The sequence below is a fragment of the Pituophis catenifer genome, unplaced genomic scaffold (assembly GCF_029215685.1).
Source record: "Pituophis catenifer annectens isolate HBS135680 unplaced genomic scaffold, rPitCat1.0.hap2 SCAF_6, whole genome shotgun sequence".
NCBI classification, from domain to species: Eukaryota; Metazoa; Chordata; class Lepidosauria; order Squamata; family Colubridae; genus Pituophis; species Pituophis catenifer.
The window spans coordinates 4,341,806-4,456,021 of record NW_027256886.1 but is presented as its reverse complement, the minus strand read 5'-3'; the positions used below and the strand labels follow the sequence as shown (position 1 = coordinate 4,456,021).

General features: G+C 41.9%; 3 protein-coding genes and 1 pseudogene across 3 annotated transcripts; 3 read left to right on the top strand and 1 right to left on the bottom strand.

Annotated features, from left to right (window-relative positions):
* The first annotated feature begins 467 nt into the window (after positions 1 to 467).
* On the top strand, positions 468 to 30,842 carry LOC139318675 (cytochrome P450 2J2-like). Its single transcript, XM_070946249.1, has 9 exons — positions 468 to 638; positions 11,588 to 11,657; positions 13,617 to 13,751; positions 15,960 to 16,120; positions 20,515 to 20,691; positions 23,957 to 24,098; positions 28,152 to 28,339; positions 29,846 to 29,987; positions 30,652 to 30,842. The coding sequence occupies exons 1-9, from the start codon at positions 468 to 470 to the stop codon at positions 30,840 to 30,842; spliced, it is 1,377 nt and encodes a 458-aa protein (XP_070802350.1).
* Positions 30,843 to 38,374: 7,532 nt separating this feature from the next.
* LOC139318673 (cytochrome P450 2J5-like) lies at positions 38,375 to 52,259 on the bottom strand. Its single transcript, XM_070946248.1, has 9 exons — positions 52,089 to 52,259; positions 48,839 to 49,001; positions 47,927 to 48,076; positions 46,581 to 46,741; positions 46,081 to 46,257; positions 44,615 to 44,750; positions 43,678 to 43,865; positions 42,296 to 42,437; positions 38,375 to 38,559 (listed from the first exon to the last, which is right to left on the bottom strand). The coding sequence occupies exons 1-9, from the start codon at positions 52,257 to 52,259 to the stop codon at positions 38,375 to 38,377; spliced, it is 1,473 nt and encodes a 490-aa protein (XP_070802349.1).
* A 1,357-nt stretch (positions 52,260 to 53,616) lies between these two features.
* On the top strand, positions 53,617 to 70,784 carry LOC139318671 (cytochrome P450 2J5-like). Its single transcript, XM_070946246.1, has 10 exons — positions 53,617 to 53,787; positions 54,130 to 54,292; positions 56,927 to 57,076; positions 57,573 to 57,733; positions 60,400 to 60,576; positions 62,569 to 62,710; positions 65,360 to 65,547; positions 68,929 to 69,070; positions 69,429 to 69,569; positions 70,600 to 70,784. The coding sequence occupies exons 1-10, from the start codon at positions 53,617 to 53,619 to the stop codon at positions 70,782 to 70,784; spliced, it is 1,620 nt and encodes a 539-aa protein (XP_070802347.1).
* A 14,829-nt stretch (positions 70,785 to 85,613) lies between these two features.
* Positions 85,614 to 108,784, top strand: LOC139318107 (cytochrome P450 2J2-like; annotated as a pseudogene).
* The last annotated feature ends 5,432 nt before the right edge of the window (positions 108,785 to 114,216 follow it).

Here is a 114,216-nt window from a genome sequence, read left to right as displayed (position 1 = left end):
TGTATTTATGTGTTTTATCCTGTGGCTGTTCACTGCCCTGTGTCCTTCGGGAGTAGGGCGGTATAGAAATTTAAATAAATAAATAAATAAATAAATAAATAAATAAATAATAAATACCAAATTCGACCTGCGGATTTTACTTGCCTTCCATATTAGACCTGACCTTCCAGTTCCTTCAATTAGGTGAGCAATGCATGCTTGCATCAACCACATCTCTCTAGGTGCACGTGAGTGGTGTGGGTAAAAATTAAATTGTTTGAACCTTAATGGTTTTAATACCTGGCAGCTGACCTTGCAAGCTTGCTTATTAGTCTAATGATGCGAGTGATTTTGCACTTTCATTTAAAAGGGAGTCCGTGGGCTGACTGAAAGAACTGGAAAAGTTGTGAGGCCGGAGAGAGAGAAGGTTCAGCGCGTCTCCATGTAAAGTTGACAAGTCCGGACAAAGAAAAAGAGGAAAAAGGAGAATGTCTATAACAGAGCTCTTGTCAGTCGCCATTCTCCTGAGCCTTTTGATGCTCTACCTCCTAAGGCAATTCTGGTTTCGCAGTCATTATCCTTCGGGATGGCTTCCATTGCCTGCCACCGGAAGCTTATGGCAAGCTGGCGTCAGGCTTTATCAAGAGACGCTGTCTAAGGTAACCCATCTGAATTCATTGCTAAATTAAATCTGTTGCGTTCGCTGAGGATTTGGGGGCGAGAACCGTGAATCGTTTTCCATCGAAAGGTAATGTTGGTTAAAAGTGATCTGGGTCGTCCTCGGGCATCTTGATGTAAACCCCGGGAAGGAATTCCATAAAGACGTCTTGAAGCTCAATCTTCAGAGAAGGAAGAGAGACGGACAGAGATGCCATCAAACCTGATCTCAGAATTGTTCTTTCAGTTGTACTGGAAAAGCCAGATGTAGACGTAGGTGTCTATTTCATTGAGGGCCGCATCAGGGTTGTGTCTGACCTTGGGGGGGGAGTGGGTGTGGCCAGGGTGGGCGTGGCCAGCTCAACGTCACTTGTGTCGTGGCCAGAGCAAAAATGGGCTCCCGAGTTCCATTTTTGCTTGAAGAGGCACCGCGGGCCTCTGCTGTTTCTAGAGCAGCCCTGCAGGCCAGATCTAAGCACCCCACAGGCCGGATCTAGGCCTTGAGTTTGACACCCCTGGTTTAGAACCTCTTAGAAGAATGTCTCAAAATTCAGATTCCCCCTATTTCTTACAGGTTTATTCTAATTTCATATACGGAAAACTTCAGAAATGAAGGCCTCCTGTATCAAATCATTTGACCCTCCTTAATTACAATATCCATTTACACCTCCTGTTTAAGAAGGGGTTTTCTCCATCCAGTCACAGAGTTCTTAAGCATTTTGATGGCCTTCTTGTCAAGATCCGTTCTCACCCAGGTTTATTCTCTGTTAGCATCTGGCAAAAAAAGGAGAAAAAGCCTCTACAGCTTCTTAGAGCTTAGGAACTCACCATGTCTAAATTTGGCATTGTCAGTGGGAATCTTTGAGCAGATATTTTCTGATCCTGCTTCTCTACTATTAAGGAGCAGAGGTGGGTTTCAGCAGGTTCTGACCAGTTCGGAGAAATACCACCTCTGACTGGCCTTGCCCCCATCTATTCTCTGCCTCCTGAGTCCCAGCTGATTGGGAGGAAATGGGGATTTTGCAGTAACCTTCCCCTGGATTGGGGAGGGAATGGGAGATTTTACAGTATCCTTCCCCTGCCATGCCCACCAAGCCATGCCATGCCCACCAAGCCACACCCACAGAACCGGTAGTAAATTTTTTTGAAATCCGCCATTGTTAAGGAGGCAGGGAGAATGGTGCTGGGGCAGGGATAACGAGGAGAAGATATGGATCTGACATACAGTACATTAACTTCTTCCTACTGAGAATTTCCATCCTTAAACGATGGAGTTGGAAAGCTTGATGCCATTTGGCCGCATTGCTTAGTGACAACAATCCTGACAGTCCCCATTGCTATTGTTAAGCAAAGATCATTGGATCATTAAGTGAGGACCTCACATTGCTTTTGTTAAGCCAAGATTATGGCTCATTAAGTGAGGATGTCACATGACCATAATTTATGACTTCCTGACGGCTTCCCACAAGCAAAGTCAATGAGGAAGCCAGCAGGAAGTTGTAAGTCCTAGGTCCGTGATGGCGAACCTATGGCACGCGTGCCACAGGTGGGATGTGGAGCCATATTAGTGGGCATGCCAGCTCAGCTCTGGGGCACATGTGCGTGCCGGCCAGCTGATTTTCGGGCCTTCTGGGCCCACCAAAAGTAGGGAAACAGGCTGTTTCCTGCCTCTGGAGGGCCTGGGGGCGGGGTGGGGAGACTCCTAGAGAGGCTCCTAGAGACTTCTAGAGAGGCTCCTAGAGACTCCTAGAGAAGTTCTGGAGGTTGGGGACAGCAAAAAATGTCACTTCCTGTCCCACCGAGAGTTGGGAAATGGGCTCTTTCAGCCTCTGTAGGGCCTCCAAGGGAGTGGGAAAAGCTGTTTTCACCCTTCCCAGATACACAGAGAGGATCTGGAACCAGGTAAGAAAGAAAAACGGGCCTACCAGGCCATCATGTGCCAGGAGTGGGGGGGGAGGGGGAGGGGGTTGAACATGCATGTGCATGGGCATGTGCGTGCACGACCCTCCCCCCCCCTCTCCTGGCACGCGATGGCAAAAAGGTTAGCCATCACTGTCCTAGGTGATTCCCAAGCAGGCCAAGAGGACGCACAAGTGCTATGGAGTAAGAATGGAAGAGGAGGAGATACTGCAGCAAATGCACCTGGGCAGGGGAAGAGGTGATATGTAAGGTATAATTATCTTTACAGGAAGATCCCTGGGAACACATACTCCATAGCAAGGCTCCTTAGGAGAAAAACTGGTGGGAGCGACGGGAAAATCAGGAGATTCAGGCAGCTCAAATGAGTATAAAGATGGATTGCAAGCTTAAGCTCTCTACAAGAATCTGACCAACTGGCCATTAAGGGAAATGAGTGGGAGATAATAGCAATAGCAATATCATTTAGACTTATAAGTAGTTTACAGAGTCAGCTTCTTGCACCCAGCAATCTGGGTCTTCATTTTACCGACCTCAGAAGGATTGGAAGGCTGAGTCAATCTTGAGCCTGGTGAGATTCAAACTGCCAAATTGCTGGCAGTCGGCAATCAGCAGAAGTTGCCAAATCCAAGTTGCAAAAACAAGGACAACATGTATTGCACATTTATAATTACATTTATGCAGCCGTTACGTTTTTAATTGCTATTGTTATCTTGGACAAACACAGCCTTATTTTCACACTGACGTTGTAACAGAGGCTTAGTTGCAAAAGATGGGCACAGCCAGGGTTAGCCTTTGAGTTTCAAGGAAGAACCGAAATTTGAGTCTGGGGTCTCCTCCGCTCCTAATCTAGTCTGAGATTCTAGTGCTAGCTCATTTCCAGGTGGGATACTCCAGATTCCCACTAGATGGCAGCCAAGAGATACATAAAACTCTCTTGGGCCTCCAGATGTTTGTGGCTCAGATGTTATTAGGTGTTAAACGGAAACATTTTATGTCATCTGGGATAGAGAAGGTTTTTTGATTGAAAGACATTTGGAACTGGATAGAGTCTGGGAAGCAGGGGACTTTGGGACAAATATTTTATCAGGTATACTTCAAGTAGGGTCCAACTCAATTATTTCTTCATAGAACATAAGTTTGGGAACAATCATGGCTTATATTCTACTATCTGTAGAGACTGTAGACCCGTGATGGCGAACCTATGACACGCGTGCCACAGGTGCCATGTGCAGCCATATCTCTGGGCACGTGAGCATTGCCCTAGCTCAGCTCCAGTGCACATACGCACACCGACCAGCTGATTTTCGGGCCTTCTGGGCCCACCAGACATTGGAAAAGAAGCCATTTCTGGCCTCCAGAGGGTCTCCATGGGGGGGAGGCTGTTTTCACCCTCCCCAGGCTCCTAGAAAGCATCTGGAGCCTGGGGAGGGTGAAAAACGGGCCTACTGGGCCCACCAGTAATGTTTTTGTCATCCCGTGCCAAAAGTGGGGGGAGCATGGGGGGGTTGTGTGTGCATGCATGGGGGGGTATTGAATTATGGATGTGGGCATGTATGCATGCGACCCCCATGCTCCCCTGGCTTTTGGCACGCGACGGCAAAAAGGTTAGCCATCACTGCTGTAGACTAACACATAACAAGAGGTGGTATTCAGCCGGTTCGGATTGGTTCACCCAAACCGGTAGCGGAAATTGCAGGTGGGCTCATCCTGGCTCTACGCCATTTTATTTAGGCACGTTTTTGAGGCTGGGTGCATGCGTGAAAGGTGTGCATGCCAGCAAAGTGCATGCACGGAAGGCCGGGCGCATGTGTGGCGGGGCGCGTGCACTCACATTTGCGAACCAATAGGGAAAGTAAGTGAATACCACTCTTGCACATATAACTGACCAGGTAAAAGAGAAAACATACTCAGCCTAAAACAATTTGAAATCAGTGGTGGGTTGCCCCCGGTTCGAACCGGTTCGCAAGAACCGGTACTAAAACCGGCGGGAGGCTCCGCCCACCACCTGGATGTCATCATCAGTGATCTGTGTATGCGATCCTGTTGCGAACTGGTAGTAAAGGTAAGTAGAACCCACCCCTGTTTGAAATGTATTCTAAGAAGGAAGGTGCTGAGCTGTGAACCATCAAGAGTCAATTAAAATTTCTGAATAAATAAATACATTTTTTTTAATTTGATTTATATGTCGCCCTTCTCCAGAGACTCAGGGCGGCTTACAATGCGTTAAGCAATAGCCTTCATACTTTTGTATATTTATACAAAGTCAGCTTATTGCCCCCACAAACTGGGTCCTCATTTTACCTACCTTAGAAAGGATGGAAGGCTGAGTCAACCTTGAGCCTGGTGAGATTCGAACCTACAGTAATTGCAGACAGCTGGTGTTAATCACAATGCTTTTAGTCTGCTGAGCTACCAGGCCCTTCAGTAAGATACCAATGGAAGTAACCGAATGAAGAAATACAATTAAAGTGAAGCAGTAGGAAAAATGGTCATTTAGCTGTCTATGGAGATTCTCAGTCATGCAGGTCACGGTTGTCCCAAAGCAGGGGTGAAATCCTCCCGGTTCGGACCGGATCGCCTGATCCGGTAGCAATGGAGGCGGGTGGTTTGGAGAACCAATAACAAAAATCCTTGACTTCCCCCCATGCCCAGCTGAGCCATGCGATCATCGGAGGATTTTTTTTCTTTTAAATGCCTCTGACGATCCAAGCTGAGTTGCCTGATCAGCAGAGGCTTTTTTTCTTTTAAATGCCTCTGATGATCCAAGCTGGGATCGTCAGAGTCTTTTGAAAGCATTTTTTTTACAACCTCTTCGCCGAAGAGGTTGTAGAAAAAAATGGTTTTAAAAGTAAAAAAAAAAAAAAAAATTGGCCACGCCCACCCAGTCACATTAACCCCCCCACCAAGCCACGCCCACAGGACCGGTAGTAACAAATTTTAGATTTCACCACTGTCCCAAAGATGCTTTTTTTCAAGAGGCAACGGGACTGTTTGGTTTTTCTTTGAAGATGTTTCACTTCGCATCCAAGAAGCTTTTTGTCATATAGCTTAAGATAAGAGCCCAGAAGCCGTTGCATCACAAGACAACTTACTGGTTGTCATTTCAGGGAAATGATTTCACATTCTTAGCCCACCCCCCTAAAAAGGTTTTCATCTTCTCCCTCTAATATCCAGTCACACGCCTCCTTCTGGTAAGTTTATTAACACCTATGTTAAATTGTCATTCTATGTTAACACCTATGTCTGTGATGGCTGACCTACACAGAGCCATATCAGTGAGGCACGCGAGCGTTGCCGTAGCTCAGCTCCAGCATGCATGTGTGAGCCAGCCAGCTGATTTTTGGGCTTTTTGGTCCCACCGGAAGTTGGGAAATGGGCTGTTTTCGGCCTCCAGAGGGCTTCGGGGGGGTGGGGGGCAGTGGTGGGTTCCTCCCGGTCTGGTTTGGTCGAGCCGGTAGCGGTGACAATATGACGTCACCAAACCAGTTCTCCCCCCCCGCCCTCTCATCCCCCCACCCACCCACGTTATTCTTACTTTTTATTTGGTCCCACCCCCAATCTATTGCTGCCTCCTGAGTCCCAGCTGATGACTAGAGGGAAAAAAAATGTTTAAACTCTTGCCGCGGGGCTTCAAAGGGCCGCCCTACAGCTGATCAGTGTTAAAAGCAAACAAATGAGTCGGGTCGTAAGTGCGAGGATTGGTCGTAAGTGCGAGGACCTTCCAGAAATGACTCTGACCAGCTAGCCACGCCCACCTAGTCACATGACCTCCAAGCCACATCCACAAAATAAGCCACGCCCACAGAACCGGTAGTAAAAAAATTTAGAACCCACTCCTGGTGGGGGGAGGCTGTTTTCGTCCTCCCCAGGCTCCTAGAAAACATCTGGAGCCTGGGGAGGGTGAAAAATAGGCCTACTGGGCCCACCGGGCCATCACATGCTAAAAAGGTTAGCCGTCATTGACCTATGTTATCTCTGCCCTAGCATTTTTCAAGCTGTTGCTAAATCCTCATTCAGAGGAAGAGAATGTTCTGTTTATTGGAGTAGTTTTTCCAAAACTGACTTCTGTCATTGAAGCATCAACCTTAGTAGATAGAACAAATAATACAACAGCTAGCCCAGATTTTTTTTTATCTTTTTGGGAGTTTGCAACATCTCGTTGTGCAATATGCCTTAGAGAATAACGATGCATCATAATATTAAATCTGCCCATGTCTTCCCCAAGGTGATTTTTTCAAGAAGCAACTTGACTTTTTTTTGGTTTTTCTTTGAAGATGTTTTGCTTCTCATTCAAGAAGCTTCTTCAGCTTCTTCAGTGCTAAGATTGATGGTGTTACCTAATTTTGGTAATGAAAGATCTGGAAAAAAAAAAAACAAGCTCAGAGAGCACCAAGGACTCCTCATTTCAACCCTGAGCTACAAATATTCTCCTTTGCTGGTATTGGGAATACTTTAATTTGGTTCCTTCCAAAGTCAGGGGATGCTAAATCATACTGTTGGCTAAATATTATGCTGCTGTGAATAGGAACTCAAGACCGAGCTGAGTTTAGTTGTTCGAAGCACGAAGTTTGTCAAGTGGAGGTAGGGTTGCCAGGTCTGCTTCCAAAAAATAGCGGACAAGCGGGGGGGGGGGGTTTAAGTAGTAAAAATTTTTTAAAAAAAATTACAATTAAATTATATATTTTCTTACAAACAATTTACAGTAGGCTGTCGTATTTGTTCTGTCGGTTTCGTTGTTGGTAATCCATGCAAAAGTAGCTTCCCAGTCTTTGGTGTATTTGCACACTCCTCTCTTTCGTTTTAAAGAATTCAAAATCTCGCCGCTGTCACTCTCATCACTCGACGCCATTTTAGGTCAGTCGGCACAAGCTACAATACATTTTAAAAATGTGAACTGTACATAATTTTATAATATATTTTAATTTTAATCTCATCATTAATTTTTTCGGATAATCGAGTTCAATGGATATTCGATCTTTGTCTCATTCTAACTTATGAAAAAAAAGACAATACGCGATTCTCCTATCCTTATTCTCTTAGACCGTACAGCTTTAGATTACGTACCATTTCATCATAAAGCTTTTGAATAAAAAAATGTCCACTATTTTGTGAAAAAAAATAGTGAACATAATGTGAAAAAAGCGGACTGTCCGCTCAAATAGTGGACACCTGGCAACTCTAATTGTGGAGAATAAAAGCAGCTTGTTGAAAGGTAGTGTGGGAAGAAATATCCATCGGGTTCAGTTCCAAGCCGAGAGAAAGGCACTGGAGAGAAAATGGAGGCTGGAGGCTGATTGGAAAGAAGGTCCATTTATTGATGAACAGAACCATATGTTTGTGGTTCTGGTGCAGATGAGAAAATGGGATTGAGAGTGGTGTGGTATTTATTCCTTCTCTTGGCCTTTGCACTTGAGCTTCCTGTTCCTGTGCAAGAACATGTATTCTATTGGCTGTTGTCAGACTCCCATGGGGCCATATAGGGGTTATGTAGGGGTCATAGCTGGCTCTATAGGCAAAGTACAAAATCCTAGGTGTTTGTCTGCACTAAGTTTGGTTGAAGTTTCTGAGGGTGATGCAATGAAGGGGGCTTGTGTTCTGAAAGGGTATTGGGCAATTCCTATTGTGGCTTAATGACTTTTTCCTGTGTCGGACCTTGAGTGAGGGCTAATCCTATCATTCTGCTTTTGTTCAGACTTTGCTGCAGGGAGTTTCAAAATATCCTGTCTTGAATGGATTTCTGCCTACAGTATTTGCTTCGCCTCTGAATAGAGCCATCTAGTTTTCAATAAGCTGTTTATCCCTTAAGTGCTGACATCTGCTGTGGGCTATTAAGGAAAGTGGAGGTTGCTTTCTGCCTCCAAGAGCACGTTTCTCCATTTCTCCTTTAGGGAAATATAATATTCTGCTTTTTTAAATATTCCTCAAAAGATTTCATTCTTTTAGGAGGGGGTGGTGTGGCTTCCCATATAGGAAAACAATGCCATATTTTGCTATGGGATTCAAGCCAGTCAATGCTTCTGTTGCACTAGATGATAGCTTTCTATGATCAATACTGTTGGGCCTATTTAGCTTAAACAAGGGAATATTAAAAGGAGATCGGAGTGCAATTTTTACATACTCGAAGGGCTATCATAGGGTTGAAGGTGTGGATTTATAACCCATAGCTCCTAGGGTTGGAGAAGAGGAAGCCACATGACTCTTTCATGTTCCAGCTTGGTCCTTCTTCTCCTCACCATCTGAAGGTTACATAAACCTGAATGTTGGAACTGGAGATGTTCTGTTTGTGCACCTGAGCATTTGTGAGAGTCATCCGAGCAACAATTGATGAACTTGTCCCAGTCACTCATGCCCTAGTCCCTTCCCGTCTTGAATATTAGTTAAGGGAGTTCCTCGTTACTCCCGTGCAACACCTCTCCTGCGCAAGCTGCACAGTTGCTCTCCGGGTCCGTTTCAAGGTGCTGGTGCTTACCTATAAAGCCCTACATGGCTTAGGCCCTGGGTACTTGCAGGACCATCTTCTGCCTTCCTCCCACCGTCCCGTGCGCTCCCCAAGACCAGGTCTCCTCAGGGTGCCGTCGGCCAAACTGTCGACTGGTGGCCCCTAGGGGGAGAGCATTCTCTGTCGGAGCGCCGACCCTCTGGAATTATTTGCCCACCGAGCTCAGGATAGCCCCGGACCTCCTCTCCTTTCGCCGTGAACTGAAGACGTGGCTCTTCCGTCAAATAACTTGATCTGCTAGGGGTTGCACAAACTGTAATAATTTTAAATATGGTTTTTAAGGGATTTTTAACTTATTTTGTTATTTTGTGATTTGTATTATTGATTGTTGTTGTAAGCCACCCTGAGTCCTTCAGGAGAATGGCGGCATATAAATCGCAAAAATAAAAAATAAAAAAATATCGCAATGCGCTCTACATGGGGCTGCCTTTGAAGAACATCTGGACGCTCCAGTGGGTGCAAAATGCAGCGGCCCGCATGGATTTGTGCAGACCTTGGTGTGCACATGTACTACCTCTCCTGCAGGAGCTGCATTGGCTGCCAATTTGCTTCTGGGTGCAATTCAAGGTGCTGGTTGTCACCCTTAAAGCCCTTCATGGCATGGGACCAGGTGATCAGAGGGACCTTCTCTTGCCGGTCACATCTACCCGACCCATGAGAGCGCAGAGGCAGGGAATGCTGTGGGTCCCCCATCCCCGAGGGAGATACACCTGGTGGGACCCAAAAGAAGGGCCTTCTCCATGATGGCTCCCTCTCTCTGGAACATCATTCCCCCATAGATTAGAATGGCCCCCACTCTAATTCTCTTCCGGAAGGCGCTGAAGACCTGGTTCTGCCAGCGGGCCTGGGGAATCCAGACCGCGATGGAGCCCATTAAATGGCTCATGTGATCTGCTGTCACTGGGGCGGGTGGTGGTGGTGGGGGGGTGAGGGGTGATTTTTATTATATTATACTATATTAATTTATTTTATTCGTTTTATTAGTTTTATTGTTTTAAATGTGGTTTTATATTCTGTAAGCCGCCTTGAGTCGCCACGGGCGAATAGGCGGCAATATAAATTCAATAAATAAATAAACAAACAAACTTCTGAAGGTTTATGCAGATCTGTGGACTTCAACTCCCTGAATTCCCTAGCCAACGATGGCTGGCTGAAGAATTCTGGGAGTTGAAGCCCACACATCTTAAATCTGCTGAGGTTGTGAAATACTGGTATAGAGATAGGCACCTAGCTACCCACATCTTCCCTGCAGCAGAGTGAAAGTGTGGATGGATTCCAGGGATGAAAGGCATAAAATTAATGTTGTTTATCTCTTTGTCTAAGAGAGAATGCAAAATAAAACCTTCCATGTGATCTACAATTCTGTTGCCTCCTTGTGAGTAATAGGTCGTAAGATGCCTTTGAGTTTGCACTCCTATTAGTGAAACAGGGCTAAGAACAAAATATTCGGTAGGAGAAGGAAGATTAATCATGTGCGTTCTTGAAACTGCCTTCAAGAACCTGTCGCAGCAATTAAAATATTTGGTGCTCATATGATATCTCTCGGTAGGTTGAAAAAGAGTCAACTAACTAAATTAACTTGCTGAATTTGCTATATGGAAGGAACATGGGAAAACCTTTCTTGCCTTGTTGAGATTCTGGAAAGAGTGCAGAGAAGAGCAACAAAGATGATTAGGGGACTGGAGGCTAAAACATATGAAGAACGGTTGCAGGAACTGGGTATGTCTAGTTTAATGAAAAGAAGGACTAGTGGTGACATGATAGCAGTCTTCCAATATCTAAGGAGTCAATGTTGTATATGCAAGTAGGAACGAGTCTTACATCAGCCTTCATTCATTGGTTCATTTTCCCGCCGGTGGGAAAATGAAAAAGCATCAGTGGCTGACAGGCTGGACAGCTCCTGATAAAAGGAGCGGCAGCCTTGGGCAGTTCAGTTCGTAGTTAGTTTGTTATTGTTCCCTGTTGCCTGCAATAAATGGTTGTTTTACATCACTATGATTGTCCTGCCTCTCTTTACGTGTCCGGACTTAACAGTCAACCTCTTCTCCAAACTCCTGAAGGCAGGACAAGAAGCAATGGATGGAAACTAATCAAGGAGAGAAGCAACCTTGAACTAAGGAGAAATTTTCTGACAGTTAGAAAAATTAATCAGTGGAATGACTTCCTTCAGAAGTTGTGGGTGCTCGAACACTGCACAATTTTAAAGAAGAGGCTGGACAGCTATTTGTCTGAAATGGCACAGGGTTTCCTGCTTGAGCTGCGGGCTGGACTAGAAGATCTCCAAGGTCCCTTCCAACTCTGTTATTCTGTTACATCCTGCAATCGTGTTTATTTGTTTTCTAAAAGTAAAACTAGGAAAGAATATTCTCATTCCTTTATAACTTTTTTTTTTTTTGCCATGGACATAGAGGTAGGGGTGAGCAGGACTGAATGTTTCCCAGCAGGAGAAGCTGAAAATTCAATTTTTACTTGGAAAATACCCCCCCCCCCACACCCAAGAATAAAACTTTCTTTTTATCTTGATCCAAACAGCAGTTGAAAGAACAAAATGGCACCTCTAACACCTCCATGACTCCTTACGGTAGCATATTCAACGACAATGGTAAGTGTTTATGAAATATAGAAGTATTTATGCTGGACTTCTCTTTGGAAACTTTAGATCACTGTTTCCCAACCTTGGCATCTGGATGTGAGGACTTCAACTCCCAGAATTCCACAGCCAGTATTTTTATTTATTTATTTTATTAAAATTTATATGCCGACCTTCTCCCGAAGGACTCGGGGCGGCTCACAACAGTAAAATCACAATAAAACAGCAATAATAAATAAGACTAAAAGATTCAATTAAAATCCCACAATTAATTAAAACTCCCAAAACAGAATCAGACAATTAATTTGCTTAAAAAGCCATGTCTTCAGGTCTTTGCAGAAGGAACAGAGATCAGGGGCCATCCGGAGCCCGGTGGGTAACTCCTTCCAGAGGGTCGGTGCAGCCACAGAGAACATCCTCATCCTGGGCGCCATCAGCTGACATTGTCTGGCCGACAGCACCCAGAGGAGGGCAGTATGATGCTGCCTCGGACATTCTAGGAGTTGAAGTCCACCCATCTCTGAGTGGCCAAGGCTGAGAAACGCTGCTGGTTGGGGAATTCTGGGAGTTGAAGTCTACCCATCTGCAAGTTACCATGGTTGAGAAATGCTGCTGATTGAGGAATTCTGGGAGTTGAAGTCCACCCATCTCGCAGTGGCCAAGGCTGAGAAATGTTGCTGGTTGAGGAATTCTGGGAGTTGAAGTCTACCAGTGGTGGGTTGCTACTGGTTCGCCCCGGATCGGGAGAACCGGTAGTGGTGGTGGTGGCGAGAGGCTCCGCCCACCCACCCGGATGTCTCTGCGCATGAAACCCACTACTGAAGTCCACCCATCTTCAAGTTGCTAAGGCTAAGAAATACACTAAACTAGAGCCAACAGAATGAGCTAACTGAATATAGGATTCACTTCTATGGGATACAAATAAACCTATGAATTAGACCTCCCCACAGACATCAGTTCTTTCTATTTGTAACATTCAGGTGCTTCAAATCAATAAGGAAAAGGGAGACATATTGGACGTAATTTGTGTGTTGTCAGCCAGTCTGTACTAGGGATTCTACCACTGAATCTTATTTTTCAGACACTCTATATTTCCATCTCTTTTCCTTGGAGTACTGACTGGTCTGAACAGCTCCACTGCATACTGGAGATGGGTCTTACACTGCTAATTTCTTTTCTAATGCAAAACACACACACAAAAAAATGAATTTAAGATGGAACATTTGTGAGAAAATTTAATTTCCACACTATTTTTTCCTGGATATGAACTATCTTTTGTTGACAAAATATATTGCATTATTTTATTGATCAATTGATTTTCGCTATCAGTCATGTCTCTTTTCTTTTATCCCCCCTCCCCTTTCTCCTTATACCCATCATCTGGGTATCTATTTTTCTAATTGTTTTCTCCCATCTGTTCTCTATCTATTTTATCTCTATACCCTTATTCATATTTCCTTTCTAACCAATCATAAAATTTATCCCATATCTTGAAATACATCGACTCCTCTTTATCTCTTATTCTCAATGTTAATCTATTCATTTCTGCACATTCTAAAATTTTCTTTATAATTTCTCCTTCCAACGGGATTTTATCTGCTTTCCAATTTTGTGCAAATACAATTCTAGCTGTAGTTATTATATGAATAATCAAATATGTATCTTATTTACTGTAATTCTCTGGTAAAATTCCCAGTAAGAATATCTCTGACTTTAACTCTATATGTTGTTGCAACATTCCCTCTAACCATGTTTGCATTTTCACCCAATAATGTTTTGCTTCTTTACATAACCACCACATATGATAGTATGATCCCGGCAACTGGTGACATTTCCAACACTTAGCTGATTTATCTTTAAACATCTTAGCTAATCTTTCTGGTGGCATATGCCATCTATAAAACATCTTATACAAATTTTCTTTATAAGCTATCAGTCATGTCTTTATTTCTTTCAATCTGGTATTTTTAGGTGGAGAACTATTAAAGCAGCAAAAAGAAATTGGGCAACTTATTTTGTCAAAGCACGAGAGAGAAAAGAAAGGAGTGGAGAGCCTGGTGGAACAGGAGGCCCCTCGGCTGGTGGAGACTTTTGCGCGTGTAAATGGTAGGCAGCAGTAGGAGATTACATTGGCTCTTACATTTGTTCTACTCAAGTGTTCATGGATTCTCTGCATGCTTTGAAATACAATTTGGCACTTTTCAGTTATATTCTAATATCTATCTATCTATATACCTCTACCTCTACCTCTACTTCTACCTCTCTCTCTATCTCTCTCTCTCCCCCTCTCCCTCTGTTTCTATCTCTATCTGTGTGTGTCTCTCTCTCTATCATATCTATACCTACCTACCTACCTACCTCTATCTATTTCTATCTATCTATCTATCTATCTATCTATCTATCTATCTATCTATCTATCATCTATTCATCAATCCATCATCCATCCATATCTATCTATCTATCTATCTATCTATCTATCTATCTATCTATCTATTCATCAATCCATCATCCATCTATCTATCTATCTATCTATCTATCTATCTATCTATCTATCTATCTATCTATCTATCTATCATCTATTCATCAATCCATCATCCATATCTATCTATCTATCTATCTATCTATCTATCTATCTATCTATCTATCTATCTATCTATCTATCTATCTATCTATTTATCATCTATTCATCAATCCATCATCCATATCCATCTATCTATCTATCTATCTATCTATCTATCTATCTATCTATCTATCTATCTATCTATCTATCTATCTATTCATCAATCCATCATCCATATCTATCTATCTATCTATCTATCTATCTATCTATCTATCTATCTATCTATCTATCTATCTATCTATCTATCTATCTATCTATCATCTATTCATCAATCCATCGTCCATCCATATCTATCTATCTATCTATCTATCTATCTATCTATCTATCTATCTATCTATCTATCATCTATCTATCTATCCCACCATAAATTCCAAACAGATACAAGTAGTCCTCAACCTAAGACCACAATCAAGCCCCAAATTTCCATTGCTAAACACGACAGTTGTTAAGTGAGTTTTGTCCCATTTGATGACCTTTCTTGCCACAGTTGTTAAGTGAGTCATTAGAGTTGTTAAGTTACTAATATGGTGGTTAAGTAAATCTGGTTTCCCCATTGACTTTGCTTATCAGGAGGTCGCAAAAGGTGATCACACGACCTCAGGACATTGCGACTGTCATAAATATGAATCAGTTGCAAAGCGTCCCAGTTTTGATCAACTTTCCATGGGGATGCTGCAACGGTCTTAAGTGGGAAAAACAGTCAGAAATAACTTTTTTCAGTGCTGTTGTAACTTTGAATGGTCACCAAACAAATAGCTGTAATTTAAGGATTACCTATACATGTAGTCCTCGATTTACAACAGTTCACTTAGTGACCATTCAAAGTTACAACTGTACTGAAAAGAGTGACATGACTATTTTTCACAGTTACGACCTTTCCAGCATCCCCATGATCACATGATCAAAATTTGGATGCTTGGTAATTGGTTGTTATGGCCCGTCAGCGGCCTGTGCAGGGCCTTCAGAACCTCCAGAAGCTCCCTTAAGTGAAGAGGACGAAGAGGAGGAGCCTTTTCTCGATGCACAAGCGCACAGAGCTGCCAAAAGGCAGGAGTGGCTCCTCAGGAGGAGGTCTCCTCGACAGTAAGGCTTGTGGCTAATTGGCCACTCCCTTAGCCCATTTAAGGAGGAACGCCGACTGAAGCAATTTGCAGGGAACAACTTCGTTCACATACCTTCGTGTCTTGTCTTGCTTATCTTATCAGCTTCCTGCAAATTGCTTCTGGGCATTCTGCCAACCACAGTAAGCTTTCAATTATTATTCTTTGAATTCTTGGTGGCTGTTAATGCAGTTAATTAACAGCCGTTGTTGTAAATAACTGGTTTATTTAGTAAACTAAGGTTTGAACGGACTTGGTGTGTGCTGCGTTTTTTGGGGTCCATAGCTGGGGCAGAACACTGGTCCATACTTATGACCATTGCTGTGTCCTGAGGTCACGTGATCCCCTTTTGCGACTTTCTGACAAGCAGAATCAACGGGGAAGCCAGAGTCACTTCACGATCGGGTTACTAACTTATCAAATGCAATGATTCACTTAACAACAGAGGCAAGAAAGGTTGTAAAATGGGGCAAAACTCCCTTCACGGATGTCTCAGTTAACAACAGAAACTTTGGGCTCAATTGCGGTCGTAACTGGCGTACTACCTGTATTAAGAAGAAAGTGGAAAATATTTATCAATCGTTTCATTTGCAGGGCAGCCATTTGACCCTTTGAATGCCATCATTGCTTCCCTTTCCAAAATGGTCTGGACTGTGAGCTTCGGCGACCGCTCCCCTCTTGAAGACAAGGACAGCCAACAGTTGACGGACGCCATTGAATCTGCCGTAAAATCTGGAGGGAGCTTTGTTTACGTTGTAAGCCATTCTTTACTTTATTACTGTAACAGACATTTCTCCCCAAAGCTTTCGGAGAGCCATCACGATGATCTTAGGCAAACGTGAAAAGAATTGTGATCCCAAATAGAGTTTGTGATTGGAGTGGACCGACACAAGATTAATCATTCAGCTTCGCTGATGGAGAAACTTTTATCCTACAGTTCTACTTCCTTACAACTCCTACATTAAAATATACAATTGCCTGTGTTTCTCCCTCCCTTCTCCTTTCGCTCACTCCTATTGCATTACAGGTAGTCCTTGACTTATGACCAGAATTGAGCCCAATATTTCTGTGGCTAAGCGAGACATTGGTTCAGTGAGTTTTGGCCCATCTTATGACCTTTCTTTCCACAAGTGTGAAGTGAATCTCTGCGGGTGTTAAATCAGTAACACGGCTGTTAAGTAAATCTGGCTTCCCTGCTGACTTTGTAGAAGGGAAGGTATAAAAATGGACAACTTTGTTTCTTAGAAGGTCACAAAGGATGATCACATGATCACGGGACATTGCAACCGTCATAAATATGAGTTGTAAGAATAGAATAGAATAGAATAGATACAGTAGAGTAGAGTAGAGTAGAGTAGAGTAGAGTAGAATAGAACAGAATAGAATAGAATAGAGACAGTAGAGTAGAGTGGAATAGAATAGAATAGAATAGAATAGAATAGAATAGAATAGAATAGAATAGAGACAGTAGAGTAGAGTAGAATAGAATAGAATAGAATAGATACAGTAGAGTAGAGTAGAATAGAATAGATACAGTAGAGTAGAGTAGAGTAGAGTAGAGTAGAGTAGAGTAGAGTAGAGTAGAATAGAATAGAATAGAATAGAATAGAATAGAATAGAATAGAATAGAGACAGTAGAGTAGAGTGGAATAGAATAGAATAGAATAGAATAGAATAGAATAGAATAGAATAGAATAGAATAGAGACAGTAGAGTAGAATAGAATAGAATAGAATAGAATAGATAGAGTAAGAGTAGAATAGAATAGAATAGAATAGAATAGAATAGATACAGTAGAGTAGAGTAGAGTAGAGTAGAGTAGAGTAGAATAGAATAGAATAGAATAGAATAGAATAGAATAGAATAGAATAGAATAGAATAGAGACAGTAGAGTAGAGTAGAGTGGAATAGAACAGAACAGAACAGAACAGAACAGAACAGAACAGAACAGAACAGAACAGAATAGAATAGAATAGAATAGAATAGAATTTTTTATTGGCCAAGTGTGATTGGACACACAAGGAATTTGTCTTTGGTGCATATGCTCTCAGTGTACATAAAAGAAAAGATACATTCATCAAGAATCATAAGGTACAACACTTAATGATAGCCATAGGGTACAAATAAGCAATCAAATCATACTAGGAAACAATAAATATAAATCGTAAGGATACAAGCAACAAAGTTACAGTCATGCAGTCATACATGGGAGGAGATGGGTGATAGGAATGATGAGAAGATTAATAGTAGTGCAGACTTAGTAAATAGTTTGACAGTGTTGAGGGAATTATTTGTTTAGCAGAGTGATGGCGTTCGGGAAAAAACTGTTCTTGTGTCTAGTTGTTCTGGTGTGCAGTGCCCTATAGCATTGTTTTGAGATTAAGAGTTGAAACAGTTTATGTCCAGGATGTGAGGGGTCTGTAAATATTTTCACAGCCCTCTTTTTGACTCGTGCAGGGTACAGGTCCTCAATGGAAGGCAGAATGGTAGCAATTGTTTTTTCTGCAGTTCTAATTATCTTCTGAAGTCTGTGTCTTGCAGAACTAAACCAGACAATTATAGAAGTGCAGATGACAGACTCAATAGTTCCTTTAATTAAATAATTATTAAATAATTCCAATAATTGACTCAATAAGTTAAGGACTACCTGTATGGTAGGCAGATAAAAGACATGGAGTGACCAAGCTCAGTCTAGACATGGGTCCAGATGTAAGGGTAGATATAGATCAATGGATAGAAATGTGTATAAGAGAGAATAAAAGGGAGAAAAAGAGAGAGAAGGAGGAAGTAAGACAGCAGAAGGACAGAGAGGAAGAGAAAAGGAGTTTTCCCAGTTCATGATTATCATTGGTCTCCTACATTTAATCTTCATCAAAGAATCCCAAAGGCGTTTTTTCAAAAGACAACTGGATTTCCTTTGTTTTTGCTTGAAGATGTTTTGCTTCTCATCCAAGAAGCTTCTTCAGTTCAGAACTGGAGAAGCTTCTTAGATGACAAGCGAAATAATCTTCAAGCAAAACCAAGGAAGTCCAGTTGCCTTTTGAAAAAGCACCTTTGGGACAACCATGACCTGGATCAGGGGCTCTCCAACTTTGGCAACTTTACGACTTGTTGTAAAAGTCGGCTGAGGAATTCTGGGAGTTGAAGTCCACAAGTTGTAAAGTTGCCAAGGTTGGAGACCCCTGACCTGGTGTTGTGGCTCCGTTGCCTGAGCCTGGGCTATCGACAGATGCAGACTCTGAGAGTGAGGGGGAGGAGTTGGCAAGGCCTCCCTCTCCAGGACCCTCCTCTCTGGCAATGCCTCCGGAGGACACCGAAGGCCAAACGATGGGCTCAGAGCCAAGCATGTCCCCGCAGCCACAGGTGGACAGCGACGAGGAAAATAAGTGCTGGCTGGACCCTCGCCAGAGGCGCAGGGAGAAGCATGCGCAGCAGAGGGGAAGGCGTGCCAGAGATTAGCTGAGTCACTGGACCACACCCCACAGGCTATAAAAGGGAGTGTGGTGGCCATTCGGACTCTGTGACGGACAAAGCTAATCTCTGGCAAGGAACTTTGCACCTTCGGACACAACACCTATTTGCTGTGGATTTAATTACAAACTGGACTATTCAAACTGTGTGTATTTTTGTCTGTGTTATCGGAGTAAAAGTTCTTGGCAGGCAGCCACGGAGTTGCTGCCAAGTTCCTTATCACTGATGTTGAGTGTTTGAAGAGTTTATTTAACCCTCGGCTGGCTGGTTGGGTGTGTGCGTGGTACGGGGACAAAACACCTGGATGACTGAGAATCTCCATAGACATTCCCCAGTGCAGTGGTCACCAACCGGTGATCCATGGACCACTGGTGGTCCGTGAGAAAATTTTGGTGGTCCACAGAAAAATTATTTGTATTTTTTATATTGCATTAAGTCAGGGGTCCTCAAACTACGGGCCAGATACATGCAATTAATATTTGTGTTGCTGCAGAGAGTCTCCCCCTTTGGAGTCTTTTTGTGCAGGTCGGAGGAGGGCAGAAATTCTGACTTGGGGTCTGCTTCAGCCTCCTGGTGCAGGGCTTTGGGTGAAGGCTGGAAGGAAGTGCCACTGGTGGTGGAGAGCCAGAGGGCCTGGTTCCAGTGGGATGGCATCATGGCCTGGAACTGACTGACCATCTCAGCCTGCTGAGCCTGGTCACTCCTGAAGGTCTTCCCTCCACTTGGAAAACCTAGGCTCATAGTCCTCAGTGAGGTGCTTCTGGTGAGGTCAGATCCAATTTGAACTGAGCCAACTGTTTTGCCAACTCTTTCTCATGGTGGCTACTTAGCTCCAACAACTGCTTCTTGTTGGGGCCCTAAGGAGCCCGGGCTGGCAGGCAAGGAGTGGCTGATAGGGAGGGGTGAGTAGAGGCCGTCGAGACCCCCCTCAATGTGAGTGACATTGAGTTGACCATGCCCACCCAGTCCCATGCCCACCTAGCCACGCCCACCCAGTCGGTCATTAGGCAGATCATATTAGGACCTGGTTATTTACGGGACCGCCTGCTACTACCAATAGCCTCCCACCGACCAGTACGCTCCCATAGAGAGGGGCTCCTCCGGGTGCCGTCGGCCAAACAATGTCGACTGGCGGCCCCCAGGGGGAGAGCCTTCTCTGTGGGGGCACCTACTATCTGGAACGAGCTCCCCCCGGAGTTACGGAGGATCCCGGATCTGCGCACCTTCCGTCGCGCGCTCAAGACTTTCCTATTTCATCAAGCCAGCCTGACCTAAGTCTTTCCCCTTTTTAAATGGAAATTTTAAATTTGGTTTTAAATTATTGGGGTTTTAAATTTGTTCAGCCAAATTATTTAATTCGTTTTAGTCTATTTTAAATTTTGTATTTATATGTTTTATTCTATGGCTGTTCACCGCCCTGAGTCCTTCGGGAGTAGGGCGGTATACAAATTCAATAAAATAATAAATAAATAAATAAATATTAGTGGTCCATGGGATTTAAAATTATGAATTCAGTGGTCTCTGAGGTCCGAAAGGTTGGTGACCCCTGTCCCAGAGAATGCACCTGCAACTTCAGGAAATAAAGCCACTCTTATTAAAAAATTCATGGCCTAGGGTGGGTTGGTCCCAGGCATGGGACCCTTGATAGTGACTTTACATTGCTTATGTTTTTTCTGTAGTTACATAAACAGTTCTCATGGCTCATGAAATATTTCCCAGGGCCACAGAAAAATGCCCTGTCTAGCAAGGAGCTGGTGCTTTCCTTTACAAAGAAGGCGATGCAGAAACATAAAGAAGCAAAGCCGGTGAAGGAGCCACAAGATTTCATTGATTTCTACTTGTCACATATGGAGAAAGTAAGTACCAGTTACTTATATATGACATGATGGCAGTGTTCCAGTATCTGAGGGGTTGCCACAAAGAAGAGGGGGTCAACCTATTTTCTGTTGTGACCTAGGCCCAGGTAGTTATTACCAGACACAATCAGTCCTAAACAAACATATTTTCTTAGCTGAGAATTACTTCATTCTCAGCTTAGTCCAAATTAAATCCAAAACAAATCCTTTATAAACAGTCCTTCGGCCTTTGTCTTCTTTGGCACCCTGCCAAAGGCTTTTCTTGGCAAAACCCCACGAAGTTCAGAAGCAAGAGATGCCAACAAGAAACAAATGTAGCAACGTTGCTTTCCTACAAAGATCCCAAGAGCCATTGTTGCTCTTTTAAGCCTTTTGGGAGGGGCCAATCATCTCCTGGCCTTACTCCCGAGCTGTCCTTTTTGCTTTAGCTGCTCTTGCCTTCTGGCAGCTCTTTGCATGCATGTACTAGGAACAGCTCCTCCTGTTCCTCTGCCTCTCTGCTATCTGCCTCTGGAGGCTCCAGAGTCTGTGCATTGCTCCCAGATGGCCCTGGCCCCATCTCTGCCTCCAATGCAGAGCCCTCGTCCAGGCCTTCCCCTGACTCTAGGACTGGCCCATTGTCCTCCCCAGCCTAATCACTGTTCGACTCTGCTGCCAGCTCCGCAGACTGCTGGCAAACCACAACATTTTCCAAAGTCCGAGAAAGCAATACAAGAAGCAATGGATGGAAACTAATCAAGGAGAGAAACAACCTAGAACTAAGGAGAAATTTCCTGACGGTGAGAACAATTAGTCAGTGGAATGGCTTGCCTTCAGAAGTTGTGGGTTCTCCATCATTGGAGGCTTTTAAATAGAGATTGTTTGTCTGAAATGGTATAGGGTTTCCTGCTTGAGCAGGCGATTGGATTAGAAGACTCCAAGGTCCCTTAGGACAAGGGATGAAATGATAGTGGTTCCAATCTCTAAGGTGTTGCCAAAAAGAAGAGAGTGTCAAGCTATTCTCCAAAGCACCAGAAGGCAGGACAAGCATTTCTTCTCTGGGCTCAGCTGCCTCTTATCTGATAGTTCCCTGATTGTGACTCTTTCCCCTGTCTCCCAAGGCAGGGATGAAATTCAGCCGGTTCTATCCGGCTCGGGCGAACATCATGACGTTGCTTTTTTGCAATGATTTTTAAGCTTCTGGGCATGTGCAGAAGGCTTTGCGCATGCACGGATGCGGATGCACGCGAGTGAAGCGAGCATCCACACGGTGCCTGCACATTTGTGAACTGGTAGGAAAGGTAAGTGTATTTCACCCCTGTCCCAAGGTCATTCTCACATATCATTGCAGTGCTCTCTGTCAAGTTCAGGGGAGCTGTAATCATAGGATATCTAGATTATAGGTGCTTCATCCAAAGTTTCTGCCACTAATTGGCTCCTGGGCTATGTCGTAACTATGACACGATAGATAAGGATTTAATGTTACAGCCCAGGATCCATTTTGTAAGATATGAAGAAGCACTTGGAGGAGGAGAAGAAAGCTGGTCAACAGAAGAAGGAAGAATGGAAGAATCTGGATATAATGTTCCTGTCCTCCTCTATGAAATAACCTAGGAACTGAGGGGTCCCTAGCCAAAGTTAGTTAAATCACATTGGGCAAGTATGAATAACTACATCCACACTGCCCTGATGTCAGCGTTGCAACGCTGGCATAGAGAGAACAGAGGAGAGCGAAAGATAAACTCTGAAACTTTTGCCTGCAAAATCCCTTTGAAGCTTGGTTGTCGTGGAAATCAGGGGAGGGGGCACATTCCTGAGAAATGACGAGGAAAAGAAGTCTGAAGAATGACTTGGAAGACAGCCAATGAGAAGCAGAGAGTTGGGGATCGGAAAGGGAGGGATTGGGAGGCAAAAGGTCAGTCTTGTCCGCGCGGAGTCATGATCCGGTGGCTGAGCTCAATTAAAGAAAGATTTCCTTAAAGATTGGCAGTTTGGAAATTCATTTAATTTTGAGATAGCACCGCAGTCTGACACCTAGATTTGAAAAGAAGAAAGTCAAGAAAAAACTGTTAATCAACAAATGACAAGAACCATGCTCTTCTATCAGACTAGTTAGCCCTTAGGCAGACTGACACATCTGATCTGAGATCTGAGAAATATTTTTCTAAACTCATAAAATGTTTGCAAAGATCATAGTTCCAACAGAAGAGCAAATCTCTATAGCTCAGGGTTGAACAACTTAGATGAGGGAATAGAAGGGGAACTTACAAATTTGCAGATGATACTAAGCTGGCAGGACTAGCCAACACCCTAGATGATAGGCTCAAGATCCAGATGGATCTTGACAGACTTGAATACTGGGACCCATCTAACAAAATGAAATTCAATGTAGAGAAAAGTAAAGTCTTACACTTAGGCAACAAAAATCAAAAGTACACATATAGACTGGGTGAAACCAGGCTTAATAGCAGTAACTGTGAGAGGGATCGTGGAGTCTTAGTGGACAACCAGTTAGATATGAGCCAGCAGTGTGCAGCGGCAGTCAAAAAAGCCAACACAATCTTAAATTGCATTAACAGAGGGATACAATCAAGATCAAGTGGGGTACTAATACCACTTTATAAAGCCTTAGTAAGACCACACGTAGAATACTGCATCCAGTTTTGGTCACCACACTATAAAAAAAATGTTGAGACTCTAGAAAAACTGCAGAGAAGAGCAACCAGGATGATTAGGGGGCTGGAGATTAAAACATATGAAGAACGGTTGCAGGAACTGGGCCTGGCTAGTCTAGTGAAGAGAAGGACCAGGGGAGACATGATAGCAGTCTTCCAATATTTGAGGGGCTGCCACAGAGAGGAAGGGGTCAAGCTATTCTCCAAAGCACCTGAAGGCCAGACAAGGAATCATGGATGGAAACTGACCAAGGAGAGATTCAATCTAGCAATAAAGATAAATTTTGTGACCGTGAGAACAATCAACCCATGGAACAGAAGTTGCCTTCGGAAGTTGTGGGAGCTTCATTACTCGAGGCTTTCAAGAACAGATTGGACTGCCATCTGTCAGAAATGGTGTAGGGTCTCCTGCTTGGGTCGGGAGTTGTACTAGATGACCTACAAGGTTCCTTCCAACTCTGTTAATTTGTAATCTGAATTGTGGAATCCTTGGCGCTCTTTGAGTTTGGTTATTGGCTTGCTGATGTTTTATGACGTTACCTAGTTGGGTAACTAGGTTACCCAACTAGGTAACTTTTCAATGACATTTTCTTTTCTTTTGCCCCAAACAGAACAAAGGTGGCCAGAATTCTACCTACAATGAAGAGAACCTGGCTGAATGTATTTTCAACTTCCTTCTCTCGGCTGCAGAATCAACTGCAATCACTCTCCAGTGGGCACTGCTGCTGATGGCGTCTCATCCAGATGTTCAAGGTGAGAAAGGGGTAGGCCACAGGAAGAAGATTGTTACTTATCCCAGGTAGATCAGAGGGGAGGGATTTCATTTTAACACAGCACCAGTGGTGAAATGTAAAATTTGTTATTACCGGTTCTGTGGGCGTGGTGGTGGGGTAATATGACTGAGTGGGCGTGGCCAACTTTTTCTTTTTTTTTTTAACTTTTAAAACCATTTTTTCTACAACCTCTTTGGTTGAAGTGGTTGTAAAAAAAAATGCTTTGAAAAGCCTCTGACGATCCCAGCTGAGTTGCCTGATCGGCAGAGGATTTTTTTTTCTTTTAAAAGCCTCTGATGATCCCAGCTGAGTTGCCTGATCAGCAGAGGCTGTTTTTTCTTTTAAAAACATTTTTTCTACAACCTCTTCGGCCGACGAGGTTGTAAAAAATAATCTTTTAAAAGCCTCTGACGATCAGGCAACTCAACTGGGATCGTCAGAGGCTTTTCAAAGCCAACTTTTTCTTTTTTTTTAACTTTTAAAACCATTTTTTTCTACAGCCTCTTCGGCTGAAGTGGTTGTAAAAAAAATGCTTTGAAAAGCCTCTGATGACCCCAGCTGAGCCGCGCGATCATCAGAGGCTTTTTTTTTTATTTTTAAAAGCATTTTTTCGGCCAAAGAGGTTGTAGAAAAAATGCTTTTAAAAATATATTAAAAAAGCCTCTGATGATTGCGCGGCTCAGCTGGGCAATGGTGGTTGGGGGGGGCAGGGATTTTTGCTACCGGTTCTCTGAACCACCCGCCTCCATCGCTACCGGATCAGGTGATCCAGTCCGAACCGGGAGCATTTCACCCCTGCACAGCACCCAATTCTGACGAAATCTCTCCCTCTTAAAAAGAAAATAATAATGAAAGAAGGAAACCATTGTTTTAATAATAATAATAATAATAATAATAATAATTTTATTTCTATACCGCCCTTCTCCCGAAGGACTCAGGGCGGTGTACAGCCAGTTTAAAACACAAGACACAACAATAATTAAAAATTAAAATAATTAAATAGATTTGGCTGCTTTAAAAACTCTAAAATTTAAAATACCCCAATTTAAAATTATTATATTGACAGCCCTGCCTGGCGGAACAACAAGGTCTTCAATGCGCAGCGGAACACCCGGAGGTCAGAGATCTTGCGTATTTCCGGGGGCAGTTCATTCCACAGGGCTGGGGCTCCCACAGAGAAGGCCCTCCCCCTGGGTGTCGCCAGCCGACATAACTTGGCTGATGGCACCCTGAGGAGACCCTCTCTGTGGGAACGGACTGGTCGGTGGGAGGCTATTGGTGGCAGAAGGCGGTCTTGAAGGTACCCGGGTCCTGTGCCATGGAGCGCTTTAAAGGTGGTAACCAACACCTTGAATCGCACCCGGAAGACCACCGGAAGCCAGTGCAGCTCGCGCAGGAGGGGTGTCACGCGGGCACAGCGGGTTGCGCCCATAACCACCCGCGCGGCCGCATTCTGGACCAGTTGGAGCCTCCGAGTGCTCTTCAAGGGGAGCCCCATGTAGAGAGCATTACAATAGTCCAGCCGGGAGGTGACAAGGGCATGAGTGACCGTGCGCAAGGCATCCCGGTCCAGAAAGGGCTGCAACTGGCGGATCAGGCGAACCTGATAAAAGGCCCCCCTGGCCACGGCCGTCATATGCTCTTCTAAAGACAGCCATGCGTCCAGGAGGACACCCAGATTGCGAGCCCTCTCTGTGGGGGGCAGGGATTCACCCCCAATAGTCAGCGATGGCACCTGCTGACTATATCGGGACGCCGGCAACCACAGCCACTCGGTCTTGGATGGGTTGAGTCTGAGCCTGTTCCTCCCCATCCAGGCCCGTATGGCCTCCAGGCAGCGAGACATCACATCAAGGGCATCGTTGGGGTGGTCTGGGGTGGAGATGTACAGCTGAGTATCATCAGCGTACAGGTGACACTTCACCCCAAAACCACGGATGATCTCACCCAGCGGCTTCACATAAATGTTGAACAGAAGAGGCGAGAGGACCGACCCTTGTGGCACTCCCCATGCGAGATGCCTCGAGGTCGACCTCTGCCCCCCTGCCAACACAAACTGCGAGCGGCCGGAGAGGAAGGAAGAGAACCACCGCAAAACGGTGCCCCCTACTCCTAACCCTCTCAACCGCTGCAGCATGATACCATGGTCGATGGTATCAAAAGCCGCTGAGAGATCTAATAGGACTAGGACAGAGGAGCAACCCCTGTCCCGAGCCCTCCAGAGATCATCCACCAACGCGACCAATGCCGTTTCTGTGCTGTGCCCCTGCCTGAAGCCCGACTGGTACGGGTCTAGATAGATAGCTTCATCCAGGTGCCTGGGCAGCTGTCGTGCCACCACACTCTCAACAACCTTCGCCACAAAACGAAGGTTGGAGACCGGACGGTAGTTGGCTAATTCAGCCGGGTCCAGGGAAGGCTTCTTGAGGAGGGGCCTCACCACCGCCTCTTTCAAGGCGGCGGGAAAGGCACCCTCACTCAGAGAAGCAGTTATAATCCCCTGGAGCCAGCCTCGTGTAACCTCCCGGGAGGCCAGTACCAACCAGGAGGGACACGGGTCCAATAAACATGTGGCGGCACTAATCCTACCCAGAACCCTGTCCACATCCTCGGGAGCCACAGGATCAAACTCCTCCCAGATAATATTCTCAAGACCTACCCTCGTCTCCTCCCCCGGACTCGCCCAGTCGGAGTCCAAGCCTTCCCGAATCCGAGCGACTTTATCGTGCAGGAATTGCACAAAATCCTCAGCTCGACCCTGCAAGGGATCCTCCCGCACTCCCCCCCGAAGAAGGGAGTGGGTCACCCTAAACAGGGCGGCTGGGCGGTTCTCTGCAGATGCGATAAGAGTGGAAAAATGGTTAGATTTCGCCGCTTTTATCGCCACTAGGTAGGTCTTGATATAAGACCTCACCTGTGTCCTCACCTGTTTTAAATAATGCTTGAGCTGGGCTTGGCGGCTTAAAACTTCTCAGGAAGTTGCAGTGAGTGAAAATTTATAATTTGCTCCCAGCAGCATTCTTGGCGGGAGGAGTGGCATTTGATGAGAACATAATTGCTCTGGTACTGTGGTGAAATCCATTTTTTTTTTACTACCAGTTGTCAGGTTTCAGTGTCGTCTCAAAATAAATTGCATTTCCAAACAAATAGTCTTTGATGAAATCTTTCATTTATTAAGCACAACAATCTGTCCCCGATTATATCGTAGCCAACACTGACTTCCTGACCCCAAACATTCCCTTTCCGTTCCCCAAATCTCTGCATCTCATTGGCCATCTTCCAAATCACTCTCCCCATATCTACTACTTCAGCTCCCAGGAATGTCCCCCCTCCCATCTCATCTCCTAGGGGATATTATCTTCAGGGAAAATAAGTAGGTGAAAAGTCAAGCGTCCTCTTGCCAGCTGCCCCCCTCTTCTCCTCCTTATGTCAGCACTGGAACGAATGTAGTTTGGAGTGCTGACACCGGTTCTGTGGGCATAGCTTGGCTTGGTGGGCATGGCAGGGGAAGGATACTGCAAAATCTCTATTCCCACCCCACTCCAGGGGAAGGTTACTGCAAAATCCACATTTCCTTCCCACTCCTGGGGGAAGGATATTGCAAAATCTCCATTCCCACCCTACTCTGGGGCCAGCCAGAGGTGGTGTTTGCCGGTTCTCCAAACTGCTCAAAATTTCCGCTACTGGTTCTCCAGAACCTGTCAGAACCTGCTGGATTTCACCCCTGCTCTGGTAGCTTCTGAAGAGTCGTTCCTGGAGCGATTTTACAAAATAAACCTGAGTAAAATGAGTATTAGGCATAGACAAGCTGCAACTTGGAGGAATTATTTAGCTTTTTTTTTTTTTGTCACCTTTACTGACATTGCTCTGTGAGGTTTTTTGTCATGTTCACTGACATTGCTCTGTGAGGTTCTTTCAGTCCAACCTTCATAGGGTTGTTGTTATGGGGAGAAGCATGCCTTACTTTGCAAATGTGACATAAGAACAAGCATTTCTCCAAGTGAAATGTTCTCCTCCCTTTCATTTTTTTCAGATAAAGTCCATAAGGAGATAGAAAAGGTTTTGGGTTCTTCAAATGCTGTTGGCCATCGAGATTGGAAGAAACTACCTTATACCAGTGCTGTGATTCACGAGATCCAGCGAACCAAACATGCATTCTTATTCAGAATCATCAAACAATGTGCAAAGGATGTGAATATTTTTGGTTTTCTTGCTCCCAAGGTATAGAAGAATGGTGATATATCAATGAGTGAATGAATGAATCAATAAATGAATGAATACATGGGTCCTATATATTCTGCCGGTGACTCTGTAGTGGTCCCTGCCCTGTGAAACATTCCTTCCCCAAGATCCAGTAGGCCCCTATCCTTCTAGCCTTCCTGAAGGCCTTAAAAACTTGGCTCTTTCCACAATCATTGAGGTAGGGCAAGCAAAAATGAACGTCGAAGGATGGAGGAGTGTTTGCCTTTGGGATGTTGGAAGTTTTTGTTGTAATTTTATGGGTTTTGATCTTAATTTGCAAGATTACGGCATGTAAAATGGGTGACAATCAAGGTATTTTAAGTAAATAACTATTCATAGCTGCTATTGCATCAGTAATGAGATTCATGTCAAGAAGAAACAGCGATACTTTTCAAAGACTTTCTAAAATAGTTCACGAACAGCTGCTGATTTCTTCTTTTCATAGAATCCTAGAGTTGTAAAGTACCATAGGTTAACTACAGACATCTAATCGAAGCCCTTCTCAGTGCAACATTCATAGAAGCATCTCAGATAGATGATCCTCAAACTTCGTTTGAAGACTTCCAGTGAAGCTATACTGAAATTTCCATGTAGCTTCTTTTTTTCTTTTCAACAGTGGCTACCTATAGCTTGTGGGTTTCGTTAGGATTAAAAACAAAACAAAACAGGAAGAGTATAACATTACTTTATACCGTGTTTCCCTGAAAATAAGACATCCTCTGATAATAAGCCGAATCGGGCTTTTGAGTGCATGCGCTAAAACAAGCCCCCCCGAAAATAAGCCCTCCCCAAAAATATTTAAATGCATGTGCAGCTGGTCCCCACCATTCTCTCTGGTTAGGGTTAGGGAGACAGAGCTGGAAATCAGGTAAGATGGCAAGAGGAGTCCCGTTTTGCTCCACGTGCCCCAAAATAATAAGACCTCCCCAAAAATAAGGCCAAGTATTAGAGTTAGGGTTAGGGTTAGGTTCAAAAAAATATAAGACAGGGTCTTATTTTTTGAGAAACACGGTACATGATGCTAGCACTGATGATGTTACCTAATTAGGGTAATGAGACGTCTGCAAGAAAACAAGCAAACTCAGAGAGCACCAAAACCCCCCTACATCAGTGTTTCTCAATCTTGGAAGCTTGAAGATGGGTGGACTTCAACTCCCAGAATCCCCCAGCCAGCAGTACTGGCTGGGGGATTCTGGGAGTTGAAGTCCACCCATCTTCAAGCTACCAAGGTTGAGAAACACTGTCCTACATTATACAGTACATGTTCAGAATGAGTTTTTGCTAGCTCTGTTTTATAAGAGACACCACATATTGATCTAAATCCAGATGTGCCGCAGAAATACACTATGATTAGTTTCAAATTGATGAAGTTTGCACACATTGTGTGAAAAGTGCTCAAAAACTGGTCCTGGGAAAGTGAGGCAGTAATTTGAAACGGGATAATTTGGATGCTTTGAGTCAACTTTTTTTTAAAATTACTTCCAGGGAACTTTCATTAACCCGGATCTGAATTCAATATTACTTGATCCCAAACTATGGGAGGCACCTGAAAAATTCAACCCAAGTCATTTTTTGGACAAGGATGGAGAATTTGTTGCCAAAAAAGAATTTCAACTCCTTGCTGGTGGTAAATATAAAAGTGATTTATTGTCATATCGACAATGTGATTTTTATTTTAAACTAGCTGATAACCCGGCGTTGCCCAGGAATTTATTTATCCCAATCCTGTATTAGGATTTTCCCCCTTACCAGAGGGAGCCCCCTTGTGGGGTACTGTGAAACTGTTACCATGGCAACCCCACTGTGCTGCACAGTAGAAGCCATTTTAAGGCAGTAAGTAGAAGTCATTTTAAAGCACAACAGGCTGTATCTTAACAGAACACCCCCCCCCCCCCAAGGATGTTAGGGGTATCTTAACCCCACAGTATTTCTTTCCAGAGAGTAAGTCATCTGTTTGGTTGAAATTGCTCAAGGCATTCCAGAGTTATGCTGGAACATATATATATACACACACAGCCATTTATATATATATTTCTGGTGCCAATTGTGTTGTAAGTTGAGGACTATCTGTGTTGCATGAAGTTATACAATAGATCAATTCAAGAATAAACTTAAGCATGTTGAGAGAATGAAAATGGTCTTCATATACTAAGAACAAATGACTTATGACATGTCACAGCAATCACACACATCTGGAGCAATGCCAGATGATACGATAAAAGATTCTCAATATTATCATGAATTGTTGTTTCATCATTATTTTGTAATTATTCTTCCCATTTCCTCCACAGAGTCAGAAGGTTCTTTAGAGGATAAATTAGCAAGAGTGGAGTCCTTTACTTTCTTTATAAATCTGCTCAAGACATTCGTCTTCAAGTTACCAGAAGGAGAGAACAAAACCAGCAAACAACCTAGAATTGGGTTAACAACGTGTCCTCATTCTTATAAAATCTGTGCTGTTCCTCACCACAAGAAATCCTAAATTCTAATTATCAATAGCACATTTCGATTTTACAATAGCTTTTTTCCCACTGTGAGGTTCAATCTCAACTTGCTCAATTCAATCTTGAGTAGAAATTCACATAACGAGTCGCCTCTTTGACGGATTGGATTGCTGAATCTGTGATGAAATAAAGTTATTAAATAAAGTAGCATTCAGGATATGTTACATTCTCTTTTACGAGTTGATTAGTAGATCACATTGAGCGTTACATGTTAAGAGCAATCTATTATTCAGAAAATGTCTATGCCATGCAGACCAGAGGTATTCAGCAGGTTCTGACCAGTTCTAGAGAACCGGTAGCGGAAATTTTGAGTAGTTCGCAGAACCGGTAAATACCATCTCTGATTGGCCTCACCCCAATCTATTCTCTGCCTCCTGAGTCCCAGCTGATCGGGAGGAAATGGGGATTTTGCAGTAACCTTCCCCTGGAGTGGGGAGGGAATGGAGATTTTACAGTATCCTTTCCCTGGAATGGGGTGGGAATGGAGATTTTACAGTAATCCCACCATTGATGCACACCCTCAATTGCGGTGCGCACCTTACAAAAATACAATAAAAATACAGTAATAACAATAATACCAACTAGAGTGGCAGAACTTTGGAAATAATTAGAAAAGGCATCTCCAAGGATGAGGAAAGGGGAAAAACACTGTTTTGTTTTTAACACAGTGCATAATTAAGCCTCGGGATTCATCACAATTCACTTTACTATGTGTTGACAGCTGTAAATGTTCTGGAAAAAAATATATTAAGTATGGAGAAAGAGGACAGAGACTGAAATACAAACAAGCAAAGAATCATTGCAATGCTTCTGAGGAAACAGGCATAAAACAAGATATCTAATACAACACAGCTAGTTTGGAATAGTGGTTAAGGTGCAGGCTAAGAAACCAGACGATTGTGAGTTCTAGCCCTGCCTTAGGCATGAAAACTGGCTGAGTGACTTTTGGCTTAAAGAGCCTTGGTAGTACAGTGGTCTAAAGCACCCTGTTATTAAGACCAGCTGCCTGCAATTACTGCAGGTTCGAATCTCGCCAGGCTCATGGTTGACTCAGCCTTCCATCCTTTCTAAGGTAGGTAAATTGAGGACCCGGTTTGTGGGGGGCAATAAGCTGACTTTGTATAAATATACAAAAGTATGAAGGCTATTGCTTAGCGCATTGTAAGCCACCCTGAGTCTCCAGAGAAGGGCGGCATATAAATCAAATTAAAATAAATAAAAATAAATAAAAAATAAAATAGAAGGAGGATGGAGTATTTAGGTATCTTCGTCACCTTGAATTATTTATAAAAACAATAAAGCCAGGATTTTTTTAAAAAAATCTAAAAGTAAAAGTAGGAGAACACAACAATATAAGTATAAAATATAAAAATAGGAGAACACAACAATATAAAAAAAGAGGAAAATGTAAACATGCATTATATTTTGGTCATGAGGAAAAGAGCTGAATAGCTTTTGTCAGTTTAATACAATCCCAGAAATAAGGTCTAAATCAGAGGTGGGTTTCAGCAGGTTCTGACCAGTTCTGGAGAACCGGTAGCGGAAATTTTGAGTAGTTCGGAGAACCGGTAGTAAAAATTATGACTGGCCCCACCCCCATCTATTCTCTGCCTCCCAAGTCCCAGCTGATTGAGACGAAATGGGGATTTGCAGTATCCTTCCCCTGAAGTGGGGTGGGAATGGAGATTTTGCAATATCCTTCCCCTGGAGTGGGGTGGGAATGGAGATTTTACAGTATCCTTCCCCTGCCATGCCCACCAAGCCACGCCCACCAAGCCACGCCCACTGAACCGGTAGTAAAAAAATTTGAAACCCTCCACTGGTCTAAATATAGGTCTCTAAAATGAAAAGAGAAGCATCCAACTTCATTTCTAATAGAGGGAACTTAATTTTGTGTAAATGGAGAGAGATTTGTGAGGTCTCATTGGGTCTGGGGTCCATCCAGTCTTTTTTGACTCAAGAAACCCACCGCAGTGATGGTGAACATAGCAGTTGGCCCCCCTCCCCACTTTTTGCAAGGCGGCCATATTTGTTTTCTATGAAAGACCTGAGAAAGAAGAAGACACATAGGTTTTTCACAAGCCAGCATGCTTTCTTAAAACACGAAAGATATAAATATAAAATACAAGGCAGACGAAAACAAGAAGAAAACATTTAAAATTCAGAATTGAAAAGGCAGGGGAGCACTTTCCAGGCTTTAGCCAAACCCCATGGCTGCAATGTACCTCAGCAAGCCCAAAATGATTCAGTCGTCAAACGTTTCCTAAAAGCGAGGAGAGTGGAGTCCTGCCTCATCTCTGGGGGAGGAAAAATGTTTATTTATTTTTATTTATTTTACCAATCAAATTTCGGAACTGCCCATGGGTGGCGGGCAGTTTATTAAATTAATTTTATTAAATTTAATCATTTAATTATTAAATTAATTTTATTAAATTTAGTCATTTAATTAATTAAATAAATATATTAAATTAATATTTTAATCAAATATTAAAACAAAAACAATATATGAACGTTAAAATTTAAAAAGAGGCTAGGATGATTAAAAACAAAGCTAAGAATTAAGGCAAAAGGAGGGCTTTGAGGACATATTTAAGTTTTTAGCTGTAGTCCTGGTTTTATTTTTATCTAACCTTTTTACCTTAATACTTTATTATTTATTTGTTTGTTTGTTTTGATTTTGTTTGTTTTCTTTTATTTGTTTGCCACTCCTCTTGCCTCAAGGCGACTCTGGGTATTCGCAACATTTAAAGCCATAAAATTATATATATACATATGCATATAATAATATAATATAATAATATAATAATATAATAATATAATATAATATAATATAATATAATATAATATAATATAATATAATATAATATAATATAATATAATATAATATAATAATATAATATAATATAATATAATATAATATAATATAATATAATATAATATAATATAATATAATATAATATAATATAATATAATATAATATAATATAATATAATATAATAATATAATATAATATAATATATTTTGGCGCTCTCTCACTATATGTTGAATAGTTTGTTTTTTGGCCCTGCAGTCACAATATGCTGGTAGTATTTTGCCTCTCTTATAGAGGGCATCAGCACATCTACCGTAGCAAATTCCATTCCGTGTTGTCCATATCACACAGGAGTTACAACAATACATTTATCCCAAAGGTGCTTTTTCAGGAGGTAACTGGACTTTGTTTTTTTTCTTTGAAGACGTTTCGCTTCTCATCCAAGAAGCTTCTTCATCTCTGATAGGATAGTGGGGAATGGAAGGATTTATATTCCTTGCAGACAGCTGGTCATTTGCATCCTTTTAGAGCAGGGGTCTGCAACCTTAAATACTCAAAGAGCCATTTGGACCCGTTTCCCACAGAAAAGAAAACTCCGGGAGCCACAAAACCTGGGTGGGTGTGGCCAACCCGCCCTGCCTACCCAGCCGGTCATTAGGGCAGAGAACCAATTGTTAAAAACACCAGGAACCACAAAATCCTTTTGACATCTCTCTCTCTCTCCCTCCCTCCCTCTCCCCCCTCCTCTCTCTCTGTATCTCTCTATGTCTCTCTCTCTCTCCCCCTCTCTGCGCATCTCTCTATCTCTGCCCTGGCTGCTTCTCCATCCCCCGCTGTCCCCTTTACCTTCTCAGGCCAGGCGAGGAGTGACTGGGAGGGGAGGCCCAGCCAGTGGTGGGATCACCTGACAGGGAGCCACAGCAGAGGGTCCAAAGAGCCGCATGTGGCTCCGGAGCCACAGGTTGCTGACCCCTGTTTTAGAGGGATGTTGAAACACAAACATACAGGTTTATCTGTATCCTCAGGGTCATCTGAGTAGTGCTCCTGGTTTATTTATAAATCCCCAACTATCCTGTCAGAGCTGAAGAAGCTCCTTGGATGAGAAGCAAAACGTTGTCAAAGAAAAAAACAAGAAAGTCCAGTTGCCTCCAGAAAAAGCACCTTTGGGACAATCACTGACTATTGGGGGCGAGTCATTGGCCCCCATGGAGAGGACTTGCAACTTGGGGGTCCTCCTGGACTAACAGCTGTCTTTAGAAGAGCACTTGACGGCTGTGGCCGGGAGGGTGTTTTATCAGGTCCGCCTGATTCACCAGTTGCGTCCCTTTCTGGATCGGGACTCGTTAAATACGGTCACTCATGCCCTCGTCACTTCCCGCCTGGACTACTGCAATGCTGTCAACATGGGGCTCCCCTTGAGGAGCACCCGGAGGCTCCAGCTAGTCCAGAATGCGGCTGCATGGGTGGTTATGGGAGCGACGGGATGCTCCCATGTGACCCCCCCTCCTGCACGAGCTGCACTGGCTCCCGGTGGTCTTCCGGGTGCGCTTCAAGGTTTTGGTTACCACCTTTAGAGCGCTCCATGGCTTAGGACCGGGGTATCTATGAGACCGCCTTCTGCCACCAGTAGCCTCTCACTGACCAGTACGCTCCCATAGAGAGGGGCTCCTCAGGGTGCCGTCGGCCAAACAATGTCGACTGGCGGCCCCCAGGGGGAAAGCCTTCTCTGTGGGGGCACCCGCCATCTGGAACGAGCTCCCCCCGGAGATACAGAGGATCCCGGACCTGCGCACTTTCCACCGTGCCATCAAAACATTTCTTTTCCAGCAGGCCGGCCTGTCCTAACCTCTCTTTTAAATTTTTTAAAATTTTTAAAATTTCTAAATTTTAAATTTTGTCTTATGAATTTGGGGGTTTTAAATTTCATTCTCTGAGCCAATTATTTAAATTGCATTTTAACATTTTTTTAACATTTGTATTATATGTATTTTATTTGGCTGTTCACTGCCCTGAGTCCTTCAGGAGTAGGGTGGTATACAAATTTAAATAATAATAATAATAATAATAATAATAATAATAATAATAATAATAATAATAATAATAATAATAATAATGTGGATGACTGAGAATCTCTACAGACTTTTAACAATAAATTTACTCACTCACTCTACTGAGAGTCTGTCCAGAAAACAGACACTGCAAGTAAGGAACAGTCGATCAATATCTTTTAATTTCTGGAAAGTGAGACACTACAAGACATTTTCTTTTGCTGACCCTAGTAAATTGAAATAATCCTGGTTGTAGCAGGCAATTCTACGAGCATAAGACATTCAAGTCAGTGGTGGAATTCAAAGTTTTTTTACTACTGGTTCTGTGGGCGTGGCTTGGTGGGTGTGGCAGGGGAAGGATACTGTAAAATCCCCATTCCTTCCCCACTCCTGGTGCCAGCCAGAGGTGGTATTTGCCGGTTCTCTGAACTACACAAAATTTCCACTACCGGTTCTCCAGAACCTATCAGAACCTGCTGAATAGCACCCCTGATTCAAGTACAAAGGGCTTTAGAGGTCAAAACCATCTCTTCAGATTACATTCAGAAAATAAGTGGCAGTCAGTTCAGGGCCTGTTGCAGTGGTGGGTTTCAAAAATTTTTACTACCGGTTCCGTGGGTGTGGCTTGGTGGGCGTGGCATGGCTTGGTGGGTGTGGCTTGTTGGGCATGGCAGGGGAAGGATACTGTAAGATCTCCATTCCCACCCAACTCCAGGGGAAGGATACTGTAAAATCCCCATTTCCTCCTGATCAGCTGGGATTTGGGAGGCAGAGAATAGATGGGGGCGGGGCCAGTCAGAATTTTTACTACTGGTTCTCCAGAACTGGTCAGAAACTGCTGAATCCCAACTCTGGCAGGTACAGTTAGCATATGGGCCAGTGTTTTAGACTAACTGCTATTTAAGTGGTTGTAAAGGCAGCCAATGTATTTGTATTTTGATGTATTTTGACTCATACCACCTTTAAAGCGCTCCATGGCATAGGACCTAGTTATCTTCGAGACCGCCTGCTGCTACCGATGACCTCCCACCGACCCGTGCGCTCCCACAGAGAGGGCCTCCTCGGGTTGCCATCAGCCAAACAATGTAGGCTGGTGACCCCCAGGGGGAAGGCCTTCTCTGTGGGGGCACCTACCATCTGGAATCAGCTGCCCCCAGAGATAAGGAGAATCCAAGACCTCGGTGCCTTCCGCCGTGCCCTTAAAACTTTCTTTTTTCAGCAAGCTGGGCTGGCTTAACATATTTTTTTAACATATTTTTAAAATATTTTTGTTTGTTATTTTAAATTGGGGCCAAATTAATATATATTTTTAATTGTTTTTTAATGTTTGTATTGTATGTTTTGTATGTTTTTGTATTGTATGTTTTTATCTGGCTATACACCGCCCTGAGTCCCTCGGGAGAAGGTGCGGTATATAAATTCGAAATAAAATAAATAAAATAAATAAATAAATAATCCCAAAATTTAAGAAAGACTCTCGATTGGATGCTTTATAAATTAGCACACATACTTTACCAAGATGATTTGCAAAGAAAATGCTTCTCTTTTCTCTTTGAAAGGCAAATGATTAAAAAGTGTAATTTTAAGAAATGTTACCTTTTGTTCTGGCTGAGTCCAAGAGAAGAAATGTATTACAAATTGAAAAAAAGGTACTAAGGATAAATTGAAATGAATATGCTTTATTGGCATCCAAAAGAAAACAAAGGCAAAACTAAACAAGCTTATTTAGCACATTGTTCAGCCACAACTTCCAGATCTTTTGTTGATCTGGTTAAGTATGTTATGTGAACCTAGCAATAGGTTGAAGATGTGTAGAGTAAATGGAGGCAGAAGCTCAAATTAAGAGAATAGACATATAGGAAGCATTTACCCAATGAATGTGTACTGTAATTACCGTATTTTTTGGAGTATAAGATGCTCCAAAGTATAAGATGCACCTAGCTTTTGCAGAGGAAAACAAGAAAAAAAAATTGCCTCTGCCTCCCAGCAATTTGTCTCCTTGCAGCAAACAGCAAAAAGCATGGTCAGCTTCAGCACAGCCTGATTTAGCATGAGCAGCTGATTGGCGGTTGGATCTGCCTCCCGGAATACCTCCTATCAGCTATTGCAGGCTGTGGGGATTGCCGCCGTCCATGGGCTCCATCACCGCCCATTGCTGCTGCCACCTATTGCCGCCTCCGCACGCTCCATTTTCGGCCTCCGTGCACCCCATTTTTGGCCCATTCCAGGCGGCGGAGATAGGCGGTGGCGACGATCCCTGCTGCCTGGAATGGGCCCAAAATGGGATGTGCAGAGGCCGAAAATGGGGCACGCGGAGATGGCAATAGGTGGCAGTGCCGATGGATGGCGCCAGTGCCGATGGGCAGCGGTGATCCCTGGAGCCTGGAATAGCTGATAGGAAGTATTCCAGGAGGCAGATCTAACCACCAATCAGCTGCTCATGCTAAATCAGACTATGCTGAAGCTGGCCACACTATTTGCTGTTTGCTGCTTGCTGCAAGGAGGCAAATTGCTGGGAGGCAGAGGCCAAAGGATGGGGGACGGCAGGTGGCCAGGGCTTCGGCAACATTCATTATATAAGACGAAGATGGGGGGGGGGGAAGTGTGTCTTATACGGTAATTTAATATTTTGTGTGGTGTTTTTATAAATTTAAGATTTGTGGGGAATAGCACATATCTTGTAAGGCTGTGGAGGCATTGTCACATTTACAATAGGTGTGTCATTGAATTCTTTTACTCCTTCAGGCAACTGGAAGCTGAAGGCCCTCATCAGGCTGGTCAGAAGGATGAAGATCTCAATTCTTGCTAGCTGCTCTCCCATACATACCCGTAGACCTGTAAATGAAACAAAGCATGCATAAAGGGGATAATAATTTGCCCTCCAGAGTATAGCCCATAATCAAGGAAATCCCCCCAGTGGGATTTAACTCAAGATGTACTAGATGGTACATTATTTCAAAGGGTTGGTATTCATTTACCTTCGCTACTGGTTCGCAAATGTGAACATGTGTGTGAGGTCCTTCTGCGCATGTGCAGAGTATCAAAAACGTGGATAAATTTCACGTGATTACATCTGAGTGGGTGGACGGAGCCTCCCACAGCCGCCGCTACCGATTCGCCCGAACCCGATATAACCGGCTGAATACTATTTCAAAGGCAAAGCTAGCTACACACCCATGAAAAAACAATGACCTGGCATCTTTTTTGCAGAGATGGCCCTACAAGAGAGAAGTCACTTTCTCACCTCTCTGTCCACCAATTTATTCTCTCGGGTTATAGCTGGAGTACTTGCTGGTGGAATGGACATAATCTATAACAATTCCCTATCACTGACCAAACAGCTATTCTTGGTGTTTGCTTGGTACACCTGGCTGTCGGATGAATGTGAAAATAACAGTTTTCAAAACAGCCTTTCTTCTGATTACTCCTCAGAGTAATTGCTACTGTGGCATTGGGCTACCTTTGACTTCTTTTCCTCAAGGATTTAAATATTCAGGCATAAATTGTCAGTTTTGGAATGTCTAGGGTGGCAGATTTGATTGCCATGGATCTGTCCCAAGTACTACTGCTACAGCTGGCTTTGGTGCTATATTTTGTTTTTAGCACAACTGGAACCAGCTTTGCATAAATCTTACTAGGATGGACCGATGTGGATGCCATTATGCAGGGATGGGAATCAACTTCCATCAGAAAGAATTGGAGATGATCTTCTGCAGATCGCCCTCTGCAGGGATAAAGGGCTATTAAAATAATCTGCGCCAGCTATAGTAGCTGATCGGTCTGGATGGAATACACCAAGGGAATCTGATGGCTTGTTTATTGTGTGGTCTTGGCTGATTTATGAAATATGGAGATATACTAGGCCCGTGATGGCGAACCTATGGCACACGTGCCACCTGTGGGCACACGAGCATTGCCCTAGCTCAGCTCTAGCATGCATGTGGGCGCGCGTGCATTGGCCAGCTGATTTTCGGGCCTTCTGGGCCCACTGGATGTCAGGAAATGGGCCATTTCCAGCCTCCGGAGGGTGTGTGTGTGTTAGTGGAGGCCGTTTTTTACCCTCCCTGGGCTCCAAGAAAGCCTCTGGAGCCTGGGGAGGGCGAAAAACGGGCCTTCTAGGCCCACCGGATGTCAGTAAATGGGCTGTTTCTGGTCTCCAGAGGGTCTCGGGGGGGGGGGGTAGGGGAGGCTATTTTCACCCTCCCCAGGCTCCAAAAAAGCCTCTGAAGCCTGGGGAGGATGAAAAATGGGCCTACCGGGCCAACCGTCAACCTTTTTGCCATTGCATGCCAAAAGTACATGCATGGGGCACAGGGGCATTGAATTATGGGTGTGGGCATGCACACGCACGACACCCCCCCGCACTCCCCTGCTTTTGGCACGCAACGGCAAAAAGGTTAGCCATCATTGTCCTAGGCAGTTACATCATTAGTCATAAATGCCTCTTTCTACTAGTAGGAGCCCTGACTTTTTGTAAGACCTGGCTCTGACAGATGGCTTGGGGAACCAATGGGGGAACTTCACACTGGAGGAGATTGATCTCCCCCCACTTTCCCCATATATTCAGCTCCTTCGCTCGCCATCTTGTGTTAAGATCTTATTTTATCTGCTTTGTTATTTTATATCTGATGATTTAAATTTTTGTTCAATGTTTTTATGCTGTAAACTGCCCAGAGTTGGCTCTCCTGCTCTAGCAGAGGTTGGATTAGAAGACCTCCAAGGTCCCTTCCAACTCTATGTTCTATATTCTATATAAATGCTGGAGGTGTAGAACAAGTGAGAGGGGAAAAGCAATCAGGAAAACATGGCGCAAATAGGATGGCTAAAAGTATATTTGAGATATGTGCCCGTGTGTTTGTGTGTGTTTGCCCATAGTCCCTAGTAGATCCATCAGAACCAGTGGTGGGATTCAGACGGTTTATTTTATTTATTTTATTTTGATTTATATGCTGCCCTTCTCCGGAGACTCAGGGCGGCTTACAAGGCATTAAGCAATAGCCTTCATACTTTTGTATATTTTATACAAAGTCAGTTTATTGCCCCCACAAACCGGGTCCTCATTTTACCTACCTTAGAAAGGATGGAAGGCTGAGTCAAGCCCGGTGAGAATTGAACTCACAGTAATTGCAGGCAGCTGGAAGCTAAATACTACCTTTTTAATGGTAGCATTAGTCTGCTGTGCCACTCAGGCTCAGCCGGTTTGAGCCAACCGGCTGTTAAAATACTGGCTGGCATTTCTGTGTGCTGCTGCTTCTACTAGCTCCACAGACAATGCTAGCGGCTGCCACTGCCCCCATCTCCCTCTCTCTCCTGGCTGCTGGGCGATCCCGTGTGAAGAGGGGGAATGGCAACTTTAGCAAAGGAATAAAAACTGATTTTACTGCTTCCCCTTGGCTAATGCCCAGTGAGGGAGAACTTGCTCTGCCACGAATGGGCAGAGACGGGCGGTGAGGGGCACGCCCGAGCAATGCTCCTGAGCCGATAAAATCTTCTCTTCCCCTGTGGAAAGATCAGGCTCTGCCAGTTGGCCTTGGTGTCCCTGGGGAAGAATATGGAGCAACTTCTCCCTTGCTGGGCATTAGCCAAGCGGAAGCAGTAAAGTCAGTTTTTATTCCTTTGCTAAAGCTGCTGTTCCCTTCTTCACATGGGATCACCCAGCAGCGGAGAGGGAGAGTGCCACACAGATACAGGAGCACACAGGAATGCTACCGCATTCTCCCTTTCCCTTCCGGTTGCTGGGTGGTCCCGTTTGAAGAAGGGAACAGCAGCTTTAGCAAAGGAATAAAAACTGATTTTACTGCTTCCCCTTGGCTAACGCCCAGAGAGGGAGAAGTTGCTCTGCCACAAACAAGCAGAGATGGGCAGGGAGGGGTGAGCCTGAGCAATGCTCTTGCACCATTAAAACCTTCCCTTCCCCTGTGGAAAGATTGCACACACACACACACACACACACACACACACACACACACACATTGGATCTTTCTTTCCTCCCGCACCCCCTCTCCACCGAAGAACTCTGGATTCCCTCCCCAACCCTGCCGATCCCATACAGGCACCCCCCACGCGAGTGATGTAGAGTTGGCCATGCCCACTCAGTCACATGACACCCACCCAGCAGCCACACCCACCCAGTCACATGACCTCCTAGCCATGCCCACCTAGCCGCGCCCACAGAACCTGTTGTTAAATTATTTGAATCCCATCACTGATCAGATGGGATCAGTGGGTGTGGCCAGTGCGTGATGCAGTGGTGGGATTCAAACGATTTAACAACCGGTTCTCTGCCCTAATGATTTCTTCCAACAACCAGTTCTGCTCAGAAAGTTAACAACCGGTTCTCCCGAAGTGGTGCGAACTGGCAGAATCCCACCACTGGCATGATGCATCCGGCCTGCAGGCTGTGAGTTTGACACCCCTGGTCTAAGGAGAATTTCAGATTCTTAGTTTTGAAACTAGAAGGAATTAGGAATGCTAGGTTTTTTTATTCAGATCATGATGACCTCAGAGCAACTCAGGGATGACGGTGTTGGGAATCTGTTTGTTATCAGCTGTTTTGGACTCTTGGATTTACCCGTTCCGAATGCTAGGAACTCTTCTCGATCAACGAACTTCCCATCCTTGTCTAAAAAATGATTTGGGTTGAATTCTTTAGGTTTCTCCCATTGTTCAGGATCTTGAAGAACAGAACGCAGGTCTGGCGCAATAAAGGTCCCCTGTAAAAAAAAAAAAAAGAAAAAAGAAGAAAAAAAGAGATGACTAGACAGAGCAGTTTCATAAGGGAAACAGGCAGAAAAGTTCAAAGAATATTTTCATTTTCATTTTTCATTTTATTAAATTTGTATACTGCCCTACTCCCGAAGGACTCAGGGCAGTGAACAGGCACAAAATAAAACACATAAATACAAAAGTTAAAACATGATTAAAACCCAATTAAATAATTTTTGCCCGAGACAATTTAAAACTCCCAATAATTTAAAACGAATTAAAATTTCAGTTTAAAAATTTAAAAGAAGGGGAGAAAATTAGGCCAGGCCGGCCTGCTGGAATAGGAGTGTCTTCAAAGCACGGCGGAAAGTGCACAGATCCGGGATCCTCTGTATCTCCGGGGGGAGCTCGTTCCAGATAGTAGGTGCCCCCACAGAGAAGGCCCTCCCCCTGGGGGCCGCCAGTCGACACTGCTTGGCTGACGGCACCTGGAGGAGCCCCTCTCTATGAGAGCGTACCGGCCGGTAGGAGGCTGTTTGTGGTAGTAGGCGGTATTGTTTCATCATATTGATGAAACATTTGCTCATAGTTTGCCTTTATGGATCCATATTTGTCTAAAAGTTACGAAAAGAGAAGCTTGCTCTCTTTCTTAGCATGATCTGTGGAGCTTCTAGAAGGAGGTGTATGGTAAAAAGTAAGTGAGTGATCAATGATGAAGGTGGGGAAGAGTATGTGGAATCCAGTCGGGTAGCAAAACAGGCCCAGTGTTTGTCGGTACTGGCAGAGCAGGATGGCGGGGAGCAGTAGTGGGTTCACCTACCTTTGCTACCAGTTTGCTTGTGCATGCGCGCTCGCTTCGCTTGCACACGCTCCACTTCTGCACATGCGCACCACTTCTGCACATGCGCAGAGCGTATTTGATGACATCCGGGCAGGTGGGCGGAGCCTCCCGCCGCCACTGCTACTGTTCGCCCGAACTGGGGCGAACCGGTAGCAACTCACCACTGGCGGGGAGATAGACATGGATTGCATTTCAGTGTCTCTGACGTTGGTCATAAGGGCAAATGCCTGTGGGGATGCTGTAGTGTCTGTAACTTTGAAACTGGGTCATAAGTAGCTTTGGGAGTGTGTGTGGGGTCTGTTGTAACTTTGAACAGTTGTTAAGTGACCATAAACTGAGGACTGCCTGTTTTCTGCTTTTCCTTTTAATGTTGAAATACTGGAATGCATTGTGACCATGTTTCTCACCTTTGGAATGTGGTATCCCCTAACCTTTACGTCCTTTTTACTTTGCCTGGGGACCCCAAATAGCAAGGCATACTTTACACGTTGCATTTCATGAATCACAGCATTGGTGTAGGGCAGCTTCTTCCGATCCTGATAGGAAATTGACCGTGAGAAGCCAAACACATCTTCAATCTCCTTCTGGACTTTCTCTAGGGAAAAAAATGATGGAAATAGAAGCTTCATTTTCAGTATTGTGGTTCATTTATTTATTTCCTAATATTAATCCTCAGTAGTACTGTAGAATAGCCTTTTAGGGCACTAAATGTAATCCCATTCTCCTTTTGAGTGTCATGAAGGAGTACAGATTAAAAATGCATTTTCTCAGCAACGATTAGATCTGGTCCAAATTGATGCAAATTGTTGCTTTACTTCAAAGATTCTGTTGAATCTCCCTCAGTCAAGTCAGTTGTCAAAATTCAGTCCCAACCAGTTTGGAAATCTGACTCAGTTAAAAAAAAAATTAATAACGGTCTTGAAAATATTCGCAAACCAATTTTTTGCACCAGCCCTCTTTTGTCGATTGTCACGCTCTAATTTGGTCTTCTACACACAATCTAGGCTGAGAACAAATACTAAGCCTGAAAATCTTGGTGGATTTTTACATTTAAAATGGGTTAAATATTTTAGCTCTGTATTGATTTATACTTTTTGGTTCACCACTCAGAATTTTATTGAGGATATCAAAGAAGGCTCTCCACTTGTCCATTCTTGATTTTTACTAATCCTGCTAAGCTCATGTTTGTGATTATAGGTTCAAAAATCCAGCTATGAAATTATTATGAAGAATAGATTCAGTTTATCATTCAATAACCATTGATATTTCAAATAATTTTAAATGATTCTGTGTGTTTTAGATTCTGAGAGTGGCCCTGGTTCCTACTGTCCAGATTTCTCTCACCTTGGATATCAGGATGGCTTGCCAATAGGATCAGTGCCCACTTCATAGAAACAAATGATGTGTCTGTTCCAGCAGCAAAAAGATCATAAATACAGTGAGACAGGTTTTCTTCATTGTAGGTAGAGTCGGGGTCATTCTGAAGTTTAAAATGCGAAAGTGAAATTTACAATGAATTCTATGCAGCTTTTCTGTGGTTATTTTTGCTTTTGTGTTGCAAATCATGAGAATCAATATGTTCTTGGTAGTTATATAGGAAAATCAATGCAGGAGAGTAATAATTATAGCAGTAGATTTATACTTAGTAAGACTCTGTGTTAAAGTAGGCCAGATTAAAGAGAGACTTTGGAAGAACTTTAATGAATATTGTTTAATTTATAGTTGGTTACTTCAGTAAATGTTTGCATGCGTCACTAGTGTGTACTATTACAGTGAATCACAAAAATTGACACCAATGTTACCTGCATGCATTCTCATTTAGAGATATGTCCCTCTGTAGCAGGAATGTCAAACTCATGTCATCACGTCGTCGTCACGTGACGTATTGCGACTTTTTCCCCCTTCACTAAACTGAGCATGGGTGTGGCCAGCATGTGATGTATCTGGCCCACAGGTCATGAGTTTGACACCCCTGCTCTGGAGGAAAATGAAAATTGAAGTCAAACAAGGTCCCCCCCCTCCATTATTTTTCCCTGGGTCATTTTGTAGTTGTGCTTTCTGTTTTTTCTGGAAGAATGAGAGCTTTTTATAATCATAATCATAAGTTTATTTTGTCAAGCTATATAAGATAACAGGTAAAAGTATAAACATAATTTGAATACATGAAAAGAGTAAGTAAAAAGGAATATTAGGACAGGGACAGTATGCAGGCTGGTGCACTTATGCATGCCCCTTACAGACCTCTTAGGAATGGGGTGAATGAATGAATGAATGAATAAATAAATAAATACATGGATTATAAACACACTGAATAAAATGTTTTAAGTTTTTCTTGTTATTCCAACTTTTATTATCACAGAATCATTTCGAAAAGCTATGTAGAAAAGCTTTCCTAACAAGAGCAGAGCTGCAATATGAGTTTTATTAAGAGCAGCTCTTAATAAACTAAATTCAAAATGGGAGCTGGATTAAAAAAAAGATGAAGGAAGATAGTATAGATGAGATAGATAAGGTAAGGTAAGGTAAGATATAAGATGATATAAGATAACCTTTATTGTAATTTTATTGTAATTTTTTTATGTGAGCACACTGGCACACATTAAAAATGAAATCCGGTTGCCTGCTCTCAAAAGAAAGTATATATATCTACCCATACCCATACATAATACACATATACACATGCTATATATGTATACTAGGGATTTGAACCGCTGAGCTACCGACCTTTCGATCGACAGGCTCAGTGTCTTAGCCACTGAGCCACCGGGTCCCTTTCCTTGCCCATGTATTGAACTATAATAAACTCATACCTTCTCCATCTCAAGAAGATAGTAATCAATGAAATCTTGTGGCTCATGGAAAGAACCGGATTCCTTGTGTTTCTGTATTTCTTGCTTTGCAAAGGAAAGGATCCAGTCTGAAGAAGCCAGAGCTTTCTTGTGAGGGCCTTGGAGGTAGTTCATCAATGCGGGGAACAAATCATACACCTAACAGAAAAAGAAGAGGAAAAGTTACTTATTTCCCACCACAGTTAGAGAAGACTCTCAGCAGCTGACAGTGACAGACAGCACTTACTAATCAAACACAAAAAAATTATTATAAACAGATTAAAACATGGTAAACAATACATGGTACTGTCAGACCTTAAAAACCCTCAAGACTTACTTGAGGGCATATACACATACTGGGGAGAAAGAGAATTAGATGATTTGCAAGGCTTCCTCCATGCCTTATATGACTCCATGAAAATACTGGTGGAAATAAAGGTTTGGGGAGGAGTTTTGTCTCTCTTGTAGAGAAAATGACTCACCATATGGAAAAAGCTACCAGTGACTTTTACAATAATTTCAAGGGATTGAATTAACTTCTGGAAGCTTTCATCTTCAGGAGCAAACTGACGTCCAAAACTCAAAGCACATATGACATTAGAAACTGCATTTAGCACTGAATTTGAAGGGTCAAATGGCTGTCCTGCAAATGAAGATATTTTATAATGAATGTTTAGGGAACAGAACTTCTAAGGGGAAGAAGGAGAAGAATTTGAATAGAATAGAATAACAGAGTTGGAAGGGACCTTGGAGGTCTTCTAGTCCAACCTCCTGTTTACACAGGAAACCCTACACCACTTCAGACAAATGGTTATCCAACATCTTCTTAAAAATTTCCAGTGTTGGGGCATTCACAACTTCTGCAGGCAAGTTGTTCCACTTATTAATTGTTCTGACTGTCAGGAAATTTCTTCTTAGTTCTAAATTGCTTCTCTTCTTGATTAGTTTTCACCAGTTGCTTCTTGTTCTACCCTCAGGTGCTTTGAAGAATCGTTTGACTCCCTCTTCTTTGTGGCAACCCCTGAGATATTGGAACACTGCTATTATGTCTCCCCTAGTCCTTCTCTTCATTAAACTTGGTAGTACAGGGGTTTAAGGCACCCTGTTATTAAGCTTATTAAGACCAGCTGCTTGCAATTATTGCAGGGTTCGAATCTCGCCAAGGCTCAAGGTTGACTCAGCCTTCCATCCTTTCTAAGGTAGGTGAAATGAGGACCCAGTTTGTGGGGGCAATAAGCTGACTTTGTATAAATATACAAAAAGGATGAAGGCTATTGCTGAGCACATTGTAAGCCGCCCTGAGTCTTCGGAGAAGGGCGGCATATAAATCAAATTAAAAAAAAAACAAAAAACTAGACATACCCAGTTCCTGCAACCATTGTTAATACGTTTTAGCCTCCAGTCCCTTTGTTGCTCTTCTCTGCACTTTCTAGACACTCAACATCTTTTTTACATCATGGTGACCAAAATTGAAAGCAATATTCCAAGTGTGGCCTTACCAACGCATTATAAAGTGGTATTAACACTTCACGTGATCTTGATTCTGTCCCTCTATTAATGCAGCCCAGAAATGTGTTGGCTTTTTTGGCAGCTGTAGCATACTGCTGGCTCATATCTAAATGGTTGTCCACTAGGACTCCAAGATCCCTCTCACAGTTACTACTATTGAGCAAGGTACCACATATATAGTATATATAATTTGGAACTAATTGTTTGAGAAATAGAAAAACCAAATCAAATACACAGGTTTTTATTCGAAATGCTCAGAATGGAAAAGATTTCTGCAGATAGGGGATTCGAGCTATTGTCATTACCCCAAATTACATACCTTTTGTTTGTCTAAAGACGTCTACCAGCATCTGAGCCACATCTTCTATTCGATGCTCAATGCTTTTCTTCCCCAGGCCCAGCTTCCGCAGAGAAGTGATGCCAATGTGTCGCTGCTGTTTCCAGGTGTGGCCATTGGAAAGAATAATTCCTGTGGGCATCAGCAGATAATACGTTATTCCCAGTGATGGGATTTAGCCAGTTTGCACCACTTCGGGAGAACCGGTTGTTAACTTTCTGAGTAGTTTGGTGAACTGGTTGTTGGAAGAAATCATTAGGGCAGAGAACCGGTTGTTTAATTATTTGAATCCCACCACTGATAATATTCCATGTTAAAATCTGCTTAGATCTAGTTCTTGCCAAATATCTCTTTGGATTTCAGCTGGGAATATCAAATCACAAGCAACGGTTATTTTTGCTAGTTAACAAAAACTTTATTTATGGATTTACTTTTCATAAACCAAATGAAATAAGAGTTCAGGGTTTTTTTTTCTTATAATATTTTGTTGAAGGTATTAGTTATGTGGGATTATTTCAAGGCACACACATATGAGTGAACAAATAGAGGTAGAATGGATAGGTGATTGGTGAAGGTAAATTGATCATATATTTGAATGGTCAATATAAAATTAGTGCCTTTAGAGAGAATTGGTGAAAATGAAGTGTGCAAAACAGATAAATGAAGGAAGAGGGGAGACATCAAAAGGAAGCGAAAAATGGAGAAACTTGTATTGGAAGAAGTTGATGAGATCAGTAGAAAGTGGATTAAGCAATATTTATTGTGCTTATGTCATGCCTTTAAATCATTTTGTTTATTATGTTTTACCCCTCCCCCCATGTCATGAATAATATTACCACAAGTTATAATAGTGTGATGGTTATTGAGATACAATTCCTTACAATTTGCACCTACCCCTTCCTTTTCCTAAAGCAGTCAAGAAAGGATCATCTGGTCGATCAGAGAATTCTTCTGAGAACCTGGTCATTTCTTCTTTCACAGCTCTGAATCCAGACAGTACTACCACATGGTAAGGTCCAATCCACATGGAGTATATATTTCCATATCGTTTTACATGCTGCCAAGTGAATCAAATATGAGAAATATTACAATCAAATAAAACAGGGTATGTGCAGCTAATATGCTACCAACAGTTTTTCTAAATCCTGAATTATGCAATTCTTTGCCCTTTAGAATTCTTTTCTCTCTCTTTAAGATTCCTACCAAGACCTTCTCTATCTACTTTTTAAAATTCTCCTGGGATGTTCCTTTCTCTATGTTTCTGCTTGAAATCCACCATCTCCTATCTATTGGCTCCATTTCCCCTTGCCGATGATGTAAAACTATTTAACACCACCAACAATGCTGCTACTCTTTGAGTTTGTGTCGGAATAGTCAAACGATTGGCAACTCCAAATCTCAACCAACAAATGCTCTGTCTTACACATTGGCAAAAGGAATCAGAACATAAAATACAACTGAGTGGACACGACCTCGTAGATGACCCTCACTCTGTCAAGGACTTTGGAGTACTCATATCAAATGATCTAAGTGCCAAAGCCCACTGTAACAACATTGCCAAAAAGGCATTAAGAGTTGTAAATCTAATCTTGCATAGCTTCTTCTCCGGTAACATTACACTACTAACCAGAGCATACAAAACATTTGCTAGACCAATTCTTGAATACAGCTCATCTGTCTGGAACCCGCACTGCATATTGGACATTAATACAATTCAGTGTGTCTAGAAATATTTCACAAGAAGAGTCCTCCACTCCTCTGCTCACAACAAAATACCTTATGCCACCAGACTTGAAATTCTGGGTTTAGAAAACTTAGAACTACACCGCCTTCGGTATGACCTAAAGATAGCTCATAAAATTATCTGCTACAATGTCTTACCTGTCAATGACTACTTCAGCTTCAACCATAACAATACATGAGCACACAACAGATAAAAACTTAAAGTGAACCACTCCAAACTCGATTGGAGAAAATATGACTTCAGCAACAAAATGGTCAATGCCTGGAATGCACTACCTGACTACAGGGATCCTTAAGACACTGTTGGGGACAGATGTCATCTTCAACAGAGGAGATAAGTGCCTAAATAGAACCTAAATTGTTCTCAGTGATACCATTTGCTCAGTAGGAGCTGGAGAATGGCTCCAGAGAAAGACAGAAAAGCTGAGATAAATGGCTGCAAGTATACCAATTTTTAACGTCCCAAAGGTGCTTTTTCAAAAGACAATTGCACTGCCCTCCCCGAAGACATTTTGCTTCTCATCCAAAAAGCTTCTTCAGCTTCTTCAGTACTAGGAAGTACTGATTGGGAATACTTTAATTTAGTTCCTTCCAAAGTCAGGGAATGCTAAATCCTACTGTTGGTTAAGGTAAGAAGTGAAACTTCTTCTATGAAAAAGCACCTGGGGACAATCATGACCTGGATGACTGAGAATCTCCACAGACATTTACCAGATTTTAACTTGGTTTTATTCTTGTTTTTAATTTGTTTTTAATTTATGGCATTTATCTGGCTGTATGGCTTTTATTTGTAAACCGCACAGTCACCTAGATAAAAAGGGCAATCTTTACATTTGATAAATGAATAAAATAAAAACATTAAATTATAAGAATAGAATTTATAACACTAGACCTAATGTTAGCATGACCAGGTAGACCAGACAGGGAACATGACCAGATAATCTAATTCTATTTTATTGTGAAGCTACGTTAAGAGAATCTTGCAAGTCTGAAAGAATAGTTCTTCCCCCTGGCTCTTTTACAGTCTGAGAAACTAGGAAGGGTATGTTCTGAGCCCCTTGTCCTGCTACTGTCTAGATCTGGGTTATACTCTCTCTTAACTGTCTGTTCCCTAAGCAGCATTTCTTTACCCCATCTTCCAAAGACTTTCACGTGCACCATTGCACTTATGGCTCATATAATTGGTTGTATTTGCTGAATTACAATCATTATATGTTCCTTCCTTCCTTCCTTCCTTCCTTCCTTCCTTCCTTCCTTCCTTCCTTCCTTCCTTCCTTCCTTCCTTCCGTCAGCGTTCCAGAAAACCCCAATTCCGAGTAAAGACGCGGAAGCAAGCATATTCCAAAGTTATCTTTACTAGAATAGGTAAACTGGCACATCTGGGAAAACCCGAATTTGAGAGGTCCAGGTTTTCCCTCAGTAAATCAAAACCCCCAAAACCATCCCCTCACTCCTCAGTCGATCACATGCTCCAATCAACCTCTGTCCCATCTCGACTCAGCCCCCTGACCACTCCTTCTCCAGATGCTGGATCGCCCTGACCTTGACCGACAGGAAGAATGCTATTATGTCTACAGACAACCCCTCTACTAAATCCCCCTCCTACTTTCCAACACATGAGAAGGTGGCAGCATGGAAGCTTCCGGCCTAATATGGCTTCCAAAGCTGACACCTTCCTTCCTTCCTTCCTTCCTTCCTTCCTTCCTTCCTTCCTTCCTTCCTTCCTTCCTTCCGAGCCATAAAGGGCTAACAGGTGTAGAAACACCTTGAATTTTACCTGGAAACCATACTGGCAACATGCCAGTACCTCTAGTAATTTTAGTTCTATTAATGTTCTTCCCAGATAAAGCCCCTGCATTTATTTCTTTGGGTTAATGCTAGTCTTTCCATTTTACTGGACATTGTAACTAGTGATTGTATAATCTCAAAAGCAATATATAAACATTACCATTTTATCATTATAGAATTGCAGAATTAAGAAGGGCCATATCAGCTGTTACATTCGACCTCTTGTCCAGTGCAGGAATACAAAATAAAACATCTTCATTGGGGGATGTCCAGCCTCCAGCTGAGCAGAGTGAAAAGGAAACCACGCTCTCTCTGGAAAAATTGGTTCCATTATCAGTGTTTTATTGGTAAGACTGAACCAGAATCTGCCTTCCAAAAATGTATATCCTACCCTATTATTTCACATCCTGCCGTGTGAAACGGTGGAAAGCAGGTCTCAGCTTGAATATTCTGGCATGATGAGGAAAATAATCAAGTATCACCACTATCACTTGATTAAATTCCTCATCATGCAAGAATCTTGCCCTAGGTTAATACATTTATCCATAATTATGGTACAAAGAAAATAATTAAAATTATGGTATTTCTGATGGATTGATTTAGAATTAAATACCTTAAGCAAAACATCTCCCTGAAGCCCGAATCCGTTAGCCCACAAGGTCCCAATGAGAGGTAGAGCCAAAGGACCGGGAGGCAAATATCTTCGGGTCCAAAGTTGTCTCAGGAAGAATAGAATCAGCAGAGCAAGCAGCAAAACAAACAGAATTATCCCTATTGCTATCATTGTCCTTCTGGAACTTTCCCTTTGATGCTTCTAAGTTGATCTTGAGGTGATTGTTTCCTTTTATCTAACACTTTTTGCTTTTCTTCCTGGTTTCTGTACTTAATTGATTGGAAACTAATAGCAATGTGTCTTTCGATGATCTGTGTAATTAGCGCTGGAATTTGGTCAACAAGAGATTGCCACATTCATTCTCATACTTCTGACCATGTGCACCTTAAGTAGCAGAGGAAGATTTTTTTTTTTTTTAAATCAAGGACATGGAGTGGGGTGAGAACAAAAGCAGTTAGAGAAAGAAAGTCATGCATCATCTAGAGCCACTTTGGTGAATGAAGCAATTTATACATGAAGTAAATAATTAAATCAATAACAAGCAAGAAGGTGATTGAAGGAGAGAAGAGGGGGATTCTTATCCTTCAGGCATGGGCCTGGCACCTAATGAGACATAGCAAGGAAACCAGTATTTTGGTGGTAAGGAATAAAAAGAATAATAAAAATATTGGGCCATAAGGCAAAGCACAAAGAATAGCTAGGTGCTACTCAAGCGACCTGATCTTTATTGGGGTTAATGATGCTTCAGAGTTGGGCAATTGTTCCTGGTAGAGCTTTAGCATGGATCATTTCCAGATGTGGTCATGGATTAGGCAGCTGGATTATTGACATCATTTTTAAGGAGGTATTTCTAAACACCCTTAGCTCTCTATCTATAATTTGCTGCTTGAATTTAGGGCACCTTTCTATCAAGAACATCTGCTGCAGAATCCATTACAACAGTCCTTCCTGATTAGCATAGTAGTTACACTTGTTTTAGTGGCAAATGGCTGCACAGCACCAGAGATGGGGCTCAACAGTAGGAGGCCTTCGTGAAGACGTTCCCTTATTTGTAAGCAAAGTTGAATGAGTTTTTTTTTTTTATCATGATAATGTTGTGATACTGGCCTTGCAAGGCTAAGTATGAGACATAATCCTGGACTAGATAATATCTTTGTGGCAGAACAAGTTTTTTCTGTATGTTTCATGGATGTATGAAACACCATGATTTTCATCATGATTTCCAAATAATGCTGGCATAGTATCATTTTAGGAACCTATTGGATTATACAGTCCTAGTTCTTTTTTTTTAAGAAGACATCTCTTTATTATTTGAGTGACGCAGGGTCAGAGGGAACCTCATTCATGTGGATTAATATAACTTGTTGACAAAATGGCAATCAAACATAATCAAAAGATGACTTGCTATTCATTTCCATCGATGAATACATGAAACAGGAGGAAGAGGAAAAAGCATCAGACAAAAGGATACAACCGCCTCCAGATCTACGGTAGTAGTGAGCATCAAAGAAAAACAACTAGCAGAATAATGATCGTGATAGGAATAATTTTGTTGTTTTTGCTGCTTGTTCTGTTGGTTCTCTTCTTCCTGAAACAACGCTGGACTCGAAGACATTTGCCTCCTGGCCCTTTGGCTCTGCCACTCCTTGGGACCTTATTGGCAACTGGGCTTTGGCTCCGTGAAGATTACTTCCTTAAGGTATTTAATTCTAACTAATAGTATGCAAGATAATTGTTCGATTTCTCAATTGTTCTCATTGTTAGGAAATTTGTCTTTAGTTCTAGTTGTTTTTTTCCTTGGTTAGTTATAAAAATAAATAAATAGAAGGATGTTTTTTCTTAGAAAAATAATTCAGAAAATCAGAAAGAAATTCTCGGCAGGAATCTTAGAGAGAGAAAAAAGAATTCTAAAGAGAGAATTGCATATGGTGAACATCTTAGAATTCAGGATTTAAGAACACCCGTAGATGGCATCTAGCATTAAATGGGAATAATCCGTGTATTTGGTTATAACATGTCTCATCTTTGATTGACTCGACAGCCTGTAAAACGATATGGAAATATTTACTCCTTGTGGTATGGGCGACAATTTATGATAGTTCTCTCTGGATTCAAAGCTGTGAAAGAAGGAATGACCAGCTTCCTAGAAGAATTCTCAGTTCGAGTAGAGACTGCTTTCTTGGATGAATTTGGGAAAGGAAGGGGTAAGTCCAAATAATTGTTATTGTTGTTGTTGTTGTTGTTGTTGTTATTATTATTATTACTATTATTATTTATTAACCATTATTTATTATTATTAACCATCAAACTCTTCCCATTTGTCGTAATATTATGCATAGCATAAGAAGAAAAAGACATAGTAAACAAAATGATTTACTGGCATGAGACAAGCAAAAGAAATATTGCTTAATCCACTTTATACCAAAAGATGATACACGTCCCTAATTTTCTATCTGGACTACTACATTCATATGTTGATGGAGACATTGCCATTTTCAGTTACAGATAGAGATACAGATTAACAGAGTTGGAAGGGACCTTGTAGGCAGTGGTGGGATTCAAATAATTTAACAACCAGTTCTCTGCCCTAATGACTGGCTGGGTGGGTGTGGCTGGGTGGTCACGTGACTGGGTGGGCGTGGCCAATTTGATATCACTCATGTGGGTGGTGCCTGTATGGGCCAGGGGAGGTTGGGGAGGGAATCCAGGGGTCTCCGGTGGATGTGGGGGGTGGGAGCGGGAGGAAAGAAAGAAAGAGGAAAAGGTCCCTGCTGGCAAGGCATTGAAGCTGATGTTCCCAAACACCTCGCCCCACTGCAAATATGGCATGCCGTTTGGGTGGGAAATGCCTGGAATTGGTTGGCTAATGGTGTGAGAGGAGAGGCGGAGAAGCAGGAGGGGTGCTGAGCCGAGCGGATAGTAGCCCTCTGAAAGAAGGGGGCTGAGGGAAAGTGCATGGGCTACGGCATGCTGTGGAGGGCTGTCGCTCATCCCTTTGCTTGGCTCCACCTGCCGTCTCCTCAGCACTCCCTCCCTCGCTCATGCTCTACCTCTCCAGTCTAGCTTGATGCAGGCGGCAGCTCACAAATTGCCCTTTGCAAGCCCACTGTTGGTGAAGCTGGGCGCCGGTGAGGACTGTGTCAGCTTTGGAAGCCATATTAGGCTGGAAGCATGTGATCGACTGAGGACTGAGGGGATGGTTTTGAGGGTATTGATTTACTGAGGGAAAAACCGGAACTCTCAGATTCGGGTTTTCCCAGATGTACCAGTTTACCTATTCTAGTAAATAGAACTTTGAAAATGCTTGCTTCAGAGTCTTTGCTTGGAGTTGGGGAATTTTCTGGAATGCTGACAGACTGGCTTTTTGCATATGTTTGTCCAGCTGTGGGGTGGAAAATGAGCTGGCCAGGCCAGAATAATTTACCAGCAGTTGGTGCAGTTCCCCATTACCTGATAAGTATTTCATGGGTCATAGAGGTTGGATTGCTAGTAGCCTTGGTCTCAGGCTGTTGGCAACAATAATTGGTGGCAGATATTAGAGATGTCCTCCAGACCTGATATCATGGAAGATGAATAAACTATTTGAGCACATTTTACTGGGCAATGTAAGGGTTAGGTTTTGTAGTTTCATGTACAAAAAGCTGTAGATTGGTCCAATGTTACTTAGGAATTATAATCTCTATGGCAACCATGAGCTTCCTCCTAGTTATCTCAATTGGCAGGTACATAATAGACTTAATGTTTACCTCAGAAGAAATGGTGCATGATCTGGAAATGGAGGACATTGTCATCAGCGGTTACTTTTTTTTTTTGAAAATAAATTTTTATTAGAGTATAAATATTAAAAAAAAATAACATGACATACACACAACAAACATTTATACAACATATAAACAAAAAGAAATTATGTTTCCTTCTTAAGCATTGTTTCAAAGTGACATTCTACTTGTTATATATTTCTTCACCTCTCCTTAGTGTAATGACATTTTCTACACCGGCAATATTTCCCCTCTAGGTTACTCTAGCGGTTACTTTTTTTTTTGGTTGGGTTACCGGACTACTGAAACTAAAGCCCATAAAAGCAAGTTAAAATATTTTAGTCAATCTTTGGCACATAAATGTAATAGGAACTTGATTAAACTAGGCGAATAAAAAAACCATTTGCCTATTTTGGTGGTTGGTTTAAACGTGTTTTTTTTTTTAAAAAAATTGATTTATATGCCGCCCTTCTCTGGAGACTCAGGGCGGTTTACAATGCGTTAAGCAATAGCCTTCATACTTTTGTATATTTATACAAAGTCATCTTATTGCCCCCACAAACTGGGTCCTCATTTCACCTACCTTAGAAAGGATGGAAGGCTGAGTCAACCTTGAGCCTTGGAGAGATTCGAAGCAGCAGTAATTGCAGGCAGCTGTGTTAATAACAGGGTGCTTAGACCACTGTACTATCAAGGCTTCCCACGTTGTGGGAAGAAGGTGCAGATTCTCCCTGAGAAGATCCTGTCTCTGGTGCCTATAACAGAAGTTCTTGTACATGAATAATTACACATCTTAGAAGGTTTTGATGTCCATCATATATGACAGAGGCTGGCAAGCATTGTATCTGTGGTCACCACAGCACTTATGTCTCCTAGTGTCCATGTGAATCCCAAAATAAATAAATATTTTGTAAAGAAAAAATAACATGTCCAGAATTTTAGAAAAATGTCAACATGTCACGAGGTTTTGGTATTCCCACCTGAAATTCAGAAAGATGTTTGGCAAGAACTGGACATCACTGTTTTTTTTAACACAAAGGTAATCAGGAATCATTTATCATTGTCTGCTGATGCCCTCAGGAATTATTCTTTCCAATGGCCACACCTGGAAACAGCAGCGACGTATTGGCATCACTTCTCTGCGGAAGCTGGGCCTGGGGAAGAAAAGCATCGAGCATCAAATAGAAGACGTGGCTCAGACATTGGTGGAGATCTTTAGACAAACAAAAGGTATGTCATTTAGGGTAACAACTCAAATCCCCATCTGCCAAAATCTTTTCCTTTCTGAGTATTTTAAATAAAAATAGATGCATTCAATTGGTGTGTGTTTTTTTTTAAAAAAACCAGACAGTTCCCATTTCTCTTCATTCACCCCCTGCCAGTCTCCCAAATTGATTAGACAGCGGAAATGACAAGATGAATTAATTCTACTTTATTGTAAGGCTACATTAACAGTCTTGCAAGTTTGAAAGTACAAATCTCCTGAAGTTTGTTTTTACTGCCTGATAGGTTTAGATGGGATCCTTTTGAAGTTTCCTTTTCTTCTCATTTTTTTTTATTTGATTTATATGCCACCCTTCTCTGGAGACTCAGGGCAGCTTACAATGCGTTAAGCAATAGCCTTCATACTTTTGTATATTTTATACAAAGTCAGCTTATTGCCGATTACTCAGTTTGGGCTCCTCCCCACTTTATCTAATTCATTATGAAATATCTTTCATTGCAGGGCAGCCATTTGACCCTTCGTTTTCAGTACTAAATGCAATTTCTAATGTCATATGCGCTTTGAGCTTTGGACGTCCATTTGATCTTGAAGATGAAAACTTCCAGAAGCTGGTTCAAGCCCTTACAATTATTTTGGATTTTATTGGTGACTCTTTTCATGTGGTGAGTCATGTTTACTACTAAGGAAACAAACTATGGTACCGCCAGTATTTTCATAGAACCCTAGAATGGACAGCATAGAGGAAGTTTCTTTTTTCATGTGTGTGTATGTCTGTGTGTGTGTCCTTCAATGAGTCTTGACTCTTGGTGAGAGCCTGGAGAAGTTTCCACAGATTTCTTGTCAAGATTTTGGAAGTGGTTTAGCATTGGCCACTACCTAAATTTTGACTCAAGGTCACCATGTCGACTTAATGCCTGATTAGCACTAGAACTTACTGCCTCCCAGTTTCTAGGCTGGTGTCTTTACCACTACACCAAAGTGGTTCTCCCCATGGAGGAATCCATCATTTCGGTATCAGGAGCAGATGGCCATCTACCCCAGGTTTAAACACCTCTAGCAAAGGATAGTCCACCACTTCATGGGTCAGTCCATCATTGAACGGTTCTTACTATTTTTTTCTTCATACACGACCAACGTCTACTTTCCTATTATTTAAGTCTGTTGTTTGTGCCAAGTCTTCTGGAATAATTCTGAACTATCCTGCCTCTCTTCTGCATATGGCAAGTATTTGTCCCCTGATGGTCTTCTTTTTCTCCTGGCTGAACATACCTACTGCTTCACGGGTGGTATTCCCTTCCCTTTGTTACTGGTTCGCAAATGTGAGAGTGTGTCTTCCGCGTATGCGCAGAGTGTCAAAAACGGGACGTGATTACATCCGGGTGGGTGGGCGGAGCCTCCTGCAGCCGCCGCTACCAGTTTGCCCGAACCGGATAGAACCGGCTGTATACCACCACTGTACTGCTTCCAATTCTTCCTTTTAAGTTTTTCCTCCCAGGACCCTTATCATGTCAGCTCTTCTCTCCCAAATGCACTTCAATTTGTAAAGCTGTTTCTAAAGCACAAGGTAGAGATCTAGAAGCAATATTCTAGTGGTGTCTAAATAATGAGAAATAAAGAGGAAGAATGATTTCTCTGGATCTGGATACTAGATTTCTGCTGATCTACTCTAAAATCTATACAGATAGCCTGTCGACTCTGAAGCTAGCCTGACTGAGGCCATCTTGGAGGCTTCAGTGCTGCCACAATGGTATAAAGCTTTTATATCCCTTGGATTTTTCCTACTCATGTGTAAGATTTTGCATGGGTCCTTTTAAAATTCTCCTGTTCTCTAAGACATTTTCTTATCCTTGAGGCCACCCATATTTTTTTGTCATTTCAGAGAGAGAGAGAATAATGTAAGGCCCAGAATGCAGCCTTATGATAAACCTCACAACACCTCATTATAACCTGAAGCAGAGCAAGTCATACAGTAGATCCTCATTGGGTACTATTGTTCAATGTACCCAATGTGCAACCAATATTTCACCATCTTTTCTATTATTATCTCATGTGAAAAATGGTTAAATATTTGGCTGAATTCAGCATACACTAAGGAGAGAGAGGGAGAGGGAGAGGGAGGGAGAGAGAGAGAGAGAGAGAGAGAGAGAGAGAGGGAGGGATGGAGGGTGAGTGGGTGGGTGGATGGGTGGTACTACTGGTTCTGTGGGCATGGCTTGGTGGGTGTGGCTTAGTGGGCATGGCAGGGGAAGGATACTGTAAAATCTCCATTCCCACTCCATTCCAGGGGAAGATTACTGCAAAATCCTCATTTCCTCCCGATCAGCTGGGACTCAGAAGGCGAACAATAGATGCGGGCGGGGCCAGTCAGAGGTGGTATTTATTGGTTCTCAGAACTACTCAAAATTTCTGCTACCGGTTCTCCAGAACTGGTCAGAACCTGCTGAATACCACCTTTGGTGAAAGGGCTTTCTTTTTTATTCACACAAACAAGCAGACAAACAGGGGGCTGGATTAGAAGACCTCCAAGGTCCCTTCCAGCTCTATTCTATTCTAAATTCTAAAAGCAACTCTGTGTGGGTCTGCATGTCCAATACAGTATCTTGGAATAGCATTCAACATTCCCTTTTCCCATGAATCTATAGCTTGACTATTTCAGTCTAATAGCTTGGAATATCCCTCTCAAACTTCCAACAGCTTGAGTCCATAAATCATCACTGTCAGGGTGCTAATTACCCAAAAGCAGGGTAATTGCACCTTGATTTAGAGAAATGGATCGTGACCTTTCCTTGAAGTATACGTTAAGAAAATAAACCCGAAGATATATTTTCTAAGAAAAACTCATTTATTTGTTATAAAGAAAATAAAACATCTTACTGATCTAATTAGTTACATCTTGGCAAAGCTTTCCCGGCCGGACCTCTCCTGGCCGGAGAACAAAGAAAGTTAGAAGAAAATGAAAGAATGTAGACATGAGCAGTTAGCTTACTGATAAGAAACTTGGCAAGCTACGGTAAGTCTGAAAGTTCAAAAATAATAGCTCATCTGGTAAATACAAAAAACGCAGTGACAATCGCTATCCTACTATCAAGTGCCAAGGAAATCAGGATGTTTAATGTTTAAATGAGTATAAAGTATACATTTTTATTGCAAGCTTAAACTCTCTACGAGAATCTGAGCTACTAACGGCCTAGGGAAATTTGCAGGAGTTGAGAAAGGCATTCAAGGCATTATCTTGTAGGCATGCAGGGACTCATGACGTATGATGTGTTTGACCCTTCCCTGCTTTAGTTATGGCAGGGAATAAATAACTTTTCCTTTTTTCTGTTAGATGTATGATTTGTTCCCACAATTAATGAAGTACCTCCCAGGCCCTCACAAGAAAACCCTGGCTTCTGTGGATATTATCCATGCGTTTGCAAAGCAGGAAATAGAGCAACACAAGGAATCCCACTGTCTGCATGAGCCACAAGATTTCATTGATTACTATCTTCTTCAGATGGAGAAGGTATGGATTTATTGTAGTTCAATACACAGGCAAGGAATTATTATATTCCTTGCTGTAAATAAACAGGCAGAGCTACTGATAACGTATTCCTTCATCTTGGATTTTTCTTTCTTTCTTATTCAGCTCCAATTGTGAATATATCCCAGTGGTGGGTTGCTACTGGTTCTACCAGGATCGGCGAACTGGTAGCAGCAACAGCATGAGGCTCCGCCCACCCACGCTGGATGCTTCTGCACATGTGCAGAAGCATCACGTGCCTGAGCGTGCATGCATGCACGAGCGAATCAGTAGTGACGGGTTTTGCAACCCACTACTGATATATCATCCCATGCTTTGAAATGAGAACTATATTGTTTGTCTCCTTCTGTTAGGCATGGAAGGTGTGGGGGAAAAGAGAAATCAATGGCTTCTGTTTGTTAGTCTCCCTTGTTCCTCTGCCACTCTTTTTTCTAAAGAAGTTCCATTACGAAGGAAAAAGTATTAATAGGGTAGGGATTTTGATAAATTCATACTTAATCCCTGCAAAGATTGGGAAAGGACAGATACTTTCATAGCCTTGACCATAAGTAAAAATGTAAATTATTTTAAAACAAGGAAAAAAAGGTCATCCTTTCCAATGTTTTGGGGGAAAAGACCCAGAATGATTTTTTAGAAGTAACTTATCAACTTGTGCTCAGTTTAGCATGGTGTACAAAAATATTCCATAGGACAGGGACCACAGCAGGAAAGGATCTTCTCCTGGAACTTTTTTGGCAGATGAGAACTGAAGTGGGCTTCTTCTGCTAGATTGAGTGGGATAGGATGATTAGATCATCTCTAATGATGTAAGTGCCCGAGTTCACTGTAACAGCATTGCCAAAAAAGCATGAAGAGTTGTTAACCTAATCTTGCGAAGCTTCTTCTCCGGTAATATTGTCTTACAAACTAGGGCATATAAAACCTTTGCTAGACCAATCCTCGAATACAGCTCATCTGTCTGGAACCCGCACTGCATATTGGACATTAATACAATCGAACGAGTCCAGAGATATTTCAAGAGAAGAGTCCTCCACTCCTCTGCTCACAACAGAATACCTTATGCCACCGGACTTTTGGGCTTAGACAACTTAGAACTACGTTGCCTTTGGTCCAACTTAAGCGTAGTACACAAAATTATCTGCTACAATGTCCTACCTGTCAATGACTACTTCAGCTTCAACCACAATAATATATAAGCACACAATAGATACAAACTTAACGTAAACTGCTCCAAACTCGATTGCAGAAAATACAACTTCAGCAAAAGAGTAGTCGATGCCTAGAATGCACTACCTGACTCTGTGGTTTCTTCCCCAAACCCCCAAAACTTTAACCTTAGACTGTCTATTGTTGACATCACCCCATTCCTAAGAGGTCTGTAAGGAGCGTGCATAAGCGCACCAATGTACCTACCGTCCCTGTCCTACTGTCCTCATTTATTCATACCCATTTGCTATGTTCATAATCATGTTTATACTTATATATGTTATCTTATACATGCTTGACAAATAAAATAAATAAATAAATAAATAAATAAATAAATAAATAAATAAATAAATAGGGAAATCTCATCAGGGTGAGTTGTCTCCTTAGATACCTTGGATCCAACACCTTGAATTGGACCTGGAAGCAAACTGGCAATCAGTGCAACTTATACAACAGTGGTGTTACATGGGCCACCTGAGTGCTGCATTCTATACCTGTTATCATTTCCAAATACTCTTCAAGGGTAGCCCCACGTAGACCATGTTCCAGTAATCCAACCAAGAGATGACCAGGGCATGAGTGACTGCACGGGCCTCACGATCCAGGAAAAGGCACCACGTGAAGTTGCACAAAGATTCTCCTAGCTATGGCTGCCACCTCTTGTTTGAGCAGGAGTTGTAAATCTAGGAGAACCCCCAGAAACGAAAATAACCACAGGAAAACTACTTAGAATTCCTTGTAATTTTCATTTCCCATTTTAAATATCAGAGCAGGAATGACCCCGACTCTACCTACAGTGAAGAGAACCTGGCTCAGTGTATTTTTGATTTCTTTACTGCTGGAACAGACACAACCTTTACTACTATGATGTGGGTACTGCTTCTCTTGACAAATCGTCCCGACACCCAAGGTGAGTGAAATCTGGGCTGTGGGAACAGGGTCAGTCTCAGGTTCTAGAACACAGAAGTTTTATTTGAAGGTATTTGAAATATTAAGGGCCATTGAATGATGAACTGAATCTATTCTTCATGGTAATTTTCCTATTTGAATTCCTGAACCTAAAAGTGGGAATATGATCTTAGTAAGATTAAAGGAAAGTATATATTGTACATACAGAGAGGCTTCTCTGATATCAATAAAATATTGTGTGAGGAACTAAAAACTAGAAATCAGTACGATGTAAAACAGTTGAGCACATTTTAACTACAGAAATCTACCAACGTTTTTAGATTTGTTTTTCATTTGCAGCCTAAATTGCATGTAGAAGACCAAATTAGAGTATGATAATGAACATATAAATTTTGAAAAAAATTGATCGAGATTATTTTCAAAACAATTATCTATTTCTTTTTAAAATTTAACCAGATTTCCAAACTGGTTGGAATTCAAATCAAGAGATTGACTTGTCTGAGGAGAGTCATTGGAATCTTTGAATTAAATCACCAATTTACCTCAATATTCTAAATCAGCTTGGATTGGATCTAGTCCTGTTCCAGACACCTTAATATGGCACTCCACCATGACCCTCAAAAGGAGGATGGGGTTAATTGGAAGGTTAGCCTAAATCCCAATGTACGAATGAATAAATAAATAAGTGAAAAACAATACTGAAAGCTAAATTTGTAGCAGGATCCAATCTGGGTGGGTCACCAGGACCAGAGGTTTACTCTTCTGAGCTTTTGGACTCATGCTGGAGCCCATCCACAGGGAGTTTCTCTCTAGCAAGTGTGTTGTCTCCATTCCAGTAGAGAAAAGGCTCCTGCACCACGGCGGGAGGGGGGGCGTTTTTGCCCTCCTCGGGCTCTGGAGCCTTTTCTTGAGCCTCTGGGAGGACGAAAATGGCCTCCCCAGGCTCTGGAGGTCTTCTGGAGGCTGGAAATGGGCCTGTTTCTGGCCTTCCTGAACTTCAGGTAGACCCGTTTCTCACCCTCCTTGAGCCTGCACTTACCTGCATCCAAAATGGGCCGCATGGGGACTCCTGGTAGGGGCGAAGTGGGTGGGGCCAGCCAGGAGTGGGATTTGGGGGTTCTCTGAACTGCACAGTATCTTAGCTAGAGGTTCTCCTGAACCCCTGTGAACCCCCAGCAGCCCAGCCCTGCTCTGTGACTGACCCAGATTGGATTCTGCAACATTAATCTGGGACACGTACATTTGTCTTTATTCACTAAGTTTGCATTTCCTTAACTTTTTCCTAGAGAGAGTGCAGAGGGAGATTAAAGATGTTTTTGGATTGTCATCTAATGCTCTAAAGACTATTCTACATCCTAAAAGTATTACTGAGGACACTATTAATTATTACTGCTAATGCATAATTTTTATAAGAACGTGAGATCCAAAGTTCAGGATACAAGGCCACCATGCAAACAGGATCCCAATTCGGAGAGGAATGAGGCAGGGGTGTATTTTAGTCCTCTGTTGTTTAATGTATATATTAATCCACTTGGGGCTAAATTGAATTGATTAGATCACCCTCCAAAGTCAGCAAAAAGGCATATTACAAATTTATTGTATACAGATGACATTGTACTTTCCCACAAACATTATTCGGATTCATATGAGCCTTAAATGCACTGATCAGCTATATTGTTGAATTAACTGTTCTTTCCCACAACTTTGAGCTCTTTTCTTACAGAGGATAACTATAAACCAATAAAGATTAGAACTATTTCGTAAAAACTCCAGGTTTGAGACCCGAGCGCTGTATGACAGGGTGAGCTCCCATTACTTGCTCCAGCTCCTGCCCACCTAGCAGTTTGAGAGCAAGCAAAGGAGAGTAGATAAATAGATACCATTTTGGTGGGTAGGTAACAGCATTCTGTGAGCCTCGGTCAGTGGTAGGAGTCAGCCAGTTTGCACCACTTCAGGAGAACCGGTTGTTAACTTTCTGAGCAGTTTGGCAAACTGGTTGTTGGAAAAAATCATTAGGGCAGAGAACCGGTTGTTAAATTACTTGAATCCCACCACTGGCCTCGGTATATAGTCATGCTGGCCACATGACCATGGAAATGTTTTCAGACAATGCTGGCTCCCTCGACTAAGAAACAGAGATGAGCACTGCCCCCTAGAGTCAGACATGACTGGATAGGAGAAACCTTGATCATTACACTTTATGAGCTGCCATTGTGCCCCAGTGGACAAGGGGCCACTGAAACTACAGTTCAGGCCCTGTTATATTATTCCCTCTAGTCTATAAGGATTCTACATTCTTTTTTAAACTCCTTACCTGGTAATACATTCTGGGAAATTCTCATCTCTGTTATGTACAGGTGTTACTATTGGATCAGTATGACACCGTTTCTTTGAATGTAGCTAAACTCTTGTGTAAAAAGGTAAAATGAGGCCACTCTGATGATCTCACCATAAATTGAAATGTACTATTGTGTCATGTTCTGTTTAATTGTTGTAAAAGTTTTAATTTTTAACTCTGGTCTGTGCCCATAATAAAGGATTGATTGATACTTCTGAGGATTAAAATTGGGAAATGAATGAATAAACGAACAAAGGAATAAAAAAACACAATACTGAACATGAAGTTTCTGTTTTCGTTATTGTTTTCTAGAGAAAGTCCAGAAAGAGATTGAAGATGTATTTGGTTCCTCGGGGTCAATTTCCTACCAGGATCGGAAGAAGCTGCCTTACACCAATGCTGTGATTCACGAAATGCAGCGTTTAAAATATGTCTTGCTATATGGAGTTCCCAGGCAAAGCACAAAGGATGTGATGATGAGGGGATATCACATTCCAAAGGTGGGAAATATATTCAGGATGCATTGCAGTAGCCCAACATAGAAGGAAAAAGAGAATAGGGCACTTGGAAGGTCTCTGCAAAACTGAATAAGCAAGAATAGCAAAAACTCCCCCCCCCAAGTTTTTTATTTTTTATTTTTTATAAATGTATCAAATCAATACGTGAACAGTGTGGCATCTTGGTGTCATACATTCTAATACAAATAAAACTAATAAAGTTAATCATAATTATTACATTCAATCAACTTATATATTTCTAGTAAATAATATGCATTTCTCTTAGGTTGCAATCTATCATTGTTCAGTTGTTCCAATTTTTCTCTTGTTATTGCTTTCATTTTATCATATAAAAATGTATACATTGATATTCCCCCTTCTCTTATTTCTATCACCTATTCTAGCTTTATTAAAAGACTTTTCCTCTCTTTCCTTTCTGACTTCTAATCCTGTCACCTACCTAAAAAAAAAAAAAAGAGAGAGCGAGCGAGAGAGAGATAAGTAAACAATCTCAGAGGTTATCAAAAGCCTCTTTGTGTCCCATTTACAGATTCAATCTTATAGTATAACATTCAAATATCTTCTTAATTAAATAGCTTCCTCGTTTTCATATTTAGGTCTCCAGAAGTCATGGGGTAATTAAAGGTAATCCAATATTTACACTGTCTTTCACATAGGTATTTCCAAATTTGTAATTTTTCCTTTCGTCAGCAGGTGGCCCTCTGCACTTAAATTTCAATTTACTAGTCAATCTACATTTGATTGTAAAACAGTTTTAAAAGCAGAATAGGTTTTGTAGGTAAATAATTCCAGCATTTTCAAATTCAAGTGAAAAAGCAATGCTGATTCCTTTTAGAATGGAATGAAAAAGCAATGCACTCCTTTTAGAATGCCTGTATTTTTAAAGAATAAATTATTTCCTCTCTCTTTAAATCTCCTCCTTCCAATTGCTAATCACTTTCCAAAGTGCTTGTTCACCATTTATCAGATAGATCTAAGTTAATAGTTCCTCCCCATTTCTTTGTGGTTAAAATTTGAATAGAAAGAATTATTCTCACCCAGTTCACACACTGTTCACCAATGTCCACTCCTGCACTGTGCTTACAGTCAGGTCCAGAAATATTTGGACATCGACACAATTCTAACATCTTTGGCTCTATACACCACCACAATGGAGTTGGAATGAAACAAACACAATGTGCGTTAACTGCAGACTGTCAGCTTTAATTTGAGGGTATGTACATCCTACTCAGGTGAACGGTGTAGGACTTACAGCAGTTTGTATATGTGCCTCCCACTTGTTAAGGGACCAAAAGTAATGGGACAATTGGCTTCTCAGCTGTTCCATGGCCAGGTGTGTGATATTCCCTCATTACCCCAATTACAATGTGCAGATAAAAGGCCCAGAGTTCATTTCAAGTGTGCTATTTGCATTTGGAATCTGTTGCTGTCAACTCTCAAGATGAGATCCAAAGAGCTGTCACTATCAGTGAAGCAAGCCATCATTAGGCTGAAGAAACAAAACAAACCCATCAGAGAGATAGCAAGAACATTAGGCATGGCCAAAACAACTGTTTGAAACATTCTCAAAAAGAAGGAATGCACCGGTGAGCTCAGCAACACCAAAAGACCTGGGAGACCACGGAAAACAAGTGTGGTGGATGACCAAAGAATTCTTTCCCTGGTGAAGAAAACACCCTTCACAACAGTTGGCCAGATCAAGAACACTCTCCAGGAGGTAGGTGTATGTGTGTCGAAGTCAACAATCAAGAGAAGACTTCACCAGAGTGAATACAGAGGGTTCAGCACAAGATGTAAACCATTGGTGAGCCTCAAAAACAGGAAGGCCAGATTAGAGTTTGCCAAACAACATCTAACAAAGCCTTCACAGTTCTCGATCAAGATCCTATGGACAGATGAGACCAAGATCAACTTGTACCAGAGTGATGGGAAGAGAAGAGTATGGAGAAGGAAAGGAATTGCTCATGATCCTAAGCATACCACCTCATCAGTGAACATGGTGGTGGTAGTGTCATGGCGTGGGCATGTGTGGCTGCCAATGGAACCGGTTCTCTTGTATTTATTGATGATGTGACTGCTGACAAAAGCAGCAGGATGAATTCTGAAGTGTTTCGGGCAATATTATCTGCTCACATTCAGCCAAATGCTGCAGAACTCATTGGACGGCGCTTCACAGTGCAGATGGACAATGACCCAAAGCATACTGCAAAAGCAACCAAAGAGTTTTTGAAGGGACAGAAGTGGAATGTTATGCAATGGCCAAGTCAATCACCTGACCTGAATCCCATTGAGCATGCATTTCACTTGCTGAAGACAAAACTGAAAGGAAAATGCCCCAAGAACAAGCAGGAACTGAAGACAGTTGCAGTAGAGGCCTGGCAGAGCATCACCAGGGATGAAACCCAGCATCTGGTGATGTCTATGCGTTCCAGACTTCATGCTGTGATTGACTGCAAAGGATTTGCAACCAAGTATTAAGAAGGAAAAGTTTGATTTATGATTATTATTCTGTCCCATTACTTTTGGTCCCTTAACAAGTGGGAGGCACATATACAAACTGCTGTAAGTCCTACACTGTTCACCTGAGTTGGATGTACATACTCTCAAATTAAAGCTGACAGTCTGCAGTTAACGCACATTGTGTTTGTTTCATTCCAACTCCATTGTGGTGGTGTATAGAGCCAAAGATGTTAGAATTGTGTCGATGTCCCAATATTTCTGGACCTGACTGTATGTGGACATCTGCTATCCCAGCTTTGTGGCAGCCATCTTAGGCTGTCTCTTCTTCCCATCATGGCATAGAGGGAGAAAAGAAAAGCCCTGGATTTCGGCAGAAGGTTGCATTCTTTCCTGCAACCTCACAGGGTGCCTCTCCTTAGCTTCGCTGCCCCCACAAGGCAGCTTTGGTTCAGAGCCACTGAGAAGCCAGCACAGGAATGGAGAGCTTGTGACTGGTATCGTGGGAAGCTCCACCCCTCTCAAGAATAGTAAAAACTTTTGAGGGATGAATTATGGGTTTAAATCCCAAAACCTCTCTGATTTTAAAATTACAACCTTAAACATTTTATTTTCACCCTAGGAAGATGATAAGAGTTTAGGGGCTGACTTTGAGACCAGAACTGTAGTCATGTATAGCCATGTTTCTTTGTCCCCTTCTTCAAGAGACAAGGTGACTTTAGGTAAGAGAAAGGAAGCTAAGCTGTTGAGCAGCCACTGCTCTCAGAAACTGCTCTGAGAAACGAACAAACATGGATCTGTAAAGGCAAGCTATGAGCAAGGGTTTCATCAATATTGTTTGAACTTCTTTGCCTGTTTCCTTTATGAAACTGTTCTTTTTAATCGTCTTTTTTTTTAAAAAAACAGGGGACCGTTATTGTCCCAGACTTGCGCTCGGTTCTTCTTGATCCTGAGCAATGGGAGACACCTGAAGAATTCAATCCAAATCATTTTTTAGATAAGGATGGGAAGTTCATTGAACGGGAAGAGTTTCTGCCCTTCGGAATAGGTAAATCCTTGAGCCCAAAGCAGCTCACTTCTTATTTCATTTAGTTTTATATTAAATTTATATTCCACGCATCTCCTTAGCATGTGATTCTGAGAAGCTTACAACTTACGGATTCCCACCACCACATCACCTGAGTTGTTCTGTTCATGCTCTGAGTAGGAAATCAAGGAATCCTTATTTCTTCTAGTAGTTGGGGCAGATCCATGGTAAACGTGACATCCTGAACTAATCCGGAACTGACAAGATTAGCATGAATATTTAAGTCCCTAGCCAAAAAATGGTCAAATGCAGTCCAATTACTCTGAGGAGGACAGGAGGAAAGGCTGTTTTGCCAAGTATTATTCTCACATTTGTCCAGACAGCCAGATGGAGCAAGCAAAGAATAAGAAGAATAGGTGTGTGATCAGTGAAAAGAGAATTCCTATAGATTATGTCCATACCTCCTTCCTCTACTCCAGCTGTAGCCTGATGCACTGTAAAAGAAGTTGCTGGACAGAAGGTGAGAAAGTGACTTCCCTCTTGTAGGCCAATCTCTGGAAAAATATGCCAGATCATGGATGCATAGCTTTGCCTTTGAAATGGTACACCATCTACCGTGTTTCCCTGAAAATAAGACCCTGTCTTATATTTGTTTTGAACCCTGAAATAAGTGCTTGGTCTTATTGCCATGCACTCAAAAGCCTGATTGGACTTATTATCAAGGGATGTCTTATTTTGGGGGAAACAGGGTAGTACGACTTGAGTTAAAGTCACCGCTCTGATAGGTATCACCAGAGTTAAATGGGAGAAAACATAACTAAGAATGGAATCTACTGGAAGATACTAGGATTCAGCATGGAAATTTATTTTGGCTGTTATCAAATGTTTCAGATTTCCTTGCTGATGGGGTACACCAGTGGTGGGTTCCTCCCGGTTCCGCCCGGTTCTGCCAAGCTGGTAGCAGTGACGATATGATGTCACCGAACCGGTTCTGCCCCCCCACCCCCTGGCCCCAGCCCCCCCCCATTATTCTTACCTTTTATTTGGCCCCACCCCCAATCTATTGCTGCCTCCTGAGTCCCAGCTGATGACTAGAGGGAAAAAAACTGTTTAAACTCTTGCCGCGGGGCTTCAAAGGGCTGTCCTACAGCTGATCAGTGTTAAAAGAAAACAAATGAATAGATCGGTGCTTGCAAAAATAAATGGGTAGACCAGTGCCTGAAAAAATACATGAGTAGATCAGTGCCTGCAAAAATAAATGGGTAGACCAGTGCCTGCAAAAATACATGAGTAGATCAGTGCCTGCAAAAATAAATGGATAGACCAGTGCCTGCAAAAATAAATGGGTAGATCGGTACAGCTGTGCAAGCAGTTAAAAGCCTGGTAGACCAGTACCTCTGCTAAATCCTAAATAATTGTCACATGACCATCAAGCCATACCCACAAAATAAGCCACACCCACAGAACAGGTAGTAAAAAAATTTAGAACCCACTCCTGGGGTACACTCTGGATTATTATCTGCTCCATCCATGCTTTGTCTCCTCTATAGGTCTACGTGCCTGTGCAGGACAGCAGCTGGCAAGAATTGAGATCTTCATCCTTCTGACCAGCCTGTTGAGGGCCTTCAACTTCCGATTGCCTGAAGGAGTGAAAGAATTCAATGAAGAACCTGTTGCAAAGATATCAATGCACCCATACCCTTACAAACTGTGTGCTATTCCCACAAAGGCTTAAACTTTAAAAACACCATAAAAAGTTTAAACTGTTTCCTATATGCCTCTTGGCTTAATTTATTCTTTTTCTTTCATTTATTGAACTTTAAAACTTTTTCAGCTTATTGCTGGGTTCACAAACTTACCTAACCATGTCAACCAGGAGGTCACGTCTGAATGATATGCTAAGTAAGTTTGTTACATTTTAGCTTAGTTTTCTTTTGGGTGCCAATAAAGGTCAGCTTTGGAAGCCATATTAGGCCAGAAGCTTCCATGCTGCCACCTTCTCATGTGCGGGAAAGTAGGAGGGGAGATTTAGTAAAGGGGTTGTCTGTAGACATTTATTTTATTTTATTTTATTTTATTGAATTTGTATACCGCCCTACTCCCGAAGGACTCAGGGCGGTGAACAGCCATAGAATAAAACATATAAATACAAAATTTAAAATAGAATAAAATGAATTAAATAATTTGGCTGAACAAATTTAAAACCCCAATAATTTAAAACCAAATTTAAAATTTCCATTTAAAAAGGGGAAAAACTTAGGTCAGGCCAGCTTGATGAAATAAGAAAGACAAAATAGCATTCTTCCTGTCGATTAAGATCAGGCCGATCCTGCATCTGGAGAAGGAGTGGTCGGAGTGATGTCTCGAGATGGGACGGCGGTTGATTGGAGCATGTGATCGACTGAGGAGTGAGGGGATGGTTTTGGGGGTTTTGATTTACTGAGGGAAAACCTGGACACCTCAGATTCGGGTTTTCCCAGATGTGCCAGTTTACCTATTCTAATAAGTAGAACTTTGAAAAATGCTTGCTTCCGCGTCTTTACTTGAAGTTGGGTTTTTTTCTGGAACGCTGACAATAAACTCATTACTTTCCATTTATTATTATTATTATTCAAATTTCTATACCGCCCTTCTCCTTTCGGACTCAGGGCGGTGAACAGCCAAAATAAAAACATCTATACATAACATTACAGTTAAAAATAGAGTTAAAATAATTTATAAATTTGGCCCGTAATTTAAAACTTGTCAATTTAAAATCAATATTAAAATTTTAAAACTAACCCTAAAATCAAGACAGACCGGCTAACTGAAAAAAAATAAGTTTTTAGGGCCCGACGAAAAGTCCGGAGGTCAGAGATCACTCGTATCTCTGGGGATAGATTGTTCCATAGGGTAGGTGCCACCACAGAGAAGGCTCTCCTCCTGGGGGTCGCCAGCCAGCTGGCCGACGGCACCCTGAGGAGGCCCTCTCTGTGGGAGCGAACCGGCCGGTGGGAGGCTATTGGTGGCAGAAGGCGGTCCTGTAAGTACCCTGGCCCTAAGCCATGGAGCGCTTTAAAGGTGATCACCAACACCTTGAAGCGCACCCGGAAGTCCACCGGAAGCCAATGCAGCTCGCGCAGGAGAGGAGTCACATGGGAGCGCCAATTTAGTCCTTGAATCTTCCTTTTCACACAGCCTTGTTCAGGCTGATCTGGCATTTAAGAACAGCAATCTAAACCCAGGCCAGGTCTACTTATCAGGTAAATGAGGTGAATGAAATGAAGGGGCAAAATATGAGATCGGTACTAAATACTGAGCTCACATTCCCCATGAGCGGTCGCCATATTTCCAATTATCAGATATTCCAGATATACTCCAGATATACACTGCCCTACCCTGATTTCCCTGCCAGCCATTCCCCCCCTACTATTTATTGATCTAAAAGCAAGTGTTGCGCAGGTCACGTAGGCAGATGCAGGCACCAATAAAGTCTTTTATTGCCTTACTATACCACAACAGATGAGCCTAAAATGTCTGCCAAAGCTCCAGCCCCAATTTTCCCAAAGGCATCCACCCTCAGTCAATGCAACCTTCTCCACAGACTAGATCCAATAGTCACCAGAGCCGATTCACAAGGCAAGGAGGAAGTCTGTAGTCCTTATACAAGGTTCAAAGCCCACAAGGCAAGGTCCATAGTCCACAAACAAGGTTCAGAAGCTACAGGACAGAAACACGATCCAAAGTCAAAAAAGCAGAGTTCACAAAAGCCAGGGAAGTGTGTGCCAAAACAAACAATTGTTCCTGATCAATCCTTCAGAATAGAGCTGGAAGGGACCTTGGAGGTCTTCTAGTCCAGCCTCCTATACCATTTCAGAGAAGTGACTGTCCAGTCTCTTCTTAAAAACCTCCAGTGATGAAACACCCACAATGTCTGAAGGCAAGCTGTTCCATTGGTTAATTGTTAGGAAATTTCTCTCCAATTCTAGGTTGGTTCTTCTCTCCTTGGTTAGTTTCCATCCATTGTTCCTGTTGCAATATTTTTCAGGATCAGACTCAATAAATTTAGTAAGAGTTAAAGGTTTAAATATATCTCCTTTTATTTACAATAGGCATTCTATATTCGCTGAATATTCATAGGTAGAAGCAAGGAAATGGGGACAAACAGCTCCTTATATATACAATGGGTGGAGCTAGATGTGGGAGTGGTGAATCATGAATACATTAAGAATTGAAGAATAAGTTAACCCCTGATACCCCGTTCATATATTATTTACACATTATAGAATAAGGCATTTACATCTGACAAATCCCCCTCTAAATGCCGATTCGTTACACAACACCAATTACATTCAGATTCAGGACAGTACAAAACATACAATTTAGAAGTTAAGTATTTATGCTGCTTAGCAGGTAAAGGTTTTGTCAATATGTCAGCTAATTGTTCTGAAGTTTCACAATGCACTGCTTTAATAAATCCATCCTGAGATAATTGTCTCACATGTTTAAATTTTATATCTATGTGTCTGGACCTTTGTCCAATGGCGTCTGATCTGGATATTTCAATAGCTGCTTTATTATCTTCATGCATAACAAAAGGCAAAGCAGGTTTTTTCCAAACATCTGAAATCAAATCATTAAACCATACAAGGTTATTTGCAGCTTTAGATAAACAAACATATTCTGCTTCTGTCGTTGAAGTGGCCACTAATTCTTGTTTACCAGTGTACCAGTAAACTGGACAGTCATTTAAGAGGAATATATAACCAGATGTACTTTTTCTACACGAGGTGTCTCCAGCCCAGTCTGCATCCGCATAACATGTAAGCTTTGGTTCTTTATTATCGTTAGGTTCCAACATTAAACAAAAGTCTAGTGTACTTTTCAGATATCTTAATATTCTTTTAACAGCTTCCCAGTGGTACATTGTTGGCTTGCTGACATGTCTGGATAATAAATTGAGGGGTAAAGGGATATCTGGTCTTGTCCAATTAGATATATAAAGAAGTGAACCTATGACTGATCTATAAAATGTGTTATCTTTGAATTCAGGGGATGATTCATCAGTATTTCTTAGAAAGTCAGTCTGCATAGGAGTATCACAAGGTTTGGCATTACTTAGATTGCATTTATCTAAGAGCTCTATGATCTTATCTCTTTGAGTAAGTTTGAAACCTCTTTTTGTTTTGTTAATTTGAACACCAAGATATTTGTTCACTTTGCCTAGAGATTTCAATGAGAAATGTTCATTTAGCTTGGTTACAAAAGTTTCTCTTCTCTCTTTATGTTTTCCTATGTATAAAATGTCATCCACATAGATTAATACAAATTCTATGTAATCATCACCCTTTTTAACGAAAAAACAGTTATCAGCAGTGGTGGCATTGAAGTCCATGGTTTTAAGTACTTTTACTAAGCAATCATACCATCGTTTACCAGATTGTTTTAACCCGTATAAACTCTTGTTTAACAACCAAGTCTCATTTCTGTTTGTGTATTGACTGTGGGGTGCTCTTACATATATTTCCTTATCTAGTTTTGCGTGTAGGTACGCTGTCTGTATGTCATATTGGAATACATCGAGATTAAGTGCTGATGCTACCACTAGAGCTGTTTTGACACTCTCGGTTCTTACTGTGGGGGAATACGTGTCAGTGTAATCCTCCGGATATTTCTGTGCATAACCTTGTGCAACTAGTCTAGCTTTGTATAGGGTATTGCCTCCCTCTAAGTTCTTAATTTTATATATCCACCTGGTACCAATAATTGTTTTATCCTTTGGTGCGATTGCAGGTGTAAATACATTTAGTCCTTGTAAGCTTTCCATTTCCTTTTTCATTGCTAATTCCCATTTTTCTTTTTCTTCACGAGGGAGTTTTAACACTTCCTCATATGTATTAGGTGTCTTTGGTTCATCATCCATATGCATTACATAGTCTTTATATTTATTTGGCATCTGATTTCTGGTGTTTCTAATTGTTTTTTCAGGTTTACTATTGTTATCATGCAAATATCTTGCTTCCTTTTTAGTTAGTGTGTCTGTCCTTATTTTGTGTTGGCTATTTGTCCATGTTTTGGTTTTGTTTTTATATTTGTTGATGTTTTGCTTTTCTATGGTCCCTTTCTCTTGAGATTTTGTATCTTTGTTGTCACTTGGAAATATTTCATTAAGATGTATTTTAGACCAGTTGGCCTGTTCATGGAATACAGCTGTTCTGGAGACTATAAATTTGTTATTACTATCAATGAATCTGTACCCTTTAGTACCTGTCTCGTATCCCATAAATCTGAGTCTTCTGGACACGTTTTCTCCCTTTCTTCTCAGTTGCTTAGGTATGTGTACGTCTGCAGTGACCCCAAATATGTGCATGTGTGCCAATTTTGGTTTTCTATTATACATTACTTCATATGGTGTTTTATTTACTATGCTGGACCAGGTTCTATTCTGTGTGTAATTGGAATAATGTAGGGCTTCTGACCAGAATTGTTTGCTTAAGCCAGCATCTTCCAATGTGCATCTAATCATGGTTTGTAATGTTGAGTTCTTTCTCTCTGCAATCCCGTTCTGGAACGCAGAAAATGGACTAGACGTGTAATGTAACATTCCTCTGTCCTTTAACCATTGGGAGAATTCTTTAGACATGAATTCACATCCCCTATCTGTCATAATTTGTTTTATTCTGATATTGTGTTGTGTTTCTATGCGTTTATAAAATTCTTTAAATTTTTGGAAGGTTTCGTCTTTGTGTTTTAATGTATAGACAAATCCATAACGGCTATAATCGTCTACTATGGTTAAGAAGTAACGTTTTCTGTAAGTGATTGATGGAGTTAGTGGACCAACTAAGTCCATGTGTACTAAATCAAAAATTTGGTTGGTTGATCTGGTGGATTTTCTTGGTCTGGGGCTAGTCTTTAGTTTTGTAGATTTACATACTGAGCATTCCAAATAGTTTTCACAATTTTTTATTTTGACACCTTCTGCGTGTTCAGTCATTTTTTGTACTACAGGAAAACTGGCATGTCCTAACTTCCTATGTAAGATGTGAGCACACTCATCATGAATTGGCTTACCTATTTTTGGTTTTTTTTCATTGTGTACATCTTTGTGATCATGAGATATTTTACATTCATCATTGTCACTGTTGCTAATGTTTTCATCATCTATTTCAATACAATCTTCCATATTTGAATCAATGTTGTGTAACCATTTTTCCTTTGTTATCAGATAAGGTAGGCCTCCTTTAATTATTACAGTGCCTATATCTATTTTATTTTTCTCTAAAGTCGCCTTTCCTTTAGAAAAAACTATGTTAATATCAGAATCTCTACTTAGTTTTATGGCACTTAGTATGTTATGAGGTATTTCAGGTATTAGCAATACCCCCTCTATTTTTCCTAGACCTGGCAGTATTACATTCCCTCTGCCTAATACTTGAACCTTTTCTTGGTTAGCTACCTTTATTACAAATTTATCTTCTACAAATGAAGACAATATATCTTTGTTATTAGTGGTGTGATTAGTTGCTCCAGAATCAATAAGCCAATTACTATTTTCATTCTGCTGTGTGTTAGTGTTGTCTTGTTTATTTAATCCATTCAATGAACCAGATTTTCTATCCTTTGAATTATCTCTGCCCCCTCTATTGTCTTTGTAATTTGGTGGGCTTCTGTATCTATGTCTATCCATGGAAGACTGTCTATAATTGTATTTGTTTCTATATTCTGACCTATGTCTTTCTTTTGAAATTTTGGGGCAATCCCTTCTATTGTGTTCCCTGGATCCACAGTTATGACATTTAAATGTTTCATTATATTTTTCTTGGAAAGCTACTTTCCTATATGTTTTGTGTTCTATGTGATTGTTAGAACGATTCCTTCTTGAATTGTCTTCTGCTATTAATTTATTGGATAGACTTTCTATAGATAAGTATCCTAGATTGATTGTGTCTAAATGTGACATATAATTGTCCCATGATGAATCAAGTGAGTTGATAATAACACTTTTCATTGTTTGATCTGAAATCACCTCCCCCCTTAAATGCAGCTCAGCTCTTATTTTGTTTAAAGATATTAAATGCTCACTTATGGAAACCCCTGGTTTTATCCTAGATGAAAAGAAATCTTTAGACATCCTTGTGGTGGTAGCTACGCTGTCACTGTAAAACAAATTGAACATGCATTGAATAATTTCTGACACAGTCATATTTTGCTTAATGCTATGGTACATTGCAGGAGACACGCTAGATATTAATAAGAAAAATGCTCTATGGTGTAAGCAGTCTATTTTTAGAGTCCAAGGTCTTTTTGGGGGACTAGTGATAAAAAACAGTAAGTTTTCCTTCATAAAGACAACCTGGAGCTGCTGATACCATTCTTGCAAATTAATGCCATCTACCCTTAGCTTTGGGAAGTCACTGGGTAAATTTCCGACATTATTAGGTCCATTACTTACAACCTGAGGTAGTCCGTGGTCTCGCAAATGCAGAAAGTTGCAAAACGGCGTGGGGATGCTTGCAACGAGCCTGCACGGTCTCCTCGCCAGTTCATGTCTTCCCGGACCGTCTGCGTAGTCTTGCGCATGCGCGTTGTTCATTTCTTCCACGGAGTCGTCGTGAGAGGTTCTCCTCGTCGCGGCTCGCTCGTTCTGCTCCTCCTCAGACGAATTGGTCTCTGGCTCGATTTTGGGAGTCTTGACGATGGCGGCTGCTCTTCTTCTTCTTTTGACGGCGTTGGTGCTTGCTTCGGTCTGTGGCGTGGGGCGGTATCGGCAGGGCTCTCTGGGTTCGGGCGTCGTCGCTCTCGTAGTCAGAATGGGAGCGGGCAGGTCTTGAGGCATTGGCTTGACCGCTCGCTTCTTCGTCAGTTTTTTTGTTATTTTTAGTTTTGGTCCAAAGGCAGCAAAAAGCGTTTTCATTGCTGATTTTATTTGATTGTTTGTTGAATCCTCTTCACTTTCCGATTCCGATTCTTCAGAGGTGTTAGAGTCTTCTTTTTCATTTTCGTTGTCTGATGTTTTTCGCGCCAGAAATTTTGAATTGAGCTTTCTGATTGGCTCTGCTTCGCTCACCCTGGAGGTCTGTTGAAACCAAGATGGCTGCCATTCAAAATTTCGCGCGGGATCACCGGTTTTCTTTTTCACAACAATATTTTCTGTAGTCATATCACTCACTATTTTGGTGTCTTTTGATTTTTCATTAGTGATGTGCTTCTCTCTCGCTGCTCCGCTGTTCTTCAGCATATCTTGGAGGTCCGCGATGAGACTTTCATCATTCTTCTGGCTTTTCAATATTTTTAATATTTCTGACCTGAGTTCGTTATTCTTTATTTCGATTTCCTCCTCATCATCATTTTCATCTATTATTTCTTCGTCTTCAGTGGTGTATTCTTCAGATTCTCTCGAAATCGCATTTGTGGATTCGTTGATTATTTCTTGTTCTGTTTCTATTTCTTTGCTGTATGCCCTGGTGTTGGGCCTATCTTTCTTAGACATTTTTAATTTTTATTGAGTCAATAAACCATCCTCTGCTACCAGCTTGTTGCAATATTTTTCAGGATCAGATTCAATAAATTTAGTAAGAGTTAAAGGTTTAAATATATCTCCTTTTATTTACAATAGGCATTCTATATTCGCTGAATATTCATAGGTAGAAGCAAGGAAATGGGGACAAACAGCTCCTTATATATACAATGGGTGGAGCTAGATGTGGGAGTGGTGAATCATGAATACATTAAGAATTGAAGAATAAGTTAACCCCTGATACCCCGTTCATATATTATTTACACATTATAGAATAAGGCATTTACATCTGACAGTTCCTTGTCCTGCCCTCTGGTGCTTTGGAAAATAAATTGACCCCCTCCTCTTTGTGGCAGCCTCTCAAATACTGGAAGATTGCTATCATGTCCCCAGTAGTCCTTCTTCTCTCTAGACTAGCCAAACCCAAATCCTCCAACCATTCTTCGTATGTTTTATTCTCCAGGCTAGTGGTGAAATCTAAAATTTGTTACTACTGGTTCTATGGGCGTGGCTTGGTGGGGGGGGTAATGTGACTGGGTGAGCATGGCCAATTTTTTTTTTAACTTTTAAAACCATTTTTTCTACAACCTCTTTGACGAAGAGGTTGTAAAAAAATGCTTTCAAAAGGCTCTGATGATCCCAGCTGAGTTGCCTGATCGTCAGAGGGTTTTAAAAAACCCTCTAACGATCAGGCAACTCAGCTGGGATTGTCAGAGCTTGGATCGTCAGAGCCATTTAAAAGAAAAAAAGCCTCTGATGATCGCGTGGCTCAGCTGGCATGGCGGGGGAGCAGGGATTTTTGCTACTGGTTCTCCGAGCCACCCACCTCCATCGCTACCAGATCGGGTGATCCGGTCCGAACCGGGAGCATTTCACTCCTGCTCCAGCCCCCTAATCATTTTAGTTGCTCTCCTTTGCACTTTTTCCAAAATCTCAACAATTTTTTTGTAATGTGGTGAACTGGATGCGGCATTCCAGGTGTGGCCTTACGAAGGCTTTATAAAGCTGTCCTAATACTTCATGTGATTTGGATTCTATACCTCTGTTTATACAACCAAGGATTGTATTAGCTTTTTTGGCGGCGGCTGCACACTGCTGACTCATGTTTAAATGATTGTCCACTAAGACTCCTAGTTACTCTCACAGTTACTGTTTTGGTGCCAGGATTCTCCTAATCTATACTTGTATTTTTGGTTTTTTTCTGCCCAGGTGTAAAACTTTGCTTTTCTCACCTTAAATTTCATTTTGTTGGATAGGGCCCATTGTTCAAGTCTGTCAAGATCTTTTTGGATCCTGAGCTTGTCCTCTGGATTGTTGGCTGATCCTGCCAGTTTAGTGTTATCTGAAAATTTGATGAGTTCACCTTCTATTCCCTCATCTAAGTCATTTATGAAGATATTGAAGAGAACTGGGCCGAAGAAAAAACCTTGTGGTACCCCACTGCTTAGTTCCAGTGGTGGGTTTCAAATTTTTTTACTACCAGTTCTGTGGATGTAACTTGGTGGGCGTGGCATGGCTTGGTGGGTGTGGCTTGATAGACATGGCAGGAGAAGGATACTGCAAAATCCCCATTTCCTCCTGATCAGCTGGGACTTGGGAGGCAGAGAATAGATGGGGGTGGGGCCAGTCAGAATTTTTACTACTGGTTCTCTGAACTACTCAAAATTTCCACTACCGGTTCTCCAGAACCTGATGGGATATGTGGATGACATTGGAGTCCTTCAAATAAACCCAGACACATGCCATGCAAGTTTTATAGATCATCACCAGAAACTTCAATCACACCCAGAAGCAAACTGATAATCAATTAAGCTCACGGAGTGGAGGTGTAATGGGTGCAGATATAGGTCCAGATATATTTGGTATGTGCGCCATGCCAAATGTGCACTGCATGTGCATGCATAGTACTCACCAAAAGGAGGCTTGGGAAGGTAAGGTGGGGGGGGGGAATCAGCTATGCAGCAGTTTAGCTTTGCTAGAAAGCAGTATTTCCTGCTTTCTAGCAAAGCTAAACCCCGCTGAACAGCTGATCATCGGAAATACCGGTTTGGAGGAACCCGTAGCTTTTTTAAACTACCAGTTTAACTGAACCCGTAGCTAACTACCAGTTCACCTGAACTGGTAGTTTTTTAAACTGCCTGCCCTAATAGCTTTTTTTTACTATTGGTTCGCCCTAACCAGTAGTTTTTATTACTATTGGTTCACCTGAACTGGAGTGAACCAGTAGCATTTCACCTCTGGTGTAGATGTAAATGCTGATGTTGCTCCATTTTATTTATTTATTTTTATTTTATTTATATTTTGTATTTCTAGACCAGGGGCGTCAAACTCGATTTCATTTGAGGACCACATCAGAGTTGTTTTTGACCACTCACCTCCCTCAAAGAGAGACTCTACTATACCAATTGAAGTTTCCAAACACTTGCAAAGGTTTCTGGTTGATCGTGGTGTGGCAATGATATTTGCATGGGATGGGTCTTATGCTTAATGTGCTAATGACACGACAGTTGATTGCATTAAGAATACAAATATTCTCTTCTATCAATAAACACTTTTTGATTAGCGGGACTCAGAGGCTGTCTTATATGAGATGGCTCTCAGGGGATTTCATTCTAAATGTTGATATGATTTCTGTAAATAGGGAATATAGAATTATAATGGCTGAGTATTTGATCTGTCATACATCAAAAAAATACAAAGCTAAGGAATACACAAATAACAAAACAGATTTGAAAAAAGAAAAGGCTCAGGAAAGAAGAAGAATGAAAGCATAAGAAAGAGGAAAAGAAGGAAAATCGAAAAAGAATGACTTCCAACTTCCTTTGGTACAGATATAAGTAAAAAATATATCAAACTCTCACTCTAAGATTAACATTTGTCTACATTAAAGCCCAGATCAACTTTTAATTTCAGTTTCTCACAAAAAGTCCAGTAATGGTTCATATTGCTTTAATCCCTATTTATTTATTATTTATTTATTTATTAAATTTATATCCCGCCCTTCTCCCCGAAGGGACTCAGGGCGGTGAACAGCCGAGAATTAAAACAACATGCAATATAAAAGTTAAAATAATTAAAAATAAATTAAATTAAATGGCCACTCCAATTTAAAACCCTTAGCAATACAATTAAATTGTATTGTATTGTATTGCAATACAAAATACAATACAAAATTGTATTGCAATACAATTAATTATTTGTTAAGGAAACCATAACTGATTTATTTATTTGCACCAAACTGTAAATAAAACAGGAATGGAAAATCCTAAAATCTAGTGTAGATCCATGCTTCTCATCTTTGGCAATTTTAAGGTGCATGGACTTCAATTCCCAGAATTCCCAAGGCAGCATGAAGTTCGCCCATCTTACACGTGCCAAGACTGAAAATCGCCAATGTAGAGATAGGGATTTTTCCATTCCATTTTACTGGTTCTTACTTACTTATAAGCAATCATAATGCAAAATCCCACCCCATCCCAGAACAAAGATAATGCAAAATCCTCACTTCCATCCCATCCCAGAACAAAGATAATGCAAAATCCTCACTTCCACCCCATCCCAGAGCAAAGATTATGCAAAATCCTCACTTCCACCCCATCCCAGAACAAAGATAATGCAAAATCCTCACTTCCACCCCATCCCAGAACAAAGATAATGCAAAATCCTCACTTCCACCCCATCCCAGAACAAAGATAATGCAAAATCCTCACTTCCACCCCATCCCAGAACAAAGATAATGCAAAATCCTCACTTCCACCCCATCCCAGAGGAAAGATAATGCAAAATCCTCACTTCCACCCCATCCCAGAGCAAAGATAATCCAAATCCTCACTTCCACCACATTCCAGAACAACCCCCATTCCCTCACTAACCTGCTTTCCAGCTCAAATTCTCCTGCGTGCAGGGCAACAAAAGAAGACCATGTGACTACCAGTTTTAAGAAAGATCAGTCAGAGCTTCCAACTTCTCGGGAAAAAAAAAGATCTTTTGAAGTTGGAAGGTCTGACTGAATTGACTGAGCAGACTCCCAGCTGATCGGTGTAGATGGTCCATTGCCACCTCCTAGCGTGGCTCCCAATCATTACCCTGCAGCCTCCCCACCCTGAATGGCAACCCTGGTGGGCGGGGCGGGGTCAGCCAGTGGTGGGAACAACCGGTTCGCCAAATTAAGCAAAAAAAATTAACAACAGGTTTGGTTGAACTGGTGCGAACCGGCTGAATCCCACCACTGCATGTAGGGCTAACAGGTGTAGAAACACCTTGAATTGCACCTGGAAAAAATACTGGCAACATGCCAGTGCCTCTAGTAATTTTAGTTCTATTAATGTTCTTCACCTTTAAAGCGCTCCATGGCTTAGGATCTGGGTACCTACGAGACCATCTTTTGCCACCAATAGCCTCCCACCGACAAGTTTGTTCTCACAGGGAGGGACTACTCAAGGTACCGTCAGTCAAATTATGCCGACTGGCGACTCCCAGGGGGAGGGCCTTCTCTGTGAGGGCTCCAACCCTTTGGAATGAACTGCCCCCTGAGATACGAAATATCCCTGATCTCCGTGCTTTCCGCCGTGCCCTCAAGACCCTGATGTTCCAACAGGCAGGGCTAAACATATGAACATGTGAATGATTTTTTTAAATGTTATCTAATTCTGGGTTTTATTTAATTGACCAAACTAAGTAATAATTTTAATTAGCAATTTTATGATGTTTGTGTATCTATATTTTTCTTGACTGTACACTGCCTTGAGTCCTACGGGAGAAAGGCGGTATAGAAATATAATAAACAAACAAACAAACAAATAAATAAATAAATAAATAAATAAATAAATAAATATATTTCTTTGGGTTAATGCTAGTCTTTCCATTTTACTGGACATTGTAACTAGTGATTATATAATCTCAAAAGAAATATATGAACATTACCATTTTATCATTATAGAATTGCAGAATTAAGAAGGGCCATTTCGGCTATCACATTTGACCTCTTGTCCAGTACAGGAATACAAAATAAAACAGCTCCGTTGGGGGATGTCCAGCCTCCATTTGAGCATTTCTCTAGCGAAATTGGTTCCATTATCAATATTTTATTGGTAAGATTAAACCAGAATCTGCCATCTAAACCTTCACATCCTGTCCTATTATTAAAATATCTTCTTGAAGCCCAATCCTGGTAGCTCACAAGGTCCCAACGAGAGGTAGAGCCAAAGGACTGGGAGCCAAATGTTTTCGGGCCCAAAGTTGTCTCAGGAAGAAGAAAATCAACAGAGCAAGCAGAAAGAGACAAAATTGTCCCTATTGCCATCATTGTCCTTCTGGAACATTCTCTCTAGTGCTTCCAAGTTGATCTTGAGGTGATTGTTTCCTTTTATCTAACACTTTTTTGCTTTTCTTCCTGGTTTCTGTGCTTAATTGATTGGAGACTAAAAGCAATGTGTCTTTTGATGATGTGTGTAATTAGCGCTGGTATTTTGTCAACAAGAGATTGCCACATTCATTCTCATACTTCTGACCATGTGCACCTTAAGTCATGTATTGTATACACCTACAGTCACTTTGGTGAATGAGGCAATTTATACATGAAGTAAATAATTAAATGAATAACACACAAGAAGGTGATTCAAGGGGAGAATTGGGGCAAGTCGTATCCTTCAGACATGCGCCTGGCACCGAGTTACCATAAAGGAAGTCCTACGAAGAGATAATTGTGGAAGGACCCTGGGAACCAAGTGAAACCTCAGTCATTCTTAAATTTATGCTGTGGATTCAAGGAAAAAAAGAGCACATCTGGAGACCAGGAACAAGAGCAGATATGCACTTAAAAAAAAAGTCTTTCAAAGATACAACTTTCAGGTTTCTCTCAGAATGAGACATACCGTATTTCCCTGAAAATAAGACCCTATCTTATATTTTTTTTGCACCCTAAAATAAGTGCTTGGTCTTATTTTTGGGGAGGTCTTATTATTTTGGGGCATGTAGAGGAAGACAGGGCTCCTCTTACCTGACTTCCAGCTCTTTCTCCCTAACCCTAACGAGAGGAAATGGTGGGAACCGGCTGCGCATGTGCTTAAATATTTTGGGGAGGGCTTATTTTCGGGGGAGGACTTATTATCTGGGGAGGTCTTATTTTGGGGGAAACACGGTAGCAAGGCAATCAGTAGTTTGGTGGTAAGAAATAAAAAGAATAATAAAAGTATTGGGCCATAAGGCAAAACATAATATCATTTATCACAAAATATCTATTGGGTTTAATGATGCTTCAGAGTTGGGCAATTGCTCCTGGTAAAGCTGCAGCATGGATCATTTCCAGATGTGCTCATGGGTTAGGCAGCCGGATTGTTGACATGATTTTTAAGGAGGTATTTCAAAAGACAGCTCTCTATCTATAATTTGCTGCTTGGATTTAGGACACCTTTCTATCAAGAACACCTGCTGCAGAATCTATTAAAACAGCCCTTCCTGATTAGCATGGTGGTTACATTTGTTTTAGTTGCAAAAGGTTGCTCAGCGCCAGAGATGGTGCTCAACAGTAGGAGGCCTTCGTGAAGACGTTCCCTTATTTGTAAGCAAAGTTGAGTGAGGTTCTTCATGCTAAAGTCCTGATGCTGGCCTTGCAAGGGTAAGTATGAGACATAATCCTGGACTAGATAATATCTCTGTGGCCCAACAAGATTTTTCTGTATATTTTCTGTATATTCTGGTAGATTTCATGGACGTATGGAACACCATGATTTTCATTATGATTTCATTATCATTTTCAAATAATTCTGGCATAGTATCATATTAAGGACATGTCAAGTTATACAGTCCTAGATATTTTTTTTTAAAAAAAATCTCTTTATTATTTGAATGACGCAGGGTCAGAGGGAAGCTCCTTCATGTGGATTAATATAATAACTTGTTGACAAAATACCAGTGGTACTCAAACAGATAATCAAAAGATGTCTTGCTATTCCTTCCCATCAGTGAATACGTAAAACAGGAGGAAGAGCAAAAAGCATCAGACAAAAGGATACAACTGTCTCCAAATCTACTAGTGAGCATCAAAGGGAAAGATCCAGAAGGACAATGATGGTGATAGGGATAATTTTGTGTTTTTTGCTGCTTGCTCTGTTGATTCTCTTCCTGAAACAACTTTGGACTCGAAGACATTTGCCTCCTGGTCCTTTGGCTCTACCTCTCATTGGGACCTTCTTGGCAGTTGGGCTTTGGCTCCGTGAAGATTACTTCCGTAAGGTATTTAATGCTAACCAGTAGTGATCATGATAATTCTCAATTGTTTTTTTATATACCAAAATTATGGTATAATTCATCATGCCACAATATTCAGGTAAGACTATTTGTTTATAGTTGCTTCACAGAGAACAAATGTAAAATAAAAGGGTCTGACTATTTAGGAGGCAGATTCTAGTTCAATCTTACCAATATTTATTTATTTATTTGATTTGATTTCTATACCGCCCTACTCCCGAAGGACTCAGGGCGGTGCACAGCCAAACAATAAATGTTTGATCATGGAACCAATTCTTCAGACAGAGGGTGGCGGTGTAGAAATTTAATAAAAATAAATAAATAAATAAATAAATAAATAAATAAATAAATAAATAAATAGGAAAAACAAAAATAAATAAAAGGATGTCCATTCTCAGAAAAATAATTCAGAAAAACAGAAAGACATTCTTAGCAAGAATCTTGGAGAGGGAAAAAAGAATTCTAAAGAGGGAGAATTGCATATAGTGAAAAGCAGTGATGAGTTGTCCCCGGTTCGGACCGGTTCGCAAGAACCAGTAGTAAAACTGGTGGGAGGCCCCGCCCACCTCCCCAGTTGTTGTCATCAGTGATCTGCGCATGCGCAGAAGCTTCCCATTGCGAACCGGTAGTAAAGGTAAGTAGAACCCACCCTTGATGAAAAGTTTTAGAATTCAGGATTTTGACCTGTGGATGGCATACAGTATTTTTTAAAAAAGTTTTTTTTAGTCTATAACATATAAAAATTCCATTTTCGATTAAACAGTGTGTTGTCTGGGTACAAATATATTTAGAGAGTAATAATCGAGAAGTTTACAACAACATTCATTACAATTGATATTAATTCTATAATAGTAATGATAATAATGATAATGTTTACTTATCCATTTTAATATTGCTCCCTTATGTCATTAATCTTTCCCTTATGTGTCCCTATTTCTTTTTTTTTTTTAAATTTTAAAACAAACTTTATTCGTTCTTAAAAAACATTTAAAACAAATATAAGAAAAACATAGAAGTTTCTCTTAATCAAAGACAAAATTACATATACAGTACATATACAGAACTCAACTTCATCTATTGACTACTTTCTATTATTATATATACATATATACATACGCACAGTGACTTATTTCCTTTTCTATACATCTGACAGTGCTGTTTTTAATTATGTTGATTTCTTCTAAATTTCATCTTTAACCATTCCCCCTCCTCTGGTTTATCCACTGGTACCATCTATTCCATATTGTGAAGTATTTTGAGTCTTCCTTGTCCTGTAACTCTAAAGTTAGTTTATCCATCTCTGCGCATATATAGATCTATATATGTGTCCCTATTTCTAACTTCTGTTTTTATCTGCTAACCATTGATACAGTAGATCTGAAATAAAAAAAAAAATTGGTTTCTTTCTTTTCCTTAATTAAAAGTGTTAGTCCCGTGAGGGCGAACCTACTGCCCAAAGTGGCACGCACAGCCATGTTGCCTGGTATGTGTGGCATTGCCCATTCCTCTTCTGGTGTGCAGACGTGTGTGACTATCAGCTGATCTTGTGCATGTGGCAGTGCCAGAAACTGGAAGAGCTGGTCTTCCGATTTCTGGTGCACGCATGGTCACCGGCCAGCTGATTGTTGCACACGCATGCACGCCAGTAACCAGAAGACTACCTGACTGGTGCGCATGTGTGTGCTGGAAACCGGAAATTCCTTTCCCAGTGTGCGCATGCCCACTGGGCAACTTCTCTTCTGGGTCATGGCTCTGATGAGGGTGCACGGTACCAAAAAGGTTCGCCATCACTGTGTTAGTTTATTAGTGGTGGGTTGCTATTGGTTCGCACCAGTTCGGGCAAACCGGTAGTGGTGGCGGAGGGAGGCTCTGCTCACCTGCCCGGATGTCATCAAATATGATCTGTGCATGCGCAGATGTGGCGTGAGCAAACCGGTAGCAAAGGTAAGTGAAACCACCCCTGTAGTCTATTCATTTCTGTAGATTCTAATATTTTTTAAATCACATATACATCTGTAGGAATCTCTTCGCTCTTCCATTATTATGCAAATACAATTCTAGCTGCAGTCAATATATGTAATATCAGATATGCATTCCCCTTATTATACTTATCTGATACGATGCCCAACAGAAATATTTCTAGTTGCAGTTCAATATATTGCTTTACCATTTTTTCCAACCATATATGTATTTTTGTCCAGTATATTTTTGCTTTTGAGCATGTCCACCGCATACGATACTACAAACCAGTTATCTGATGACATATCCAACATTATGCAGACATATCCTAAAAAAACATCTTTGCTAACCTTGAAGGTGGAAAATGAGATGGCATACAGTGTTAAATGGGAATAATCCGCGTATTTGATAGTAACATGTCTCATTTTTGATTCACTTGATAGCCTGTAAAACGATACGGAAGTATATACAGCTTGTGGTTTGGGCAACAACTTATGATAATTCTCTCTGGATTCAAAGCTGTGAAAGAAGGAATGGACAGCTTCCCAGAAGAATTCTCTAATCGACCAGTGGATCCTTTCATGAACGATTTAGGAAAAGGAAGGGGTAAGTGCAAAGTCAGTGGTGGGTTCCTCCCAGTTCGGCCCGGTTCCGCCGAGCCAGTAGTGGTGACAATATGATGTCACCAAACTGGTTCTGCCCACCCACCCATCCCCACGTTATTCTTACCTTTTATTTGGCCCCACCCTGAATCTATTGTTGCCTCCTGAGTCCCAGCCAATGGCTAGAGGGAAAAAAACTGTTTAAACTCTTGCCGCGGGGCTTCAAAGGGCCGCCCTACAGTTGATCAGTGTTAAAAGAAAACAAATGAGTAGATCGGTGCCTGCAAAAATAAATGGGTAGACTAGTGCCTGAAAAAATACATGAGTAGATCGGTGCCTGCAAAAATAAATGGGTAGACCAGTGCCTGCAAAAATAAATGGGTAGCTCTGCAAGCAGTTAAAAGCCTGGTAGACCAGTACCTCTGCTAAATCCTAAATAATTGTCACATGACCATCAAGCCACGCCCATAAAATAAGCCACGCCCACAGAACCAGTAGTAAAAAAATTTAGAACCCACCCCTGTGCAAAGTGTAAAGAAATTCTTCCTTAGTAACGATCAAACTCTTTCAATTTGTGCTAATATTATGCATAGCACAGGAAAAAAAAAAGAGTAAGATGTAGTAAACAAAATGATTTCGGGAATTAGACAAGCAAAAGAAATATTGCTTAATTCACTTTACACCAAAATATTATACACATCCATAGCTTTCTATCTGGACTGTTACATTCATATATTGATTTAGACATTGCCTTTTTCATTAAACTTCTATCTCTTTTTTTTTTGAGACTCATCAACTTCATCCAGCTACAGATTTCTGCATCTTCCCCTTCCTCTGGATCTCTTTCCTCTTCTTTAATATTTCTGTTTTTGTGAATTTGATTTTTACTCATTCCATTTAACCAATGCAGCCAAATGCTGCAGTTCAATATTGACTGGCCAAACAACATATATATTCAATGTATATTCATTGAGCACCTATCCATTAAATAATTTGAGATGTGCTCTGATGCAGAATGGAAAATATTTATTTTTGTTCCATAGGATACTTCAAACAAATATAATTCTAAGGTATCAAGTTTCAGTACCTTCCATGTACAAGAATTAGGTGTAGTTGGGATCTTTTCCAAACTTCTAAAAGATCTAAAATTTGAATAACATCTGCAACCTTAATTATGTTATCAAAAATCAAAGTTAAATGTTATTCACATCATCTGTGTAATATATCTATTAAATGCATAGTAAGATCATAATAATTAAACAATTGGATTTATTAAAATACATAATCTGCAATATTTTAATATCACTTATTTCTTATTCCACCACGGATTTTGAGCACTGGCAATCAGAATTAGTATTTCTCTACAAAATTTGAATTTCCAGTTTTTTATACATTCAGAAGAAAAAAAGTTCTTTTTATGGGACTGTGGCTATTGATCATTCTTATGATCTGCTATTGTGTTGGAACACAGCAATATTATCTTGATTTTAGTATAATGTTTGATTGAAATTGGTGAGGTGAGATGAGGTGTATGTAAAGGGTGGAGAAAAACAGAAACAATAGTTTGGGGGTTATGAAGCATGGGCCAGGTTTCTATGAGCAATCAGATGATGATTAGAGTTGGCTAGGCCAGAATAATTTACCAGCAGTTGGTGCAGTTCCACATTACCTGATAAATATTTCTTGGGTCATAGAGGCTGGATTGCTAGTAGCCTTGGTTTCATGATGTTGGCAACAATAATCGGTGGCAGATATTAGATCCATCTGGAAAAAGATGCCATCCAGACATGATATCATGAAAGATGAATCCCAAAATGAATAAATATTTTTAAGGAAAAGATAACATGTCCAGAATTTTACAAAAATTACAACATGTCACAAGGTTTTGGTATTCCCACCCGAAATTCAGAGAGATATTTGGCAAGAATTAGCTGCTTTTTAACACAAAGGTAATCAGGAATCGTTTATCATTGTCTACCAATGCCTTCAGGAATGGTTCTTTCCAATGGCCACACCTGGAAGCAGCAGCGACATATTGGCATCACTTCTCTGCGGAAGCTGGGCCTGGGGAAGAAAAGCATTGAGCATCAAATAGAAGTCGCGGCTCAGACATTGGTGGAGATCTTTAGACAAACAAAAGGTATGTCTTTTAGGGTAATGACTTAAATTCCCATCTGCCAAAATCTTTTCCATTCCAGTATTTTAAATAAAAATTATTAGAAATTCTATTTATATAAAGTACCACATAGAGCAAACCAAGAGTACAGTCACCATGTGCTTTACTGCTCAGCTATATTACTGTAACAGGAAACAGGAAACTCTCCTCAGAACATATAAGAAACTATAGATTATAAGCATAGATGCACAATATACACTGCCATGTATTGGCTAAATAATTCTGTAGTTGTTGCAATACAAAATACATTCTAACATGTATTTCAACAAAAATAGATGTATTTGATCTTTTTATATTTATTTTTAAAATGGGCAGTTCTCATTTCTCTTCCTTCACCCGCTGTCAATCTTCCAAATTGATTAGACAGGGGAAATGACAAGATGAACTAATTCTATTTTATTGTAAGGCTACATTAACAAAGTATTGCAAGTTTGAAAGTATAAATCTCATGCAGTTTCTGATAAGTTAGATAGAATCTTTTTGAAGTTTCATTTTCTTCTCATTACTGATTACTCAGTTTAGGCTCCTCCCTCTTTTATATAATCATTTCCTATGCAGCATCTCTTCACCCACTTGTTTTCCAAGGCCATTCTCACATTCCATTACATCACCTTAGAAATCCTGATCTTTAGTATCTAGGTGTAGATTTAGCTGTCCTAAATCTTACGTATGAGCCTGCAATGTGCTGCAGATGCCAAAAAGGCCAATACACTCCTAGGCTGCATCAAAGACAACAAAAAGTAGAGCTTAGAATAGAACAAAATAGAATAACAGAATTGGAAGGGGCCTTGGAGATTTTCTCGTCCAATCCCCTGCTCAGGCAAGAAACCCTATACGTTTCAGACAAATGGTTATCCAACATCTTGTTAAAAACTTCCAGTGTTAGAGCATTTACAACTTCTGCAGGCAAGTTGTTCCACTGATTAATTGTTCAAACTGTCGAGAAATTTCTTCTTAGTTCTAGGTTGCTTTTCTCCTTGATTAGTTTCCACCCATTGCTTCTTGTCCTGCCTTCAGGTGCTTTGGAGAATAGCTTAACTCCCTCTTCTTTGTGGCAACCCCTGAGATATCGAAACATTGCTATCATGTCACCCCTAGTCCTTCTTTTCATTAGACTAGACATACCCAATTCCAGCAACCATTCTTTATATGTTTTAGCCTCCAGTCCCCTAATCATTTTTGTTGTTCTTCTCTGCACACTTTCTCAATATCTTTTTTACATTGTGGTGACCAAAACTGGATGCAGTATTCAAAGTGTGGCCTTACCAAGGCCTTATAAAGCAGTATTAACACTTCATGTGATCTTGATTCTAGCCTTCTGTTAATGCAGCCTAGAACTGTGTTGGCTTTTTTGACAGCTGCAGCACACTGCTGGCTGATATTTAAGTGATTGTTCACCATGCTGGTGAGACCTGCATCCAGTTCTGGTCACCATGATACAAAAAAGACGTTGAGATCCTGGAAAGTTTCCCACCAATAATCAGACACATTGACATCAACCCAGTCTACCAATCACTGAGAACAAAAGAACTGAATCGACCATGATCCTGAAGGTAGCATTTAAAATGAACAAAATAGGCATCCCACTACGCAGCAACAAAAATGATAATCCATTGGCTCACAAAAAATCAGACCACGTATCAGTAACAACAGCCAGCCATTTAAAGTATCAAAAAAGCCAAAACCAGACCATAACTCAGAAGCACCCAGATAACAACTCTAATCCTAATCTGCATCACACAGATGGTATTTAACTACAGCCCAGCAGCAATCAAACAGTCCAAAATCAGACCATGACTCAGAAATATCCGAACAAACAAAAATGTTCATAATAATTTGCATCGCATCAAAAGGTATTTAAAGACTTGTGTTCTGACAGACGAGCACACTTCAAAATGCACTGACAATGTCTCCTGAGATGGTGATGAAATGTTTGCAACCAAATTGCCAAGCTCGGAGCTCATACCAACAGCCTAACCCTGGAAAGTGTACAGAGAAGACAACAAAATTGATAAAGCATCTGGAAGTTAAATCATCGGTCAGAACCCTGACAATCATATGATGAATGGTTGAGGGACTTAGGTATGTCTAGCCTATAGAAGAGAAGGATCAGCAGGAACATGATAACTGTCTTTCAGTAGCTGAGGAGCTGTCACAAAGAAGAGGGATTTGACTTATTCTTTAGGCCACCAGAGGGCAGGAGAAAAAGTAATGGGTAGATGCTTGTCAAAGAGAGAACCAACCTAGAAGGAGAAATTTTCTGACAGTGAGAATTAATCAACAGAAGAGCTTGCCTCCATGGTTGTGGGTGCTCTATAACTGGAAATTTTCAAAATAGACTGAATAACCATTTGGCTGGAATGGTATAAAACCAGTGGTGGGTTCCTCCCGGTTCCGCCCGGTTCCGTCGAGCAGGTAGCGGTGATGATATGACGTCACCGAACCGGTTCTGCCCCCCCCGCCCCCATACCCCCTGCATTATTCTTACCTTTTATTTGGCCCCACCTCCAATCTATTGCTACCTCCTGAGTCCCAGCTGATTGGCTAGAAGGAAAAAACCTGTTTAAACTCTTGTCGCGGGGCTTCAAAGGGCTGCCCTACAGCTGATCAGTGTTAAAAGGCAGTGTGGTGGTAGACCTGTGCTTCCAAAAACAAATGAGCAGACCGGTGCCTGCAAAAACAAATGGGTAGACCGGTACAGCTCTGCAGGCAGTTAAAAGCCTGGTAGACCAGTACTTTTGCTAAATCCTAAAGAATTGTCACATGACCATCAAGCCACACCCACAAAATAAGCCACGCCCACAGAACCACTAGTAAAAAAAATTAGAACCCACCCCTATATAAAACTCCTGCCTTGAGAAGGGGATTGGACTAGAAGACCTCTGAAATCCCTTCCTGTCATGTGATTCTGATGCTAGTACAAACAGGTTAACAGAGGAGGCTGGGTTCATTATGAAATATCTTCCTTTGCAGGGCAGCCATTTGACCCTTCATTTTCAGTACTAAATGCGGTTTCTAACATCATATGTGCTTTGAGTTTCGGACATCAGTTTTCTGCAGAAGATGAAGAGTTCCAGAAGCTGGTTCAAGCTCTTCAAATTATTTTGAAATTCATTGCTGACACTTTTCATGTGGTGAGTCATGTTTTCTAATAAGGAAAAAAAGCCCTCCTCCGCCCCGAGGTGGATTCAGCCGGTTTGCACCACTTCAAATGAACCGGTTGTTAACTTTTTGCTCAATTCGGAGAATTGGCTGATCCCACCACTGGCTGGCCTTGCCCTACACTGCCCCTCCCCTCCCAGCCACTCCTTATCTCACCTCGCCCGCCTTGGCCAGTGCCTAGAGTCACATCCACAGCCCAGTTGTTCTCTGCTCCTTAACTCGCCAGGTTGCCCAGACCACATGGTCCCTGTGTCCCAGCTGATCTCCACACCTCGCCTGTTTGCCTGCCTTTGCCATGGCCTACCACACCGCCCATGCAGTGTGAGCCCTGGAAGTCATCTTTTTCTTTGGCGCTTAAGGGCTGCCACTGTCAAGGTTCCAAGTGATATCCCCAACGAAAGAAAACTCCAAGGCCAGCAGTTCCTCAAGTTCCTTTTTATTAGAGATATCATATTGGCACATCTGGGAAAACCCGAATCTGAGAGTTCCGGGTTTTCTCCACCCAAAAGAAAGTCCAAGATCCATCCCCTGCACCCACAAGTCCATCACATGGCCCAATCAATTCTTCATCCCAACTGGAGACAACTCCCAGTCACTCCCCTCCAGGTGCAGAGCAAAATGTCCTTGACTCCCTGAGAAAGGAATGTTATTGTGGCTAAGCTTCCACCGCTCCTTGCAATCCCCCCTCCCACTTTCCCAGGTACTAAATGCGGCCGCCCCGAAGTGCCAAAGAAAAAAATGGCTTCCAGGGCTGACAGGCTTTCCCCCCCCAGGAAAAAAAATCATGTCCTGGAAAGAGAGAAAAGTAGGAGGTTAATTCAGTCAGCAATTTAACCATGTCTCCCCTCCCAGGGGACCCCTTTAGCGTATTAGGAAACTTCTCATGAAACTTTTTCACCAGGGCATCTGCTTTTACATCCCAACTCTTAAACCACGTAGCTTCCGACAAAGGGTACCCTTTCCAATGAACTAAATACTGCAATCTACCCCTATGCAGTTTAGAATCTAAAATCTTTTTCTACCTCATAGAGGGTTTCACCCTGTACTACAATTGGTTTGGGAGGCACAGCTTGCTGCGGCCTCAGCCTCGAACTGACAGCAGGTTTTAGTAAACTACAATGGAATATTGGATGCACTTTCCCTAATATGCAGGTAGGCCGAGCTGTACTGTTACTAGGTTAATCACTTTCACCATGGGGAAAAGTCCTAAGAACTTCGGTCCTAGTTTCTTACTCGGCAGTTTTAACCTAATGTACTTAGTTGATAGATAAACTTGATCTCCCACCCGAAAGGGGGGCTGGAGAGACAGATGTTTATCGGCTTGCTTTTTATATGTTTCTGCGGCAACAGCCAGTGCTTTTTTGGTGTTCTCCCAACCCTTCCTTAGTGACTCCATCCATTCAGCTAGAGTCATGGTAGAGGGTTGTTCTCTTGGAAGTTCTGGCATGGTGGCATGGAAAGGGGTCATGCTAGTGCTGCGGTGAACCGTGTTTTTGTAAGCCACTTCTGCGAAAGGTAGCAGATCTGCCCAGTTCTCTTGGTAATCCACATAACATCTGATGTATTGTTCCACCATGGCATTCGTGCATTCCGTAGCTCTGTTCGTACTCAGATGAAAAGCCGAGCTGAGTCCTTGAGATGATCCGATGGACCTCAGGAACTCTCTCCAGAATTTCACAGTGAACTGGACTCCCCTGTCCGAAATCACTCACCACGGTACTCTGTGCAGCCTGTATACTTGCTCGATGAACATCTTAGCCAATTTCTTTGCTGAGGGCAGTCCAGAACAAGTGGTGAAGTGAGCTTGCTTAGAGAATAAATCAATCACAGTCCAAATCACTGTTTCCTCCCCTCTCTGAGAGTTCTATTATAAAATCCATGGCAATCTCCTCCCGGGGTGACTGGGCTCAGTCACTTGTTGGAGACGTCCGGGAGGTTTCTCTGGTCTCATTTTCATAGTAGCACAAATAACACAACTTTTTATGTAGTCTTCCATGTCTGCCTTCATTTTTGGCCACCAGAACTGCCTCCGAGCCAAGTGAAGGGTTTTTAGGAATCCAAAGTGGCCAGGCAGTCGGGAGTCATGACTATATCGTAGTACTTGCAGTCTTAAGCTGTTGGGGACATAGAGATTGGATCCCTTCCATGCCAATCCTTCTCTCATAGTTGGGGGTCTCTCGGTTTTCTGCGAGCCACAGGCCTGCGGAAGCACTGCTTTTAGCTTAGTTGTCAGTTTCCCCTCTAAGGGTTCAGCTCGGCATCTGGCTTGTCCCCTTGTGGTGGCTTGCACTGCACCTTGCGAGTCCGGGATAATGGCGTGGATGACTTCCTCTTGTTGACTATTGTATTGGGGCTTTTTCAATAGTATGTTAGCTAGCAGGTTCTTCCACCCTGGGATGTATTTAAGCTCAAAGTTAAATCATTTGAAATACCATGCCCAGCGGACTTGCTTGGGGGAAAGTTTTTGGAGTGTCTTCAAGGCTTCGAATTTCTTGTGATCAGTCCAGACCTCGAAAGGCACCCTGGCTCGCTCTAGGAAGTATCTCCACAATAGGAGAGCCCAGCGGACTGTGAAAGCTTCTTTCTCCCAAACTTCCCAATGCCCCTCAGTGTCAGTCAGTTTTTGGGAGATGTAGGCACAGGGCAATAGCTGACCCTGGGGGTCCTTTTGGAGGAGCACGGCTGCCACTGCTATGTTGCTGGCATTGGCTTGGACAATAAATTGTCTCTCAGGGTCTGGGTGTTGGAGAATTGGTTCTTCTGCAAAAAGGTGCTTCAAGCTTTCAAATGCTTTTTGACAGTCTAGCGTCCAGACTAGTGGTTGAGTTGGCCATGGTTTCATGGGAGGGGGCCCCATCTTCAGCAATTTGGTTAAGGGTAAGGCCACTTCTGCAAAAGCAGGGATGAATTGTCTGTAAAAGTTGGCAAACCCCAGTAAAAGCATTACTCTGAATTGGAAGCTGCCCAGCGGGCAGTTAAAAGCAGTCTTCTAGTCGTCCCCCTCCCTTTGTGCATACTCGGTAGTATGCTTTTCTCAAGTCCAGTTTGGTAAATACATTGCCTCTTGATAAATGATTTAATATATCCTTCAAAAGGTGGAGAGGGTAGGTGTTCTCCACACACACAGCATTAATTTCATGGAAATCAATGCATAGCCTCATCCCCCCCTCTTTCTTTTCTTTAAATAGTATGGGGGCCACTAAGATTTTGCAGGTGGATGACACCCATGGCTAGGTTGGCATCAATGTACTTTCTCAGCTCAGCCATTTCCTTTGGCTTTAGTAGCTTAGTCCCTGGCTCAATCTTCATTGTGCAGTCAGTTGGACGGTGCGGGGGTGGTGGTGAGGACATTGCAGTCTTCCTCACTGAAGGCGCCAGCCAGGTCCTGGTACTCTTTGGGGACCTGGGGGCAATGGGTAGCCCTTCTGCAGCAGCTGCTGTTGTCTCCAACTGATTGGAGTCACTGGGGCTTGCCGTTTGTTGGCAGCCATCAGCCAGGACCAATGGTAAGGGGCTGATGCCTATTCTTATTTTTCGGTATCTGTCCTCTCACATGATCATTGAGGCTCACTTGTCTAGCCAAGCGAGCCCCAGTATGACTGACTCCACCATTTTCGGGGCTACTATGAATCGGATGAGTTCTCAGTGACGTCCCATCTCCAGCCTAATGAGCTCGGTGACTATGGTAGCCAGGGTTTTGCCTATCAGTGTCCCATCAACTTGCTCAAAGCGTATGGAGTGGACTAGGGGCTTCGTCTTTATCCCTAACTGCTTGATGATGGGGAGACTGATCAGACACCTGGTGCAGTCAGTGTCTTATCACAGCCTCTACATCACCCTGCACCTCAGTTTCTGGGACTACTAGTCTGATTTTGACAGTGAAGGGGTGGATGGCTCCACTTACCATCTGGTCATCTTCACTGCTGCTTCAGCAGGTGGCTCTGGAAGTGGGGCCTCGGGCTGGAGGTTCCTCACCTTCATTTGGGGGAGGGGAAACCTCTACGGCCTACCAGAAGAATATTGCCACATCTGGCGGCTTTCTTGGTGTTCATCTTCCCCAGGTTGCTGAGGGTGCCTGGGGCTGAGGAACTGGAGCAGGAGCTAGGCATTTGGATGCCTGGTATCCCAGTTGACCACATTGGAAGCATTTGGTTGTTCCCACCAGTTTGGTGGGTGGCGGCTCAGCTGGTTTCGCCCAGGCTTGGTGGACAAAGGACCCTCTGGGCTGGTTTCTCCTGTGTGGGCTTCTGGTGGGGGTTGATCTCCTGGTCCATCGCCATGGCCATGGTATACCATTCTTGGTCTGGTACCCTTCTGATACCACAAGCTTTTCAGAGTTCTGGGTCTATGGCTTCCTTGAAGTAGTGAACAAGGATTCAGGCCAGTGCTTAAGCTTCACAGCTACTCTCCAGAACTCTCATATGAACTCTTTTGGGGCACTGGTTCCTTACTTCAGGGCTTTGATTTGGGTTTCGTTCTCTTGCCTGCGGTCTGTGTCCTTGAATCTGCCCTGGAGTGACTGGATGAATTCATCAATGTTGTCCAATTTGGCAGTGCCTTCATCGTGCAATTGGGCTATCCATTCCCGCAGCTTCCTCTTCGTTCATCCATTGCCTATGGCTGAGATCAGGTTTTGGTCCATTTGATACTGATAACCATAATAGTTGATGTACACCCAGACTCAATTAAGGAAGTATGCCAACTTCCCCGAGATCCTGTCAAAAGTCATCCGGAACTTTGGTGGCAGGGCCGCCGGGACCACAGCTGGTGGGACTGGTGACGGTGCTGCAGGAGGTGTGGCCAGTGGAGCTGGCTACAGAGCAGGGACCGATTGAGGCACCAGCACTGGCTGGGGGGCCGGCGCTGGCTGCGGTGCTGGCTCTGGCATCCACTGACACTGCACCCACCCCTGGCTGAGGTAGAAAGCCCCACTGGGGGGTATATACTCAGCTGGTGGCAGCATGAAGACTGGCTGTTGGGGGGTGGGTTTGGTCTCGACAAAACCCTTGGGTCTGGAAGCTGCTGCAGCCCAACTCCAGCAGGAGCCATCACCCCAATGGTGTGAGTGGGCGGAAGGAGGCATGGTGTCCTATCGTTCTGGGCTGACTGGAAGGACACTGTCACCACACTTTGGGCACTTGCAGGCCCCAGGTCCAGGAAGGTGAATGTAGGCTGGGCCAGGATCCACCTTAGCTGGCTGGTCTGAGGCCACGCGACATAGCTACCCACCCATGTGATGAACTTGGCTTGGCCATCTTTTGGGCCTGGCTCTCTCCATCCTTCTGCCCGCATGCCATCTGCTTGCCCTCCGCATCAAGTTGGTGGGACGCGCCAGTTCCTGCCTAAAGAGGAAGAATGATTTCTCTGGATCTAGATACTAGATTTCTGCTGAAACTATACAGATAGTCTTTAATCTACTAGCACAATTGAGCCTAGAATTTTGATCGTAAGACGTTTTGGTTGTAAGTTGTGCCATCATGTGACTGGATTTAATATTCCAACCATTTTTACAATGGTTGTCAAGCAAGTCAGCATAGTTATTAAGCAAATCATATGTTTGTATGTCTGAATCCAGCTTATCCGGTGGATGTTTTTTACTCAAAAATGGCAAAGTTGTAAAGTTTGTTTGTTTAGCATATGGCAAGTTGTAAAGTGAAATCATGTGACTGCAGGAAGCTGCGACTAGTCATAAATGGAAGCCAGTTGTCAAGCACCCAAAAATGTAATAATGATGTCTTTAAGGAAGAGTCATATATACCTTTTTTCAAGTCATTGTTGAGGTCCATCACATTGTTGGCATATGGAGAGGGGGGGGGGAGGGAGGGAGAGACAGTGAGAGAGACACACAGAGAGAGACAGAGAGGCACATACACAGAGATTGATTTCCTTTCCATTCACACAACTTTGTGTGGGTCTGCCATGGGAGTATCCTCCAATAGAGTGCCTTGGAATAGCATTAAACTGTCCTTTTCTCCATGAATCTATAACTTGACTAGTTCAGTCAATCTAATAGTTTTGAATGTCCCTCTCAAGCTTCCAACAGCTTGAGCCCATAACTCATCCCTACCCTCCTGTCAAGCGCCAGAGAAATCAGGTGATTCAGGCAGTTCAAATGAGCGTAAAGATTTATTGCAAGCTTAAGCTCTCTACAAGAATCTGACCTACTAATGGCCTAGGGAAATTTGCAGGAGTTAAGAAAGGCATTAAAGGCATTCTCTTATGGGCACGCAGTGATACAAGACTTATGATGTGTTTGACCCCTGCTTTACTTATGGTGGGGAATTAATAACTTTTCCTCTTCCTCTTCTTTTTCTGTTAGATGTATGATTTGTTCCCACAATTAATGAAGTACCTCCCAGGCCCTCACAAGAAAGCCCTGGCTTCTATGAATATTATGCTTGCGTTTGCAAAGCAGGAAATAGAGAAACACAAGGAATCCCACTGTCTGCACGAGCCACAAGATTTCATTGATTACTATCTTCTTCAGATGGAGAAGGTATGGATTTATTGTGGTTCAATACACAGGCAAGGAATTATTATATTCCTTGCTGTAAATAAACAGGCAGAGCTACTCATAATGTGTTCCTTCATCTTGGATTTTTCTTCTTTTTTATTCAGCTCCCGTTGTGAATCTAGGAATTTTAATTAATTCATACTTAATCCCTGAATCCCTGAATCCCTTAGACTTATATACCCCTTCACAGTGCTTCACAGCCCTCTCTAACCGGTTTACAGAGTCAGCCTCTTACCCCCAACAATCTGGGTTCTCATTTTACTGACCTTTGGAAGGATGGAAGGCTGAGTCAACCCTGAGCCTTGTGAGATTCCAAATGCCAAATTGCAGGCAGCTGGCAGAAGAAGAAGCCTGCAATACTGCATTCTAACCACTGCACCACCACGGTCTTAGCAGTGTGCTCATCATTTCACATGGTCTTAAGTTTCTCTACAATCACAAGGCATGGTAATCCAGTAGTGCATCACAATCAGAAGTCAAGTAAGAGCCCAGTATCTGAACTGGTTCACTTTATTTAATTTGATACCATCAGTCTTGAGTTGGTCTGCTCATCACATTCAAAATACTGACCCTCATTCCTAAATATATGAAGACGTATTTACCATTAATGGTTCTATGCTGCTTCATATTTTACTCTCTATCATTGTCTCATCAGTATAACTTTTATTGATTGAGTAAATTTACATGACTCCCATCTCATTGTTTCTGAGATTCTAGGCAGCTTACAGAATAATAAAAAGTAAAAAAAAAACAACACTTAAAATTATAAAGATTAAGTAAGAAAGTAAAAATCAAGGTGATACAGAGGGACGGGAATCCTTTTTTCTATACCATCAGCCACCCCCAAAGTAGTCCACCCCAATCATGGCCCCAGGCCAACCAACAGAGCCAAGTTTTTACCTTTCTCAGTAAATCATGAATCTGGAGACCGGCGTCACCCCCAATGGGAAAATATTTCAGAGGACAGAGACCACAGGAGGAAAAGCTCTTCTCCTGGAACTTGTCAGCTGAAATTATTTGGCAGATGAGATCTAAAGTGTGCTTCTTCTGCTGGATTGAGTAGCATAGGGCAATCCCATTGGGATGAGTCAACTCCTTAGATACCTTGGATCCATGCCATAAAGGGCTTTATAGGAAACATCCAACACCTTGAATTGGACCTGAAAGCCACCTAACAATCAGTGCAGCTCATACAACATTGGTGTTACATGGGCCACCTGAGTGGCCTCAGAGATTGTCCACACTACTGCATTCTATACCTGTTATCATTTCCAAATACTCTTCAAGGGTAGCCCCATGTAGAGCATGTTCCAATAATCCAACCAAGAGATGACCAGGGCATGAGTGACTGCACAGACTTCACGATCCAGGAAAAGGCACCACGTGAAGTTGCCCAAAGATTCTCCTAGCTATGGCTGCCACCTCCTGTTTTGAGCAGGAGTTGTGAGTCTAGGAGAACTGCCAGAAACCCAGAAACAAAAGTAACCACAGGAAAGCTACATAGAATTCATTGTAATTTTCATTTTCCATTTTGAACATCAGAGCAGGAATGATCCTGATTCTACCTACAATGAAGAGAACCTGGCTCAGTGTATTTTTGATTTTTTTTCTGCTGGAACAGAGACAACCTTTGCTACTCTGATGTGGGCACTGCTCCTCCTGACAAATCATCCTGACGTCCAAGGTGAGCAAAATCTGGGCTGTGGGAATAAGGGCCAGTCTCAGGTTTTAAAACACAGTGGAATTATGTGAAGGTGTTTGAAATATTAAGGTCTGTTGAGTAATGAACTGAATCTAGTCTTCATAGTAATTTTCCTAAGTGGATTCCTGAACCTATAATTATGAACTTGACACTTCTAGTTTGGCATCTCAGTGAGATGGTTGGGATAGCAGGGTTCCATGAATTCCCAGTCGATCCCTCCTTGTTGGGAGGCCCTAAGAGCTAAAGTCACCCTGGATGGGTGATGAAGAAAGGAGGGATCCCTTGCTGATTGCGGGAAAGTGGCGGCTCTTCCACTCGATCCAAGGCACCCTCCTGATCAATGAGGAAGAGAAACGGCCATTATGGCTGGACTAAAGCTGGGGCAACCAAAGAAATAGATCAGCTGGAGTGGTTTGTGAACAGTAGATTGGAACTGGCTGAGATGAGTTTCAAATCCTATATTAGAGATCTAACCCCAAATAAAAGAATTTTTGAAACAAAGATTCTCTAAAGTGCTGAGAAAGTGGTGAGCTAACACATAGAGATAGATTACAGATCTGAAAGAGGAATGAAATTTTAGTGGGAGACTATGAAGCTTTAAAATATAGAAAGACTGGACTGGAGTTTGCAGTATTGTGAAAAGTGATTTTAATTTGCTGATAACATTGTTTGACTATTGGAAGAAATTGTATAAAGAAAAATGGACTTTTTGATCATTTGGTAATCAGCTGTTATACCTTCCACTTTGTTATAAAGCTGGAACTTTGGACTGGGGCACCATCTACTGGTGAAAAAAAAGATACCATACTACACTATTACATGGTTGGAAAAGACCTTGACAGAATTGATAAGAAGGGAAATAGAGTGAAAAGCAAACAACACTTGGAACACTGCTTTTCTTTTTCATCTTTTGTTTTATATCTATTTGCTTTTTGGCTGGCTGGGAGTAACTGGTGAACCTTTTGAAGAATTTCAAAGAAGTGTGGATTATAAATAATAGGAATTGCCCCTGAAACTGGACATCTGACTACGTGGCTCAATGAGACGGGAGAAATCTGGAGGGCCATTCTGGATTATAAATGCTGTTTGATAGAACATCTTATAAGGTGAAAGAAGAAAAGTTAAACAAGACATACAACGTTGGATAATTTAGAGGGACCAATTGGCAGATCTTGAGGATTATAATATATTGTGGATTTTAAGGAATAGTTCCGGGACTGAGCAAATTACTTTAATATTGGCTTTTTGGGTGATGGATAATTGGGACATTGGGACTTTGGTGGACTATTGGGTAACTTTTAGCCCATTAAAATAAAATATTACAAAGGGAAAAACAAATGCATCACAAAAAGAAATACTATTGATGCTTCAAGGTATTCAGGAAGCAATGATAAGGAACCATAGGGAGATGAAGAGACTGATGCATGATACAGATGTGAAACTAGGAGACATTCAGCAAATGACAATGAAAAATGAACAAGACATCCAGGAAATAGAGGTGAGAGGAAAAAATAGAGGAGACAAATCAACAAATGACACAAGCAGAAAAAAAGATGAGGAAGAGATAGTAAAAATTCTTGAAACGGAGTAGGAAGATTACGTTTTAAGAGGGCAAAATAAAGAAGAGGACAAAGAGGATTCTTTGATATCCTCACTTGAGGATATTGAGTGAGGAAAACTGGAAATCCATACAAATCTTAAACAATTGAGCAAATTTTAAATGTAGAAATCTACCAAAGTTTTCAGATTTGTTTTTTCCCCCCAGCCTATATTGTGTATAGGAGACCAAATTAGGATATGATATTGAACATACCTGCGCTTTGATAAAAAATGATCCAGATTATTTTCAAAACAATTATTGCATTTTAAAAAATTTAACCAGATTTCCAAACTGGCTGAAATTAAAATCTGGAGATTGACTTGTCTGAGGAGAGTCATTGGAATCTTTGAATTAAATCACCAAATTATCTCAATGTTGTGCCTAGTTTAGACTGGATCTAGTCATATCCCAGAAATTTTAAATCTGCACTCCTTCATGATCCTCAAAAGAATGATGGAGTTACACTTAATGCTCTGAAGGCTAGTCTAAAATCTAAAGTATGACTAAGAATTAAAACTCTGAAATAAATAAGTCAAAAACAATATTGAAAACTGAGTTTGTAGCAAGATCCAATCTTGGTTGGTCACCAGGAATAGGAAAACCAGGAACAATGGTTTGGTCTTCTCAACTTTCGGACTCATGCTAGAGCCCATCCTCAGGGAACTTCTCTCTACCCGAATGGGTTGTCTACATTCCAGTAGAGAGAAGATCCCTGAGGATGGCCTCCAACACAAGTCCAAAATCTCAGAAGATTAAACCTCTGGTCCTGGTGACCGACCCAGATTGGATCCTGCAACATTATCCTGGGACGCTTATATTTGCCTTCATTCACTAAGTTTATATTTCCATCACTTTTTCCTAGAGAAAGTGCAGAAGGAGCTTTTCTACATCCTAAAGTATAGGTAGTCCTCCACATATAACCATTTATCTAGTGACCATTCAAAGTTACAACGGCACTGAAAACAGTGACATGACTGTTTTTCAAACGACTGTTGTAGCATCCCCATGGTCACATTCAGACACTTAGCAACTGGCTCATATTTCTGATGGTTGCAGTGTCTTGGGGTCATGTGATCACCTTTTGCGAGCTTCCAACAGGCAAAGTCAATGGAGAATCCAGATTCACTGAACTACCGTGTTACTAACTTAACAAATGCAACGATTCACTGAACAACTGTGGATTATACTTTATGAGCTGCCGTTGTGCCCCTGTGGACAAAGGGCCACTGAAACTACAGTTCAGGCCTTGTTATATTATTCCCTCCAGTCTACAAGGATTCTGCACTCCTTTTTTAACTCCTTACCTGGTAATATGTTCTGGGAAATTCTCATCTCTGTTATGTCCAGGTGATACTATTGGATCAGTACGACACCGTTTCTTTGAATGTGGTTAAATTATTCTATAAAAAGGTAAAATTAGGCAGAATTGTCCATCTATTGATCACCTCACCAGAAGCCGTAATGTAATATTATGTCTTGTTCTGTTTAATTGTTTTAAAAGTTTTAGTTTTTAACTCTGGTCTGTGACCATAATAAAGGATTGATCGATACTTCTGAGGCAGTGGTGAAATGCAGCCAGCTCAATCTGTCTCATGCGAGACGGTAGTGCCGGCGGCGGGTGGTTTGGCGAACCAGTAGCGACTGCGGTGGGAGGCTCCGCCCTCCCATACCGGGACGTCATCACCTCCCGGTTTTGAGACTCTGCACATACGCAGAAAGCTTTGCACATGTGCAGACGACGGCACGTGCACATTAGCGAGCCGGTAGGAAAGGTAAGTACGTTTTACCCCTGTTCTGAGGATTAAAATTGGGAAATGAATAAATAAATGAACAAAGGGGGGAAAAAACACTCAATAGTGAACATGAAGTTTCTGTTTTCATTATTATTATTATTATTTTCTAGAGAAAGTCCAGAAAGAGATTGAAGATGCGTTTGGTTCCTCGGGGTCAATTTCCTACCAGGGTCGGAAGAAGCTGCCCTACACCAATGCTGTGATTCATGAAATGCAGCATTTAAAATATATCTTGCTACTTGGAGTTCCCAGGCAAAGCAAAAAGGACGTGACGATGAGGGGATATCACATTCCAAAGGTGGGAAACATGTTCAGGATGCATTGCAGTAGCCCAACATAGAAGGAAAAAGAGAATAGGACACTTGGACAGGGGACTGCCTGTCATGAAAAATTAAATAAGCAAGAATAGCAAACATTTTTGAAGGATGAATTATGGGTTTAAATCCAACCATCTCTCAGATTTTATAGTTAGAATCTTAGATGTTTTATTTTAACCCTAGGAAGATGATAAGAGTTTAGGAGCAGAACTCACAACACTGTCAAATAATTTACTAAGACTGTATTACTATTCTTCTTCTCTTCCTTACTAGTATCTATCTCTTCCCACTTATTATTATAACCAGGTTCCTTGTATCTTTCAATTATATTGTTTTTTATTTGTTCCTACTATGATGTGATAGCTTATTAGTAACCTTGACTATCACTAAGTGTTGTATCTTTTTATTCTTGATGAATGTATTTTATTCTCCTTATGTATACTGAGGGCATATGCACCTAAGACAAATTCCTTGTGTGTCCAATCACACTTGGCCAATAAAGAATTCTATTCTATTCTATTCTATTCTATTCTATTCTATTCTATTCTATTCTATTCTATTCTATTCTATTCTATTCTATTCTATTCTACTCTACCCTACCCTACCCTACCCTACCCTACCCTACCCTACCCTACCCTACCCTACCCTATTCTATTCTATTCTATTCTATTCTATTCTATTCTATTCTATTCTATTCTATTCTATTCTATTCTATTCTATTCTATTCTATTCTATTCTAACTTGAGATCAGAACTGTAGTCATGTATAGCCATGTTTCTTTGTCCCCCACTTCAAGAGACAAGGTGACTTTAGGTAAAAGAAAGGAAGCTAAGCTGTTGAGCAGCCACTGCTTTCAGAAACTGCTCTGAGAAACGAACAAACATGGATCCGTAAAGGCAAGCGATGACTAAATAAAAGCCATGGTGGTGCAGTGGTTAGAATGCAATACTGCAGGCTACTTCTGCTGACTGCTGGCTGCCTGCAATTTGGCAGTTCGAATCTCACCAGGCTCAAGGTTGACTCAGCCTTCCATCCTTCTGAGATGGGTAACTCTGCTGACTCTGTAAACTGCTTAGAGAGGACTGTAAAGCACCGTGAAGCAGTATATAAGTCTAAGTGCTATTGCTATTGCTATGAACAGGGGTTGTATCAATATTGTTTGAACTTCTTTGCCTGTTTCCTTTATGAAACTGTTCTGTTTAATTATCTCTCTCTCTTTTTTTAAACAGGGGACCTTTATCCTCCCAGACCTGCGCTCTGTTCTTCTTGATCCTGAGCAATGGGAGACACCTGAAAAATTCAACCCAAATCATTTTTTAGATAAGGATGGGAAGTTCATTGAACGGGAAGAGTTTCTGCCCTTCGGAATAGGTAAATCCTTGAGCCCAAAGCAGCTCATTTCTTATTTCATTTAGTTTTATATTAAATTTATATTCCATGCATCTCATTAGCATGTGATCCTGGGCAGCTTACAACTTACAGATTCCCACTACCACATCACCTGAATTATTCTGCGATCATCATGCTCTGAATAGGAAATCAAGGAATCTTGGGGAAGATCCATGGCAAACGTGACATCCTGAACCATTCCTGAACTGACAAGATGAGCACAAATATTTAAGTCTCTGGCCAAAAAAAAAAAAAAAAAGTCAAATGTAGTCCAATTACTCTGAGGAGGGCAGGGGGAAAGGCTGTTATGCCAAGTATTATTCTCACATTCGTCCAGATGGCCAGATGTAGCAAGCAAAGAATAAGAAGAATAGGTGTGTGATCAGTGAAAAGGGAATTCCTATAGATTATGTCCATACCTCCTCCCCAGAGGTGGTATACAGCAGGTTCCGACCAGTTCTGGAGAACCGGTAGCGGAACTTTTGAGTAGTTCAGAGAACTGGTAAATACCACTTCTGACTGGCTCTGCCCCATCTATTCTCTACCTCCCGAGTCCCAGCTGATCGGGAGGAAATGGGGATTTTGCAGTAACCTTCCCCTGGAGTGGGGAGGGAATGGAGGTTTTACAGTATCCTTCCCCTGCCATGCCCACCAAGCCACGCCCACCAAGCTAAGCCATGCCACGCCATGCCCACCAAGCCACACCACGCTCACAGAACCAGTAGTAAAAATGTTTGAATCTCACCACTGCTCCTCCTTCTACTCCAGCTGTAGCCTGATGCACCATAAAAGAAGTTGCTGGACAGAAGGTGAGAAAGTGACTTCCCTCTTATAGGCCAATCTCTGGAAAAATATGCCAGATCAGTTTTTTCATGGATGCATAGCTTTGCCTTTGAAATGGTACACCATCTACCGTGTTTCCCCAAAAATAAGACCCTTTCTTATATTTTTTTGAACCCTGAAATAAGCGCTTAGCCTTCTTGCCATGCGCTTAAAAGCCCAATTGGGCTTATTATCAGGGGATGTCTTTGTCAGGTTTCGATGCTATCTCAAAATAAATGAATTTCCAAACTGCCGATCTTTGAGGAAATTTTCTCTTTATTGAGCACAGCCATCCGATCCTGGCTCTTTCGTGGTCAGTACTGACCTTTACCCCCCAATCCCTCCCTTTCCGATCCCCAATTCTCTGCTTCTCATTGGCTATCTTCCAAGCCACTTTCCTCATCTCTACTTCGTCAGATCACAGGAATGTCTCCCCCCCCTCCCATCTCCGAGGAGACAGAATCTTCAAAGGGATTGAGTAGGCAAAAGTTCAAGCTTCTCCTCTCTTTATATATGTCAGTGCTGGGACACTGACATCCTTATTTTGGGGAAAACAGGGTAGTAGGACCTGAGTTAAAGTCACCCCTCTGATAGGTGTCAACAGAGTTAAATGGGAGAAAACATCACTAAGAATGGAATCTGCTGGAAGATACTAGGATTCAGCATGGAAATCTATTTTGGCTGTTACCAAATGTTTCAGATTTCCTTGCTGATGGCGTACACTCTGGATTATTATCTGCTTCATCCATGCTTTCTTTCCCCTACAGGTCTACGTGCCTGTGCAGGAGAGCAGCTGGCCAGAATTGAGGTCTTTATCTTTCTGACTAGCCTGTTGAGGGCCTTCAGCTTCCAGTTGCCTGAAGGAGTGAAAGAACTCAATGAAGAACCTGTTGCAAAGATGTCAATGCATCCACACCCTTACAAATTGTGTGCTATTCCCACACTGGCTTAAACTTTTAAAAACACCATAAAAAGCATAAAACTGTTTCCTATATGCCTCTTTGCTTAATTTATTTTTTCTTTCTTTCATTTATTGTACATTAAATCTTTTTCAGCTTATTGCTGGGTTCACAAACTTACCTAACCATGTCAACCAGGAGGTCACGTCTGAACGATATGCTAAGTAAGTTTGTTACATTTTTCCATGACCATCATTTCCTGGAACACAATAAAAAGGCTGGTGCCAAAAATCTCTAAAAGACAGCTGGAGTATCACCACCTCCATCTCCAAGGCTATCAAGGAACAGCATTTTTGTCATCAGAAGTGGAATGTTCCAAATATCATTCAAGGATTTTGTGGGCCCACTGCAGCTGATTGTGGTGAATAGCTCCCTACCGAGTCTTTTGGGACTGGACTGGTTCTCATCCCTGGGTCTGGGAGTTAGTGGCATCAACTCCATCAGTGACTCTGATATTGAGACTTTGACCCAGGAATTTACTGATGTCTTTGAAGGAGACCTGGGCAAGTATATGGGCACACCAATATCTTTTAACCTTGACCCCCAGGTTGCTCCGATCCGAATGAAGCCAAAAAGAGTACCCTTTGGATTATGCTCAAGGGTAGATGAGCAACTAGACAAGCTTATAACTCAAGGAATATTGGAACCAGTCGACCATGCAAAATGGGAACTCCAATCATGACCCCTGTAAAGCCGGATGGCTCTGTCCACATCTGTGCAGACTATAAATGTACTTTAAATAAAGCGCTGCAGCAAAACGCATATCTGGTGCCAGTAGTGCAACATCTACTGCACTCTCTGGGTGAGGGGAAGGTCTTCGCTAAACTGGACCTTGTCCAAGCCTATCAACAATTACCAGTAGATGATGCCACAGTTGAAGCACAGACAATTGTAACACATTGGAGAGCCTTTAGATGTTTTTGGCTGCTGTTTGGAGTAAGTGTGGCACCAGGACTTTTCCAGAGCCTATTGGAGTGCCTATTGCAAGGCATTCCAGGCATCGTTCCTTATTTTGATGATGTTTTAGTATCAGCAGCCAACGATGCAGAGCTCTTCGACAGTCTGCAAGCAGTATTCAATCAGTTCCAGGAAATGGGTCTTAAAGTGAAGAAGGAAAAATGCAAAATTGCTGTTCCACAGGTAGAGTTTCTTGGCTACCTTATTGATGCCTCAGGGTTACACCCTATAAAGGCAAAGGTCCAAGCCATCCAGGAAGCTCCTAGACCCAAGAACAAGACAGAATTCCAGACAGTCTTGTGGCTCCTAAATATTTACAGCATCTTCTTGCCACACAAAGCTTCCATAGTTGTGCCTCTCCATCAACTGCTAGACAAAAAGACCTCTTGGTCCTGGGGCTGAAAGAAAGCTGCAGCATTCTCAGCTGTCAAGGACCTATTATCCTCTAACAGTGTCCTGCTGCAGTACAACAAGAACCTTCCCTTAGTTCTCACCTGTGATGCCTCCCCATTCAGCATAAGAGCAGTCTTAAGCCACCGATTCCCGAATAGAAAAGAGGCTCCAATCGTGTTCTTTTCATGAACTCTGTCATCAGCTGAAAGAAAGTACAGCCAGCTGGACAAGGAAGCTTTGGCTGCGGTCGCAGGAGTCAAACACTTCCATGAGTACCTATACAGCAGAACCTTTGACCTTGTGATGGATCATAAACTGCTACTGAGCCTACTCACTGGGGACCACCAAACACCACATGTTTTGTCCCTTCACATGATCACTGGACAGTTTTCTTAGTAGCATACAACCACTGTCTAATGACCAGGTAAGACCCTGAGCCACACTGATGCCCTTAGCTGATGGCTGCTCCCAACAGTTGTAGATGACCCGGCCCCAGCAGCCTCTGTACTCCTAATTGAAGGCCTGCCATCTGGCCCCCTTACAGAGGCAGAGATTGCCAAACATTCAACCAAAGACCAGGTATTCATTCACAGCCATTTCATGGGCTCCAAACCACTCTCTGATCCCAGGTCAGATACCAAAGGTAGGTCTTCACACCTTCCAGAAGACCAATAAGGTCAGGGCCATCCTGACTCTGGCTGAGGAGAGTAGTTTCCATAGGGGGAGGGGAGGGGGGTCAGCAGAAAAGTCTGAGAAAATAGGAAGGGTATCTTCTGAGCCTCTTGTCCTGCCACTATCTAGATCTGGGTTATACTCTCTCTTAACTGTGTGTTCTGAGAAACCGGAAGTGTCACGGCAAGACTGGCTGGAAAATAGCAGGCTCCAATGAGCCTTGTGAAAATCCAGCCAGACAAACTGCTGTTGGGGGGGGGGGGGGGGCTTTGGACCAGTACCATTCCACAAGAATCCAGTTTGTGGGGGCAATAAGCTGACTTTGTATAAATATACAAAAGTATGAAGGCTATTGCTTAATGCATTGTAAGCCGCCCTGAGTCCCCAGAGAAGGGCGGCATATAAATCAAATTTAAATTTTTTTAATAAAAAAATAAAGCACGAAACAGGTGCCCTTAACACACTTAAGGCCAGTGGTGAAATCTAAGATTTGTTACTACTGGTTCTGTGAGTGTGGCTTGGTGGTGGTGGGTAATGTGACTGGGTGGGTGTGGCCAATTTTTTTTCTTTTAAAACCATTTTTTCTACAACCTCTTCAGCGAAGAGGTTGTAAAAAATGCTTTCAAAAGGCTCTGACCATCCCAGCTGAGTTGCCTGATCGGCAGAGGCTTTTTTTTCTTTTAAAAGCCTCTGCTGATCAGGCAACTCAGCTTGGATCGTCAGAGGCTTTTGAAAGAAAAAAAAAACCTCTGCCAATCAGGCAAATCAGCTGGGATCATCAGCTGACGATCCCTTTGACTATCCCAGCTGAGCCGCGCGATCATCAGAGGCTTTTTTTTTACTTTTAAAAGCATTTTTTCGGCCGAAGACATTGTAGAAAAAATGCTTTTAAAAGCCTCTGACGATCCCAGCTGAGCCGCATGATCATCAGAGGCTTTTTTTTAAACTTTTAAAAGCATTTTTTCAGCCGAAGACGTTGTAGAAAAAATGCTTTTAAAAATTAAAAGAAAAAGCCTCTGATGATTGCGTGGCTCAGCTGGGATTTTTGCTACTGGTTCTCTGAACCACCTGCCTCCATCGCTACTGGATCAGGCGATCCTGTCCGAACCGGGACCATTTCACCCCTGCTTAAGGCCCCTGTCCTGGGCATCTAGCCATTGACTTCTTGGCTTTATGAAAGCCAAGCAGGGTTGGGACATCCTAATCTCTGGAGGAAGAATGTCCCAGAGGATAAGGGGCTACCACAGAAAAGGGACATCTCCATCCCTTGGCTGACAGGGTCCATAACAAGCCGAATCCGCTGGACTGAATGGGATGGGAAGAAACAGCCGGGAGAAAAACAACAGTCCCTCAGGAATCTGGTTTCAAGCCATGAAGGGCTAAGAGGTGTAGAAATACCTTGAATTGCACCTGGAAAAAATACTGGCAACATGCCAGTGCCTCTAGTAATTTTAGTTCTATTAATATTCTTCCCAGATAAAACCCCTGCATATATTTCTTTGGGTTAATGCTAGTCTTTCCATTTTACTGGACATTGTAACTAGTGATTATATAATCTCAAAAGTAATATATGGACATTACCATTTTATCATTATAGAATTGCAGAATTAAGATAGCCATTTAGGCTATCACATTCAACCTCTTGTCCAGTACAGCTATACAAAATAAAACAGCTCCGTTGGTGGATGTCCAGTTTCTATTAGAACCGAGTGAAAAGGAAACCACCCTCTCTCTGGAGAAATTGGTTCCATTGTCAATATTTTATTTGTAAGATTGAACCAGAATCTCCCATCTAAACATTCACATCCTGTCCTATTATTAAAATATATTCTTGAAGCCCAGTCCTGTTAGCCCACAAGGTCCCAACAAGAGGTAGAGCCAAGCAGGAAAACAGACAAAATTGTCCCTTGTGTTGTTTCAGATAGTGAGCTATAGGGAATTAGTTACCTTAAGAATTAAGAGCTGTCTCCTTAAGAGATTGCATTATGGGAAATGTAGTCCATGACATGTGACCACATCTGTGTGTCTGATTGGCCACTGAGGATCTCTGCCTGGGTGCAGAACAAAGACCTGGCCATTATGAATTACCACAGAGGAGAGAAGCATGCTTTTTGAACAGGGGGACAGAACTATCATCATTTTACACTAGGAAATAGGACAGATTATGAAACATATGGAGCTTGGTGGCTCAGCAGACTAAAAGCATTGTGATTAACACCAGCTGTCTGCAATTACTGTAAGTTCGAATCTCGCCAGGCTCAAGGTTGACTCAGCCTTCCATCCTTTCTAAAGTAGGTAAAATGAGGACCCAGTTTGTGGGGGCAATAAGCTGACTTTGTATAAATATAGGCTATTGCTTAACGCATTGTAAGCCGCCGTGAGTCTCCGGAGAAGGGCGGCATATAAATCAAATTTAAAAAAACAAAACAAAACAAGGAAGAATCTCACCATGACTCATCATGATTGTAAGTCTATGAGTTTTGAGGATACCCTAATAAACGATCTGTATGAAAACCTGTTTGCTAGAGTTTATCTGCCTGTTCCCAGTGAAGCCAGATGCTCTGGGAACAGAACATCCCTATTGCCATCATTGTCCTTCTAGAACTTTCCCTTTGCTGCTTTTAAGTTGATCTTGAGGTGATTGTTTCCTCTTATCTAACACTTTTTTGCTTTTCTTCCTGGTTTCTGTACTTAATTGATTGGAAACTAATAGCAATGTGTCTTTTGATAATGTGTATAATTAGTGCTGGAATTTTGTCAACAAGAGATTGCCACATTCATTCTCATACTTCTGACCATGTGCACCTTCAGTAGCAGAGGAAGATATTATTTTTTTTTAAATCAAGGACATGGGGTGGGGTGAGAGCAAAAGCAGTTAGAGAAAGAAAGTCATGAATTGTATATCACCTACAGTCACTTTGGTGAATGAGGCAATTTATACATGAAGTAAATAATAAAGTGAATAACAAGCAAGAAGGTGATTGAAGGAGAGAATGGGGGGATTCTTATCCATGGAGGCATGGGCCTGGCACCCATTTACCATAAAGGAAGTTCTATGAAGGGATAATTGTGGAAGGACCCTGGGAACCAAGTGAAACCTGAGTCATTCTTAGAGTTCTGCTGTAAAAGAATAACAAAAGAATAATAGAATAGAGTTGGAAGGGACCTTGGAGGTCTTCTAGTCCAACCCTCTGCTTAGGCAGGAAGCCCTATACCATTTCAAACAAAAGCTTTACAGTAAAGTAGAATTAGCTGATCTGGTTGTGTTTCCTGTCAGGTCTACCTGGTAAGGCTGACATTCTTATTTTCATAATTTACAATAAAATTCCTGCATGGCAGGTTGGACTGAGAGAAGAGGAACTGGCCCAAAGTCAACCAGCCAGCTTCTGGGCATAAGGCAGGG

Coding starts and splice junctions, on each gene's coding strand:
- LOC139318675 (XM_070946249.1), top strand. CDS start 468: ATGTCTATAACAGAGCTCTTGTCAGTCGCCATTCTCCTGAGCCTTTTG. Junction 16,121..20,514: donor GAGGGAGCTTTGTTTACGTT/GTAAGCCATTCT, acceptor TTTTTTCTGTAG/TTACATAAACAGTTCTCATG. Junction 20,692..23,956: donor ACTTGTCACATATGGAGAAA/GTAAGTACCAGT, acceptor TGCCCCAAACAG/AACAAAGGTGGCCAGAATTC.
- LOC139318673 (XM_070946248.1), bottom strand. CDS start 52,259: ATGATAGCAATAGGGATAATTCTGTTTGTTTTGCTGCTTGCTCTGCTG. Junction 46,258..46,580: donor CTGGTAGCTTTTTCCATATG/GTGAGTCATTTT, acceptor TTTTTCTGTTAG/GTGTATGATTTGTTCCCCGC. Junction 38,560..42,295: donor GTTCCTAGCATTCGGAACGG/GTAAATCCAAGA, acceptor TTTCATTTACAG/GTCTACGGGTATGTATGGGA.
- LOC139318671 (XM_070946246.1), top strand. CDS start 53,617: ATGATCGTGATAGGAATAATTTTGTTGTTTTTGCTGCTTGTTCTGTTG. Junction 57,077..57,572: donor GATCTTTAGACAAACAAAAG/GTATGTCATTTA, acceptor CTTTCATTGCAG/GGCAGCCATTTGACCCTTCG. Junction 57,734..60,399: donor TTGGTGACTCTTTTCATGTG/GTGAGTCATGTT, acceptor TTTTTCTGTTAG/ATGTATGATTTGTTCCCACA.